At 41.2% G+C, this 144,115-nt stretch overlaps 6 protein-coding genes across 9 annotated transcripts; 3 read left to right on the top strand and 3 right to left on the bottom strand.

The window, feature by feature from the left end:
• The first annotated feature begins 7,846 nt into the window (after nt 1-7,846).
• LOC124143697 (dehydrogenase/reductase SDR family member on chromosome X-like) lies at nt 7,847-17,008 on the top strand. Its single transcript, XM_046512753.2, has 7 exons — nt 7,847-8,068; nt 8,592-8,693; nt 9,049-9,117; nt 10,676-10,777; nt 13,381-13,582; nt 14,444-14,663; nt 15,665-17,008. The coding sequence occupies exons 1-7, from the start codon at nt 7,930-7,932 to the stop codon at nt 15,857-15,859; spliced, it is 1,029 nt and encodes a 342-aa protein (XP_046368709.1). The 5' UTR covers nt 7,847-7,929; the 3' UTR covers nt 15,860-17,008.
• Nucleotides 17,009-24,458: 7,450 nt separating this feature from the next.
• On the top strand, nt 24,459-25,918 carry LOC125376221 (cell surface glycoprotein 1-like). Its single transcript, XM_048388182.1, has 2 exons — nt 24,459-24,530; nt 24,962-25,918. Exons 1-2 carry the CDS (start codon nt 24,459-24,461, stop codon nt 25,916-25,918), a joined length of 1,029 nt encoding a protein of 342 aa, XP_048244139.1.
• A 2,217-nt stretch (nt 25,919-28,135) lies between these two features.
• On the bottom strand, nt 28,136-47,307 carry LOC124143696 (arylsulfatase B-like). Of its 2 annotated transcripts, none has more exons than XM_046512751.2 (14): nt 46,978-47,307; nt 45,784-45,880; nt 41,619-41,670; nt 41,402-41,505; nt 40,046-40,152; nt 38,625-38,689; nt 36,616-36,717; nt 36,357-36,420; nt 34,252-34,349; nt 33,811-33,950; nt 32,331-32,389; nt 31,915-32,026; nt 30,452-30,582; nt 28,136-28,432 (listed from the first exon to the last, which is right to left on the bottom strand). In XM_046512751.2, the coding sequence occupies exons 1-14, from the start codon at nt 47,084-47,086 to the stop codon at nt 28,260-28,262; spliced, it is 1,413 nt and encodes a 470-aa protein (XP_046368707.1). In that variant the 5' UTR covers nt 47,087-47,307; the 3' UTR covers nt 28,136-28,259. The 2 variants fall into 2 exon arrangements, with proteins under 2 accessions (XP_046368707.1, XP_046368706.1); XM_046512750.2 differs by having other exon boundaries at nt 45,769-45,880; nt 46,978-47,306.
• A 6,107-nt stretch (nt 47,308-53,414) lies between these two features.
• Nucleotides 53,415-96,573, bottom strand: LOC124143695 (beta-alanine-activating enzyme-like). The gene is made up of 17 exons (XM_046512749.2): nt 96,157-96,573; nt 93,235-93,364; nt 89,985-90,076; nt 88,146-88,263; nt 84,954-85,168; nt 83,622-83,814; nt 80,578-80,807; nt 75,447-75,559; nt 73,011-73,195; nt 71,911-72,121; nt 68,231-68,334; nt 66,526-67,694; nt 65,895-66,046; nt 64,980-65,143; nt 63,565-63,690; nt 59,203-59,334; nt 53,415-58,599 (listed from the first exon to the last, which is right to left on the bottom strand). Coding segments are annotated over exons 1-17 (4,848 nt in total). The 5' UTR covers nt 96,159-96,573; the 3' UTR covers nt 53,415-57,087.
• Nucleotides 96,574-108,291: 11,718 nt separating this feature from the next.
• Nucleotides 108,292-125,233, top strand: LOC124143692 (probable maltase). 2 transcript variants are annotated; one of them, XM_046512746.2, is made up of 11 exons: nt 108,292-108,401; nt 108,722-108,980; nt 113,794-113,973; nt 115,970-116,127; nt 116,766-116,891; nt 117,374-117,499; nt 117,925-118,043; nt 118,799-118,985; nt 121,097-121,282; nt 121,539-121,673; nt 123,561-125,233. In XM_046512746.2, the coding sequence occupies exons 2-11, from the start codon at nt 108,752-108,754 to the stop codon at nt 123,915-123,917; spliced, it is 1,803 nt and encodes a 600-aa protein (XP_046368702.2). In that variant the 5' UTR covers nt 108,292-108,401; nt 108,722-108,751; the 3' UTR covers nt 123,918-125,233. The 2 variants fall into 2 exon arrangements, with proteins under 2 accessions (XP_046368702.2, XP_046368701.2); XM_046512745.2 differs by having other exon boundaries at nt 108,341-108,980.
• Nucleotides 125,234-126,438: 1,205 nt separating this feature from the next.
• On the bottom strand, nt 126,439-133,626 carry LOC124143693 (adhesion G protein-coupled receptor L4-like). Of its 2 annotated transcripts, none has more exons than XM_046512747.2 (5): nt 133,472-133,626; nt 131,296-131,359; nt 128,456-128,596; nt 127,620-127,955; nt 126,439-126,542 (listed from the first exon to the last, which is right to left on the bottom strand). In XM_046512747.2, the coding sequence occupies exons 2-5, from the start codon at nt 131,351-131,353 to the stop codon at nt 126,532-126,534; spliced, it is 546 nt and encodes a 181-aa protein (XP_046368703.2). In that variant the 5' UTR covers nt 131,354-131,359; nt 133,472-133,626; the 3' UTR covers nt 126,439-126,531. The 2 variants fall into 2 exon arrangements, with proteins under 2 accessions (XP_046368703.2, XP_046368704.2); XM_046512748.2 differs by having other exon boundaries at nt 131,296-131,356; nt 133,472-133,618.
• Between the last annotated feature and the right edge of the window lie 10,489 nt (nt 133,627-144,115).

The following is a 144,115-nucleotide window of genomic DNA, read 5'->3' as shown; positions in this document are numbered from 1 at the left end:
TATTATTCCTAATTACCAAACACGATATCATTTTTCCAGAATAATTATCTTACACACATATAATACATGATATTTCATATGGTTTTTGAAATCTTTCACTTTAAGAAATATTCAACTTACCTCAATTTTTATTTGCTGTTTCTAAAAAAAATATTTAAATCTGATCCCCAAATCAGCCTGGTCCACACACAAAGTTATTTCCACAGAGCTGCTCGAGAAAACTACAGTTCACATATAAAAACTGTCGTTTGCTAAACACTCTAATATCTTCAGAGATAGCCAGTTCAAAAGCTTTTCATGAGACCAATCATGTGATCGCATATTTGGATTAACCAATGAGAACTCAACGATATAAAGGTCAACAAATGTCACTCCGAAGTCACGTGACAAACATATTGAACCCAGTCACCGATATGAGACCCATTTCAATACAGGACAATATCCGATCACTCCGATATGGTTGATTGCCATCGCTCACGTATGTGATCAGTGTACTTCAAACACAGATGAAAGAGGCGTGTTTACTGTTGCTACCAATTACAACTACCATATCAACTTCCAAACTTCGTTTACTCCGATATAAATGTAGGCCATGATGCAAGCTAAAATGTTCATGGCAAGATCCAAATCAACTTATTCACCGATACAGTGCGTTCCTGCTCATATAACAGTGCTCAATTTCCCCGCATAAGAAAGTATATATACGCCTGTTTGGTGGTAGCTAAAATAAAACAAACAAGAAATGGTTATTCCATGGCGATGTACATGTTTTTTGATACAGATATAAAAGTTGTGTCTTGGGCTTTGCTTTTGCATTGTTTCGGCGGCTGTTTTCAGCTGACTAACGTTTTGATGACGTTTATATTTTGTTTTATAAAATTCAATTTTAAGCTGTACACTTTCTCTTGCCGGTTTTCTTTACGGATAATTTGAATAGTGTACTCCAACCTGAATAAGTCAGATGCAATAATGTATTCAGTGTCCAACTTTCTGCGTCTTCGTGTCTAGCGTTCGCTCGTCACGCCGAAAACCCGGGTTCGATTCCCGACATGGGTACAATGTGTGAAGCCCATTTCTGGTGTCCCCCGCCGTGATATTGCTGGAATATTGCTAAAAGCGGCGTAAAACCATACTCACTCACTCACTCACTTTCAAACAATGACGTTGCTCTGCCCTTTTGTATTTGAATATTGTATATCATCACATGCAACTGCATCCAGGGGAAGGTGGTGATGGTGATCTACTATGACTTTATTTCATTGTTTGAGACAATTGAAATATTATAACATTATATGGTGATGATTGAGGAAGTGAGTATGGTTTTACGCCGCCTTTAGCAATATTCCAGAAATATCACGACGGGGACACCAGAAATGGGCTTCACACAATATACCCATGACGGGAATCGAACCCGGGTCTCTGGTGTGACGAGCGAACGCTTTAACCACCAGACTACCCGACCGCTCCTATATGGTGATGTAAGCGAGAATCCTTGATTACTTGTATTACGTGATTGGGTGTACCTAACATTAACATCTCTAGGGCCCCAGAAAGGGTTCTTATCTTTCTTTATTTAGTAATATCAGCAATTACTAAATAATGTGGCGAAGCGTATTTCATTATCTTCCAGTGTATTGTCAAGAAAGTCCAAATCATTTGTACGTGATTCGATCAATAAAAATAAGTGAGTGAGGTGGGTTTAACGCCACGTTAAACAGTATTCCAGTTATATCACGGCGTGTCTGCTTGTCGCAGGAGGAAAGCCCTAATTGATACAGGTCTTAGACTTTCACCACTATAGTGAAACCCACGAGCACAGGTATGGTGCTGACAAACCTAGAAACATAATCAGAGTGAGCCAGGATTCAAAACAACGACCATGGGTTATGGGCGACCCCAAAGGACGCAACTCTTCACAGGAAATTGCGGGACCTAAGACGAAAGGATACAGCACGTGCATGATGTCTCCAAGTGTAATCATTCGTGACCAACTCGTGTTTTTCCGGGACAAGCCGAATAGCGACTCGTAGGCCATTTTTGCGACTGGGTTCCGTCTAAGCGCAAACGCGCAAAGCTAAGGAATTGTCAACTCGTTGCGTAATGATTCACCTATATTTCCCCCGTATATCATATATATTTAGATGCTATTTAATACGCATCGGGACTTATGATATTATACAGTATGATTGAACACATGTAACTGTATCTTGGGTATATTTTTTATGCATATGGGAGCGTACTTGTGCAACAGTCTAAAAAAAACACATTATCATCTACGTAGATAAAACTTTGATCTACGTAGATTATACTTACATCTACGTAGATGATACGTACATCTACGTAGTAAGGATAAGATATATGGATGAACAACGTCTTTATTACAATTAGGAGCGACGTGTAGGTTCTAACACCGTTATCAAGCATGTGATGTACAGAGTATGGTTGACAAATTCATTTCGTTAAAAGGAGTTCTCGAATCGGTGAGCTTATCCTACCCCACCGTTGGCACATGTCACAAAAACATGCAAAGGCAAGTCAAGTGTTTACCTGAACATGAAACACGGGAACATATGGTACAAGTCCAAATAGGAAATTGCATCGGTCATCATTGTGGTCACAAATGCTTCAAATTTGAAACGTGTGTCGACCATGAAACGTTTTGAAAGATTTACTAAGGCCTTGAATGGTGTATAGCCCTGAACAAAAGCTTTTGAAAACAACTTTTTAAATGACTGTTGGCGTATTTATTTATGAGATCTGACTTCAATATTGCTGTGCGTTTGTGGAAAACTCGGTCTACACATTTTGCATAAATCCAAATATCGAACTTTATGATACTATCCTGTATCACGACGTGTATAACATACAATCTTAACCAGATAATATTTTGCAGTTGAATTGCCGGTCGACGGATCAGAATACAAACAAAAGTACGTTCTCTCCTCCCTGGGGAGTATCGAATCTAACTTCAAAACATTTCCTTTCATTTTCATAAAAATAAAGGTCAACGTCATGTACATTCACACAGATTACGCGCGAAAAGAATATTTAGAATGAGCAGTTGAGTGTTCAGGAAAGGTATTTTGAAAGACTTTTGTCACTTGTTTCTAAGAAACATGCAACTCAGCATTCAGCATTTTTGTGCTTCTGAATTGTTATTTGTGGTTCTCATTTATATGCTTAAAATTTGTCATCCCTTCGACGGCAAATCGACCTTAAACACTTCATAAATAGGAGAGGTAGCGAGAAGTGGCACAGTTATAATTATCAGTTCTTCTGTTGGCCTGCTTTGTATGTATTAGCAATTCTGTTGGACTGCATGCCCTAAGCCACTGCGGCTAACGTTCTGTACAATGGACGACACAAATGCTTCACCGTTGAGATTGAAATCTAGAGCGTCAACAACCTGTGTATTCTGTATGACCGTCTGACCTGGTCAAGTGCAGTAAATACAGCTCACAATGACAGCCCCAAGGGGGGTGAGGTGTGTGGGGGGGGGGGGGGGGGGGGGGGCATGTCTACAGTTGTCAGTGTGACGTATGTATATAAACAACAGACAACACTACAACGCGTCTCCTCAGAAACCATACATCGTGTTTTCTATGCCAGCACCAGCTGCTATGGAATCACTATCAAACAGTGATGATACAAGGAGTTCTCGAATCGGTGAGCTTATCCTACCCCACCGTTGGTACACGTCACAAACACATGCAAAGGCAAGTCAAGTGTTTACCTGAACATGAAACACGGGAACATATGGTACAAGTCCAAACAGGGAATTGCATCGGTCATCATTGTGGTCACAAATGCATCAAATTTGTGTCGACCATGAAACGTTTTGATTTGTTAAGAAAATATATACTCTCAAACCTGAACTCAATCTTACAGGAGCAACCTCCATTTGAAAACAAAAACATTCATGTCTAGGACGAGGCAGTCTGCCTTAGACAATGGTAGTCATATCTAGGACAAGGGTAGCCATATTTTCGACAAACACAGTCATATCTGGAGAAACCAACATAGCAATATATAGAATATGTAACGTCATTTAATTGGTATATGGACATTAATTCTTTTTTTAAATAATATTAATATATTCGATTCAAATAACATGTTATGTAAGAACTACATTTTAAATGTAACCCAAAGAACATTTGGTTTCCAGAGTACGATCGTGAAGATCAGTAAGAACATACATCATTAATAGAACCTTTGTCTTTCCTGTCACTTGGTATATGCATCATCGTCTCGTTACCTGTCAAAGTTGAAAAATGTTTTGTTAATTATGTATGTTATTGCTGATGTTAATGATTCTCCATATCTAGGACGAACTCGTATCCAGGCTAAGGCCGGTCATATCTGGGGCAAAGATCTTTGTCCTATCTAAGATAAAGAGGGTCATACTTAGGATGGAAAGGTATGATTAGTATGAAGATATACTTATTTACAATAACGATATTCATACCTAGGATAAATATATCCATATCTAGGATAAAGACAGTCGCATCTATGATACGAAAAGATATATCTAGAGTAAAGACAGTCATATGTAGCATAAACAGTCATATCTAGGGGAAAGACAGTCATATCTAGGGTAAAAAAGTCATATCTAGGATAAACAGTCATATCTAGGCTAAGCAATCTTATTAAGATACAGAGGGCGGTCGGGTAGTCTAGTGTTTAAAGCGTTCGCTCGTCACGCCGAAGACCCGGGTTCGAATCCCGACATGGGTACTATGTGTGAAGCCCATTTCTGGTGTCCCCCGCCATGATATCGCTGGAATATTGTTAAAGCGGCGTAAAACCAAACTCACTCACTATTAAGATACAGAAGATAGAGTCATATTTATAATGACATTCACATCATGGTAATATAAGAACAAAAGAAGATAAGGACAGTCCTACCTAAGACCTAACAGTCATATTTAAGGTAGAAAGTCATATCTAGGGGGAAAACAGTCATATCTAGGATAAACACAGTCATATCCAGGACACAAACAGTTATATCTAGGAAACAAAGAGTCATATCTAGGACAAAAAGAGTTATATGTAGGAAACAAAGAGTCATATATGGGACAAAAACAGTTATATCTAGGAAACAAAGGGTCATATCTAGGATAAAAACAGTTATATCTAGGAAACAAAGAGTCATATCTAGGACAAAAACTGTGAAATCTAAGATACAGTCATATCCAGTACAGAATAGGCATATCTGGGACAAGGAACGTCATATCTAGGATAGGAAAAAAGCAACCGTAAGTTAAGTTAGCGGCATATTATGTAAGATGCTAGATGTATATCTAATTGTCAATAACAACATTATTAATTGAAGGATTTATTCTTTGGCCGTGCTGTGAGTTTGTTTTGCGATAGCTTACAACATAAAAGGTTCTTCATTTATTAAATTTCCACTTTTGAGGATAATGGAAAATGGTCATGTACACTTATGGACAAAACAATGATTTATCTGAATTATATGATTTACGTTGTTGTGGGTTTTTTAAAAAATAAAATTGTTGTAACATCTTTAAAAAAAGTGACTAGTTGGCCTACATTAAGAGTACATTACCTAAACACTAAACCACACTAAGCATGGGCGGATACATAGGGGTGGTGCAGGGGTGCGCACCCCCCCCCCCCCCCCCCCCCCCCCCCCCCCCCCCCCCTTTTTTTTTTATTTCGAAAAAAACTCTTTATTTCTGTATAAATTACCACCAAAGACAATAAATAGATCTTAAATGTGCACTCCCCCTTTTCAAAAAAGATGTATCCGCCCATGCTCAGGATTACCACATGGTGTGCCTCAACAAACGAAAACATCTCTGAAGCTCATTGACCCTTCGCTTGACTTGGTAAGTATAAAGGTATCTCAACTGTCGAATATCGGTTATGTAGCTATTCATGAATCGTGTACGCTCTTCATTCCATAGTGTCAGGCGCCTGAAGCGGAGAGTCTTTGGCGATGATAATTTTGGATTATGAACTGGAATTCGGTAATTGAATGGAAAATACATGCTTTATCAAATTGTAAAAATTGTGTTTTATATCTTTTAGTTTAAACCTGAAATATATAGTTTATTGATGAAAAATATCAAATACAGTTTTTTAGGAAGCCTAGCTTACAGTATGCCTGCATTTCCATTAGTCATTTCGCTGTACAGTGAGAGGGAGCCATTCATTTTCTTACAGCTTTTAGGGTCGATTTCATTCATATAAATAAGGATAGGGTCTCGTCGCTTGTATTTGCAAGAAAGACAATCCTGAATATATTTTACGTATGCTTCAATGACTATTGGAAAGGATGTGAATACGTTAGCTTTCAGGCGGCTTTTACCACCATTCCAGCAACATCACGACAGGGGATTGGGGAGGGGACCCGAAATGGGTTTCACACTGTAACTATGATATGGGGAATGAATCGAGCGAACGCTTTAACCACAAGGTTACCCCACCACTCCTGACTACTGAAGATCTTATCTTCAACATATACATAATATAACTTCAGTTATTATTGTTGACATCTATTTTGTAAATAAGTTTGAATAAAATTACTGAACATTACGTACTCTCAAGTTGATCTAATGTTGTATCACAGGGGGCGTTGTGTTGATGCCAATCGTTAAGGTTTTTTTATAACTCCTCGATAAAGCGTCGTACTTATATTCTTTTCGGAAAGCTTTGACCCGGTGTGTATTTGAAGCAGCTGGGATTTTTGCACTGGTTTTTTTTTCAAAATGTATCTCCATGGTGTCTCTTCGTTGCATCAGTTGAACCGGCGTGTATTCTCAGATTAACGACAAATTACGAAAAAGAACAGCATTACACATAACTATGTATACACAACAGTAAAGAGCTTAAAGTGCATTTGGCTGTTCAGGGTTTTTTCAAGTTTGTGATTTCTGTGGATTTAGATCGAAATGAAGGTTGGATTCATTTCCGGCAAAAAAATCCATAATGTGCCTGATGTGTATTTTGAAACTTTGTATACACATTAGGCAACGACTGAACTTGGGCATTTTGCTATACGGCAATATTTTTTTGTGTGTGTTTGGTTTCGAAGGCAACAAGTCGGACACAGTTCATACTCGAAGAGTTGTGTTCATTTCCGGAGTTTAGCTCACAATTGCATACAAATCGGACAAGTAGTGATCTTGTGCCTTTTGCTATTCAGGAATTTAGGACTTTTCGAAAGTATATAGCTTTCAAAGCTTTCTATATATTTGTTTGGAGGATTTGCACAAATATCAAGCTTTCTGTGTATATGAAACTGATTTAAGCAATACACTTCTCACTCATATTAAATCGATTTGGAAACCCGTGAAGATCCGGGGTAGAATAGATCTTCAGCAACCCATGCTTGCCGTTAAAGGCGACTATGCTTGTCGTAAGAGGCGACTAACGGTGATCGGGTGGTCAGGCTCGTTGATTGCGTGGATCGATGCTCATATCAATCATTGGATTGTCTGGTCCAGGCTCGATTATTTACAGTCATATAGCTGGAATATTGCTGAGTGCGGAGTTAAACAACAAACCCACCAACCAACCAACATCGATTTGGAGGGCCTCTTATCTGTAGAGACCAAGTGTTACCAACCACTTGTCTGCCACGCAGACCCTGAAACTAGTGTATATCCAATACAGCCCATGCAAGTCTATAATATTTGGCAAGTCTAGATTACTGCAGTATCTTAAAATGAAGAAAGTGTCTGGCCTCCTTTTGTTATATTTTATAACTATAATTTATCAACTGTTCATTTCAGCAGAGATCATACAATAGATCCAGGTCTATTATATGGTCTCTGATTTCAGAGACAATAGATGGATGTTGGGGAAAACAGGAACTCCTAACAGTCCCAGCATAACATTCACAGTGTGTGGAGTCTGCAAACCGGAAGCTTGCAAGGGGAAGTAATCCTAAAGTGATGAGAAATGTCGAAAGCAGAAAGTCTACGAATTTCGCTTCAAATTTTAGTACTGCATATCTGGTCTTGCTTAAAACTCTACCTCATTGGAATATACGCATTACTTAAAGAACTCACAGAGAAAACAGTTGTGCCAGTGTTTGAGGGTATGAGTTAATATTATCAAGGGCCGTTTATTTCGTTTTCGCTTAGGATGCTATTCATGCAAGGGCAGGTTGGACGAAGAGACATAAAATATTGCCCATGTCCTACTGTTAATTTTTCCAGAATTTTGTTCGTGTTCTGTTTGTTGAGAATAGGGACAATGCTGCATTATTTATATGTATAATACCACTACACATAGCTCACCCCAATCTGGGTTCCAATGGCTGAAATCAAACATGGATAGAGAAAATTGTATCATTCTAAGACGTCTGATAGAAAAAAAGCCTGAGGCCAGTGTGGGTAATGAAACAAGGTGAAACACGTGATGGAGAGTAACGCTACTTTCAGCCATCTATATTAGTCGGGGTAGGGTATATTATTTTGATGATATATATTATCATCATCATCATCATAATTCTTGTTGTGATAAAGCTGTAATTTCGTTGAATCAACATGCTGCAAACATATCAGAAACAAGGCTAACATATTTATTTACCATTACTTCATATTTTGTGACCCTAACAGATGCACATGACGGGCAGGTTGCCATAGTAACAGGAGGAGCATCTGGCATTGGATATCAAGTTGCCCGAAAATTAGCGCTGAAAAATCTCCATGTTTTCATAGGTAATGAGGCTGTTTGGATCATTGTCAGCCCAGTTATTCTGTATGTATATAGATAGAAAATTTCTATATAGGCCTAGACCTGCAATTAATCAGCTTAATTTATCATGACAAATATTTTCAATGCTGATCATGTCCATTTAAGATTTAAATGTTTGAATTTGAATTTTCAGCCTGCTTATTGTCCATCATAATCATGGTAATCTTACAAATGTAAATATTACTGTGGGAGTGAATAAGGAATTTAGTATCGATATTCCTAACATTGCATTGATATATTATAAGCATTAAAGTTTAAACATTTACTGATACATTTATATAGAGAGATGTATGATGACACCCCTAATTATTTCCACAGCTGGAAGGAATAAGCAGGAAGGCGATGATGCTATTGCAAAGATCAAAGCAGAACTGTCAACAGTAAGAGGTCAGATATACAATAAATCTTTTCATTTAATTTAATCTTCAGCATACAGCATGTATCAGCGAAGCTTATATCCAGAAACAATGAACATAACAGAAAACTGTATTAACGACTGTTAACAGAGCTAACGGATGTCCTTCACTATCCATTTACTGACATGCTATTGCTTGTGTTGCATGCAACATGTGCAATGAAGCATGCGAGCAATTTTAGTTTACACTTTGGAATAAAAACAACTCATGGTTGTAGGGCATGTATGATATCTGCAGCCCCCTCTTTACAGGGTGTGTTTATGAAGTTCTTGTATTGTAATGAATACTGTAAATTTTGAAATTAACGCGAGCGTGAATTAAATATGAAAAATGCGAGTGATCTTTGCTTGCATTATTAAACATCGCATTTATATCAACAATTGGATATCAGAAATACCAACTGAGACATACAAAACAAAACAAACAACTATGTATTCCACATTATGTCACCACTGATCACATCTGAAAGGCCAGGCAGACGCCACCCACACAACACAATGTCTATATTCTTTGCGACTGCGTCAAAGGCCGACACGAGTCAGTGCTCATGGATAGGCTTCAGCACACTAATTTTTAGATCGACAGCCTTTGTTTTGTCACACGCCTTCAAGTTTGTTGACACTTTCTCCTCACTTTCTTCCTTTGAACTTCCTTAATGCCAGTCAACAGAATAAACACAAAAAGTAGCTGTTGTTTTCAGGAAAACACTATGTATTGTTTCAGCGGAAGTACTCTACTCTCTAATAAGCGGTGTTGTTTGGTGTGTGATGGATTAATGTAAGGTTGGATTAAGGTGAGGATTCTCCTGTAAACCTAACAAGGGACATTTTCTTTATATATAAATCCACTGATGCTTGAGAGGAGAGGGTGTCGCATTCATATTGAGTCGCACTTTTGGCTTAACACGGGAATGGATCCAGGGGTTAGAGTAGGTTTACCGAAGTGTGAGCCCTGGAGTTAACGAGGATGTCTCCGTCCCTTTTATCAGTAACTTTACATAGGTAGACACAAGTTTATGGATAACAACTTCTATAATACTGTAAAAAGCGACGTTTCGGTATAGATCCTTATACTGTTGTCAAGTCAGTCCTGCTTGACAAAGGTATAAGGATCTATACCGAAACGTCCATACACACATACCATGTATACAACAGTATAAGGATCTATACCGAAACATCGCTTTTTACAGTATTAATGAAGTTGTTATCCATAAAATTGTGTCTACCTTGTCACCCCTCAACTTCTAAGTAATGCCTATCAAACAATTTAACTTTACAAAGAATTGCTCTCACCCCCAAATTTGTTTTTAGCTTTTTGTCACTTGAATTAGGCTCAAAACAATTTATTATAGCAGAAACGTGGCTATTAAACCAGGACAATCAAAGATGAAGCAGCACTGGTCTTCAAAGGCTCCATTTTGGTTTAGCTGAATTTTCAAATTTGTGAAATGCCAATTTCTTTGTGTGCTTGGTCTAGATTGAAGCGACTACCCAGTGATGTACTAATGTTTAACATGGTGTCTTTTACAGTTCAGTTTCTACACTTGGATCTAGCATCGTTGACATCTGTCCGGTCATTCGCCGAGAACTTCCTGCACACAGGATTGCCCCTACACATCCTGATCAACAATGGTATGTGTCAGTCACATTGATCAGATTACTGAGTCAGTCAGTATGGTTTTACACAATTCTGGCAGTATTGAAACCATGTCATAGTTTGGGACCTAAGAATGGGCTTCATACAATGTACCCCTGTAGGGAAACAACCTCATTCGTTAAGGTTAAACACATCAACCACTGGGCTACCCCTGTAGGGAGTCAACCTCAGTCTTTAAGACTGAACACACCAACCACTGGGGGACACTGGTGTACACTGGGATACACTGGGGGACACCAGAAGTAGGCATCAAACTGTAACAAGCGGTTACTCCAACAACAAAGCTACCCCACTGTCTGAGCCTTGGGATGTATGAACACACTCCACACAGCCATGAAGACTGAAAGCTGCTGTTTAGAACTTACAGCTCTCAATGTATAAGCATCTGACTGTGTTATCATCTGCTGTTGCCACGCTCTTGCTTCACTGTGATACATGCACATGCCGAGTCTCTTTGTGTTCGATCTTGTTTCTTCTTTTCCATAATTATTTTTTCATAGGTATATCTTTGTATCTGTTTTTCAATCATGTCAAGACCATGGTCAAGAGATAGAAGGGGGGACGGGTGGCCCAGTCGTCTAAGGCGCCGCTATTCGCTGTGCAGAGTTGTGTCCCTTGGGCATGCCAGAAACCTTTGATTGTGGGTTCACATCCCGGTTCACCCTGATTATGTTTCTAGGTTTGTCAGCACCATACCCCTGCTCGTGGGTTTCACCGAAGTGGTAAACGTCTGAGACCTGCATCACTTTAGGCTTTCCTCCCACATTAACCTGACACACCGTGATATAACTGTAATACTGTTAAAAGCGGCGTTAAACCCAACTCAACTCATTTACTCACTCATCGACCCCCCTCCGCATCATACCAAAAGACAGTAATAAATGTTGTTACCCTGCCTGGCGTTATATAAGGGACTAAAACAAGGACTGGTCAGCTCGGGGTCAATATACTGTAACGTTAAACCCTCACCTCACTCATGTCAAATGGAAGGTACCATCCTTGAATAAACTCCTTGTTTGTTAAGGCAGTCATTTATATTTTCTCAGAAGGGATTTTTTTGTCAACAAAACCTTGTTTGTGATTTCTCATGCCCTGAACCTCAAATGGGTAAGGTATATCAGGGTTTCCCCTGACGCAGAATCTTGCGTATATGACTCTCAGTTAAGGAAAAATACGTCCAGAAATAAATGACTGCGTCATGACTGAGGCAATTTCAAAATATCTATGTTGTTGTTTACCAGCTTTGGAATGAAATATTACAACTAGTCACCTGAACTTGATTTATAAACGTTTTCCGAGGACAATATATGCAAACGTCTTAAAATTTTCTCACTCAAAGTTAATCATGACATATGTTTTTCTAGATGTGTAGACTCGTTAAAAAATGAAACAAAAGAAAATATTATCATTGTTGCGGTGTATAATGTGATTTGGCGCGGTCACAGTATGTGGTTAAGCGGAACCTATGGAACGGGGTAAACGGAAGTTGTAAGTATCGGAGGGACACATGTTTTTGCCGAAATTTAGGTAAACATTATTGAATGAAATTTTAAATAAAATTAATAAAATAGATGACAAACATAAGGTCAGATATACAGAGAACACATTTTTATAACCAGATAGTGTAACAACAGGATTAACTTGGGTAATTCAATTCGGATTTGTTATGCTATTTCCGATGACAGATCATGACAGCCTGAAATGAGACTGAAAAAAAGTATGTGCGTATTATACACAAGAGATATTTTTTTCAGGATTTAATTGCCCATTATTAGGGGTGCGTATTATACATGAGTGTGTATTATACACGAATAAATATGGTATTTACGAAATGTTAAGCTTTGGGCATGTTTGTTGTTGCAAATAAACTGTATTCAACCAGAAAATATTACGAGTGTTCACAATTCTTCAGTTCAACTTCACTGTTGATAGATAATACAAGATAACTAGATAAAAGATGTAAATGAGTTAGTGGTATTAAATTATAATCTGACATGAAATGTATTTTAATAACCATCCATGATTAAAAATTATGTCTCACAGTTGAGACTGATGTTATTTATTCATCCTGTATTAGTGTCACTGTAAATTGTTTCATGAGCTGTGAAGTAATTAAAGATTGTGAAAAAATAAAACCAACAAACTTTGTTTTTCATTCATTTATCCTTTATTTCTCTGTAGTACAATCAGCTGAGAACATTAATTAGCACTTGTTAACTTAAACTAAAGACATATAATATTTAAAAGATACTTAACTTTAAGTGTAACATTAACAGTGAACACTTTAAATTTCATTAATCAAACAATAAAACATTTGACTCTCAAAAAATATTTTTGACTCCCAAAAAGTCATAGGCTGAGTCAAGGTGACTCTCAGATATTGGAGTCTAGGGGGAACCCTGGTATATGGCATGGATGCTTTCAGACATTATTTGATAGGATTCATTAGCTAAACTTTGCAGACAAGAATTCGACCCTGTGTGTATTCAAGGCAGTCGATTATCAAGGCAGAGTGTGCATGGTGTAGTTGGACCCATCCTATATATCCTATACATACATATAATCATGTCTTCCCCAGCTGGTGTCATGCTGGTTCCGTACAGTGAAACTGAAGATGGACTTGAGACACACTTTCAGGTGAACTACCTGTCTCACCTGTACCTCACCTGGCTGCTGCTCAACAAGATGAAAGCTTCAGGTGTACCGGACAGGTGTGCTCACATCATCAACGTGTCCTCTGTTGTACACTGGGTTGCTGATGCCCCCGACATCCAGCCAAGGTGAGGAGGAATGAAGCCTGACTAGCACAGATCATTGCTGTCTCCAGCATCCAATGTATCTACCAATCTGGTGCAGAGTTGTGTCCCTTTGCAATGCTAGGATTTGCTGTTCATGTGTTCGAATCCGTATATACATCCTGATTATGATCCTTGGTTTGTTAGCACCATACCTAAGTGTGGTTATCATGGTTACAGTTGTTTGGAAAAGGAACATGCATTTTGGCAATTAGAATTAATCAGTAATTGTGTAATTTTCTTAAAAATGCATCACTGAATGAGTTTGTCATTATGGTATATTTGTTTTCTTTTACTACACCAGATTTCCTATAACATGCTTAAAAAGGGACTTGTGTGCCCTGTGTCTGTTAGTGCTTTCCTCCTGCATAGAACTGTCAAGCTGTTATACAACCAAAAATACTGTTCAATGCTGGTTTCTAGTTTATAATTAGTCTTCAGCAACCCATGCTTGTCATAAGAGGCAACTAACGGGATTGGGTGGTCAGGCTTGCTGACTTGGTTGATGCATGTTATCATATCCCCATTGGGTAGATCAATGCTCATGATGTCAATCACTGCATTGCCTGGTCCAACTCCCTACTTATTACAAGTTGTATTCTGTATGACTGTTCATATGTCTTCATATACCTTGGATTAGATCAACAAGTTGACATACGTAAACATCAGGCAATGTAAATTCCAGATTTGCCACCTGTTGATACGTTAACATGTTAACATCACGTCTTCATTTACTAGTTAGGACGCCTTGTATTCAAGAGCTGTAAAATGTAGAATTGTGCCATGTAACTATGTGGAGACAAGACATTCATTTTAATAGAGACTTATTTTTCTCCATATTTTCAGCCACACAAGCTTATCCAAATACTCCCCACATTCGGCATATGCAAGTTCCAAACTTGCTGTGATTATGTCGACCTACATCCTCAGCCAGTTGCTGAAGGGAGATAACTCTAATGTCACTGCCAACTGTCTCCATCCTGGCGTGGTCAATACGAATTTGTATGAAAATATACACTGGTCCGTTCGGTGGGTCATGGAAATAATGCGCCATCTGTTCTTCAAGGTAATTTCAGGATAGATTCTCATGCCACTTCCCGTCTTGACCTATAGGTGTGCGGTGGGGAAGCCTAGTGGTTAAAATGCTGAAAGCTGTATGGGTAAATTGTGCGAAGGCCATATCTGGTGTACCCCACCTTTATACATTTATTGCTGAAATGTTGCTAATAGAAGTTCAAGACAATAACCACTCACTCTACTGGTCTACAATAATTTCATTAAAATCAGATCTTAATGCTCTCTACCGCTACACCAAGGTCTGAGGACTTGCCATTACAGGTCATGACAGAACACCTTTCATCTGACCAATCAGAGTACCATGCTGATGTGACCTGTAATGTGATGTCCTCAGATCTATGGGAGCTGATTTTATTGAGATATTACTTAACTATGTACAGGCTGCAGTGATATTAGTTGGGATATTACTGACTGATTTATAAAACAACACTCATTCACTCTGAGGGGTCCATTATATACATTTGTCTTGTAAATATTATTCAAAATTTCTGCACTCACTTTCTTGATCTACTTTATGCACTTTCAATACTTTATCATTGATATGATAGTTAATCTTATGAGTTACCAATTCAAATTATTTCACTTCTTTTCTTTAAGTGAATCCTGTTATAGCTTCAAATTGTAAATTTTTAAACTTATCCAATCTCACACTATTTCTCCTTCAATCCCATGTAGAAACAGGACAATCAGGTAGCCTAGTGGTTAAAGCTTTCGCTTGTCATGGCGAAGACGCAGGTTCGATTCCCGACATGGGTACAATGTGTGAAGCCCATTTCTGGTATCCCCTGCTGTGATATTGCTGGAATATTGCTAAAAACAGCGTAAAACCATACTCACTCACTCCCCATGTTGAAAGATGCTTGAACAGAGTTTCCAGCTTCTAACAAATTATTCACCCAAACACATCCCAGCATCACCATGGTCACTACCCAAACAAATAGGTCACTCACTGTTAATATACAATTTAGAATAATATTTCGTATTTTTCAGGATGCCATTCAAGCTGCCAACAGTGTGGTGTACTTGGCACTGTCACCGCTGGTCGAAAGTCATACTGGAGGTTACTATGACAACTGCAAAGTCAGCCAATCAAAGCACTGCACCTACTCCAAGACTTGCCAATTTAATTTAGAAAAAATGTCTTGTGAACTTTTGGGTATTCAGAGTTTGCATCAAACATCCTGACAGAAAGACTGCACACCATTATTGTATACCTCAGATATTTAGCTCACCTGGTCCTAGTCCAGCAACACCTGATATGGTTCTCCTTTCTGTCATTTGACTACACCTTAGATTTGTTTGTATTTCCGGAGGATGACTTGAACAGAAACTGATGAATCCTTCATAAATTTTTCCCTCATGAAAGATAGATCAAATTCAATGATCAAAACTAGTAAATAATTAGTTTAAATACTTATCCAATAGGTCAATTTTGTCATACAGTCATTGTCTCACCATCAGTAATAAGCTGGTGATTTTAAGACATGAACCATTTTTATACATCGTTTGGTGAAAAGATCAAGTTTTCAGAAAACCTCCAAAAGCTATTCCATGTTTGTACATGAATATGTGGGATAATACCAGGCATACACTATTTGCTGATGACTCCTATTAATGTTGTGCTAAACATGAATACATGTGTTACGAAGTTGTGACATGATAGACTGAACAAAGAATGGTGTATTCCAAGGACTGTGTCACAGAGAGATCAAGGTTACAGCAGATCCAAGAGGCCATGTAATTAAGTGTTTTTGCTTTTACCAAGCAATGGTTTATTTAACCTCAGTGTCACAGAATAGTCATGCAACAAATGCAAGACAACAGTATTCATAGACAACACTATGAATACATTCGTGTACAGATTCATAAGGGGGCGGTCGTGTTGCCTTGTGGTTAAAGCGTTCGCTTGTCACACCGAAGTTTCGATTCTGACATGGCTACAATGTGTGGAGCCTATTTCTGGTGTCCCCCGCCCAGATATTGGTGGAATATTGCTAAAAGCAGCGTAAAACCATACTCACTCACTCAAAAGAATGAGGTAGGATAAGGCCCGTTTTGGCCCATTGGAAATGTCAACTTTTATCTGACAGAATACTTTGTAATAATAGTACAAAAAAACATCAGACATATTCAGATGGTTGACAACTGACATAATTTTACACTTCCAAGTTGGTTCCTTCTGTCATTTTCAAGTACACAAGAATGGCTAAAATATGTTTGTTGGTTTGTTTGTTGTTTAACGCTGCACTCAGCAATATTCCAGCTATATGACCGCAGTCTGTAAATAATCTTGTCTGGACCAGACAATCCAGTGATTGACATCATGAGCATCGATCCACGCAACTGGGATACGATGACATGCATCAACCACGTCGAGGAGCCTGACCACCCGATCCCGTTAGTCCCCTCTTAAGGCAAGCATGGGTTGCAGAAAACCTGTTTTACCCTGGATCTTCAATCGTCTAAAATAAGCGAAAAAGGCTGTTTTGTCCAAACTTGTCAAACTATTCAAACTGTGACCATGACTATGACTCAACCTGATTTTTTTACCGCATGTTTACCGTCGTTATCTACATCTCCAAAGAAAAAATCATGTGGACATATCTGATAACTTTCATAACAATTTCTAAAAGGTTGCTAATTTCCTTCATTTGGAATTTAGGTTGACCTTGTATGTGTGTGTCTACTGTATAATACCAGTGTTCTAATACGGTGGTATAGTTTAGTAATTGTGTTGACGCTGTATGTGTGTTTTCTACGGGTACACCCTGATTGTTGAGCGAAAACGGCACCTCAAATTTCTGATAAAGACGAGGACGAATTATGTAGGGGTATATGTGCTTTATTCATGGTTTATTCTTTGGCTCGAGTTCTCCATACTTCACCATCATTGTCACCATGTTTCACTATTCACAATATTTTGTTTGTTTGTTTGTTGTTTAACGCCGCACTCAGCAATATTCCAGCTATATGACGGCGGTCTGTAAAATAATCGAGTCTGGACCAGACAATCCAGTGATTGTCATCATGAACATCGATCCACTCAATTGGGATCGATGACATGTATCAAGCAAGTCAGCGAGCCTGACCACCCGATCCCGGCATAGGGGCCTTTTACGGCAAGTATGGGTTGCTGAAGACCTATTCTAACCCGGAATCTTCACGGGTCCAATATTTTGTTTGAGACCAGATATGTTTTTTTAATTAAAACTATGAGCCAAAGTATTCTTTGGTCAAAACGCATTGCATCAATGTAATTTTCGTGGCAGACAATTTCAATTTTGAAGCATAATTATTTTTTTCAAGAATTCCGGGGACAATTTATAGGGGTCGGCCCCAAATCATTGTTACCTTTGTCACATTCTCCAACATGCTTTATCTACTGGTTCGAGATCTTTGATTGTCACTTTCTCTTTACAACACTGGACCACGGACAGCAGAGCATTATGTTAGCATTTGGGCGAGGGAGTGGTCACCATTTTTGATTGTCAAAGATTTCGTCCTGCCTGACTTTCATACATATGCTTTTAGTCGACCTTCCTGGTCCGGAGTGAAAGAAGACTGGCCCTTCTGAAAAGCTCTGGGATTAGCCTGTAAATGCCGTGGGTCTGCTCCCCAGTCTTCTGATTAATTCGTCTGTTATGTGCCAACCTGTCATGAAAGAAAACAATAAACATTAATTGGTGTAATTTTTATATATTTATTTTTTATCATTATTATTATTATTCCTGAGAGCAGAAGGTCCGGGGTTCTATCCTCGACCGCGTTGTACCAAAAGACGTTTTACGATGGTACTTGTTACCCTGCATGGCGCTCGGCATTAAGGGGCTAAAACAAGGACTGGTCGGCTCGGAGTCTGAGTAGGGTATTCATGTTAAACTGCGGCATGGTATCTCAGTGAGCTAGCACAATAAAAACGTATCATAACTATTATATTTTGTATTGCTATTACCTTCAACAAATTTGTTGGTTCTCGCTGCAACACTGACCTGGCTGAGAAGGTAGTGTGTGCGACCCATTGGCTGTGAAAGTAGTTCGTGAGTTCACACCGTTTCCATGGGCGGGTACACGATCCGCTGACACATCCTGGTGGTGTCTGATGCCAGGAGAAAGAGCGGCATCATGATTGTGTGACCCGTGAAGATCTTCAGCAGCCCATGCTTGCCGTAAAAGGCGACTATGCTTGTCGTAAGAGGCGATCGGGTGGTCAGGTTTGCTGACTTCGTTGAAGCATGTCATCGTATCCAAATTGCGTGGATCGATGCTCATGATGTCAATCACTGGTCCAGACTCGATTATTTACAGACCGCCGTCATATAGCTGGAATATTGCTGAGTGCGGCGTTAAACAAACTTGTGTATGGAGTCGTTCCCCATGTTCTCTATTTAGAAGTAAACAGGAATTATTATTTATTATTACATTTAAAATGTATAAATTTGATTTACTATTTATTATATTTGTTTGATAATTACTACAATATATATTAAATCTGTATTATGCCTGCAGTCCAAATTCCTGACATTTCCTCCTAACTGCCAGAGTAAAATGGAAGAAGCAGCCACAAATCTGGGCGTCTGGAGGGCTTCTGTGTATAGTCCGTTTGCTGCAATATCGTACGGATGAAAAGCAAAATAAATATAGTATACTCGAAAGCAGCAACCTAAATGGCATGAAAGTTATTTATTCGTCCATACCAACTCGTCAGCATAATTCAGATATTGTCACGAAGGGTAGAAAAAAACAACCTCATGTAATTGTTGGTGTCTTTATGCCTGTTGTCACAAGGGGGTCTGTACTGTAAACGTAATAGCTCTACATTCGCAACGTGTTAGACCAACCTCCTGCTGTGTTTTCTGTAATAACATCCTGTCAAATGAAAAGTCTATATCAGAAGCGTATCTTTCTGTAGTAGTTATTGGTCCTAGATAAAAAAAAAAATATTAAACGGAATATATCATGAAAATCCGTCAAATATGTTCAATGTTAATGATATTCTTGGTATTGCTATTCAGCTAATTTCAGCTAATTTAACTGCAAAATAGGAAATAAACAAAACGAGCTCAATATATCATTACAATACGGTACATGATGAAATTCACAGATGATTTGAAAACCTTGAAATTTCACGTTTATGGTTAATGCTAGTCGGATGGGGTGCATCGACAAAGTTGAGATCGGAATTTAAGCTTCATATTGCAATAAAGATAGTTTAGATCATGCAACTGTCGGTCAAGTTATTATTTCAGATGACAGTAACAGTGACAGTGACAGTGACAATGAAAATATTTCAGAATAGAAGTTTAGAGACTCCCTGTGCTCCGCGATGCCCTTCAGCTGTTATGTTTATTGCGCATTCTCTACTTCATGACAATGTCTGAAATTATGGTGGCAAGTTGGTATGGAGAACTAAATAACTTTCATCAGAAACAGTTAAGACGAATTTTTGCTTTCGAACTTATATCTATCTTGCATTTCATCTGAATGATTTTGCAGTAAACGGACTGTAATGCCTTGTGTGACAACACCCATTGAGTGAATCGTTTTTGAGACGATACCCATACTGCTATGAAGTCTCGCGAGACTATTGTAAATGTCACGAGACTTGTACCTTCGAATAAATCAGTTGTGGAGTGCCCGTCCACTGTATCATTGCCTCCAATTCCTGGATAGATTCCCATCAACTTATATAATATAATATTTTAGCAACGGAACACTACCCCTTACATGCAGCCAGTTCGTAGTCCAAAACCTCAAAGTATGTGATGATTTCACAACAGGTTTAGTTGCGCCTCCCAATTCTTGTCGGTGAGTTATCTTGAGTCTAGTGGTAAACTCCATTTTGTTAGACAGCTTAAAACACTTCCAGATGGATGCACAGCTAAGTTGCCACCTGTCATCTTAGATAGATAATAGAACAACCCAGGTAGAGAATAACGTAACACCATATTAGTCTGCATTGTATATTTATTATTCTCATTTCTGTACTTTGAGAATAAATAGAAACACAGAGAATAAATAGCAATGACAATATTAACATACATTCAGTTATGTAATGTTTTGTAGGGACATTATAACAAATCATTGATCTCACCATATTTCGATTAGCTTCACATCTCGCGGATTGTTCTCCCCATAGGAAAAATTGACAAAGTTGTCTTCCCGGACAACTCTCCACTTCCGGCGGCTTCAGGCGTAACTAAACATGACAGCATTCGCCACCACTCGCCCCTTTCCGTAACCTGCAAGAAGAGTCGTCCACCTATCGATGAATGTTTTGTGCGAAAATAAGACAAGCCAGACAGACTGCGCGTATGACTTCCAAGTACCTGAGACAAAGACTCTCTCAGGAATATTTCTTTAAATTTACATATGTCTTGCGTCTAAAAGTATACCCAACATACAGCTAAATGTGTTCAAACATGCTGTATAATACCGTTAGTCTCGACGTGTTTAAATAGCATCTGGAAAATAAATATATGGGGAAATATACATGAATGATTTTGCAACGAGTCGGCAATTCTTTTAGCCATGCTCGTTTGCGCTTAGACGGAGCCCAGTTGCAAAAGATGGCCACGAGAGGGGCATGGGTCGCCATTCGGCTTGTCCTTGAATCTTTTTTCAGGTAGAATCATATGCTAACAGAAGAATAATCAGAGGATGTAATAATTTAGATATACAGAAGTACGTATTAATGCGATTTTTTATGAAGACGTTTTATGCAAAAGATTTAAGGCGCCTGAAGATGAATATCCTATTCTGTATAACTGTGTTCTATATTATGACAAAGGAAGCAACTACTTCAACGTAATTATGACATGCAATAAAATGTTGCTTCTCTGTTTGCTTTTATCTCAACTAATTGCAGAATTTGTGATGGCAATGTGTGGCAATTTACAGTAGCTATTTACGCTGTAATATAAGGGGACAAGAGTATGCCTCTCGCATCTCTCACACATTTCATTACATCAAGACCAGCTTTCGTGTGAAAATCACTCATCACCCCCGATTCGCTGCTTAGGCCTATCTCGGAAGATTAACCGTCACCGCTGGGTGAATATACTATTATCACTGACTTTTTCTATCACCAATGTTATGCATTTGCATCAGACAAGACTGTCGTTATGCACTTGCATCAGACAAACACTGTCGTTATGCACTTGCATCAGACAAAGACTGTCGTTATGCACTTGTATCAGACAAACACTGTCGTTATGCACTTGCATCAAACAAAGACTGTCGTTATGCACTTGTATCACACAAAGACTGTCGTTATGCACCTGTATCAGACAAAGACTGTCGTTATGCACTTGTATCAGACAAGACTGTCGTCATGCACTTGTATCAGACAAAGACTGTCGTTATGCACTTGCATCAGACAAGACTGTCGTCATGCACTTGTATCATAACAAAGACTGTCGTTATGCACTTGTATCACACAAAGACTGTCGTTATGTACTTGCATCAGACATGACTGTCGTTATGCACTTGCATCAGACAAGACTGTCGTTATGCACTTGCACCAGACAAGACTGTCGTCAAGCACTTGTATCAGACAAACACTGTCGTTATGCACTTGCATCAGACAAAGACTGTCGTTATGCACCTGTATCAGACAAAGACTGTCGTCATGCACTTGTATCAGACAAAGACTGTCGTTATGCACTTGCATCAGACAAGACTGTCGTCATGCACTTGTATCATAACAAAGACTGTCGTTATGCACTTGTATCAGATAAAGACTGTCGTTATGTACTTGCATCAGACATGACTGTCGTTATGCACTTGCATCAGACAAGACTGTCGTTATGCACTTGCACCAGACAAGACTGTCGTCATGCACTTGTATCAGACAAAGACTGTCGTGATGCACTCGTATCAGACAAAGACTGTCGTTATGCACTTGCATCAGACAGGACTGTCGTTATGCACTTGCATCAGACAAGACTGTCGTTATGCACTTGCATCAGACAAACACTGTCGTCATTCAATTGCATCAGACAAGACTGTCGTCATGCACTTGAATCAGACAAAGACTGTCGTCATTCACTTGCATCTGACAAACACTGTCGTTATGCACTTGCACCAGACAAGACTGTCGTCATGCACTTGTATCAGACAAACACTGTCGTTATGCACTTGCATCAGACAAAGACTGTCGTTATGCACTTGTATCACACAAAGACTGTCGTTATGCACCTGTATCAGACAAAGACTGTCGTTATGCACTTGCATCAGACAAGACTGTCGTCATGCACTTGCATCAGACAAGACTGTCGTCATGCACTTGTATCATAACAAAGACTGTCGTTATGCACTTGTATCAGATAAAGACTGTCGTTATGTACTTGCATCAGACATGACTGTCGTTATGCACTTGCATCAGACAAGACTGTCGTTATGCACTTGCACCAGACAAGACTGTCGTCATGCACTTGTATCAGACAAAGACTGTCGTGATGCACTTGTATCAGACAAAGACTGTCGTTATGCACTTGCATCAGACAGGACTGTCGTTATGCACTTGCATCAGACAAACACTGTCGTCATTCAATTGCATCAGACAAGACTGTCGTCATGCACTTGAATCAGACAAAGACTGTCGTCATTCACTTGCATCAGACAAACACTGTCGTTATGCACTTGCATCAGACAAGACTGTCGTTATGCACTTGCATCAGATAAACACTGTCGTCATTCACTTGCATCAGACAAGACTGTCGTCATGCACTTGTATCAGACAAAGACTGTCGTCATTCACTTGCATCAGACAAACACTGTCGTTATACACTTGCATCAGACAAGACTGTCGTTATGCACTAACTTCATTTTTTTTCTCAGCATTATTATATAATACGTGCCATATATTATTTGCCATAAAGATCATGCATTGATAACACCTGTCGCCTGTCGATGTATCATAACAACAGCAATCAATAAATCAGGAATTACAGGTAAACTTCAATCAGCAGCTGAGTAGAACTTTATTCATAAATCTGTCAACATTGCTTCAACATTGATATACAATTATCATCTAAATATTGCAATACAATACGCAGTGAACGCACGTATTGTACGTAACGCGTGTATGTTTGTATGTACGATGTGATAAATTACCTACTCATTGAGCGCACGTATTTTACGCAATGGGCGATCCGCTACTACCATCTCCATTGTTGGGTTTTAACGCCCCTTTCAACATTATTCCAGTTATATCGCGGCGTGTCAGCTTAATGTGGGTGGAAAGCCCGAAGTGATGCAGGTCTCAGACGTTTACCACTTCAGTAAAACCCAAGAGCACGGGTATGTTGCTGACAAATCTAGAAACATAATCGGGGCGAACCGGGATGCGAACCCACAATCATAGGTTTCTGGTGTGCCCAAGGGACACAACTCTGCACAGCGAATCGCGGCGCCTTAAACGACTGGGCCCCCCGTGCCCCCGGGTCTCATGAAACGCTGATAAGATTTACCTTTTCTGTCGCACTGGAATGTGTGTTAAATACGCAATAACCTTAAATATAATAAATCACCTTGAATAGATAATACCATACCTGAATTTTTCAAATACTCAGCTTATCTTATCTTACCATATTTGGAACAAGTACTCAATTTGATATTAGAAAATGGAACCTTCCCATATTCCTGGGCAATTGGCATAATTATTCAATACATAAAAAGGGGATTTAAACAATACTAATAATTATAGAGGTATCACTCTACAAACCATTATCAGTAAACTCTTTTCCGCCATTATTAAAAAAGGCTCGTCTTCTGGGGTGATACAATGAATTCAAGTAAGGAATCACATTCAGGTTCCACAGAGCTGCTGAGACCATCACCAAACAGAACAGACACGGTGAGGTGAGGTGAAATTGGGTTTAACGTCGCGTCCAAGATTATTGCACTTATATAGCGACGTGCATGCACGTGTATGTGTGTGTGTGGCTGCTTGTACTAGTCCGGACTGATGCCGATTTATAGTGCTAGCTCACTGAGATACCATGCCGCAGTTTAACATGAATACCCCACTCAGACACAGTATACTGACTCCGAGCCGACCAGTCCTTGTTTTAGCCCCTTAATGCCGAGCGCCAGACAGGGTAACAACAAGTACAATCTTTTAACGTCTTTTTGTATGACGCGGCCCGGGTTCGAACCCTGGACCTTCCGCTCTCCGGGCGGACGCTCTACCACAAGACCACGGAGGCGGTCTAGAACAGACACGGAGTTGGTGAGACCAGCACACAACAGGACAGACACGGACCTAGTGAAACCAGAACACAACAGGACAGACACGGAGCTGGTGAAACCATCACCAAACAGAACAGACACGGACCTAGTGAAACCAGAACACAACAGGACAGACACGGAGCTGGTGAAACCACCAAACAAGAGGATAGACACGGACTTAGTGAAACCAGAACACTTACAGGACAGACACAGAGCTGTGAGACCATCACCAAACAGAACAGACACGGAGTTGGTGAGACCAGCACTCTACAGGACAGACACAGAGCTGGTGAGACCATCACCAAACAGGACAGACAGAGCTGGAGAGACCATCACCAAACAGAACAGACAGAGCTGGAGAGACCAGCACCAAACAGAACAAAGACGGAGTTGGTAAGACCAGCACCAAACAGAACAGACACGGACCCTGTGAGACCATCACCAAACAGAACAGACAGAGCTGGAGAGACCATCACCAAACAGAACAGACAGATCTGGAGAGACCATCACCAAACAGAACAGACAGAGAGTGAGAGACCAGCACCAAACAGAACAAAGACGGAGTTGGTGAGACCAGCACCAAACAGGACAGACACGGAGTGGGTGAGACCAGCACACAACAGAACAGACACGGACCTGGTGAGACCAGCACACAACAGGACAGACACGGACCTAAAGAAACCAGAACACAACAGGACAGACACAGAGCTTGTAAGACCATCACTCTACAAGACGGACGCGGAGTTGGTGAGACCAGCACACAACAGGACAGACACGGAACTGGTGAGACCATCACCAAACAGAACAGACACGGAGTTGGTGAGACCAGCATCCTACAGGACAGACATGGACATTGTGAGACCAGTACCACACAGGACAGACACGGAACTGGTACGACCAGCACCCTTCAGGACAGATGGCGATCTGGTGCAATCAGCACCCTTCACGACAGACAAGGAGCTGTGGCAGAGGACATTTCAGTCAGGAGTGGGGGCAGGGGCAGGACACAAGTAGTCATTATTTTGCGACGCATCACAGAGGCACTAATGGGGATAATCGTTGATTCAATATTTGTCCTTGAAGTTGAACAACCATTAGGCTAACCCACAACCCTCAATCGTAGAAGCCAAAGAAAAGCACATTATATTGCCAGATTTCCGCCTGTTTCTATAATGTCTAGTGGGATAGCCTTGTGGATAAAGGATTATGTGGTCACACTGAAAACCTAGGATAATAATATATATTGACCCAGCGGCGACAGCGGTTAAGCTTCCGAGACGGGCCTTGGCAGGGAGGGATTCAGGGGTGATGAGTGATCCACACACGAAAACAGGTCTTGAGTGTGAGAGATGATGCGTAAAGACGCTCTTATCCCCTTACATAGTCTAACTAGCTCCTGGAAATTTCTACACAATGCCCTCACCAGTCTAGCGGACTAGAACATTCCACATGTTTATATAACACACTATCACCGTCCGCAGTATACCGGACCGGAAGTCTACACACCACACCAGCATCTAAATATAGTAACTTCTTGACGACTAATAACTGTCCAAACACAATGGAATGAGCGTCTTCCGAATCTCAACAGACACAATGTAACACAGTTACAATCATTTTTAAACAATAAAATACACTTACATATAACAACGTGGGTACAATGTATGATTGTCACCTGACTGCTGCTCGGCAAGATAAAAGCTCCAGGTGTGTTCAATCATCAACGTGTCCTCTGTAGTATACTGGGTAGCTGATGCCACCGACATCCAGCCAAGGGTAGGAGGAGGAGGAGGAGGTAGCCTGACTAGCACAAATCATTGCCGTCTCTAGAGTGGCTACCAAGCTGATGCAGAGTTGTGTCCCTTATTTATGCTAGGATTCGCTGTCCGCGGGCTCCAATACCGATATACGTCCGGATTGTGATCCTTAGTTTTTCAGCACCATTCGCAAGTGTGGTTACCATGGTTACACCTTTTTTTTAAAAGGCAGTTGCATTTTGTGACGGCAATTCAAAGTAATTATCACCGACTGAGTTTTTCGTGTTTTTATGTTTGTTCACTTTTAGTATACCTGATTTGCTATAACATTTCCAAGTGAGTAAATGTTAAGTATGTTTTAAAGTGTGTCTGTCTGTCTGTCAAGCTATTTTACAACCAAAAGTAATTAATATCAATACGAAATTTATGACAATATATAAGTCTGTTCTGTAGGTTATGGATATAAAGCGCCATCTGTTCTTCAGGGCAATTTCAGGAGTGATTCTCATGCCACTGTCCTCATTGTCCTAAATTTGAGGTGGGGTAGCCTAGGGGTTAAGGTGTTCACTGTTCATGCTGAAAGCCAACGGTGTATTCCAAGGACTGTGTCACTGAGAGATCAAGGTTACAGCAGATGCAAGTGGCCATATAATCATGTGTTTTTGCCTTCACGAAGCAATGGTGTATTTAACCTTAGTTTCATGGAATAGACATAGGTATGCAACAAATGCACGATAACACTATGACGACATTCGTATACAGATTCACAAGGACGAGGGACGGTTGGGTAGCCTAGTTGTTTAAGTCCATCTCTGGTGTCCCCCGCTCAGATATTGCCGGAATATTGCTAAAAGCGGTGTAAAACCACACTCACTCACTCACTCACTCATAAGGATGAGGTAGGATACGGCCGGTTTCGGCCCATTGGAAATGTCAACTTTTATGTGACAGAATACTTTGTAATAATGGTACAAAAACATCAGACATATTCAGATGGTTGACAACTGACATACTTTTTTACACTTCCAAGTTGTTTCCTTCTGTCATGTTCAAGTACACAAGAATGGCTAAAAAAGTGAGTTTGTTTGTTTGTTGTTTAGTGCCGCACTCAGCTATATTCCAGCTATTTGACGGGGGTCTGTAAATAATCGAGTCTGGAACAGACAATCCAGTGACTGACATCATGAGCATCGATCCACGCAATTGGGATACGATGACATGCATCAACCAAGTCAGCGAACCTGACCACCAGATGCCTTCACGAAGCAATGGTTTATATAACCTTAGTGTCATAGAATAGTCACATGCCACATGCAACAAATGTACGTTAACAATATGAATACATTCGTATACAGATTTAAAAAGGATGAGGTAGAATAACGGTCGATAACGGAAATGACAGCTAAAACTATCAACCATCAACTCCATCTTGCAAAAGCGCTACAATTTTGAGACATTAAGAATAAAACGAATGAACAGTTAAATCATATTTATTTTTATTATGAAATATTTGGTGTATGTGGTATCGTATTTCGAAAGATAATAATTCGTGGTTTCAATTTAACATTTTGCTGCTTACATCAGGTGTTCTAAGCTCTCTAACACCATCCAGGAGACCACACCCCGCCCCAGTTCTTGGGATCGCCCTTGGGTTCTCTTGGGGGATAGTGTGCCGGCACCATGGACTGTCTCCATCCCTCCAGCCTCTGCTTCATGGTGGCCAAGAGGTCGGGGAACTCGGTCGCCAGGTCGTGTCGCTCAGTCGGGTCAGCTTGAAGGGGACAATCAGTTTCATTCTTATTCTTCATAATGCTGCCAGCTTACAATATCTATAAACTGATAATTCTGCGAACCTGAAAAATCTAAATAATTTGCCTTGGTCGCATCTTTCTATGGACCTGTGGGTACATGACAGAAGTCAACTGGTGTGGGTATATAGAGAATACTACACTCTTACTCGCTAGACACCATTTTTACGAAACGAGTGGACTTTCTATGGTATCTGAGATCAGATAAAGTGTAAATACATAACAACTTTCATTCGTTGAAAAACCAAACTGAAACCGGTTGCAAAATCTGGTTGCGCATGAATATTGATATATGCCCAAATATGGACATTTTATGCATACGCATTAACAACATGCGCCTGCAGTTGTGTTTGCAAACATTACAGCACCGACGCTCAAGATCTTTTTGGAAGAATTCCTTCAACTTATTGTAATTCAAGCGCCGCATTGTTAGTACGCAGGACACCTAGAAGAAAATAGGTCACATTAGCGCCGCGCTTTGAATATCGGACTAACAGTCGGTCACTCGCACTACCGGTGTTCCGGCTGTGCAATCATAATGGTTCGGTTTCCTTGATCTATCAGCTGAATTAATATCATGTCCGTACCATTTTGGAAGAGGGAAATAAGAGTGTTCGCCAACTGAACCACCCTATACTTAAGACGTGAAAATCAACAAACTCAAGTCTGCTTGCTTGTCAGTCACAGCTTCGAACGAAGGGCAAGGTCACCAGAAGGTCAAGAATCTGTCCAGATAGTTTAAACTGACTTCATTTCACCACGCTTATCCATTTACGTTACATCAAATTGAAAGTTGCGAAAGTGGTCGGGTGCGTCACGTTCATTTGGACCCTCGATCTATTGATCGGTAGTCGTACATTGTAAACGGATATAGCTCGATTATATAATGTCTGTAGAAGCTCTATGCATAACCTATTTGATGCGTGTGACTATCTTGTTTGGTTTACTAAAGTGTTTGTAAATATCTCTCGCTTTGATGAGATTGATTCAGTTCTGCCTTGTAGTTGCAAAATGAATGACGTCTCGCGATTATTATGAATGAAAAAAAGTAGTCCCGATGTGACAGAGTTCACGGTTATCAAAAACGGATAAAACGAGGTCAACATTGTACGACATCCGGTTATCAAAACGGACAAAACGAGGTCAACCTTATCCCCAGTACCGCAAACATGCACCGAAGTCAACTACTGTGGGTATTGGAGCGAACTAGAATATGTAAATATCTTGCCCCAGGGACACATTTGTATCACCTTGTGGGTATTGGCGCAGAATATATCCCAAGTGCCTCAGACATGCGTAGTAGCCAACTGAGGAGGATCATTTCGTTTAAATTTGTGACTTAGGTCACGTTTTGTCACCATACCCCCGCAGCCTAGGTTTGTGTTCATGTTGTCAACCTGTGGTAGACTTGGCAAGCTGTTATGTATCCGCCACCATATCATAGCTGCTACAGTGCTAAATAACACTCACTTATCATTACCTGTGTGTGATTATTGTGCAAAAAGGAGGTTGTCTGGGCGGTGGGGTAGTCTAGTGACTAAAGCGTTGGCTTGTCATGCCGAAGAACCTAACATGTGTACAATGTCCCCCGCTGATATTGCTGGAATAATGTTAAAAGCGGCGTAAAACCCTACTCACCCACTCACTGACTCAGGAGGTCATCTAGGTAGACACAAACCCTAGGAATGAAATGCTAATTTTCATGACTGTTTCTCTTGGACATGAAATTCAGTCCATTTACGCAATTTGGACTGGGAGTCCAACTGTGCTCTTGCCACGGAGATATGATCCTACTTAGCATCCTATGCTTCAAACAAGTGTTATCACAACTTGATCTGTCAAAAATGACATTGTGCATGAACAATGAAACTGCTCGGAAACACAACAAAGAAATGTCATTCAACCATGTTGGCCTACTCTGTCAGAGACCCAATTTCATAGATCATGTGACTTTGCAGAATGAACTCGGCTAACAGGTGTACCTGTAATGTTATATAGCTGGTATTGGGGCCATTTCTTTTTGTCTGCTCTGATATCTTCATCCAACGTTGGCAATGGGTACCAGTCGTTGTAGCGGCCAGGACTGCCGTGTATCAGCTTCAGATCCCCATACCTAGATGAGGCAACACAGATCATCACCCAGAGCACCACACCATTGCATACCGTAACCTCACTGTGACAGGAGGCTATTTTAAAGTGTGGATCGTATGGTCAACTTACAAATATTGGTATTCACTAAGTGCCGGCAGCCTCAATGTTGTCACTGTTGAGGCAGCCTTCGAAATGGCCTGTTTCTTCTCTCACATCTTGTCATCTCTACCTCTCCTCTTTCTGATCTTATACCCTCTCACATACATCTCTGTATCCTATTTCTTCTCTCACGCTTTCTAATCTTTTCCCCTCTTGTTTCCTCTATCACACCTAGTCCTTTCCCTCTCCTGTTTCTTCTCTCACAACTAATCTTTTCACCTCCTGTTCATCATCTCACACTTTCTAATATTTAACATTCCTGTTTCATCTCTCACACCTTCTAATCTTTTCACCTCCTGTTTCTTCTCTCACCCCGAATCTTTCCCACTCCTGTTTCCCATCTCACACTTTCTAATATTTAACATTCCTGTTTCATCTCGCACACCTTCTAATCTTTTCACCTCCTGTGTCTTCTCTCACAACTAATCTTTCCCACTCCTGTTTCCCATCTCACACTTTCTAATATTTAACATTCCTGTTTCATCTCTCACACCTTCTAATCTTTTCACCTCCTGTTTCCTCTCTCACAACTAATCTTTTCACCTCCTGTTTCTCATCTCACACTTTCTAATATTTAACATTCCTGTTTCATCTCTCACACCTTCTAATCTTTTCACCTCCTGTTTCCTCTCTCACACCAAATCTTTTCACCTCCTGTTTTTTCTCTCACACCTACTGATTTTTTCACCAAACTGATCTCTTCTCATCTCGTTTCTTCTCTCACACCTTCTATAGACGACGCTACACATATTACGGCGGAATAATTCATGTGCAGATCTGCCTCCCTGGGGTAACTCACAATCATGAACGAGGGTTCCAATACGAGAGTCGTCCTGATTACGATTCATGGTGTTCGTGGGATTCACTAAAGTGGGAATGGTGGAAGACTTTCATCCAGGCATGTAACTGAAATGCTGTTCCCCTCCTTCATTATCCTGGGAACTTTCTATTCTATTAAAATAAATACCCTGGACCCGTTCGCCACCATCGTTTCATTTCGGAAGTGATGTCACCGTCTCCATCTGCCTTATCACTAACACAGAATTTCTTCCGTCGTGTGAATATTTTGATTGGGACGGCTACTTTTCGTTATGGTACTGAATGGGTTTAGGGTAGTATCATTAAAAAAACATTCAATAGAGAAATAATACATTGAAGTATTGGGTATGTGTTAAACTCTGGATTGGCTACATACCTGATGGCTGAATTGCTCATGAGGTCGTCGATGTTGTACACAAACTCCTTCCTGTTGCTGGGGGAGTTTTGACTCAACATGTTCCACTGGTTAACGCCATCCATGCCCGGGTCTGTGATGAGTAAGAAATGTCACTCACACAAGGAGAGTGCACGGAGGAAGCCTATGACGCATGCCAATCTATCATCCTATTGCTTATCATGGATGACAAGCACGAACACCAAAACGATTATAAGAGGACTAGTGTTTAATGCAGCTGAATTTGCCATATATGTTTTCACTAAACTGTTTGATATATTTTGTTTTAATTATACATGATTACTATGATATATTAATATCTCAAGTCCTCGTTGTACTGGAATAATGCTTAAAGTGTCCTTAAAGTCACTCACTCACTCACTCACTCACTCACTCACCTGGTCTACCACCTGCCAGGTGGAGGAGTGTGGGGAACCAGTCAACTGCGTGCATCATTCTGCAACAGACAACGTGCTATGTAACACACACATAAGACAATGTGGCTCATTTATTATGTTTAAGATTTATACGCAAGATGATAAAAGGGACATTCAGTAAGGGCTTAATGAAGACGTGTGAAGGACTTCAATGATATGTCTAACATCATTCATCAGGTGTTGAACACATAATACAAGATATCATTCATCAACGAGGACGTAACATTAATACACGCGACTTCTGTGGCGCCATTCTATTCTTTAAATGGTTGATTATTCTTTCAGGAATGAACAACTGGTTTTCACTTATTTCTCATCTTGCGCTAACATTTCAATAAATGTACACATGGAATTTACAGAATTTATTTTTCGTTTTAAACACAAGTGAATAACTTCTAATTTTGTGTCGCCAGTTGGGCTCGAACCCGCATAATAGTAAAGTGTAGTAATCCACCGCTGCTATGGTGACACATCATATAATGTTGTAAAGTTAACTATTTAACGACAGAGAAAATATTCTTCATTGAGGAAAAACTAAATACACAGGAGTTGTATGTTTCAAATAATCCCTGTCAACTTGTTAGGATCCTACGCAATAGTTAACATCCTCCTACCATGAATTGTAAAGAGCAACTCGCGACAGCAGGTGCAGAGAACAAGTTCTACGTGCATGACGCAAGGGAGACTTACGCAGCATTATTACAGGCGACAAAGAGTTCTGGTTTCTTTTACCAATATTTTCGACAACATAGTGTTTTGTCCAAACTAGCCAGTCAATCATTGTGTACTGACTCGCCCTGTGGTGGTGCAGTCTGTCTCCCGAAGGATGACACACCCTGCGCTGGTGTAACCTGCCCCCTCCTCCTATGACTCACTCACCCTGTGCTGGTGTAACCTGCCCCACCATGGCTAACTCACCAAGTGTTAGGTGTAACCGGCCCCTATGACTGACTCATCCTGTTGCTGTAACCTGCCGCTCTGACTGACCCACCCTGTTGCTGTAACCTGCCCCTATGACTGACTCACCCTGTATTGCTGTAACCTGCCCCTATGACTGACTCACCCTGTATTGCTGTAACCTGCCCCTATGCCTGACTCACCCTGTGTATGGTGTAACCTGCCCCTATGTCTGACTCACACTGTGTTTGGTGTAACCTGCCCCTATGCCTGACTCACACTGAGTTTGGTGTAACCTACCCCTGTGCCTGACTCACCCTGTGTTTGGTGTAACCTGCCCCTATGACTGACTCACCCTGTGTTGCTGTAACCGGCCCCTATGCCTGACTCACCCTGTGTTGCTATAACCTGCACCTATGTCTGACTCACCCAGTGTTTGGTGTAACCTGCCCCTATGACTGACTCACCCTGTGTTGCCGTAACCTGCCCCTATGACTGACTCACCCTGTGTTTGGTGTAACCGACCCACATATGGCAGACTTACCCAGTGTTGGTGTAGTTCAACTTCTGCAGCAGCGTCTTACTGTACACGAACGCCGTCCCCTTGGTCCCTCCTTCCCACAGAGTCGTCTTGGCTCCCCGGAGTGGCAGATTGTTTGCACCGGCGTAAGTAGGACCACCGTTCTATATCAATACCATGTAACATTATCAGTTTGGTTACCGTTCTATTATTACATAAAATAATCTAGCTCGTACAAGCCCATTGAGATTTTAAAGCCCTGTACACCTCGCTTGTGACATATGTAACTCATAATGCTTTAGACCAACATTGTGGTTCATATGTTCTTACTAACATAGGGGAAAATACATAATTATTGAACTCCAAACCATGTCTTCCCATGTTACAACTTTAACACGGCGCGATGGTGTAGGGCACGATGGAAAACCAGTTATGTTCCCCCTTCTAGTTGGTATACTGACGCACGTCGGTGGTGAAGACGAGAAGGAGGTTGTCCACGAGGCCGCGGTCTCGTAGGGCCTGGGTGATGTTGCCGATCGCCTCATCAAGCGCCGATACCATGCCTGGCGTAGACATAGGGAGCAAGTTATTGATATAACATGGCGTTCTGCAGATTATTGGCATGTCATGTTGGTAAACCAGTTAGTGGGGAATTAAAATGATAACAGAGGTTCACTGATGCACTGAATAATCGTTATTCAGTGACCGCGAAATGAGTTAGTTCTGCTCGAATGTGCACCCACCTTTGCCTTTGTTGACTGAAAAGTCGGGTCAAGATGAACATAATGCTGTCGTGTATTTCAATGGCATGGTCTCTGTTAAACAATATTATTGAGTTTGTCAGACCTGAAGTGAATGATAGAAAATCAACATGGAATACTATAAGAACCCTTCCTTCATATCAACATTAAACACCCAGCGGACGATACATGAAAACCTGATCTAGATGCATAAGAACGGTGAGTATATTCTTGCTGTCTGTTACTTCACTGTAGCAGTGATGAGACCCTTCTGTTAGTCATAGTCATTGTACATATGTGGACGTTTCTATCAGTCATTGTTCTTTGTATATGTGAAGACGTTTCTATCAGTCGTTGTTTTTTGTATATGTGTAGACGTCTATCAGTCGTTGTTTTTTGTATATGTGTAGGCGTTTCTATCAGTCATTGTCCTTTGTCTATATGTACACGCTTCTATCAGTCATTGTTCTTTGTAATACTATATTTGTAGACGTTTCAATCAGTCATTGTTCTTTTTGGGGCGGCCGGGTAACCTAGTGATTAAAGCGTTCGCTCATCACACTGAAGACCCGGGTTCGATTTCCGACATGGGTACAACGTGTGAAGCCCATTTCCGGTGTCCCCCTCCGTGATATAACTGGAATATTGCTAAAAGCGGCGTAAAATCATACTCACTCATTGTTCTTTGTATATATGTACACGTTTCTATCAGTCATTGTTCTTTGTATATGTGTAGGCGTTGTTATCAGTCATTGTCCTTTGTATATGTGGAGACGTTTCTATCATTCATTGTCCTTTGTATATGTGGAGACGTTTCTATCAGTGATTGTTCTTTGTATATGTGGAGACGTTTCTATCAGTCATTGTCCTTTGTATATGTGGAGACGTTTCTATCAGTGATTGTTCTTTGTATATGTGGAGACGTTTCTATCAGTCATTGTCCTTTGTATATGTGGAGACGTTTCTATCAGTCATTGTCCTTTGTATATGTGGAGACGTTTCTATCAGTGATTGTTCTTTGTATATGTGGAGACGTTTCTATCAGTCATTGTCCTTTGTATATGTGGAGACGTTTCTATCAGTCATTGTTCTTTGTATATGTGGAGACGTTTCTATCAGTCATTGTCCTTTGTATATGTGGAGACGTTTCTATCAGTCATTGTCCTTTGTATATGTGGAGACGTTTCTATCAGTCATTGTCCTTTGTATATGTGGAGACGTTTCTATCAGTCATTGTCCTTTATATATGTGGAGACGTTTCTATCAGTCATTGTTCTTTGTATATGTGGAGATGTTTCTATCAGTCATTGTCCTTTGTATATGTGGAGACGTTTCTATCAGTCATTGTTCTTTGTATATGTGGAGACGTTTCTATCAGTCATTGTCCTTTGTATATGTGGAGACGTTTCTATCAGTGATTGTTCTTTGTATATGTGGAGACGTTTCTATCAGTCATTGTCCTTTGTATATGTGGAGACGTTTCTATCAGTCATTGTCCTTTGTATATGTGGAGACGTTTCTATCAGTCATTGTTCTTTGTATATGTGGAGACGTTTCTATCAGTCATTGTCCTTTGTATATGTGGAGACGTTTCTATCAGTCATTGTTCTTTGTATATGTGGAGACGTTTCTATCAGTCATTGTCCTTTGTATATGTGGAGACGTTTCTATCAGTGATTGTTCTTTGTATATGTGGAGACGTTTCTATCAGTCATTGTCCTTTGTATATGTGGAGACGTTTCTATCAGTGATTGTTCTTTGTATACGTGTAGAAGTTTCTACCCAGGCTTCAATATACCCACAGGGGATAATGATAGTCACATAAATTACCACAATACGTCCTCCGTTGTTTCGTCTTGATGTTCTTGTACAAATCTTCAAATCGTTGAGGAACCTGAAACATAAGGTATGATAATCACTGCCAAAAGATCCAAGATACATGCCTTTTTATTGAATCGAACTGGTTTATTAATATAAGCTATTTGTTGTTCAGATTGACAACGTCTTCAGATCTGTATCGCTGTCGTGTATGTCATCTAGTGTCTTATAGCGGTACTGTACGACGTGTGATGGGGTGTATCTGAGCTACCTGTAGTGGTTCATGGACAGACTGGAAGGGCAGGTACAGGTACAGGGGTTTGGTCTTGTCGTGGGTCCTGATGATTTCTACAGCTCGCGTGGCAAACGTCATCTGAAAACATTAACTGGAATTTAATTATAAATTCAAACTTCCCACGAGTGGCACTCCAAAGTCATGTGGTTGTGTTGCTTGCATTATTTACCAGGTATTAGTATTTGGCCTACAAAATCCAAGTGACCCGAAATGAATTAACCGTATACTTGGCACAAGCACAGAGTGGTCCTCTATGGATTTATATGATGCTACAAATGAATGACTATCTAAGGATTGATCTGAACCTACACAGGGTGATTATCTAAGGATCGCACTGAGTCGACATTTGCTCATCATCTATTCATTACGCGGAATCTGCACAGGTCAAGGGTGATTGTCTATGGATTGGTTTGAATCTACACGGTGTGATTATTTATGGATTGCGCTGAATCTACACAGTGTGATTATCTAAGTATCGCACTGTGTCGACATTTGCTCATCATCTATTCATTACGCGGAATCTGCACAGGTCTAGGGTGATTATTTATGGATTGTGCTGAATCTACACAGTGTGGTTATCTATGGACTGCGATTAATCTGCACAGAGTGACTGTCGATGGATTGCACTGAATCTACACAGTGTGATTATCCATGGATTGCGCTGAATCTACACAGTGTGGTTATCTATGGACTGGGCTGAATCTACACAGTGTGATTATCTATGGACTGCGCTGAATCTACACTGTGTGGTTATCTATGGACTGCGATTAATCTGCACAGAGTGACTGTCGATGGATTGCACTGAATCTACACAGTGTGATTATCCATGGATTGCGCTGAATCTACACGGTGTGATTATTTATGGACTGCGCTGAATCTACACAGTGTGATTATCCATGGACTGCGCTGATTCTACACAGTGTGGTTATCTATGGACTGCGCTGAATCTACACAGTGTGATTATCTATGGACTGCGCTGAATGTACACAGTGTGATTATCCATGGATTGCGCTGAATCTACACAGTGTGATTATCCATGGATTGCGCTGAATCTACACAGTGTGGTTATCTATGGACTGCGCTGAATCTACACAGTGTGGTTATCTATGGACTGCGCTTATTCTACACAGTGTGGTTATCTATGGACTGCGCTGAATCTACACAGAGTGACTGTCGATGGATTGCACTGAATCTACACAGTGTGGTTATCTATGGACTGCGCTGAATCTACACAGTGTGGTTATCTATGGACTGCGCTTATTCTACACAGTGTGGTTATCTATGGACTGCGCTGAATCTACACAGAGTGACTGTCGATGGATTGCACTGAATCTACACAGTGTGATTATCCATGGATTGCGCTGAATCTACACAGTGTGGTTATCTATGGATTGCGCTGATTCTACACAGTGTGGTTATCTATGGACTGCGATTAATCTGCACAGAGTGACTGTCGATGGAATGCACTGAATCTACACGGTGTGATTATCTATGGACTGCGCTGAATCTACACAGTGTGATTATCCATGGACTGCGCTGATTCTACACAGTGTGGTTATCTATGGACTGCGCTGAATCTACACAGTGTGATCATCTATGGACTGCGCTGAATCTACACAGTGTGGTAATCTATGGACTGCGCTGATTCTACACAGTGTGGTTATCTATGGACTGCGCTGAATGTACACAGTGTGGTTATCTATGGACTGCGCTGAATGTACACCGTGTGGTTATCTATGGACTGTGATTAATCTCAATTTGAGACTGTCGATGGATTGCACTAAATGTTAACAGGATAAGTGTCTGTGGATTGCATTGAATCTACACCGGGTGCTCATATTTGGCTTGCACTAGCTACGAAGGGTGATCATCACCTTAATATCAACCGCATATCCGAATTATTAGATTTTTCTAAAAAGGAAAAAATGTTTGAATTTACTTTGGCGTGTGCAGTGTTACTTTCAGATGATTTTTCGAAGACGTACCGCGGAGTAGGGTCCACTGTAATTTCTTGCCACTGTTTTATTGAACCGGAAGTCAAACCCATCGCCTGCAAAACACAAATAAAGCAGTGAGATCTAACTGAAGCTTACACTGAGGATAAAAGATGCAATCGGCTTCACATTGGCCAACAATAGGTCTCATAATGTTCAAGCTTACGGTGCATTTTCCAGTGTCCACATACCAAATTTGATGTCATTGTCTGTGTCTGCGTTTTTTGGTCAATGGTGGAAATAAATGCGACTAAACCATAAACAAATCTCGTCCATTGTACGATTCCGACTATATCATGAGCATGTGTTTATGAATTACTATCAAATTGTGATGATATCAGGTGTTCGCGAAAAGGTGAGCGTATCCCACCCCACCGATGACACCTGTCATAGACACGTGCAAAGGCAAGTCATTTGTTTACATTACAAAAACACTTGAACAGATGTTACAAGTCAAAATAGTCATTGCAATGGACATCATATTTATCACCGGTGCGTCATAATTTGGAAACGTCCTCCATATAAAACATTTGGAAAGCTTTTACTGAGGCCTTGAATGTTGAACAAACAACTTCTGACCAAGACTTGTATAACGCTCTTTGACCTCTTGGAAAAAAGAGCATGATCGATTGTAACGCAAAAGCTGCGACATGTAAAAGGCTTAAACTGCAGGAATATTGCTCGACATAAACGGAAAGTTGACTATTAAAAAGTTGAGGTCATTTCTTTTGTCAGGTCTTTGAAAGGCATTTAGAAGTGATACACATAAGGAAGAGAATATATGGATGTAAACTTCTTCATTGTGAGGAACACAACGTTTCGGAGTATGTGCTTACTCCTTCATCAGGTGAATGAATGCCTTGAAGCAGAGAGCATGTATATGTATAGGTAAGGACAACACAATAATAAGATAACAAAAGGTGAAAAATAACAAAATGTAGAAATTAACAAGGGAAGCCAACAGATGATTTCCTGGTCACGGTTCATGCCTGGCTGAAGTCTCCTAATGTCAATGGCTTCTTGTAGTTTTCTTTGTCGCTTTATCTCCTGCATGTAAGAACTGGTTATATCGGCACCGGGTGGTTATTTGGTTTAAGCTGGCTGCATGTCCTCGTACAATCATAGTGTCAATACCTGTTGGCCAATACCCCGACAGGGTGTAGTGTTGCTCATAATATAGATCACTGGATTGTCTGGCACAGATTCTAGTATTGACAGGCCGCTGTGATATAGCTGGAATATTGTTGAATGTAGAGTAAAAGTCTTGAAAACAAAAGTGGGGGCATCGAGGCGAAGTTTCAGCTTCATTGTTGCTTTTGTGTCCGATATATTTTCATCGACTCTCTGTTGTCTTATGCTGTCTACAGCATACATGCATCTCTAAAAGTAATGTAATGTAATGCCTTTCCTACCTCTGACGTGAGTGTAGTAACCCTCTGCTCCATTATAATACCCCAGGAACGAGTCGAAGCCACGCATTGTAGGGGTGTATTTCCAGTTACAGAACCCAAGATGCCATCTGTTAAAAACGAATATTGCTTAAGTAGTAAAGAAGGTAGCATGCCCAAGTCCATATTTTTGTTTGTTGTTTACGCGTAGTAATATTCCTGCTTTATTGCAGTGGCCTGTATATGATGGAACCTGGACTAGGCAAACAAGTGATTGAAAGTCACGACAGGCGCCAAAGTTCCAATGCAATAAGGTCGCCTCTAACGACAAGCAAAGACACGAGTCCCCGTGACGTCTCTATGCACAGTGTTCGGGTCACAAGTCAGGAGAATTGGCCCTGCTTGAGACTATTTGTTTCCAGGGCCTGACAAAAAACTGAACCACGACTTTCAAGAGATTCCACTCTAAATGTGCCTGTGTTCTCCATTACTTATACACAGGATGGTGATGTGAAAGAAACCTTCCAGCATCTACTGTACACATCTCAAAGAAAATAACATATTTTACAACAACCCTACAATCTCTGTGTTTGTATTTGTACACTAAAGGGAGTGCAAGAATCCGAAGGAGTGTTTAAATCCCAGATTTGTGATCATTATGATGCTTGAACCGGCACGTCATCACCATATCCATGCTCGTGGGTTTCTCTCCATGGTACGAGGGGCGTTCAATAAGTTTTGCAACTTGGGCATTTGTGTTTTACACAAACAATGTCAACTTGTGGTAGGTGTGACACTAGTCATAACATCAGGTTGACACGTGTCATAACAAGTTCCAGACACAACAATAAGTTAGATGTGATGGCTTCATTTCACCTAAGGGTGGTCACAATCATGGATTCTCTCAAACATGAACAACTCACTGTAAGAAAGTTCATTACCACGGAAGGATGCAAAGCAAAAGAAATCCATATATGACGTATGTGAATGTGGATTCGAACAGTTAAATCACCCACCCTACAGCCCAGACTTAGTTCCCAGTGACTATTTCCTGTTCCGGCAAATGAAATCTGCCCTACGTGGAAGACGCTTCTAGGATGACGAGAACATAAAGGCTGCCACAGAGGGGTGGTTAGAGGGCCAATCTGCGGATTTCTATAAAAGTGGTATCAAAAGCTTGAAGGACAAATGGAACAAGTATATTGAGGTGAATGGAGATTGTATTGAAAAAAGTGCAAAAGATATTCTGCGATTTGGTCTTATATTGAAGTTGTAAAACTTATTGATCGCCCCTCGTAAACTTCTGACACTTGCATCACTTTGGCCTTTTTCCGACATGAATCTCATACCGCGTGCTGTAACTTAACTCTCATAACTCACTTGCCGACTGCGTGGGTTGCATAGCCGAGCTCTTTCAGTTTCTGTGGCAGCAGAGTAAAGTTGGCGGGTACATACCCTGGTACCTGCGGGTGGATTACGTCATGCTGGAACACACACATCCCTCATGAACACATTCCATGGTGTGCACAACAATAATTGAAAAGGAGTGAGTGAGTGAGTGAAGTTGGGAGAGTCAGTCAGTCAGTCAGTGACCCACCTGTAGCCCCGTGTGGTAGGGGTAATATCCAGTCATGAAGCAATTTCGGGATCTGTAATTAGAAGCACCATCATGATCAGTACAACTGAATATGCGCAGTGCAACTTCATTCGTATATATTGTGTGTCAAATAAGCGGTTTGAATATCAATCCGGTATATCGATGATGCTCCAGCTCGCATTAGGGCTGTCAGGTAGCCTCGTGGTTAAAGCGTTCGCACGTCACGCCGAAGACCCGGCTTCGATACCCGACATGGGTACAATGTGTGAAGCCCATTTCTGGTGTCCCCCGCTGTGATATTGCTGAAATATTGCTCAAAGCGGCGTAATACCAACTCACTCACTCACTCCAGTTCGCATTTTTCTTGGATACTGCCTCCAAAGCTACAGGCTGTAAAACTGTGTTCAGTTCCACCTTAGATCCACGCTGGTTTAGTTGTACATGTTCATGTTAATAGTGTACATGTACCAAGTGTACGTCCTGGTTGTATGCAATTGCATGTGAATCTAATTTGCACCTCTAATTTCAATATATATTTGTTTCATATTTGACTTAATGCTCAATGATATGCGCTTTGTTTTTGTTTTCAGGTGAACATTTGACTTGCCTTTGCATGTGCTTGTGACGGGTGCCACCGGAGGGGGAGGACACGCTCACCTTTTCGGGAACACCTCGTATCATTACTATTTGATAGTGATTCATATACACATGCTCATGATATGGTCAAAAGTTTTATGCAGAGATTTTTATTGGATATGGAAAAGGTTTTGTCGCTTTGTTATTATTATTATTATTATTATTGTTGTTGTTGTTGTTGTTGTTGTTGGTGGTGGTGGTGGTGGTGGTGGTGATATTAGTTTATATTTAATTTTTGTTACTAAAATACTAAACATGTTTAGATAACGGGGGTGTTGTGTTTAGATGGCGTTTAGGCTAAGAGAATATAGCTCTTTTCTCATGTTTCTACCCTAAACGTGTTCATATGGAACTCACCAAATGTGTATTCTGTTCAGGATTTAAACACACCCTTTAATATGTATAGATCTAAACATGCTTTGTGTACATGTGTTTACATTCTAACCATATTTCTACAGAGAACTCTATCGATGCTCTGTTATGTAAAGTTATACACATCATTTATTCGGTTTCAAGAAACGTGCAGTGCGTCATATGGTAGGTTTCGATTGAGTTTTCGATTATCAAGAATACTACCTATACTCGTTTTTTTTAAATCTCAGCTTGTGTGTCCACCAGATCGAAACACGACGTCAACTGAATCACTCTTTGTAACGTATTATACACAGGGGAGTTATGCAAAGCAGACCACACCTCCGAAATGAGGACCGATATTTTGCAAATATTTGTATGAATTATTGGTGGCAGACATTAAGTTGGTGACGATCTGAAAACATGGAGCAACAGATTGGTTGTTTTGCTCTCTCGCCGGCAACACGAGTGAGACGATATGCGCCGCTTTTAGCAATATTTCAGCAATGTCACGGCGAGGGACACCAAAAATGGGCTTCACACATTGTACCCATGTTGGGAATAGAACCCGGGCCTTAGGCGTGACGAGGGAACGCTTTTACGACTAGGCTACCCGACCGCAATTGAGCATGGATGTAGCATGCATATCGGGTATATGAACTGTATCGGTCTCATCACTGGACATCTTGTCGCTTCCCGCCCACAGATATTCTGAATGAATAGTAGTGAGTACTCAAGCAGGTTCAATGTTCTAGCGCAAAACAATTAACTTTTCTGATAATCTGCTGGTTATCGGGGATACGAGTTGTGTACAGTCAGCAGTTAGGACGGGTTCGGAGTTTCGAATAGACAGTAACATGAAGGGGTATCAGTCATGAGGCACTGAAGTCAATCCAGGGCCCTAAACTAGAGCATACGATACAGAAGATTATTCAGATATCAGGAAAGCTTTAGACAGTTTGACAACCAACATCGCAAGTGTGGTTGACAAGTAGAAAACTATGAGTGGTACCCTCAGACAGTAGAAGTAAATAATTCCAGAATGAATTAACAGATTTTGAAGACAAAGAAAAGTCAATTAGGACTATCATTGCAACCTAGTGTAATCGAAGCTAGATAAAGCTGAAGGGTCTTCAAGAGGGAGCATTCTAATCTCTTTTGGAATCGACATGAAAGAAAAAGAAGAGCAAGTGAAGACAAAGGGGAAAAATGATTTTACCAATACCGAGACCAATCAGTTTGGTTTGGTTAACAGGCTACGATCCACGGAAAGATTTACACATTTATCATATGAATGTACAACAATGTTAAGTGCACTGTTTAAGTTAATTGTGTTTGTTTGTTTGTTGTTTAACGCCGAACTCAGAAATATTACAGCTATATGACGACGGTCTGTAAATAATCGAGTCTCGTCCAAACAATCCAGTGATTGACATTATGAGCATCGATCCACGCAATTGGGATACGATGACATGCATCAACCAAGTCAGCGAGCCTGACCACCCAATCCCGTTAGTCGCCTCTTACGACAAGCATAGTCACCTGTTGCGGCAAGAATGGTTTGCTGAAGACCTACATGTATTCTACCCCTGATCTTCACGGGTCTTATGTTAATTATGGAAATCATTGAACTGTATATTGTTCTAGCTCCTGTGGTGTCAGGCAAGGATGTGCCCTCAGTCCTGTCCTCTTTTCTCTGTTTATCAAATAACTATCTCATTTCTTCATTTAATGATGACAATTTTATGTCGGAGGAAATGTTAAATATCATGGTATTACTGCTTGCAGATGACCTGGTATTGATTGCAGCTGTGGTAAAGTTACAGCGACGATTAGATTAGATAAGTAATGTCAATATTCTAGTTTGTGGGGAATGGATATAAATGTGGAAACGAGTTAGATTATTGTACGGACGGGCATGAAGTGATATTACGGAGAATATAATTATTATAATGTGTATTGAATTAATACTATGTCCACTGTCAATGGTGACAGTATAGGTGAGTGAGTTGTGCTCAAAGCGAGAGACACAGCAAGAGACACTTTAAAGTCATGTGGGGAATCGCACCTGGGTCTTTGGCGTTACGGGCCAACGCTAAAGTCAACCCCATAACCCTGGTGACGGAATGATTCAGTCAAAGCTGTTTGAAGCTGTTCAGATGCATGATCAAGACAATGACTGTCATTATGCACTTCCATCAGACAAAGATTCATTATGCAATTGCATCGGACAAATACTGTTATTATGCAGCATTTTCTCAACATTATTATATAATACGTGCCATAGATTATTGGCAGTAATCATGCATTGATAACACCTGTCGCCTGTCGATGTCTCATAACAATAGCAATCAATAAATCAGGAATAACAGGTAAACTTGAATAAGCAACTGAGTATAACTTTTTCCGAAAGGCTGTCAACATTGCTTCTTAAGATAATTATACAATTAACATCTACAGAATGTAATAAGTAAGAGGAGACGCATGTATGGTTGTATATACGATGTGTTAAATAACGTACACAGTGATCGCACGTATTGTACGCATGACGAGACGTATGTAGGTGTTGTACACATGATATATTAAATACATTACGCAGTGAACGCACGTATTGTACGCAAGAGGAGACGTGTGTATGGGTTGTTTACACGATATACTGAAAAACGTACGTAATGAACCCACGTATTATACGCAAGAGGAGACGTATGTATGGGTCGTATACACGATATATTTAATACCTTGCGCAGTGAACGCACGTATTGTACGCAAGAGGAGACGTGTGTATGGGTTGTATACACGATATACTGAAAAACGTACGCAATGAACCCACGTATTATACGCAATAGGAGGCGTGTGTATGGGTTGCATACACGATATATTAAATACCTTACGCAGTGAACCCACGTATTATACGCAAGAGGAGACGTGTGTATGGGTTGCATACACGATATATTAAATACCTTACGCAGTGAACGCACGTAGTGTACACAAGAGAAGACTTGTGTAGGTGTTGTATACACGATATATTAAATAACTTACGCAGTAAACGCACGTATTGCACTGTATTTAGGGTTAAATATATGATTATGCATATACTTACGATAAGCATATGTACTATGAGCAAGAGGAAATGGCTGAAGTAACGTGTCGTAACAAGACTTACGGTGAACACACGTACTGTACGTAGGAGGAGTTTAGTATCACTCCCTGGCGGGCTAGGCTGTCGATGTTTGGAGTAATCATCTGAGGGTTGTGAAACCCCACATCGTTCCATCCTGGTGGTAAAAATACAAATAATCCACTGTAAAATAATGTGTTTATCTGATCTAAACATGTTTAGGAAGGTGTTTAAATCCTAAACGGAACACACAAACGGTGTGTTCACGCGTTTAGGGTCAAAGCACATAAAATGAGCCTAAACACAGTCTAAACACTTCCTAAATACAACATCCCCACAATCTTACCATATTTAGAATTTAAACATGCATATGGTTACGACAACACGTATGTCTTTGTGTATTATTCTAATAATCTAAACAAGTTTAGAATTTAAACATATCTATATATAATGCATATCATTCAACATGAAGTCAGATATTGATAAGGTGTATAATATATATTGAAATGTGCAATCAGATTCACAGGCACTTGCATAACACAAATACCACCAGGACTTACAACGAACTTGCTACAATATTAACATACTCATGTACAAATAAACTAAGCTGAGATAATGTTAGCTTAATTGTAACAAAATGTGTTTAGGTCCTAAACACAAATCTAATCACGTTCTTTGTCCCATAATTTTGACCTGTTTAGGATTTTGTTTAACAGCTGAACGTCTTTAAGGTCTAAATGTGGGAAAGACCCGTATATGATATGCACTTTATTTAAATATGTTTACTTTCTAATCACGTCTAAATTGTAAACGTGTTTAAATGTGTTTAATTTCGAAACATGTTTAGATTATGATGATGTTGTTTAGGCTGTGAGACGATAGCTCATTTCATGTGTTTAGACCCTAAACGTGTGTATTCCGTTGAGTATTGAAACACGTTCCTAAACTTGTTCAGATCTAAACATGCCTTGTATGTGTTTACATTCTAACCACAGTTTTTACAGTGTTGATGAAGTACACAGGATATGTGCACGTGTATCCAGCTGGTTTCCTCGCTCTCTTCAATTTTGCTCCATTCTTATAGATTGATTGCATGTTTGCTTAGTGGTCGTTAATTGATCAATTGACATATGCGTTAGCATGAGGCATAAATTATAGGACATAAGCCTACAGTGTTATGGTATAGGAAGAGGTCGCTTGCACCGGAAAGCAGTCACGCGGTGTTGAGTAGATGTATAAAACAACACGACTTACCCAAATCATCCGCCACAATGAACACTAAGTGGGGTGGCTTCACGACAGCGCCCACGGTGACAACCCACAGGCTGCAGACGACAGCCAGAGACGCTACTACCATCTCCATTGTTGAGTCTCATGAAACGCTAAGATTTGCCTTATCTGGTGAACTGGAATGCGTGTTAAATACTCGGGGCCTTCCACAACTGTGTCATATACCTGTTGCAATAACTATCACGTGATAGGGCATAGTGCTTCTGGAAAAGAATAGTATTTCTAGAAAAGTATTTCTATCCGCGCTTGTCGGTTGGGTAGTCAAGTGTCAAGTGACTGAAGAGGGAGGTGCCTTAAAAAGCCGGAAAACAAAGTCGGCCGGGTCATTGGGTGATTCTAAAAGTGGAGGATTAAAACGAAACACATTATCGCTCGAGAAAGGTGGTAGGCGAGTGCAGTTTAAAAATGCAAGACTAAACCGCACATGTGAAATCCTATATTTCGACATATTGTGAAAAAGTGTTGTGTTCATTATGACAAGGACACACACAACTACATTCATTGCAATTCTTATGTATTTTATCGGAATATGGATTTGCGCACTTAGCAAAACGGATTTAGAATTAAAACACAAATAGTGCGGGTGATTCTGCTCTTCTTAACTGTTTGTGGATTAAATATATACTTGTATGCGACAAGTCGAATTTTCGTTATTTTTTTTAATATATTCTTTCTATATTTATAGTTCCTATAACTAAAGTTTTGCCTCCGGTGTGAACAAAATATTCATTGTGAACTTGTCTTCTCCATTCAAGAACGTATATCTTGAATCAATACCAGAATAACATGTGGAATGAGTGAGGGAGTAAGATGGGTTTAACGCCACTTTTAACATTATTTCTGTTATCGGGGTGGCTTACGGCCAAAACTTGCTACTATCACAACCTTGTTCCGTACAATCATTTTATATCGCTGTGATGACTGAAACATGGTTTGATGATATAGATCTACTACATGTGTTCCCAGATCATGAATCTATCACCAAACAAGCAGTACATATTTCAAACTGTTGGAGACTGCCCGTGGTTGTAATACCTTTATTTAAAGCACACTTTAATGATCAAATGGTCTAAAATTGCAACATTGTTTGGTCTAGATTATGATCTATTGTATGGCTGTCACCCAGAAAGATATACCTGGTATAACAAACCTTATTTATGCTGCAAAAATAAATATATTTCAAGACAGTCTTTTAGAAATACTCGTACGTTTACCAGATATCTGATATGGCGACGACATCAGTGCACGAACAGGAACTAATGCTGAATTTGTTGAAGATGATATAATAGAGCACATTAAAAACACTGCCAGATTTTATCCTGGATAATTCTAATCTAAAGCTCTTATCTGCCGATAATATCGTAAACAACTTGTGTAAACGTTTTCTGGATTTATGCTTTGATTGTTTGTTTATTGTTTAACGCCGCATTCACCAATATTCCAGCTATGTGACGGCGGTCTGTAAATATTTGAATCTGGACCAGACAATCCAGTGATTGATAGCATGACCATCGATCTACGCAATTGGGTTGGTTGGTTGGTTGGTTTGTTGTTTAACGCCCCACTCAGCAATATTCCAGCTATATGACGGCGGTCTGTAAAATAATCGAGTCTGGACCAGACAATCCAGTGATTGATATCATGAGCATCGATCCACGCAATTGGGATCGATGGCATCCATCAACCAAGTCAGCGAGCCTGACCATCCGATCCCGTTAGTCGCCTTTTACGACAAGCATAATCACCTTTTACGGCAAGCATGGGTTGCTGAAGACCTATTCTACCCCGGAATCTTCACGGGTCGAGAGAAATTATGTAAATAATTAGATTGACGATGAATGTAACGGGTTAAAATCGGACCATTACAGAAAACATAAAGTATAAAAAAAACATAAGAATAAAGATTCGGGTGAACCTGGTGAGCTTACTGCAAACACAAGTCAGATGCCTTTACATGAATCCTCAGTTCCAGCAGTAGCAAACCCCAAATATCACATGAACGTTCGCATCATTCTCCGTAAATTCCCCCATGCAGTTGTCACTGATGAGTTTCCTCCGATTCCGACCCCTGTCTGTGATCTTTCTGATAATCCGTTGTATATGTTGTTTATATCTTCTATAAACAAATTTATGATTTACCTTTTGAGAAACGGAGGCCAATTAAGCAATTTGACAAATCATTTCCACAGAATCATCTAGATAAATAAAATGTGATTATTTCAGCCACTCTTAATGCAGACTGTTCTTTGCATGACATTAACTGTTGCGTGGATACTGCTGCTCGAACTCTGGAAAAAACGTCATATAATTTCCAAAGACATCGAACCACAAAAGAGTAAAAAACAAAATCATTAAAAGAAAAACAAGGAATAATATACCCTGGATAGAACGTTCAAACGCAAAAAAGATAATTTGAAAAATGAAATAGAAAACGAATACAAGACAACAAAAGAGAAAAATTCTAAAACAAATTTTTGATTCTCTGAAAGTTAAAGGTTTGGACAAAAAGAAAGAGAAAGTGGGACAAGAAAAATAATTTCATAAAACAAAACAATTGGTTCAAATCTAATGAAAAACAATTTTACAGGCAACTAATGGCAGAGATGAGAAAAGACCCACCATGGATTCCAGTGAAAGGTTTTGGAAACAGTTGTGGTCTATACCCGGCATCTGTAACCTCGAGGAACCATGGGTAGAGGAATATAATGATTGTGTACACGAAAACATAAGTCACCATTGTTGTGTTTCATTACACCTGATTGCCTGAAAAAGGTAATTAAGCTAATAATCTAATAACGCGCCAGGGCCTGATAGTTTTCGAAACCGGTTTTGGAAACACCATTACTTCACTGTTTGAAATCTCTTGTGGATATAGTGTATGTTCCGCATTGGTTGTCGAACAATTCTTCACCCAATGAAAGGTGATTTAACTGAACCAAATAACTTCCGACCTTTTACGAGTTACAGGGTCTCTTACAGATCGTGTGTCATCATACTGCGCCTCCAATGATATTATTTACATGGAGCAGAAAGGAGCCAGGAAGGGATATTGGGGTTGTAAGGATCAACTGCTAGTTCAGATAATGATGCTTGAAGAGGCTGAAACTTACCACCGCAACCTCTCAATGTGTTGGATTGACTACAGAAAAGCGTATGATTCTTTACCTCACGAATGGATTTTGAGGTCACTAGCATGTATTGACCTCCCTGACTACTTCTTTTACTCAAGTCTTTAATGAATTGCTGGTCAATTCAACCTGAGTTCGCAGGAGCAGGTGGCGACTTTCGGAAACCATTTTTATTAGAAAAGGAATATTTCAGGGCAATTCTTTTAGCCCCTTGCTTTTCTGTTTGTCACTAAATCCTTTAAGCTTTTTGCTTAGCAAAGAGGAAGCTTAAGGTTATCATCTGGGACCTCCTCAGAACAGATCCCATAACACCCCTTACTTACCTCCTTTACATGGATGATCTTGCACTTATTGCCAATGGAGGATCCACACTCCAAAAACAGATTCTCCTTGACGAATCCTTTTTAGTGACATCGGCATGTACTTTGGACTCGAACATGCAACATTTTGTATCTGAAACGTGGCAAGGTAGAAGAGGGAGGATCGGTCAGTTTACTTAAGGGAGGAGTTATTGACGATCTCGTGGAATGTCAGGCCTATATGTACGTAGGGATACAGGTTAGTGACTAACTCCAGGATGCCAATATCAAGGACAAACGTCGGGGAGAGTGCAAATGTAGACTTAAGAAAATCTGGAGTTCAGACCTGAACGTTCGCAATAATGTTAAAGCCACAAATACTTCTGCTGTACCCGCCCGCTATTGGAAAGTAGAAGTCATCCCTCCTGTCAGACAGTCTTGTGGAGAGTGTCTTGACACTCCGAAATGTTATTGCATAGATCTAAATATGAATCAGATGAAGCAGTCTCACTGGTTTCTTTTATTTCTAGTTCAGGCGGGTAAATCGGTGGAAGGGAATTGGCTATTTGATGGTTATTGAACGATATCAGATCTAAGATATACCTGAAGTTTAAGTAGATTTTCTTGGCCAAATTACCTTGTTTTGACTTTGACAATCCGAGAAGAAATTCTGATTCATATGCATAAAGAAACAGATCGGTGTCCAGTTGGTGCCCTTAGGGATCTCTACTTCTTGCCTAAATGTCTTTCCCAAATATTTTACATAGATGTTGTCAATGAGGAAGAACAGCTTTCATATATTGGTTTTTTTCAAAAACCTTCAGACGGCATATGCGTTCATTTTTGACAAATTGACCTGAACCTTTGAGTTTGTCTCAAATACTGTCTGTGAATTATATAGAATGCCCTTCCTTGATAGTGTTGAGGATTATGGTTAATCTTTGAAACAGGGACGTGGTGGTACATTTGCTGGACCCAGCAATATATCTCTATTTACTGGTTTTTATGTATCTTTGGAATCTAGTACAAAAATGGAATGGACATGTCTTCAGGTTTTAGAGTCAAGTCAAAAGTTTATAGTACTGATGCATGGTTTGGGCAGATTTCTTCCTCAATTAACATACTAGCCTAATATGTAGAATTATTTGATATGTCTCTTATAGAGTTCTTTTCATTTAGTGATGCTTACATATAATGGTTCTGTTATTTAAGGCCTTGTCAGTGGGAACAATTACAAACTTTCCATTGCTCGGTTTGTGCATTCCACCAATGACATCACCCGCTCACTCTGAAAGACATTCAACAGGTTATTCTCCTCTTTTGGTCCATTTATTGGCATATGCATAAACGCAGGGTTAGTCTTTAATTTGGCATCTTTGAAAAGTAATATAGTTTTGCCCTGAACTATTATAGTTAAAGTACGAGGATGCTTGCGTGAGAGTGCTTTGAGGTTATAATATAGTTCAGGACAAAACAATGCTTTATCACACTGCGCAAGAGGGTGGAGCAAACTCTAATTTTAGTCCCAAACATTTAAAACTATATAAAGCAATGTTAATTGCTCTTTGCCATGCATCTTGTTCTATTTCCAGATATATTATTCCATGAGGAAATTAATCATCATGTTGAATATTGAGGATGCAGAGAATCTATCCCTTGTGTTGTGTCGGCAAGAGTGAGTGAGTGAGTATGGTTTTGCGCCGCTTTTAGCAATATCACGGCGGGGGACACCAGAAACGGGCTTTACACATTGAACCCATGTCGGGAATCGAACCCGGGTTCTGGCGAACGCTTTAACCACTAGGCTACCCGACCGCCCCGTGTCGGCAAGAACGAGCACACCATCAGGTGTAACAGTTGTGGGCAGTGATAACACAGGATTTGGATCGTTCGGCTTAAGCCTCCATGATGGAATGGATTTTTTGCTTTTTATTTTGAATGGTGACGTCAGCCGGAAATTGATAACTTTCAACTAACTGATGTAATGTATAGTGTATGCTAATTGCATTAATATAAACAAATGGAATTTCAGTGAAGCTGCTTGTGTTGTTTGTTTTTGGATTGAAGGATTAGATACTGGTCGACTGTTTTTCTTGTTGTAAATAATCATGTCATGTGGTATGTCATGGTATGTCATAGTATCATGTTATGGTATGGTACCCATAACGATGAAGGACTTCAGCTGCAGAGAACAGGGGCGGCTCACTCAGCATTAAGACTGTAGAGTAGATACCTCTTATTTTAATTTGGAACCGAGCGCTTCTATCAGTAAGTCCCCTTTGTACACGTGTAGACTTTTCTATCACTATCATTGTCATTTGTACACGTGTAGACGTTTCTATCACTATCATTGTCATTTGTACACGTGTAGACGTTTCTATCACTATCATTGTCATTTGTATACGCGTAGACGTTTCTATCACTATCATTGTCATTTGTATACGTGTAGACGTTTCTATCAGAATCGTTGTCATTTGTATACGTGTAGACGTTTCTATCAGAATCGTTGTCATTTGTACACGTGTAGACGTTTCTATCACTAGCATTATCATTTGTATACGTGTAGACGTTTCTATCAGAATCGTTGTCATTTGTATACGTGTAGGCGTTTCTATCACTATCATTTGTACACGTGTAGACGTTTCTATCACTATCATTGTCATTTGTACACTTGTAGACGTTTCTATCACTATCATTGTCATTTGTATACGTGTAGACGTTTCTATCACTATCATTGTCATTTGTATACGTGTAGACGTTTCTATCACTATCATTGTCATTTGTATACGTGTAGACGTTTCTATCACTATCATTGTCATTTGTATACGTGTAGAAGCAATCAGATCCCGAATTGTGGCCTGTGGAGTGGAATGTTCACCCACTCTGCCTGCAGTGCTTGTGCCAACTGTCGGGGGTTCTGTGGTTGTTGCTGACATTGATCAAAAGTAATACCGGTAACGAGACAAACAAAAGGTAAATCTCCAATCTTTATTCTTAATAGTGTGCTAGTAATCGACACAGAATACAACACACAAGTCACAACAATTAGAAGCAAATGTATATATCTCGCGTATACATCAACACTGACAATATTCAACACCGGCAAGGCACTCCAGTTACATCACGGACGTCAGGTTTAAAGGGACTCTTTGACTCTCTTTCCAGAATGGGTTCTCCTAATACGGTATGTAGAAGAGTTGTCGTATGGGAGTAAAATATTTGAATGTAATGCGACCGGACAATCCGCATCCTAAAGATCAGGGTTACGTACCATAGACATGACATCGGCCATCCGTACAGTGTTTTTCCTCTTGTACGTGACGTGTCTCTAATATGGGTGAGTGAGTGAGCGAGTGAATTTATGCTTTACGTCACATCGGCAGTATTTCAGCCATACCGTGACGATCTCTAATATGGTTTCCAGTAAGCGGCGGGCATGTTGCCTTTAAATTACCCCTCCCTGGAAGAAATAAAAAACTTAGAAACGAAGGGTCCCGTTTTAGAACTTCCGGTCTTCAGCAACAGAAGAGTCCAAGGCTACGACCATACTGTGCTAGAAGCTTCCATGTGTATTATGCAACGGCGTAGTTGTTTAGCGCTGGGTCTCTTACCACCAGGACTCATACCTGCCGGGTTTGGAAGCTTGTTCAAATAAGCGCCTTGGTGCTTATTAGAGGAAATGCGATATGTGTATTTCCACACCCCGCAATGTACTGCTGTACTGTTTTCAAACAGTCCTTGATCTCCTGTTATCACAGATATAATAATAGAGAGTAAGTAAAGCATCGCTGCATGGTAGCACTATACAGCATGTACAGCATGTCTACACAAATAGGACTGATATGGCTGTTAAAAGGGGAACAAACCTATGTTAAAACGCAAACACCAAAAAATCAAATGAGCCACATGAAATAGTATAACATAAAGAATTCTAATAAATAGTGTTAGTTCTATTTGTGTTGTTACTATATTTCAATAAATCAAAGGACTTAACAATAAAGATTGATCATTAGTAACACGTTTTGGTGTCGTTTCTTCTAGGCTTTTGTAATACATGCTTCGGTACTGTGTTGATTGACCTTTGATCTATAGTGAAACCTGCGTGTGTAAATTGTCTTCGGTAAGCTTTTGGTTTGTGGCCATTTTGACTTTTTACAGTGGCCCTTTTGACTTTTTACAGTGGCCCTTCTGACCAATGTGTTTGAGGTCCTTTTGACCATAACCTGTGAAAAGGGCTATGCCGTTCACAATACACTATGAATCGTTGTGTCGTTGTACAAAACAACCCTAGCGCTACGACTGTCGTAAGTCTATGTTAAGGTTAGGAGTTACGATCACCTTAGCGGTAAGATCGCTTTGTACAACGGCACCCAGGTCAGTAAGATAATAGTGATGCTAAACACCAAAGAGATGACAAGAGCTTAAACCGGAACATGCTCAGTAAACATACGCTGATCCTGGTGTTGTTTTGAACAGTAGCCCAAGTCAGTTAAATGAAAACACTTATCTGAAAAACATAATTGTACTAGTATCCTTCTACATTATATTCCTTGCTAACTAAGACATGTATGATATTGCCTGCATACTTGACCTCCAGGTAGTCTTGTAAAACCGACTCCTACTGTGCCATATTGTGATGTAGGTCTGTACTATGGTGAAATGTTCTTAATTATGAAATGAAAGAGAGCGTGCCTTCCATTATGATTGCTTGAAAAACGTGTTTAAATGAAAATTAAAGCACGGAAATCTGGACTGTTCATGAATACTTGACAATTTTTTATTTTTTTTTCATAATCCCATTCAGCTTGGGAAAATGGTACCACATTAATTAAAAATGAAACTGGATCAATATTTATCAGAACAACTTTGATTTAGGGCTTTTTTTAGTTGTTTTTGTTGTTGCACATTCTGTTGACCAAGTGGGTATTGTTATCAGGGTCGGCATCTACGGCATGTATCCTGGCATCTTCCACTTCCAGGGTAACATCACAGCATTCCCGAAAGACATCATCTCTGTTCACTAAATGTGAGTAAGTGTGTAGGGTTTTATGCTGCTTTCAGCAATATTCCACCAATACTCCACCAATAACACCAGAAATGGGCTTCACACATTGTACCCATGTCGGGAATCAACCCAGGTCTTTGGCATGACGAGCGAACACTTTAACCACTCAACTACCCCACGCCCCTTCACAACTCAGAGCTTCACAAAAAAAGACATAGTTTGAGACTGAGTGAGTTGAGAGTGAGTGAGTTGAGTTTAAAGCCTCTTTAAAGTGTCAGTTTGATGTGGGAGAAAAGCCAAAGTGATGCAGGTCTCGGACATTTATCACTTTAGTGAAACCAGGAGCATGGATATGGTGCTGACAAACCTAGAAACATACTCGGGACGAACTGTTTGGTTTGAGAACACAAGGAGACACAATATTGTGAGTGAGTGAACGATTGAGTATGGTTTTACGCAGTTTTTAGCAATATTCCAGCAATATCACGGCAGGGGACACCATAAATGTTTTTCACACATTGTACCCATGTCGGGAATTGAACCCAGGTCTTCGACGTGATGTGCGAACACTTTAACCACTGGGCTACCCGACCGCCCCACAATATTGTGACTTTCACTTAGATGGAAGATCAATACATTCATTTCATCAGGACAACATAAAAGAATAAAATACATAAATAAATATGTCTGTAAAGAACTGCCCTATTTCATCATACAAGTATGAGTAATTGAGTATAGAAATAAAAGAATATCATAAAAGTGTTGATATGTTGTTTCATAACATGTATAATGGTAAATGCACCAATTGTCAATAATATTGCACTTTCTCTGCAAGTGATTGCTGCCATATGAATTTGTCTTCTCAGCATGTTGTAAATCAGATTTAGCTCATGCTACTTACACAACCTCAAATAACCACATTCAGGTTACCATGGTTACAGTGATCACATTTTGTATAATAGATATTTGTTATTGTCAAATGCCAGTTATTTGCTATCATAAGTATCACAAATATATATTTCATGTTCTACCCAAACGTATCTGTCAAATGCAAGACTCTAAAGATAATTGTTATTTCACGACCCTCAAGATAATTGTGATATTTCATGACCCTGTACCTGTCATGTGCTTGGTGACCTCCCTTGATTCTCCAGCCTGTTCACTGAATAATATATAAGGCTTAAAACATAAAAGAATTGGTTCTCAGGCAATGATTTTTGAAAAGATAGTGCAGGTGTGCGGGCGGTGTGTTTTCTTTCTTTTCCGCTTGTTCAAACGAGTATGTAACCAAATAAACAGTTGTGTACCATCAATCTGGGAAAGGGCCTCCATACATAAACAAGCATACAAACTCCTATTGCTGCCATGACCATAATACGATATGCGCAGCAAAGCAGTGCGCTTGTAAAGGGAAGAAATTGCGTGATATATTGGATCACATTGTTTTTAAGTATTAGGATTTTATAAAAAGAATTGAAAATGTAAATAAAATCAAAATGCAGACTTACTGATGATGTGGGCGGTGCCTGAGAACCAAGACTATTATTTTTTTATCAATCAATTTTGGTGAAAGATTTTGCACATATTGTCAATATCCTGATTCACTGCACTTGGACATCACCTGATACAGGCTGGACCGTTTCTAAATGTCAACAACAGTGAAACAATAAATGTTATTGTCTCTGCACCCAACCACCAACCGTCCATCGACCACGATGGGAGAGGAGAACACTTCTCCAGGCAAACATGTACTGGCCAGCTGCTGCCCAGTGGCCACACACAGAGCGGTCAGGTTGCCACTGGTAGAGGCCACATACACAACGGGGTGGACATCCTGCTGGGGTGCTGCTGAACCTTCTTGGGACCTACACGTCCTGCTGCAACATCCAGGACTGATGCTCACAGGAACAGGAACAGCATATCCACAGCATTCCCTTGTGATGGTCCTCCTGGCAGATTCATCGGACAAGGATGTGTCAAAGACAGGATCAAACATCTCTGGTAAGGATGAATCAAGGACAGGACCAGAGCTTGACAACTCTGGTAAGGATTCTGAAGAGCCTTGAGAACCTTGACAATGACATGGATGTTTTGGGACTCGGACATGGGTACACAGAGAGTTGGGTTCACATGGAATGTTTTCTGTCTGGGCTTGTCGTGTTGTATCATCATGAACTGTGGTATTTGAGTCTGAAGGCAGCTGTCCTTTTGGAAGACATTTCAAATGCTGATCAATAGTACCTGATATTTGTTGAGAGGTAGGTGGGGTAGTTTGGTTATTGTGGATATGACTTCCATCAAGACAAAGATTCAGTCCAGAACCTTTCCCTTCAGAATAAGCTGCTGTATCTGATATGTCCACAGACATTGAGGAAGGTTGAGGGGACAATGCTGTATCTGGTACAATGACAACAGGTGGGTGGAGCTTTGAGGAAATATCCAGACTTAGGTTTTGACACGAAGCTGATGATGAGTTTGTACATGGTTCAGGAACCTGTTGATTACCAGCATGAAACAAATCACGTTTATACACCGGGACTTTAAAATGAGAAGCGTTGTCAATGTGAAATCTCTGTTTCTTGACACAAGGTTCTTCCATCATGCTGAGGAAAGTCTTGTGCTTTCCAGAACTACATGTAACACAGTTCATAGAGCTGATCCTGGAGACATTGTACAAACCCTTTTTATGTAGCATTAGCTTACAGTCATTACGTTTGTCTCCATGAAGTGAACATTTACACATTTGTCTCAGCTTGTGATCTACCAAAAGTTGTTTGACAGAATCTGCCAGTTTTAAATCCGAGCTGAAAGTCATATGATGTGTAGCTGAGGGTAAAGCTATACCATTAGACAGCTCTGTCTGATAATGAAGTTCTTCTTCCAAGGACGTCCCCCAGGAGGCAAGCCCTCCATTCCTGTGCCGCCACTCCTGTGTGGCTCCCTGGTGCCAGACAAACGGTGTGGTGTATACGGCTGAGTCTGCCGCCCAGCGCCATAGCTTCTGCCCGGTCATTGTGAGGCAGTACAGGTGCTTGTCATGGGAGCCCACTAGCACCACATCCTCAGGTTCAGTTGAGGTACACGTAGAGACTTGGGGTGGAGTTATGATCAGCGGTGAGGAAAATACTGGGCCATCAGTGGAGAAAGTCCAAATCTGTGGCAACAACAAAGTCACTATCTTCACTATCAGTACACTTAAAGGTGTACACACATATTTGTCATTAATGCATATGGTGTAATTTGGTGTAATTGTTAACTGTGTCATTGTAAGTTAGCATGACATTTGCATTATCGACCCAGCCTTATTAAGTTTAAGGATCCATAGTCCTTATATTGCATTTAATCAATGCACATAATAGTCAACTGCACATGCCTTGTAGCTAATTATATATTCAACAGTTCATAATATATATTTTAAATTAGTTGGTTGGTTGGTTTGTTGTTTAACGCCACACTCAGCAATATTCCAGCTATATGACGGCGGTCTGTAAATAATCGAGTCTGGACCAGACAATCCAGTGATTAATATTATGACCATCGATCCACACAATTGGGATCGATGACATGCATCAACCAAGTCAGCGGGCCTGACCACCCGATCCCATTAGTCGCCTTTTACGACAAGCATAGTCACCTTTTATGGCAAGCATGGGTTGCTGAAGACCTATTCTACCCCGGAATCTTCACGGGTTATTTTAAATTAATATTTCAATAAGAAATCACTATTACATTCAGGATAATATTTCACAATTGTTACCTTGTCACCCTGATGGTTGAAACACAATATGCTACCATCCACACAACCAACTATAACACTATTGTGGTTCTCAGCTGGAGAGGAGAAGACAGGTTTTGTTGTATCTCGGGACCACAGCACATCACCGGTATCCTGTTCAGAAAAAATTAATATGTCAGAAAGCATACATCAAAACAATTCCAAGCTTGCTTTGAAGATATTAAATTATTCTGTCTTTACATAGAGATAGAATAACAGAATCATGAGAATAACACAGGTGGAGGATAAGACAGGGTTAGGTGGAAGATAAGACAGGGTTAGGTGGAGGATAAGACAGGGTTAGGTGGAGGATAAGACAGGGTTAGGTGGAGGATAAGACAGGATAAGGTGGAGGATAAGACAGGGTTAGGTGGAGGATAAGACAGGGTTAGGTGGAGGATAAGACTGGGTTAGGTGGAGGATAAGACTGGGTTAGGTGGAGGATAAGACAGGGTTAGGTGGAGGATAAGACAGGGTTAGGTGGAGGATAAGACATGGTTAGGTGGAGGATAAGACTGGGTTAGGTGGAGGATAAGACTGGGTTAGGTGGAAGATAACACTGGGTTAGGTGGAGGATAAGACAGGGTTAGGTGGAGGATAAGACATGGTTAGGTGGAGGATAAGACTGGGTTAGGTGGAGGATAAGACAGGGTTAGGTGGAGGATAAGACAGGGTTAGGTGGAGGATAAGACATGGTTAGGTGGAGGATAAGACTGGGTTAGGTGGAGGATAAGACTGGGTTAGGTGGAAGATAACACTGGGTTAGGTGGAGGATAAGACAGGGTTAGGTGGAGGATAAGACATGGTTAGGTGGAGGATAAGACTGGGTTAGGTGGAGGATAAGACTGGGTTAGGTGGAGGATAAGACAGGATAAGGTGGAGGATAAGACAGGGTTAGGTGGAGGATAAGACAGGGTTAGGTGGAGGATAAGACAGGATAAGGTGGAGGATAAGACAGGGTTAGGTGGAGGATAAGACTGGGTTAGGTGGAGGATAAGACTGGGTTAGGTGGAGGATAAGACAGGGTTAGGTGGAGGATAAGGTGGAGGATAAGACAGGATAAGGTGGAGGATAAGACTGGGTTAGGTGGAGGATAAGACTGGGTTAGGTGGAAGATAACACTGGGTTAGGTGGAGGATAAGACTGGGTTAGGTGGAAGATAACACTGAGTTAGGTGGAGGATAAGACTGGGTTAGGTGGAGGATAAGACTGGGTTAGGTGGAAGATAACACTGAGTTGGGTGGAGGATAAGACTGGGTTAGGTGGAGGATAAGACTGGGTTAGGTGGAGGATAAGACAGGGTTAGGTGGAGGATAAGACTGGGTTAGGTGGAAGATAACACTGGGTTAGGTGGAGGATAAGACTGGGTTAGGTGGAAGATAACACTGAGTTAGGTGGAGGATAAGACAGGGTTAGGTGGAGGATAAGACTGGGTTAGGTGGAAGATAACACTGAGTTAGGTGGAGGATAAGACTGGGTTAGGTGGAGGATAAGACTGGGTTAGGTGGAAGATAACACTGAGTTAGGTGGAGGATAAGACTGGGTTAGGTGGAGGATAAGACTGGGTTAGGTGGAGGATAAGACAGGGTTAGGTGGAGGAAAAGACTGGGTTAGGTGGAGGATAAGACATGGTTAGGTGGAGGAAAAGACTGGGTTAGGTGGAAGATAACACTGAGTTAGGTGGAGGATAAGACAGGGTTAGGTGGAGGATAAGACTGGGTTAGGTGGAGGATAAGACAGGGTTAGGTGGAGGATAAGACATGGTTAGGTGGAGGAAAAGACTGGGTTAGGTGGAGGATAAGACAGGGTTAGGTGGAGGATAAGACAGGATTAGGTGGAGGATAAGACAGGGTTAGGTGGAGGATAAGAAGGGGTTAGGTGGAGGATAAGTCAGGGTTACGGAAAGGATAAGACAGGGTTAGGTGGAGGATAAGACAGGGCTAGGTGTAGAATAAGACAGGGTTAGGTGGAGGATAAGACAGGGTTAGGTGGAGGATAAGACTGGGTTAGGTGGAAGATAACACTGAGTTAGGTGGAGGATAAGACTGGGTTAGGTGGAGGATAAGACTGGGTTAGGTGGAAGATAACACTGAGTTAGGTGGAGGATAAGACTGGGTTAGGTGGAGGATAAGACTGGGTTAGGTGGAGGATAAGACAGGGTTAGGTGGAGGAAAAGACTGGGTTAGGTGGAGGATAAGACATGGTTAGGTGGAGGAAAAGACTGGGTTAGGTGGAAGATAACACTGAGTTAGGTGGAGGATAAGACAGGGTTAGGTGGAGGATAAGACTGGGTTAGGTGGAGGATAAGACAGGGTTAGGTGGAGGATAAGACATGGTTAGGTGGAGGAAAAGACTGGGTTAGGTGGAGGATAAGACAGGGTTAGGTGGAGGATAAGACAGGATTAGGTGGAGGATAAGACAGGGTTAGGTGGAGGATAAGAAGGGGTTAGGTGGAGGATAAGTCAGGGTTACGGAAAGGATAAGACAGGGTTAGGTGGAGGATAAGACAGGGCTTGGTGTAGAATAAGACAGGGTTAAGTGGAGGATAAGACAGGGTTACTGGGAGGATAAGACTGGGTTAGGTGGAGGATAAGACAGGGTTACAGAAAGGATAAGACAGGGTTAGGTGGAGGATAAGACAGGGTTACGGAAAGGATAAGACAGGGTTAGGTGGAGGATAAGACAGGGTTAGGTGTAGAATAAGACAGGGTAAAGTGGAGGATAAGACAGGGTTACTGGGAGGATAAGACAGGGTTAGGTTGAGGATAAGACAGGGTTACGGAAAGGATAAGACAGGGTTAGGTGGAGGATAAGACTGGGTTAGGTGGAAGATAACACTGAGTTAGGTGGAGGATAAGACTGGGTTAGGTGGAGGATAAGACTGGGTTAGGTGGAGGATAAGACAGGGTTAGGTGGAGGATAAGACATGGTTAGGTGGAGGAAAAGACTGGGTTAGGTGGAGGATAAGACAGGATAAGGTGGAGGATAAGACAGGGTTAGGTGGAGGATAAGACTGGGTTAGGTGGAGGATAAGACTGGGTTAGGTGGAGGATAAGACAGGGTTAGGTGGAGGATAAGACAGGATAAGGGTGGAGGATAAGACAGGATAAGGTGGAGGATAAGACTGGGTTAGGTGGAGGATAAGACAGGGTTAGGTGGAAGATAACACTGGGTTAGGTGGAGGATAAGACTGGGTTAGGTGGAAGATAACACTGGGTTAGGTGGAGGATAAGACAGGGTTAGGTGGAGGATAAGACTGGGTTAGGTGAAAGATAACACTGGGTTAGGTGGAGGATAAGACTGGGTTAGGTGGAAGATAACACTGAGTTAGGTGGAGGATAAGACAGGGTTAGGTGGAGGATAAGACTGGGTTAGGTGGAGGATAAGACAGGGTTAGGTGGAGGATAAGACATGGTTAGGTGGAGGAAAAGACTGGGTTAGGTGGAGGATAAGACAGGGTTAGGTGGAGGATAAGACAGGATTAGGTGGAGGATAAGACAGGGTTAGGTGGAGGATAAGAAGGGGTTAGGTGGAGGATAAGTCAGGGTTACGGAAAGGATAAGACAGGGTTAGGTGGAGGATAAGACAGGGTTAGGTGTAGAATAAGACAGGGTTAAGTGGAGGATAAGACAGGGTTACTGGGAGGATAAGACTGGGTTAGGTGGAGGATAAGACAGGGTTACAGAAAGGATAAGACAGGGTTAGGTTGAGGATAAGACAGGGTTACGGAAAGGATAAGACAGGGTTAGGTGGAGGATAAGACAGGGTTAGGTGTAGAATAAGACAGGGTTAAGTGGAGGATAAGACAGGGTTACTGGGAGGATAAGACAGGGTTAGGTTGAGGATAAGACAGGGTTACGGAAAGGATAAGACAGGGTTAGGTTGAGGTTAAGACAGGGTTAGGTGTAGGATAAGACTGGGTTACTGGGAGGATAAGACAGGGTTACTGGGAGGAAAAGACAGGGTTACTGGGAGGATAAGACTGGGTTAGGTGTAGGATAAGGCTGGGTTAGGTTGAGGATAAGACAGGGTTAGGTTGAGGATAAGACAGGGTAACGGGGAGGGGGGGGGGGATGACATGACAGTAGCTGGTGTTAGAACTGAGGATCAGGTGTGGGATAACAAAATCAGCTGAGGGATAACACAGGATCAGATGTAGGATAACACATTAGCAGGTGTGGGATAACAGAGGATCAGAATTGGGATATCAAAGTCAGGTGGAGGATAACAGGGTTAAGCGTAGGATAATAATGGGACAGGCTTGGGATAACACAAGGTTAGTTGAGGTATTACACAGTTAAATGTTGGATAACAAAAGTTCATGTTTAAGATAACTATGCTCACAGGGTTGACAGCATGTAGGTTTGAGCCGAGGGTGCCCACATAGACATGGCGACGATGGCGACTGACACACGGAGAGGAAAATACACTTCCGGCACCGAGAGCCTGCCTCCAGACACACCTCTGCCTCTACAACATCATACAAAATATACAATGATCAGAAGAGACAGCTTATTTTTTCAGTGAATATAATGAATTTGTTTGATTGTAGTACATGGATTCCAGAGACTATATACCGAGGGACGGGCCTCGGGGCTGATTGGAGACGATCACTGCTGTGCATGACCAAGTGTCACTTTCATGCGACATCGCATCACATCCCATTGTTCTATCATACAAAAATAAAATAGTGGCCTACGAGAAATTCACAATTTATCCATTTTCCAGTACAAATTATTCCATTAAATATGAAACAAAGTCCTCAGATACTGGAGTCAGTCGGAAGATTTATTATATTTTTTGTAGTGGCATAATTTTTTTTTCGTTATTTATTTGGGTGTTTTGTAAAGACCGTCCATCAGAGGGTATCACTTAAATTATTACCTCACTTCAAACTTCATTATCCTACATCTTACATGCACATGTTTCTTGGACAAACATCGTTTAAATTAAATTCAAGTACATTTTAACATTTGACCATTATTTTGTGCATGCAGCCATGCTAAAAAATATTTATAAAGTTTCTTTCTGATTTTTTGCGAATTTTAGACTTAAAAAAATAAAAGAATGAATTGGTTCTCAGGCAATGTCTTTTGTAAATATAGTGCGAGAGGGCGGCCTCTTTTTTTTCTTTTTTTTAGTTCAAACTAGTATGTAACCAAATAAACAGTGTAACCAGATAAACAGTTGTGTACAATCAACCTGGGAAAGGGCCTCCCTAGAAAATGTATTCCTTGATGAGTAAAATACTGGAATACAGTATTTGAATACCATTGGATTTGGAATATTTAAGGATTTTTTTAAAAAAAATTTAAAATGGAAATAAAAACAAAATGTGCGGCAAACTTTATGATGATGTGGGCGGTGTCTGAGAACCAAGACTACTTTTTTTTAGCCTTAGAAAATAGCATCAAATATTTCACTGGATTGTCTTGTCCAGACTCAATTATTTACAGACCGCCGTCATATACACGTAGCTGGAAACCAAACTCAGCAATCAAGCAGTTCGTAGGATTGTTTACTAGACGAAGGGAGTCCTCAGGTAAGAGCATCTGCACATGTGTGGTGCATCTTGACCGCTGACGGAGAAAAGAAGCAGGGTGTCTCAATGTACCCGTTACACTCACAGTCGTGGCAGTGATTGTAATGATACTCTACTGCCGAGGCCTGTCCCTCGGTTTATGGTCTCTGATTAATGCCAACATGTGCAGGTGAGGTATACGTCTGGGTGTAAAATGTTTCATCTTCTGAAATCTTACATAGATATCCACTGAATGCAGACAGCCATCATGTGAGCCAATGATGATATGCGAGGTGATGGGGTCAAGGGTTGGAGAGCTCTTGACACAGCCATGTGTTTTATATATCCACTTGATGTCTCCTGACACTGCACAGAGGACGTACACACAGTTGTCATAGCAACCTACAACATACAAAGTTGCCATGGTTAAAACAGTTCTCTTTAAAGGTCAGTTTCATGGGGCTATACTAGTGACAGTTAAGTGAGTTGGGTTTAACACTGTTTTGAACAGTATTCCAGTTATATCACAGCATGTCAGCTTAATGTGGGAGGAAAGCCCTAAGTGATGCAGGTCTCAGACGTTTACCACTTCGGTGAAACCCACGACCAAGGGTGCTGCGACACATTCAGTGTATCGCTAACTTGTGGTTGGTGATTCTGAGATATGGGGATCATTTGAAGCAGAAACATCTTTGGCACGATCATAAATATGACCACTATATTTGCAAAAATGTGTAAACTCAATTCTAAATGGACCATTTGTGACTTTCAGGCTCAGTAAATTGAGACGCATAAGGAAACAAAGATCATGACGTTTACATTCAATAATAGAAGCAGCTGTCCAAGACAAGTGAACTGTTTTTGAGACAGTCAGTGACTCCCATAATTATGTTTCATAAACTCATCCACATCAAAACGCCTGATGTCCCACTGAGTGTAAATATGATGCGGCAATCAATAAATTATTGTGTGATTCCCGCACGGCCGTGGCTCGGCAGAACACTGGATGCTTGTGGATCATAGCTGAAACTACCAGTGTTTAACATGCCTACTTATTGGGTACCGGTACCTGGAATTAGCCTTGTCATTGCAATGAAACTGACCAAGATATTACTCATATTACTCATTCAATTGAATCTGTGTCTCCACCTACCTACGACAACCCATCGCCCACACTGACTGAGGCAGGCTGAAGACTCCACACGGTCACCGAGTCTCTTCCTCCACAACTCACAACCAGTTTTCAGGTCAATAGCACACATGAGATGGGAGTGGGAACCGATGTACACAACATGGCTGCCAGTGCTGGAACAGATGGTATCACTAAGTCCTGAGAAACTCAAAGAAGTATGTACATAAAATATCATATATCTGTTCCTTTCTGCAGAGAACATATTTCTCTGCAAACTACCCAACATCAGAGCACAGGATTAATGTAGCCAGAAGACTAAACAGAAGACCTGTTTCAAGCTAAACCAATAACTGTTTTCTTGTTTGACAGTTTTCTTGGTCAAAATGCCATTTAAAAACATTCAAAAGTCGTCATGCTGCATCGCCTGTATTAACACAAGTGGTGTCACCCGATATTGACATTGTTAATTGAGTTGTTACACCACCCCTCTTTCAGAGTGTGTCGCTGTCTCCTGTTACAAGATATGGGTTTTGTCACTGAATTTGTCATGATAAAACATTGATCAGATGAAAGACAAAATATGTTGGGAGTGAGTCTACCCCACCATCCTTATGAAATCAAAATGACAATAAATGTCATAATTAGGCCTCACCTGCTGACTGCCACCAGAGGCGAGGCATCCACACACTTCTCAGTGTCATACTTCCAGCACAGGGACATTGACACACAATCCTGATCAACTCCTGGATGACTTGAGTCGACTCTGTTCATCAACACCCGATCCCATTCCACTCCTGTAGGCCTTGACACATAACACTGCTCAAAATCTTCTGGACTCGATACACGGTCCTGCTGGACATCTGCTTGACTCGATACACGATCCTGCTGGACATCTGCTTTACTCGATACACGATCCTGCTGGACATCTGCTTTACTCGATACACGATCCTGCTGGACATCTGCTCGACTCAATACACGATCCTGCTGGACATCTGCTCGACTCAATAGACGATCCTGCTCGAAATCTGCTTGACTCGATACACGATCCTGCTGGATATCTGTAGCACCTGGGTCTACACTGGCCATTGATAGCCTAACTGTTCCCTGATATTTACTGCCTCGGGAAACAGACCCAGCAAATTTACAACACATATGCTCTGTCCAACATCCTTCAAGTTTCATCTGTGTTTTTGAGCCATCATGGACATCTTCAGTAATATCAGCTGATACAGGCTCGCTCACAACAGGATGAGCAGATGTTGCTGGAACAGGTTCAGGGTCCTGACTCTTCCCGTCCCCAGATACAGCAGCTGCATCTTGGCTCTGGATGGTTGCTGGAACAGGTTCAGGGTCCTCCCTCTTCCCCTCCCAAGATACAGCAGCTGCATCTTGGCTCTGGATGGTTGCTGGCACAGGTTCAGGGTCCTGACTCTTCCCATCCCCAGATACAGCAGCTGCATCTTGGCTCTGGATGGTTGCTGGCACAGGTTCAGGGTCCTGACTCTTCCCGTCCCCAGATACAGCAGCTGCATCTTGGCTCTGGATGGTGGCTGGCACAGGTTCAGGGTCCTCACTCTTCCCATCCCCAGATACAGCAGCTGCATCTTGGCTCTGGACGCTTGCCATCACCCCCTGGACATGCTGGACAAAGTCAAGGAAAGTCTTATTGAGGACAGTGTCCAGAAGCAAGGAGCCATGATGCCCGAGTTGATCCTCCACCATGTTGACCAGACTGACAGCCTGGAGGGAGTTTCCACCCAGAGCTAGAAACTCATCCATGTCCAGGATATCTCTACTGTTTCCTGATGGATGAAGATGGTCCTGGAGCCAGAAAAAGACTTTTAAATCACATTCCTTTCACTGGACATTTTCTGTTTTTCTTAAGAATGAAAACAAAATTTCCTAAAATATTACTTGAAGGTAATATAATATTTCATGAAAAGTAAACCATTTCACAGTTAAATACTTGGCCTATTGCAAGTTCTGACAGCCTGATCAAGAATTAAATCACTTTTTGCAAAATTGAATGTGGTCATTTTGACACCCGCAACATGTACACGAAATTGACACGGCTTTTTGGATGCTGTACAATAGAAGTGATCTCCTGACTTCAATAAAGATAGATGTATTTTTAATGCTGATTATTTATGAACACATACACATATTATCCCATCATATTCAGCACTTGTAACTCGTCTTATAGTAACTTCTGTCCACAAAGGTTGTTTTTTTCAAATTTGAGTCTTTCAATACTTGCTAAAATTTTGCTCTAAAATACTTTAATGATGTGTTTGGGAAGAGCTGGACTTTGTTTTGATTGTGACACAGGCCCACGACAAGCCCCAGTGTTTCCCCACCTGCCAGAGACTGGTACACCAGCGTCGGACATCCAGCGGCAGTGTGGGCGACCTCCTGACCACCTCCTCCCACAGCGTCGCCAGCAGCTTCGTGTCAGTCTTCCCTAACAAATAACAACAGAATGTCACAATGTGTGATGCCTATTACTCCGTGACTATAGTGTGTATTCACCTGGCCATGGTTTTAAGTTCCTAAGCCAACAATGAAGAAAAGTTTGCTTCAAGTTTCCTGCAGGTGCACTGAAAACAAGTTGGGTGTTGGATTCAACACCAACTTTAACAGTGTGTCAGTTTTATCACAGTGTGTCAGCTTGGCGCAAGAGGACAGCCTGAAGTGATCCAGGTCATAGAGGTTTACCACTTTGGTGAAACACATGAACATCGGTATGACACACGGGTATGGTGTACAGGTATGGTGTACAGGTATGGTGTACAGGTATGGTGGACCGATGTGGTGGATAAGTATGGTGGATAGGTATGGTGGACCGATGTGGTGGACAGGTATGGTGGACCGATGTGGTGGACAGGTATGGTGGACCGATGTGGTGGATAAGTATGGTGGATAGGTATGGTGGACCAATGTGGTGGACAGGTATAGTGGACCAATGTGGTGGACAGGTATGGTGGACCGATGTGGTGGATAAGTATGGTGGATAGGTATGGTGGACCAATGTGGTGGACAGGTATAGTGGACCAATGTGGTGGACCGATGTGGTGGACCGATGTGGTGGACAGGTATGGTGGACCGATGTGGTGGACAGGTATGGTGGACCAATGTGGTGGACAGGTATGGTGGACCAATGTGGTGGACAGGTATGGTGGACCAATGTGGTGGACAGGTATGGTGGACCGATGTGGTGGACAGGTATAGTGGATAAGTATGGTGGACCAATGTGGTGGACAGGTATGGTGGACCGATGTGGTGGACCGATGTGGTGGACAGGTATGGTGGACCAATGTGGTGGACCGATGTGGTGGACAGGTATAGTGGACCGATGTGGTGGATAGGTATGGTGGACCGATGTGGTGGACAGGTATAGTGGATAAGTATGGTGGACCAATGTGGTGGACAGGTATGGTGGACCGATGTGGTGGACCGATGTGGTGGACAGGTATGGTGAACCAATGTGGTGGACAGGTATGGTGGACCGATGTGGTAGACAGGTATGGTGGACCGATGTGGTGGACAGGTATGGTGGACCGATGTGGTGGACAGGTATGGTGGACCGATGTGGTGGACAGGTATGGTGGACCGATGTGGTGGACAGGTATGGTGGACCGATGTGGTGGATAGGTATGGTGGACCGATGTGGTGGACAGGTATGGTGGACCGATGTGGTGGACAGGTATGGTGGACCGATGTGGTGGACAGGTATGGTGGACAGATGTGGTAGTTTAAGTATGGTGGATAGGTATGGTGGACCAATGTGGTGGATAGGTATGGTGTACAGCTATGGTGTACAGGTATGGTGGACAGGTATGGTGTACAGCTATGGTGTACAGGTATGGTGGACAGGTATGGTGGACCAATGTGGTGGATAGGTATGGTGGACCGATGTGGTGGACAGGTATGGTGGACCAATGTAGTGGACAGGTATGATGTACAGTTATGGTGGACCGATGTGGTGGACAGGTATGGTGGACCAATGTAGTGGACAGGTATGGTGGACCGATGTGGTGGATAAGTATGGTGGATAGGTATGGTGGACCGATGTGGTGGACAGGTATGGTGGACCAATGTGGTAGATGTGGTGTACAGTTGTTGCACAACGGTGTGTTGCACAGGTATGCTAAAGTGTTATCAAATGTCTAAATGACTGCATACTAGCTTGTGTTTGTTCAGTAATTGCAAGTTGGCGAATCATAGCACCAAATGCAGAGGTATAACACAATGTGTGAAACGTGATGATCAGGTCAGGGTGCCAAATGAAACTTTTACCAAAGTCAGCAGCTTCTAAACCGCTACACCCACAGATAATCACACATTCACATCATGGTGCTGTGCAGTAAAATACGGCAACTATCAAACTGGCCAGGGGGTCCAACAGCTGTTCATTTATACCACCCAACAGCCGTTCATTTATACCACCCAACAGCCGTTCATTTATACCACCCAACAGCCGTTCATTTATACCACCCAACAGCCATTCATTTATACCACCCAACAGCCGTTCATTTATACCACCCAATAGCCATTCATATATACCACCAAACAGCCGTTCATTTATACCACCCAACAGCCATTCATATATACCACCCAACAGCCGTTCATTTATACCACCCAACAGCCATTCATATATACCACCCAACAGCCGTTCATTTATACCACCCAACAGCCATTCATATATACCACCCAACAGCCGTTCATTTATACCACCCAACAGCCATTCATATATAACACCCAACAGCCATTCATTTATACCACCCAACAGCCGTTCATTTATACCACCCAACAGCCGTTCATTTATACCACCCAACAGCAAGGATCGCTGACCCTCAAAATACAAAATGACAATTCTTAAGTACGAAAGAGTAATTTGAAAACACGAAAAATAAGACACTAAAATTATTTTGTTTACAGTCTTAAATCAAGTACAATAGGCCTATAAAAATATTTTCTGCTATGAAGATCTGCTCTGTTCCCAAGGCACATGTTAGACATAACTAGTTACAGTGATAATGGGACACACACACAAATATTTTAGTGACATAAGTTTATACGTTTTAGTGTTACCTGGGTAGTTCAAACTTTGAACATCAAAATATTTCATTTGACAGGCGGGATAGGGGGTTTGACAGATTACTGACCCCACTCCCTAGAAAATGACTGACGATGGGATAGCGAGTAGGCAGCTATTTCAAATGCTGTTGCTGTATGTCAAACAAAGAAATGTTGCAAAGTGCTCAATGTCATGTGAAACAATTTTAATGACAATGATAACTATTAACAAGAGTCATCAGAAAATGACAAATCCCCCCGGCTTCCACAAATCGGAAAGCACAAACCATCTGACTGTTACTTTAAGTCCAACTTGATGAGAGAATTCTATCTGATCTGTCTGTCTGAGCAATAGAAACAATAGCATGGAATTGGGAATCAGAGTCAAAGACAAACTAGTTGCCATGGAAATAGACGAAATATAAATTATAAACACCCTAAGTAGCAAAGGGCACCATTTGGCAAATTGATCTTTGTGTGTGCATTGTTTCAAGAAAGAATAACTATTAATTTTAGACATATAGTACAGACAAACACACCACAGGAAAAATTAAGATTTCTTAGACTTAGTGCAAATTGTTTCCATGGAAATAAAGAAAATACAAATGACAAAGCAAAAGGCACCATTTCAGGACCTGTTGGATATATCTGCCAATTTTCGACTATATACCCCGCATTATATACTGGGGGCATAAAAATATTCAACTTTGTAGGGAGGGAGGGAGTATGGTTTTACGCCGCTTTTAGCAATATTCCAGCAATATCATGGCGGGGGGACACCAGAAATGGGCTTCGCACATTGTTCCCATGTCGGGAATCGAACCTGGGTCTTTGGCGTGACATAAATGCTTTAACCACTAGGCTACCCGACCGCCTCTATTCAACTTGGGAATTCTAGTGACATGACATGCTCAATCAGACTCAAGTCCACCACTAACTCCATGACTGTCCTGCTACTCACCGTGTTTGGTGAGAGGAATCTGCTCCACGAGCATCACCTGGTCCGGCTGATAGTGAGATGGTAATGTCTTCTGTAAATGTGATGTGACCGCCATCTTGAGTGATGCATGCTGGACCTCTTCACAGGGGGAATCCGTCACCACAAACAGCAGCAGACGATCGGCAAGGGAGAGAACTCTACTGTCTATGATTGCCGGCAGCTGCTGGACAGCCTGTGAAGAAGTATCACATTCAGAATGAAGTAACAAATACACAGTAAAACCTTGGAAAGCTGGACACTACCAGTCCATGTGAAATCGTCTGGCTTAAGGAGATGGGGTGAAATGGGGTTTAATGTCGCGTTCAAGATTCTTGCACTATTAGGCTAAAAAGAAATAAAAGTCTTGGTTCTCAGGCACTGCCTGCATCCTCATAAAGTCTGACCCACATTTCGTTTTTATTTCCATTTTCCAAAAAATAAAAAATAAAAAATTAGTATCCTAATACTTAAAAACAATGTGGTCCAATAAAGCACAGAGTTACTTCCCTTCACATGTGCACTGCTTCACTGGGCATCTTGTTTTATGGTCATGGCGGCAATAGGAGTTTATATGCTTGTTCATGTAGGGAGGTCCTTTCCCAGGTTGATGGTACACAACTGTTTATTTAGTTACATACTAGTTTGAACAAGCACACACAAAAAACATTGCCCACCCGCACTATATTTTCAAAAGTCATTGCCTGAGAACAAATTCTTTTATAATTTTTAAGTCTTATAGCGCAAGAATCTTCTACTTTCAAAATTCTCAATTTCTTGTTCTCTTTCTACAGTTTACTCCAGATGTGATGAACTTTGATATAACCAAAAACAAAAACACAAATCTTGTATTACATTAGCAAAATCAAGACAAGTGAATCTGACAATTCTCAGTCAAATGAGTGAGTATAGCTTTACACCGCTTTTAGCAATATTCCAATACTATCACAGTGGGGGGGACGCCAGAAATGGGATTCAAACATTATACCCATGTGGGGAATCGAACCTGGTCCTTCAGCATGACGAGTGAACACTTTAACCACTAGACTACCCCACCATCCACTCAGTCACATGAAGTAGCTTACATGTTGTATAGCTGATGTGTTCAACCTCTTCCCATGTCGCTTGATCTGATCGTCATAGCGACCAATGTATGTGATGGTGCCATCGTCCCGGACGTATACAATATCCCCCGTGTCTCTCCACACAGGGAGACTCTCCAAGACAGCCTCGGTCTCAGCATTCAACAGACACACACGCTCACTGCTGCCTGCAATGGGAAACATTTGCCCTTAAACAAATATAATTCGTCAGAAGTAAAGAAAATATAACTCAGTTCCATATGATATCTGGATGTTTGCCTTGTATGAGGGCTGGCTGAAAAGTTCTAAGCCTAAATGGGATATCTCAATCGGATTGAAACAAACTTTTGCCACCAACAAGTAAAATCATTTAATGAATCATAGACATAAGAACTGCAACTGTAGTGTTATTATTGTCTTTGTACCAGACCATCTTGTGAACCTACCCATTGAAATCACCAGAAATTGACAAAACTGGCTATAGGGCAGTCATCAAGTACCTGCAACTGAAAGGGCTAACTCCAACACAGATACATGCTGACATGGTCTCCACTTTAGGGGATGATGCCCCTTCCTTTTCCACTGTAAAGAAGTGGGCTGCGGAATTCAAGCATGGCAGAGAGAGCCTTGACGATGACCCGCGTCCAGGAAGGCCTTCAACAGCAACCATTCCAAAAAAACATTACACGGGTGCATGACATGTTGATGGCTGATCGACAATTGACCACTCGACATATTGCCAGTGTTGTGGGCATCTCTCATGAGAGGGTTGAGCACATTATCACCAACGAGTTGGGAATGACAAAAGTTTCTGCAAGATGGGTGCCAAAGCTCTTGACAGCAGATCAGAAACGTGTCAGAATCCTGACGTTCCGTGACCATTTATGCCGTTTTGAAGCAGATCGTGATGATTTTTTGGCCCGATTTGTAACCATGGATGAGACCTGGATTCATCACTTTCAACCAGAAACCAAAATTCAGTCTTAACAATGGAATCACCAGCCCACCAAAAAGCCAAGTCGGTTCCTTCTGCTGGAAAGGTGATGGCTTCAGTCTTTTGGGATTCCAAGGGTATTCTGCTGATTGACTATCTTGAAAAAGGCCAGACTGTCAATGGAAGATATTATGCTGACCTACTGAGACAGTTACGTGAAGCTATCAAAGCTAAGCGACGGGGAATGCTCACTAAAGAAGTCCTGTTCCACCAAGACAATGCTCCTGTTCACAAATCAGTGGTTACCATGTCAGCGATCCATGATTGTGGCTTCGAACTCATTGACCATCCCACTTATTCACCCGATTTGGCCCCGGCAGACTTCCACCTGTTTCCCAAAATGAAAAAGGAACTAGCCGGTCGCCATTTTCCGAGTAATGATGACGTCATTTCCGCTGTGAATGACTTTTTTAGGGTGGCTGAAGAAAATTTCTTCTTGACCGGCATCCAGGCCTTGCAGCATCGCTGGCATAGTGTGTAAACCTGGAAGGGGACTATGTGGAGAAATAAATGAAAACCATCGACTTGGTACGGGTCTTTCACAGTTAGGCTTAGAACTTTTCAGCCAGCCCACGTACATTTATGACACTATTTATTGAGGCAAAAGTAAGTAACTTTTAAGAGTTTCCACATCAACAGAAATTCTGCAAAAACCATTTTGAAATTGTAATGAGTTATCCATGTAGCGACATGACGCAGTGACATCAGGCTGTATTACACGGATAACACACTGGACATCATGCGTTTGGGCTCACTCAATGTGATGCTTTTATCAATCCGACAGTAAATGATTTCAGTTATCAAATGCAACACTTATTTGAAGCATTGTGATGCCATGTTTGTTTGTTTGTTGTTTAACACCACACTCACCAATATTCAAACTATATGACTGTAGTCTGTAAATAATCGAGACAATCCAGTAATTGACATCATGTGCATCGATCTACGCAACTGGGATACAATGACATGCATCAACCAAGTCAGCGAGTCTGACCACCCGATCCCGTTATTCGCCTCTTATGACAAGCTTGGGTTGCTGAAGACCAATTCTAACCCGGATTCTTCATGGAACTGTGGAAGAGTAGGATACAGGGATTCCAGGAAAGCAGGACCATGGCGTTTCTGTTGTTTTTGGGTTTTTTGTTTAACGCCGCAATATACCAGCAATATGAAGTCAGTCTGTACATAATCGAGTCTGAACCACACAATCCAGTGATTGACATCATGAGCATCGATCTACGCAATTGGAATACGATGACATGTATCAACCAAGTCAGCGAGCCTGACCACCTGATCCCGTAATTCGCCTCTTACGACAAGCATGGGTTGCTAAAGACCAATTTTAACCCTGATCTTCACGGGCGATGCTGCCATTAGGGTTAATGATGTGTCACAGGAGACCCAGATCCTCCTCCAGTTAGGGGTGTGGACAACGATGGACCTACCTATCTGTAGTCTCCCCTCTCCACATGTGACCTGATGACCGTCGCTGTCAGTGACCTTCACCTCTGTTCCATCAAGAACAGCACCTAATGGAATTGGTCCTTCTTCGCCTTGCCTTTGAAAAATAAGTGGCCTTCATCATTATGTATTCTGTGTAGTAACATGAAAATGGTTCCACTTTCCTAAGTCACTGGAACTACTGCAATATTGGTCATTGAAGTATTACATAGTTATGAATAACAATAACATTGTCTGATCAAAGACCAAAAAGACCTTGCTGCCTATTATAAAGGGACAAGAATTGTAAGTAGGTAAATGTTTCAAAACCTTCACATCTACAGCAGTCAGTATGACACAACCAGGCCTAGAGTAAACATAATAAACTAACTGACTGTCAGTACCTACCTAAGATAAGTGGAATTAAACAGACGATAATAATAGTAATAAAAATAATAGCCAATGTGTATGACATTGTTTTTCCATGCTGAATATCATGCTCAAAGCACATTATTACTTTGGTCAAGGGCGTGTACTTGATTTAAATTATCAGCTCTCTGGGGAACATACAACCCAAGCTACCAGTGAGGCACTAAAAGGATAACAGCCACATTGCTATCACATCCTACTGGGTACCCATCAGTGGCATATTTGGGACAAAGTCACTTGCCCAAGGAGACACATGTGTGTGCTACATGTGCTTCAGTGTGGGGCTGGACCAAAGCCCTAGAAACTCTCAGGTACCAAGCTGATGGACATCTTCACCCATCCAAGGACTCTCTGCGACCTAACTTCATCTTATGTGTGCTACCATTACTGACTGACCACAGACAACTGACAATACTTACTGTCAACTGACAATAGACAACTGACAACTGATAATACTTACTGACAACTGACAATACTTACTGGCAACAGACAACTGACAATACTTACTGACAACAGACATCTGACAATACTTACTGACAACAGACAACTGACAATACTTACTGACAACAGACAACTGACAATACTTACTGACAACTGACAACTGACAATAGACAACTGACAACTGACAACTGATAATACTTACTGACAACTGACAATACTTACTGGCAACAGACAACTGACAATACTTACTGACAACAGACATCTGACAATACTTACTGACAACTGACAGCTGACAATATACAACTGACAACTGACAACTGATAATACTTACTGACAACTGACAATACTTACCGGCAACAGACAACTGACAATACCTACTGACAACAGACAACTGACAATACTTACTGACAACAGACAACTGACAATACTTACTGACAACAGACAACTGACAATACTTACTGACAACTGACAACTGACAATATACAACTGACAACTGACAACTGATAATACTTACTGACAACTGACAATACTTACTGGCAACAGACAACTGACAATACTTACTGACAACAGACAACTGACAATACTTACTGACAACAGACAACTGACAATACTTACTGACAACAGACAACTGACAATACTTACTGACAACTGACAACTGACAATACTGACTGACAACAGACAACTGACAATACTTACTGACAACAGACAACTGGCAATACTTACTGACAACTGACAACTGACAACACTTACTGACAACTGACAACTGACAATACTTACTGACAACAAACAACTGACAATACTTACTGACAACAGACAACTGGCAACACTTACTGCCAACAGACAACTGACAATACTTACTGACAATACTTACTGACAACAGACAACTGACAATACTGACTGACAACAGACAACTGACAATACTTACTGACAACAGACAACTGACAATCCTTACTGACAACAGACAACTGACAATACTTACTGACAACTGACAACTGACAATACTGACTGACAACAGACAACTGACAATACTTACTGACAACAGACAACTGGCAACACTTACTGCCAACAGACAACTGACAATACTTACTGACAACTGACAACTGACAATACTTACTGACAACAGACAACTGACAATACTTACTGACAACAGACAACTGGCAACACTTACTGCCAACAGACAACTGACAATACTTACTGACAATACTTACTGACAACAGACAACTGACAATACTGACTGACAACAGACAACTGACAATACTTACTGACAACAGACAACTGACAATCCTTACTGACAACAGACAACTGACAATACTTACTGACAACTGACAACTGACAATACTGACTGACAACAGACAACTGACAATACTTACTGACAACTGACAACTGACAACTGCAGATACTTACTGACAACAGACAACTGACAATACTTACTGACAACTGACAACTGACAACACTTACTGACAACAGACAACAGACAACTGACAATACTTACTGACAACTGACAACTGACAATACTTACTGACAACAGACATCTGACAATTCTTACTGACAACAGACAACTGACAATACTTACTGACAACAGACAACTGACAAGACTTACTGACAACTGACAACTGACAATAGACAACTGACAACTGACAACTGACAACTGACAACTGATAATACTTACTGACAACTGACAATACTTACTGGCAACAGACAACTGACAATACCTACTGACAACAGACAACTGACAATACTTACTGACAACAGATAACTGACAATACTTACTGACAACAGACAACTGACAATACTTACTGACAACTGACAACTGACAATACTTACTGACAACAGACAACTGACAATACTTACTGACAACAGACAACTGGCAATACTTACTGACAACAGACAACTGACTATACTTACTGACAACAGACAACTGACAACACTTACTGCCAACAGACAACTGACAATACTTACTGACAATACTTACTGACAACAGACAACTGACAATACTGACTGACAACAGACAACTGACAACTGACAATACTTACTGACAACAGACAACTGACAATCCTTACTGACAACAGACAACTGACAATACTTACTGACAACAGACAACTGACAATACTTACTGACAACTGACAACACTTACTGACAACAGACAACAGACAACTGACAATACTTACTGACAACAGACAACTGACAACTGACAATACTTACTGACAATACTTACTGACAACAGACAACTGACAATACTTACCGACAATACTTACTGACAACAGACAACTTAAAACAGACAACTGACAATACTTACTGACAATACTTACTGACAATAGGTGAAATACAACAGACAACTGACAATACTTACTGACAATACTTACTGACAACACTTACTGACAACAGAAAACTGACAACTGACAATACTAACTGACAACAGACAACTGACAACAGTCAACTGAAAATACTTACTGACAACTGACAACTGACAATACTTACTGACAACAGACAACTGACAATACTTACTGACAACAGACAACTGGCAACACTTACTGCCAACAGACAACTGACAATACTTACTGACAATACTTACTGACAACAGACAACTGACAATACTGACTGACAACAGACAACTGACAATACTTACTGACAACAGACAACTGACAATCCTTACTGACAACAGACAACTGACAATACTTACTGACAACTGACAACTGACAATACTGACTGACAACAGACAACTGACAATACTTACTGACAACAGACAACTGGCAACACTTACTGCCAACAGACAACTGACAATACTTACTGACAACTGACAACTGACAATACTTACTGACAACAGACAACTGACAATACTTACTGACAACAGACAACTGGCAACACTTACTGCCAACAGACAACTGACAATACTTACTGACAATACTTACTGACAACAGACAACTGACAATACTGACTGACAACAGACAACTGACAATACTTACTGACAACAGACAACTGACAATCCTTACTGACAACAGACAACTGACAATACTTACTGACAACTGACAACTGACAATACTGACTGACAACAGACAACTGACAATACTTACTGACAACTGACAACTGACAACTGCAGATACTTACTGACAACAGACAACTGACAATACTTACTGACAACTGACAACTGACAACACTTACTGACAACAGACAACAGACAACTGACAATACTTACTGACAACTGACAACTGACAATACTTACTGACAACAGACATCTGACAATTCTTACTGACAACAGACAACTGACAATACTTACTGACAACAGACAACTGACAATACTTACTGACAACTGACAACTGACAATAGACAACTGACAACTGACAACTGACAACTGACAACTGATAATACTTACTGACAACTGACAATACTTACTGGCAACAGACAACTGACAATACCTACTGACAACAGACAACTGACAATACTTACTGACAACAGATAACTGACAATACTTACTGACAACAGACAACTGACAATACTTACTGACAACTGACAACTGACAATACTTACTGACAACAGACAACTGACAATACTTACTGACAACAGACAACTGGCAATACTTACTGACAACAGACAACTGACTATACTTACTGACAACAGACAACTGACAACACTTACTGCCAACAGACAACTGACAATACTTACTGACAATACTTACTGACAACAGACAACTGACAATACTGACTGACAACAGACAACTGACAACTGACAATACTTACTGACAACAGACAACTGACAATCCTTACTGACAACAGACAACTGACAATACTTACTGACAACAGACAACTGACAATACTTACTGACAACTGACAACACTTACTGACAACAGACAACAGACAACTGACAATACTTACTGACAACAGACAACTGACAACTGACAATACTTACTGACAATACTTACTGACAACAGACAACTGACAATACTTACCGACAATACTTACTGACAACAGACAACTTAAAACAGACAACTGACAATACTTACTGACAATACTTACTGACAATAGGTGAAATACAACAGACAACTGACAATACTTACTGACAATACTTACTGACAACACTTACTGACAACAGAAAACTGACAACTGACAATACTAACTGACAACAGACAACTGACAACAGTCAACTGAAAATACTTACTGACAACTGACAACAGACAACTGACAATACTTACTGACAATACTTACTGACAACAGACAACTGACAATACTAACTGACAATACTTACTGACAACTGACAACTGACGATACTTACTCAAGATATGTTGCATCAAACCGGAAGCATGTGGCCCAGCAGGACACTTCGGTCACCCCATACAGATTGTAGAAGGTGGCACGGCAGTCAGGGGCCACGGCTGACCGAAGGATGGCCAGGGTGGGCAGATTCTCCCCTCCCAGCGCCAGGGTCCGAACACTTGACCGCTGACTCAGGAGTGTTGATTTCAGAACCGATGGGCCAAACCTCAGCAACAATGATGGCGTCATCTGGACAGGATTATAACATGAAGGAATAATGAGGGCGTCATGTAGACAGGAGTGTAAGATGAAGGAATAATGAGGGTGTCATGTAGACAGGAGTGTAAGATGAAGGAATAATGATGGCACCATGTGGACAGGAGGGTAAGATGAAGGAATAATGATGGTGTCATGTAGACAGGAGTGTAAGATGAAGGAATAATGATGGCGTCATGTAGACAGGATTGTAAGATGAAGGAATAATGATGGTGTCATGTAGACAGGAGGGTAAGATGAAGGAATAATGATGGCACCGTGTGGACAGGAGGGTAAGATGAAGGAATAATGATGGCACCATGTGGACAGGAGGGTAAGATGAAGGAATAATGATGGCACCGTGTGGACAGGAGGGTAAGATGAAGGAATAATGATGGCACCGTGTGGACAGGAGGGTACGATGAAAGAATAATGATGTTGTCATGTAGACAGGAGTGTAAGATGAAGGAATAATGATGGCACAATGTGGACAGGAGGGTAAGATGAAGGAATAATGATGTTGTCATGTAGACAGGAGTGTAAGATGAAGGAATAATGATGGCGTCATGTAGACAGGAGTGTAAGATGAAGGAATAATGATGGCGTCATGTAGACAGGAGTGTAAGATGAAGGAATAATGATGGTGTCATGTAGACAGGAGTGTAAGATGAAGGAATAATGATGGCGTCATGTAGACAGGAGTGTAAGATGAAGGAATAATGATGGTGTCATGTAGACAGGAGTGTAAGATGAGGGAATAATGAGGGCGTCATGTAGACAGGAGTGTAAGATGAAAGATTAATGATGGCGTCACGTAGACAGGAGTGTAAGATGAAGGAATAATGATGGCATCATGTAGACAGGAGTGTAAGATGAAGGAATAATGATGGCGTCATGTAGACAGGAGTGTAAGATGAGGGAATAATGATGGCGTCATGTAGACAGGAGTGTAAGATGAAGGAATAATGATGGTGTCATGTAGACAGGAGTGTAAGATGAAGGAATAATGATGGCGTCATGTCGACAGGAGTGTAAGATGAAGGAATAATGATGGCATCATGTAGCCAGGAGGGTAAGATGAAGGAATAATGATGGGATCATGTAGACAGAGGGTAAGATGAAGAAATAATCATGATATGGTACTGACCAGTTAACATTCTGGGGGGAGCCGTAGTCGGTGTTTGCGACAGAAGAATCTTTCTGTCAGTGGTTCAAGTAATTCAGTACTTACAAACATGTTTCATGTTTAGGAGGAACAACATGATTCTGTTCACCACAACACATTACTTTCAAGAACATCCCGCACATCCACGAAGTGATTTTATATTGTTTTGTTAAACCTGGGGACAGATTTACTTTTTCCAGTATTTTCAGGAACAGAATATCATTTTCAAAACAATCCAATGCTCCCAACCCCGGAATATCAAGTGCTTGCCCCAAAACATAGTCTTTCAGAGAGAAGACCAAAACATAGTCTTACAGAGAGAAGACCAAAACATAGTCTTTCAGAGAGAAGACCAAAACATAGTCTTACAGAGAGAAGACCAAAACATAGTCTTTCAGAGAGAAGACCAAAACATAGTCTTACAGAGAGAAGACCAAAACATAGTCTTACAGAGAGAAGACCAAAACATAGTCTTACAGAGAGAAGACCAAAACATAGTCTTACAGAGAGAAGACCAAAACATAGTCTTACAGAGAGAAGACCAAAACATAGTCTTACAGAGAGAAGACCAAAACTTAGTCTTACAGAGAGAAGACCAAAACATAGTCTTACAGAGAGAAGACCAAAACATAGTCTTACAGAGAGAAGACCAAAACATAGTCTTACAGAGAGAAGACCAAAACATAGTCTTACAGAGAGAAGACCAAAACATAGTCTTTCAGAGAGAAGACCAAAACATAGTCTTACAGAGAGAACACCAAAACATAGTCTTACAGAGAGAACACCAAAACATAGTTTTACAGAGAGAAGGTAGGGTCATACAAAGCATCTTCATCAAACAACATCGCAGCTCCCAACATCTATCTCTACCCATGCAGAAGACTGTCAGCTAGTTGCACCATACCTTGATTTGAATTGCTACTATTTGATATTCGCTCCACAAACACTTTACAGATGAAAGATAAGATTTTCATTTGCTTTCAGTCTTTTGGAATATTCTTCTGGAGAAAACAGTTATCTGTACGATTATTTCTTCATAAATGTTTGTCTCCAGTAAAGAAAGGGTCTGGTACCTGTACACAGGTAGGTAATACATGTGTGTTGGATTGTCCAGGGTCAACCATAACACCAACACCTGGGAGGGATCTATTCTTGCAATATTCTATATGACCGCGGATAAGCCGACCGCGGATAAGCCGACCCCGTAGATAAGCCGAGGTGTTAACTTGACCATTGAAATACGAAAGAAAATGATATATGGTTTTGAGCAACTTTGAACATTCAATTGAAAACTTATTATCGGAAGTAGTAACATGCATAACATTTTTTTAATAATGACAAAATTGGTGTATAATAATAACTTTATTGATAATTTATAACAATAATGGCTCTAGTCGTGGAACTTCCAAACTTTCGGGAAGTTGTAATCTATCGGACCGTCATTCAGGCAATGTTTCTGACAGATCACGATCTGAAAAATACTACATGTATCATGAAAGTGTATCCCGTGGATAAGCCGACCCCTTTCTACAGAATCTTTTTTCTGGTCCTCAAAATTTGGCTTATCCGCGGTCATATACGGTACTTGAGACAAGTTCTGAAGTTATACAGTCTTGTCATATAGCCCTGACATGCATGTTTACCTGTAGCACTGACACACGGTTCCTATGGTACAGTATCTCCAGTAACTTCTTAGGTGAGGCTTTTACTTCATTATTAGTCATAAGCAAGGTTGCACCAGAGGTCAAGGTCACAAAAATCTCCACAATGCTTGGGTCAAAGGTCAAAGGTGATGCAAGGAAACAAAGGTCCTCTGAGTTCAGCTCGTATATCTTCCTGCAGTAAAACATAATACACCTTGTTAACATATTGATTTCTTTTTACCTGAGATGAACAAAATAATATCTACCTCAGATGATATATACAGTATATCCTACCTCAGATGATATATACAGTATATCCTACCTCAGATGATATATACAGTATATCCTACCTCAGATGATATTTACAGTTTCTCCTTCTTGAGGTGATATATACAGTGTAGCCTACCTGAGATTACATATACAGTATATCCTACTTGAGATAATATTTATATAGTATATCCTACTTGAGATGATACAAGAAGTATTTCCTACTTGAGATGATACAAGAAGTATATCCTACTTGAGATGCTGTATACAGTATATCCTATTTCTGATGCTGTATACAGTATATCCTACTTAAGATGCTGCATACAGTATATCCTATTTCAGATGCTGCATACAGTATATCCTACTTCAGATGCTGTATAAAGTATATCCTACCTCAGATGCTGTATACAGTATATCCTACCTCAGATGCTGTATACAGTATATCCTACTTCAGATGCTGTATACAGTATATCCTACTTCAGGTGCTGTATACAGTATATCCTACTTCAGATGTTGTATACAGTGTATCCTACTCCAGATGCTGTATACTGTATATCCTACCTCAAATGCTGTATACAGTATATCCTACCTCAGATGTTGTATACAGTATATCCTACTTCAGATGCTGTATACAGTATATCCTACTTCAGACGCTGTATACAGTATATCCTACTTCAGATGCTGTATACAGTATATCCTACTTCAGATGTTGTATACAGTATATCCTACTTCAGATGTTGTATACAGTGTATCCTACTCCAGATGCTGTATACTGTATATCCTACTCCAGATGCTGTATACAGTATATCCTACTTCAGATGTTGTATACAGTGTATCCTACTCCAGATGCTGTATACAGTATATCCTACTTCAGATGCTGTATACAGTATATCCTACTTCAGATGCTGTATACAGTATATCCTACTTCAGATGTTGTATACAGTATATCCTACTTCAGATGCTGTATACAGTATATCCTACTTCAGATGTTGTATACAGTGTATCCTACTCCAGATGATATATACAGTATATCCTACTTCAGATGATATATACAGTATATCCTACCTCAGATGTTGAATGTTGGGCACGATGCAGCTGTGTGGGACGCGGACCACCTTTGGCACGCTGGTTGTCCCCGACGTGGTGATGCAGTATGCTAATGAGCTGGCTTGTGGGCGTGGCAAGATATCCCGCAGTGACACAAGAACCAGGCCAAGCTCAAACAACTCCATACAGGGTACCACAGCTCCATGCAGGGTGTTGGTCACATCTTCCAGTCTCTGCATAATAATAATAATAATAATAAATGCATATATAGCAGTGTTCAAAATAATTTCAAAACCCAAAAAGACAGTCGGGCAGGTGATTCATAAGTGTTGCTTGTCCATCTTTAAAGTTATCTGCCCGCATTCAGACATAAAAAATATTGAAAAATTGCAAAAACTAAGAGACAAATCATGTCTTGATTTAGTTAATGCAAACAATTACTTGAGAATCTACAAGGAGTTATAATAAGTAGTCTTAAAATTATCTGCCGGATAATCGGGCAGATGGAGGAAAATTTCATGCAGCCCGACAGAAAAGTTACCAGCCACGGGCTGGCAATTTTTTTGGAGACTGATATATAGTGTGCTGTATCCATACCCTGAAGCTTGTTCGTGGCACTTCACAAGTATTAGCCAAGTCAATGGATTAGTGTGCACTCAAATTACATTCTCATCATGGTTTAAAGCACGTTTCGCCACAAGAAGTAGTGCAAGTTATCGATATAGATCATAGAGATCGATAATTACATTATTGACAATGATAAGTCTGTTTCGGTTAATCTAAACTTTATTTCATCACAATAGTTTATGTCAGTTATTATCAATGACAACAGTTTCATATCAATGATTAATAATATTTCTTCCCATCGATGATAATTCCAATTATCGATTATCATAGCCAGCCCTAACAAGAAGGTTTTGCATTCATATTATCTTCTCAACCAGGAAGCGATTGTCGGATATTTTGAACGACATCATATATTTTAATAATCTATGGAAAGCTATGGAAGCTCTAAAACTTTCATGCGTCAAGTTTGCTGAGCGTTGTCATCCATCCACCTACTCTATGCCACCAGCTTAGCTTCACCTTATTGCGATCTCAACTAGTCTGTGTTTAACCCACATGGTAATCCAGGATAAGTTAAACCAACTCACAAAATGTGATTTTGAGACAAGTAGGCAGTGCAGAGAATTTGGCCAAACATATTAGGTTTGTTACAGGTAGAGAGGGTGTATGCATGTTGTGCACGTGCAGGTCATGACGATGAAATTGACTCCCATGGATTCATGCGTTTTTCATAAGACTATTCAGAGGTTGGTGTGACAAGTCGATACCAGAATTCTCTACAAGTCGTTTGAAAGAAGTTAATTACAAACAAATAAACATGTCAAAGCTAGGTAAGCATGGCCAAATCATACATACTCAGGCTCGAAAATTGGCCAATAATGTCACAAATTACATGGAGAAAGGTTGTACAATATATCTGAAGCATTGTCAAAAGCTAGCATTGCCAAGGGTCTGTCTGTATCTACGTGTAGCGGCCATAAAATTTCTGAGTCCCGTGATGGGATGCGAACCATGGACCTTCTGATCCGAGGTCGGACGCCTTGTCCACATGACCAAAGAGGTTAACCCCGTCAGCAAGCTGACAAGGTAAGGATGTCATCTGTGGGATGACTCCACGCCCTGCTACATACTCCCCCGTCAACAGAAGGCACGTCCCGGGCTGCATAGTAGGGTACTGAGGCTTATTTTGCTCAAATTTAATATGAACGTGCTCAGCCCTACGTTTGGCGCCAATGTAGCGGCCATAAAATTTCCGAGTCTCGTGATGGGATTCGAACCACGAACCTTCTGATCCGAGGTCGGACGCCTTGTCCACATGACCAAAGCAAAGCAAGCTGACAAGGTAGGATGTCATCTGTGGGATGACTCCACGCCCTGCTACATATGCTAAAGCGCATCAGAATGTGAAGACTAGTGAGATGATTATCCAGTTATCTCAACATATATCCAGCTAGCAATATTACATTTACAGTATGCTGAAACCCCATCAACAATTACGTGCGATTAATTGAGGAGTATGTCATTGAGTCAGCTATCACTACGTCAGGGTCTCAACCTTTACAATCATTGACACTACTCGTTATTGCTCTCTAGGGTAAAAAAGTAAATTTTCACAGTCATCGGGTACCTCACATCAGCATGTACTCTAATGTGCTATTGAACTAACAAGACTCGCACTACTTGTAGCAGACCACCTGCTACCCCTTTCTTCACAATGGTATGTGCCAGTGGGCATACAGGAATTTTGAATAAAATTAATGAAATAAGTTACAAACATATCCAGATACACAATGAACACTTTTTATAACCAGACAGTGTAATTACATGATTAATTTGCGTACTTCAGTATGGATTTTTTACATGGTATTTCCTGTGTTACGTGCTCACGGTAATGTCTTTGTGTTGGGGGGAAAAAACATCAAAACTCATTATGGTGTGTATAATGCGCACCCCCTTCTACCCAGCTGTGTTTTTTGGGAAAAAAAGTGTGCACTAAACTCAAGAAAATATGGTAGTCATATGGGATCAATTGTCAGGTCACAACTCAAGTTATCCTCCCTAACAGTAGGTAATATGGACTAGTTCTAATGGCAGAATGCAATGAGACTGAGCCTTTTCTTTTGTGATTGGCAGTAAGATGAAGCTAGCTTGAATGTAGCAGTACCTCCACCTACATCCATTATCAGAAGCCTTGCTAAGAAATACAGTAAAGGGTTAGCTGATGACTGATCAACACATTGAAGACGATCTGCTCGATAATCAAGATCTTTATTGTAATAAATCGGGTCTTACTTTAAGAAGTGCACCAAATGACGCGAGCACCTTGATTAATAACATGAAAAGATTTGGAATATATATGTTGACGCTAAATTGACGGTCCACATGCTTTGCAAATCCTGCAATCGACTGCATGGCAGTTTACCAACAGGATGTCGATTTCGATACACAATGGGTTTTTTTTACTGGACTATGCATAGACTCGTAGTCCAGCCAAAACATAACTCCATAATTCTAGCCTAGTTCGGCACAGGTAGAAACTGGACTTTTATAGTCAGTTAACGTCCTTGCCTCGGGAGGATAGGTTAGTTGTTCCCCAAATAAACCAAGGTGTGAGACAACTAAACGAGCAATGAAGATAGTCACCTGCAAGTGATCAACATCGACGAGGAGAAACCTGACCCCCACTTGGGGGAGAGCCTGGCGAAGGTACACACTTCCATCGGAGTCGAAGGGGAAGAAGGACGCTGGCGTCTGAAGAATCCTGCAACATGGCCAGAGATTGGGTAGAATCTAATTAACAAGATTCAAGGAGTTCAAGGCAGTAATGCAGTTTCTTCACGTGTGCCACGGGCATAATGTTTACGTGATTAACAGGTGTGCCCTTTCAATTTTAAACGTGCTAACCACGTGAATACAGTTTGATGACAAAAGTTGAAGTGAAAGGTGAGGTGAAATGGTGAAATGGTGAAATGGTGAAATAACGTCACGTCCAAGATTATTGCACTCACATGACGTGCATGCATGTTTGTGTATGGCTGTTTGTACTAGTCCGGAATAATGATGATTTTATAGTGCTAGCCCACTGAGATACCATGCCGCAGTTTAACATGAATACCCCACTCAGACACAGTATACTGACTCCCAGCCGACCAGTCCTTGTTTTAGCCCCTTAATGCCGAGCACCAGACAGGGTAACAACAAGTACCATCTTTTAAAGTCTTTTGGTATGACACGGTTGGGGATCGAACCCCGGACCTTCCTCTCTCTGGGCGGACGCTCTACCACTAGACCATGCAGTCGATGAAGAAAAGACATAGGTTAACTTAAACTATGTAGACTAAAAGCATTTACATGTTCAGGATGGCTCAGTTTAGTTGTGTTAAGTACTTTACCAACTAGTTCACAGAATAAACATTGTCACAAGATAATAATTTTAAGAGAATTTTATCTTCAGAGAACCCGTAAGGGGCTAGGAATTTATTTCATCTTTGAAAAAAGTATTTTAACCATGGCATTAGTTCTATAATACAAGGAATTTCAAAACCTCAAGTCAAAGTAAATACATATATTTTGATTCCATTTACAAGAAGTATTAGTACAGTGACAAGTATTGTCGATGTAAACAGGATTATCCTTCCTGAGACGACAATAAAGATGGTGTGATGTCTTCTTATAGCTGCTATCAACAGTTTTATATTGACATGGGTCTTATAGTTTGGGATGAGACAATTAACAGCAAACATTTCTAGTCCAACAAGACTTCTGTGATTCCAAGATTCTAAAGAAAAAAAAACATTGTCCTCTATGAACTGAAGTTATCCTAATCATCAACTATGCTTTGCTACAAAGTCTGGGCCAAAAGCTTTATGATGCATCCATTAACCAAAGGTCTAGACCTTTCGGCGCTCTTTATGTCATTAGCTCATATAGTCACAATATATTTGTAATAAGCAAATCAAATATAACGGTTTTTAACAAGTTACATGTTACAGTGAATGTGTACCATCAGTCAATATGTAAAAGGTGCTTCACTTAGAAATTTATAAAATGCCTAAATCTTTTCACAGACTGACTGAAAAATTATAAAGAAGTTCAAAAGGGCTTAAAAACATCATAATAGACTAATTATGCTGGGATTAAGAGCCAAAAAATACACCAAACATACATGTCTTTTGTTTTCTTGTAATCCTAACATTTTCAGTGAGTGGAAATTTGTTACCATATAATAAAAGGAACCATTTTCAATCAATTTGTAAAATACTGAACAATGTTGGCATCTAGTAAATTGCCAAAGTAAAAGTTTAAGTCATTTTACACACTGACTGTAACGTATACATAATAGTATTAACACAGTTGCTTCCTCTGTAAACATTCACATCAGTCGTAGCAGATACAATAACAATAATTCATCAAAAACATATTAGACCAAAACAAATCCTCTTATCATCGGCACAGAGGACCATTGTAAGAGGACTGACTCACCCAAGGAGGACAGATGGCAGGTGAATGTTGGGGGGCACACACAGACCGACAGTCTCATTGTCCACCCCACTTGACCGCAATACTTCACTGACCTGACAACATGACACAAAGCACAGCTGAACACAGGGGAGATTTTACATCAGCTTCACACAGTTTACAGTCTGCCCCAAGATTCTAACAAAGAAATATTCTTCTTAATTCCCTGAGTCACTGACTGGAATGAATCTGTTTGAAGAATGGACTCTGAGAATGGAGAATCTGTCCCCACTCTTATTCTTATACTTTCCTTGTACTTTCCTGGCTCAATCTTGAAAAATGTATAAATATACCTGTCAGTTTCATTTTGTTTAAATGTTTCCACATAAAATATCATATTTCACATGCAATCTAAATGGTACAAGTATTATTTTATATAATGTTAGATATTAAAAGCGGAATACAATATTCAAAACGTTTAAAGATTAGTTTTCCAAATATTTCACGATAATTCTTTTTAAAAAACCATTTGAGATTTACAATTTGTGGTAAAATATTTTCCCTAAAACAGCACATTTATTGTGCAACTTAAACCTCTTGCCTGAATACTGCATAAATTTTGAATAATTCAAAAACATCAGTTAACATGGTTAAAGTATTGAAGTCCTGAAATGTTACTTTAAACATTCACAGAAATCCTAGGATTCGACAAAAAAGGGATTCACTTACAAAATCCTCAAGATCCTTATTAGAACATCAAGAAAAAAACATGATGGAAATTTGTACATGTTTGGCTTTGGCTACAATATTATATACATTCAAATATGTACAATGTGCAGTGCAGCTAATATTTAACATTATGACAACAATAGAAGATATAATTTAGCTAAGGGTGTGACTATCTAAAAGGGTAAAAAAATATAAAGTATATACATCATCGGTTGTAAAGTTACATGAAACACTTATCAGAAACCGAAACATGGAGTTCAACTGTATAATGACAATATAAGATGTGATTATTAGAGTAGTTTAGCTGCTATGATGTTACATATTTACAACCAGATATAAAAATGATATGTCAGTATCATATAAACATGATAATGATTCCTTATTACAAAAAAATTATTATTTCTAAATTTGGAAGAATTCCTTCATCAGATATTTCTTTCAACATGGTTTGTCTGTATAATGAACAATATGTACATTTAAGGAAATAGTGATATGCATTGTCACATTGAAACTTACAAGAGCATGAGTGAGTGAGTGAGTGAGTGAGTAGGGTTTTACGCCGCTTTTAGCAATATTCCAGCAATATCATGGCGGGGGACACCAGAAATTGTATCCATGTCGGGAATCGAACCCGGGTCTTCGGTGTGACGAGCGAATGCTTTAACCACTGGGCTACCCGACTGCCCCTACAAGAGCATGATGATTAATCAGATAGGTTTACTCTGTAGCAATCAGCATTGGGCTTACTACAGTTATGTATGAGCCTTGTATGTAGTATGTTAACTGCTCTTTCACTACAGCTGAAGTAGTCAGGAACTTTTGTTGGTTTCATATTCATACGTTTTCAAAATGCGACAAAGATGTTTTTTCTTTCACTTCATAATAAAGAGAGTTCCAGGCACGTAAAGCACTTGGTATAGAGGCGTTTTCAAAAGTTGATGTGCAAGCAAAAGGTATAACTATGTTGATTTTATGAGGCCACTTATATTTAGTAACAGAAGAAATATTGGAAGGTAATAAGTTAGATATATATGACGGACATTGGTAGTTGAAAACTTTATGTATCAATAGTTGCTTTTTTAAGTCTATGCTTTTCCTTAAGCGGTGCCCAGCGAGTTTGTAATATAGGCTTGATGGAAGACACTTCACTATCCTTGCTGCCTCTAGTTGTTATAATTCAAGTTGAATTTCATTAATGGTGGTCCTGTTAATCCCTGACTTCCAAAGAATATTCTAATCATGCTAATATTGGTCTATTAAAAAAGTATAGATTCTCAAGTGTTGACTGCTTTTCTTCATACATGAGTAACCGGAATGAGGATACTAATTTAGAGGAGGATGGTAAAATATTATTAAATGGTTGAGTTCATTTAATATCATGTGATAGGTAAAAACAAAGATGTTTAAGCTGTTCTTCCCTTTCTAAAATAGGGGGCGGTCGGGTAGTCTAGTGGTTAAAGCGTTCGCTCATCACGCCAAAGACCCGGGTTCGATTCCCGACATGGTTACAATCGGTGAAGCCCATTTCTGGTGTCCCCCGCTGTGATATTGCTGGAATATTGCTAAAAGTGGCGTAAAACCATACTCGCTCTCTTTCTAAAATAGCAGTGTAAAACCTTGAGAACAGGATAATCTGTTAGATGCTTGTGACTTAAGAAAATGAATTTTGAACTGAAATATTTTGACAAACACTACCACATGTCAAATCGTACATAAATATCACGCTTGCCAATCCAGTCAAACTTTGCAAAGTCAATTTTGATGCACAGAATAAAATTTCAAAAAAGGTTCAATACCATCTTTAATATAGTAAACACTAAATAAACACTTTTCAACGATAATCAAATGTCATAACTGAATGTTGTTTTTATTCTGCCACAGGTACAAACTCTTATAGGGTATTAGGCAGAGCTCCAGATAAGCTGCGTATCTGCGTGAAATATGCATCAGAAATGCAGAAATATGCAGTAAAATAAAATCCAAGCGTATCAAATATGCAACGAACATTACAGATACGCTACAAAAATAAAACTTGTGCATATCATCAAAATATTGTGAAGTAACCCTGCATATTCGATTAGCAAATCAGCAACTTATTTTGAAATTATTAACGGGCATTCCGTCAACCTTGCCAAACTCCACGATGACAGTTACATCATGATCATTTGCCATCACACTTTCTTGTGGAAGTATCGTGGTATCATCCTATAAAGCTCTCGAACCCACACGACACCAGTTTGCAGGGACTAGATGAAGAGTGTTTTTAAATATTTAACTAAAATACCCACATGTGTAAAAACTAGTGGGTAACAGAAATTTGAATACCCAGATAGAATTACTGATACCAAATGATTATAAAATGCATGGGTAAAATACCCACAACACCAAAAGCTTATCTGGAGCTCTGATTAGGCAAATCCCTGTGAACATGATGAATGATCCAATACACTCAATGATTATCTTAATAGTTCATGAATAACATTTTATGTTCATGTAATAATATTACACACACATCATAAAACACAATTCTGTAATATTTACTTACAATATTGGCTGTGTTGCACAGGTCTTGGTAGGTGATGAATGACTTGTTTACTCCATCATCAAATTGTACAGCCACTTTATAAGATTGTTCAGAAATTTGTTTTTCCACCAAACCATGCAAAGTTTCCATCCTGCGCAAAATTGAAAATTGTTTATTATGTTTTATGTTTACCATGTTTACTCTAACAACATTATCATTCAGATCAATTGAATGAACTGAAACGTAATAAAAACAAGTTAACAAAAAAAAATAGTGAACATTATTATACATTTTATGTATCACAAACATGATAAACATAATAATTAATATATATAGATGATAAATTATATAGCATCAATTATCATGATGGATATAAGCTATACATTAACCATTTTACAATAAATACAGAGGCATTAGACCACATGTAGACAAACATGAAAATTCATTTCAAACACATTATCAAATTAAATAATTAACTTTTAGCTTAGAATAGGGGAGACCGGGGTGCTTTGGGACACGGGGTGCATTGGGACACCCCCAAAAACTGCTATTTATAGGTGTACAATCACATGATCATTTACACTTAAGGAAGTGACATCATACACCGTGGCACTTTTTGTAGCAGGGGTGGAAGTAGCACCCATTGACAGAAGTTTGGTAAGTTAAATGTAATTTTTGCACTTCATTGTAAAATTCAGACCCCTATTGTTGAAGCTTTATATGCCAAAGTGTTCCATCTTTCAGTTGATGTATGAGTTTTATTCAAAACAGTGATATCTTAAAAGTATTCTGCCAAGAGATGAATTTCATTTTGTCACATGGTTATGTCATGCAGCCAATAAAAAAATGCAAGGGTAGCGTCAGGGCGCATTGGGACACCGTGCCCGGGGTGCATTGGGACATGTCCCAATGCACCCAAAACATGTGATTCTAAATGACCAGCATGTTATCATTTTATGAATTCAAAATGTAATTAATTTGACATTTGCTTTGGATTTGTTTCTTGAACTTTGATGAAATATCAATGAAAGATACTTTTCTGGTAGGTTCAATGACTGGTCTCCTTGGCCTTCCAGTGGAGCTTATTGAGCTGATCTACAGATATCTTCCGGTCAAAGAATTAGTTACATTCTGACATTTACCGTATATGACCGCGTATGAATGACTTTTTCAATATAATTACAACGTTTTTCATCTTATATTTTTGAATATCTGCGAGTACCGGCACATGTCTTGCAGTCCGACTTCGCAGTGTTTTTTGTCTTTCAATTCCTGATTCGGCTTATCCGCGGGTCATATCATTTTCTTTCGTATTTCAATGGTCAAATTAACACCTCGGCTTATCTACGGGGTCGGCTTATCCGCGGTCATATACGGTAATTAGTTGTTTCTTTATGAAGTTAGCGTCCTGAAAAAGAACTAGTTATTTACAGACAAGATCTATCCAAATTTCAAAGTTCTATGGCCATGTCTTTGTTAATGTCCCAATGCACCCCAGTATGTGTCCCAGTATATTTTTTTTAAATCACTGTGTTTTAGTAAATTTCATGTTTGTGAAATACATTTTTTGTTCAGTGATTCATTATTAAAGTGTTGATTAGAAGAAGTGTCAGTTTCTTTATGAATCCATTTCATGTGGGATGTAGACTGGATAATAAAGATTTTGTCCCAATGCACCCCGGTCTCCCCTACATAAATTATGTCCATTTTTCAGAATAAATAAATAAAGCAAATATATAGATTCTAATTGAAAAATAATAGTAGTGCGCGTTATTACAGGTATACCATGATATGGATTACTAATGAATAAAAATCACCATACGTTTGGAAAAAAGGACTATTGCGATTTTCAAAATCATGCATATTTTGATCTTGTTAGAAAACTTTACATAAGTGCCAAGTCGAATCGAAATAATAATATACAGAAATTAGAAAGAAGAGGAACTTTTCGCAACCCTTTTTCCTGTATACAGTGTCTATTACACATGCATGTGATCATTTGACTAAAGCAACTTCTAACAAAGATTGCAGACGATTATGAAGTTGTCAAAAATGTGATGGAAACTACTGGAAAGGGTTTTTTTTTTGTTCAAGTACATAACAAATTACAGATGAAAGAATGCATTGAATATATTGGTACATATTGCAATACATGAATCACTATTACAATAAATTGCAATACGAAAGTCAGGCCAATACTCATCACTAGAAAATATCATAAAAAAATTTAATAAGCTAAAGTAAAACGAAAATATTTTTTTATCATTCCTTTCCATTAGTACTAAAACAGTTAGATCTATGCTATTTTTCAATGACATCTTCCTTCAGCTGCACATTCTCATCTTCATCCATATGCCACAAGTTCCCATACAAATAAATTAGTTTTGCACTTAGCCATCAATGATTGTTACAATGTTTAAGAACATTTTTCACAACTACGAAATATATCAGGATTTCCTTTGTCACAATTAAGAAGGATTAAATCAAAAGATCCCACAAAGCAGAACACTTAAAATAGCAAAAAGCTCAATTGAACAGCATTCTAAAATATAAATCTGGCTTTGGTTTTATTTTTCTTTAGTGTCATAACCTGACATAAACACGTAGTTCTACAAAACTGTATTTCAGAAGTATCTAGTCTCAGCATTATTCTTTATCATTTGTCAAAAACAGGGAAGAAATTCTGTGTCGTTATAACACACTTACATGATTAATAAATCATTTTTGACACATTGAAAAAAGTAAATCACACATCTAAAAAAACTTAAGAGAACAGGCTTGAGAAAACAGGAATTAATTGAGTTTAGCATCTGCCGATTTTGTCAAAAATGGCAGAAAGCAGATGTGAATTTGCATTTTCATTGTCATAACTCAACAATGCACAAAAGCTACTCAAAAATAATTACTCAATATTAAATAAAACATATATATATAAATGCTCACATTTCCTCAGGTTCGATAAGATCAGCAAGTCCCTGCACCCATCCTTACAATGCTGCAACGTGCTGATTCTCGCCAGTATACTAGGAAATGATAAAATCGCGACTCGGATAGATCGATATTCTCTTGGGCTTTGCTTTAATTGGGCTCGGCTTATTCATTCATCATAATTGCCACCATTGTCAACGTAATTCAATGATTGTGTTGCGGTGAATGCGGTAAACCGCCCCCACGCCTTTGTGTTAAGGCCCGCTGTCAAATAATTCATCGTCAGAAAAAGTGGCAAGCATATGCTGTTTGTGAGACTCTAACACATCTAAATATGATCCCGTGCTTAAGAAATTCAAAACATTTTAAATACATCTCATAACTGTGTATTTACCACAAAATATCGTAAAGATTTTGACACCCGGAAGTGTACACTTTATATGGTTTTACAAAACAAAAGAACATTAGAGTTGTCTGCCCCTGGGGGATTTTACGTCAAACTGGCGTCGGATAGTTCCAACAGCCAGATGGTCCGGTGACACTTTGAGTTATCATAATAATATATAACATTTCAGTCAATATATAACATTTCAGTGTCTGTTTAGTGTTAAACAGTCATATGGCTTGAAATTGATTCTCTTTCTCGACCATAGCTGAAATTAACAAAAATCTAAATAATTGTGAAACACTATTGATGTGAACAAATTACCTCAAGTATGGCTCAAAGATCGTTAATCAAAGTTTTTATCTGTTATTCCTTGTATATTTTCTCAAATTGTGAGAATAAAATGTTACAGGCCATATTGCTGTATGCATTAAACCTACAAAATATTTTTTATCACTATAAAAACACTGCACACAGCACAAATACACCGAACAGGACAGAAAAAAATCTTGTTTTGGGGTAGTCTTTCTTTAGCAATATTAACGAGTTTCAGAGGCAAACGTTCTCAAAGGGAATTAAGTTGTTCAAATTGCCCGAAGGTGTGGTTTGATCGACGAAAACAAGCCAGCCTTTGTTCTCATTTCATGAAAAGAAATATTGATTTTCTTTTTCACGACGTCGTTCGGATTATGAAGAAAATTAACGTGATGTCTTGAAATTAGAGTCGAGATTTTCGTTTGGGGCCATTTTCGATTTGTGACTATGTTTGTACCTGACATAATGTCACCTTGCCTTGAACAACACACGGAACAAAGTTCAATCCTAGGTATCCGCAATTTCATTTAAATAGTGAAAAATAGGGGTTCCAATAAATCTAACTCAACATAAAGCGTTGGACAAACTTAATTATATGGAGAGCCAAGGCGGGGAATTTATACCTGAACACAGCTGATCTCGGAATGATCGGAATTGAATTTTGAGCTGGGTTGGGCTGGGCTTGGCTTGGCTGGGCTGGGCTGGTTGTCGTGTTGTGTGATACTTGACTTATTACATCACGTGTCACTTCAAGATTCGCAGCAACCAGTCAGAATTATAAAACATATAATTGCCGAATATTACAAATATAGTGAAGTGTTATCTTTAATGTCGTAGAGGAAATAGTTAAATACTCTTAAACATCATCCAAGAGGTTTTTATCAATTTCGAAAAGTTTATAAAACATAGAATCGCCTTTATTCTGCTGAGGATATGTATATTTTATAGCTACTTGAACATATTTCTGAAAAAACGTTTATTTCTGTTAAAAAAAAATAAAGTTTTGAGCTGGCTTATAAAAAACGTCATTTTAATGTTACTCTGTTCCATCAGACCAAGAGAAAATACGGTGCTATTGTAATTACTGTGATGATCAACATATCAATGAGAAATGCACGACTGCTTTGTGCAAAACTCCTGGCATCATCCAATAATTCTTGATGCGTTAATAGCAGCATGACCGTGGGTAGTTAGAAGAGTGGAGTGAGTCACACGGAGTTTAATGAAGCCTAACCCCCACACGAGACAGCCCAGTACCCAGGGGCCACGTGTAGGGCCTGATCATGTTGCCGCGCTTCACGGCTCAATACAAGCCTTTCAAGTTTTCATGTAATAATGTGTTGTAAATATTATATTCGATTAGTTGACTTTAAATGAAGTACTAATAAAACCTCATCCCAAGATCCTCGGCTATGGACGGTCCGCCATTTAAAACAAACGAGTCTCTTCAGTATCACGCACAAGGCAATATGCTTTTAGTTTTGGGGATTTCGGGTGCTTTTTGTGCTTTGTTTGTTTGTTTTTTATCGAAAAGCCTATACAGCGATGAGTAATATTCACTAACTCGCTTTGCTCAGCCTTACAAAAGAAAATATTTCTGCACGATGACTTATTTTTAATCGACAGATTCGTGTCTTGTCTATTCAAGTTAGACCTTGATTTGTCTTTTATGGCCTTGCCCATGGCTGCGTTTTTGTGTTAAGCTTCGTCGCTATGGGAAAATTAAAGCTGCAATGTCAGATTTTGTGTGTGTGTGTGTGTGTGTGTGTGTGTGTGTGTGTGTGTGTGTGTGTGTGTGTGTGTGTGTGTCTGTCTGTCTGTCTGTCTGTCTGTCTGTCTGTGTGTGTCTGTGTGTGAGTGACTGTCTGTGTTTATGTGTGTATCTATTTCTATGTGTGTGTGTGTGTCGGGAGCGCATGTGTGCATATATCCCACATTACCAGTATACCATATCCTGATAAAGAAATTTATCGTCTACACAATCAGTTCTTGTTTTGTTTTTTGTTAGGAATACAAGCTGCAAATTATGTTTTACTTAACGACATCGCAGACACTTTATTGACTAAACCTGATTCCCGTTCACGGTGAGTCCCGCATTTTATTATTATAACTATTATTACATGTTTTAGTCGATATTTCGTTGTGGAATATTTTTTCTTTGGAAATCTAGTTCGTAGTGTCTTTGACATACAGCCATGCTTAGATGGTAAATCGATCTTTGCAAAGTACAAGGTAATTAATTCATTTAAAGATGTATTACCCCGTATCAAGTAAAACACAATGCAGAACAGTTATAGAGAAAAAAAGCCTTACAGTTCGGATCTTGCACCTTTAAGAAATGTTTTCAAGTGAAAGTCATCCCTCGTGTTTGTGGTATTTTTAATTAATTTGTCTCTTATTTTCCCGTACAATGAACATTCGAAAAAATATTGAAAGCACTTTCGCTTGGATCCCCACCACGACGTTCAAGTGTACTCGACAGGGCAGCTCGAACAAATCAGCATTTAATTCACTACACTGATGCCCGCAATGAGTATGCAGGACATTTAATGATCTTTACCACAGCCACAGTACGAGACACCAGATGGACAGAGGAGAGCTTGCACAACATCACGGCAGTATTGGGTTTCTTCTTTCGATACGACTCTGTTTCATTATTAGTCAGGGAGTTGGGGGCATGGCCTAGTGGCTTACAGCGTTCACTCGTTACACTGAGGGGAGGTTGGTGGTCGAGTGGTGACAGCGTTCACTCGTTCCGGTGAGGGAGGTGGGTGTTCTAGTGATTACAGCATTCACTCGTTCCCGTGAGGGAGGTAGGTGTTCTAGTGGTTACAGTGTTCACTCGTTCCGGTGAGGGAGGTGGGTGTTCTAGTGATTACAGCGTTCACTCGTCACCGTGAGGGAGGTGGGTGTTCTAGTGATTACAGCGTTCAATCGTTCCGGTGAGGGAGGTGGGGTTCTAGTGATTACAGCGTTCACTCGTCACCGTGAGGGAGGTGGGTGTTCTAGTGGTTACAGCGCTCACTCGTTCCGGTGAAGGAGGTGGGTGTTCTAGTGATTACAGCGTTCACTCGTTCCGGTGAGGGAGGTGGGTGTTCTAGTGGTTACAGCGTTCACTCGTTCCGGTGAGGGAGGTGGGTGTTCTAGTGGTTACAGCGTTCACTCGTTCCGGTGAGGGAGGTGGGTGTTCTAGTGATTACAGCGCTCACTCGTTCCGGTGAGGGAGGTGGGTGTTCTAGTGGTTACAGCGTTCACTCGTGCCGGTGAAGGAGGTGGGTGTTCTAGTGGTTACAGCGCTCACTCGTTCCGGTGAGGGAGGTGGGTGTTCTAGTGATTACAGCGTTCACTCCTTCGGGTGAGGGAGGTGGGTGTTCTAGTGATTACAGCGTTCACTCGTGCCGGTGAAGGAGGTGGGTGTTCTAGTGGTTACAGCGCTCACTCGTTCCGGTGAGGGAGGTGGGTGTTCTAGTGATTACAACGTTCACTCGTGCCGGTGAAGGAGGTGGGTGTTCTAGTGGTTACAGCGTTCACTCGTTCCGGTGAGGGAGGTGGGTGTTCTAGTGATTACAGCGTTCACTCGTGCCGGTGGAGGAGGTGGGTGTTCTAGTGGTTACAGCGTTTACTCGTTCCGGTGAGGGAGGTGGGTGTTCTAGTTATTACAGCGTTTACTCGTTCCGGTGAGGGAGGTGGGTGTTCTAGTGATTACAGCGCTCACTCGTTCCGGTGAGGGAGGTGGGTGTTCTAGTGATTACAGCGTTCACTCCTTCGGGTGAGGGAGGTGGGTGTTCTAGTGATTACAGCGTTCACTCGTGCCGGTGAAGGAGGTGGGTGTTCTAGTGATTACAGCGCTCACTCGTTCCGGTGAGGGAGGTGGGTGTTCTAGTGATTACAGCGTTCACTCCTTCGGGTGAGGGAGGTGGGTGTTCTAGTGATTACAGCGTTCACTCGTGCCGGTGAAGGAGGTGGGTGTTCTAGTGGTTACAGCGCTCACTCGTTCCGGTGAGGGAGGTGGGTGTTCTAGTGATTACAGCTCTCACTCGTTCCGGTGAGGGAGGTGGGTGTTCTAGTGATTACAGCGCTCACTCGTTCCGGTGAAGGGAGGTGGGTGTTCTAGTGATTACAGCATTCACTCGTTCCGGTGAGGGAGGTGGGTGTTCTAGTGATTACAGCGTTCACTCGTCACCGTGAGGGGAGGTGGGTGTTCTAGTGATTACAGCGTTCACTCGTTCCGGTGAGGGAGGTTGGTGGTCGAGTGGTTACAGCGTTCACTCGTGCCGGTGAAGGAGGTGGGTGTTCTAGTGATTACAGCCTTCACTCGTCACCGTGAGGGGAGGTGGGTGTTCTGGTGATTACAACGTTCACTCGTGCCGGTGAGGGAGGTGGGTGTTCTAGTGATTACAGCCTTCACTCGTCACCGTGAGGGGAGGTGGGTGTTCTAGTGATTACAGCGCTCACTCATTCCGGTGAGGGAGGTGGGTGTTCTAGTGATTACAGCGCTCACTCGTTCCGGTGAGGGGAGGTGGGTGTTCTAGTGATTACAGCGTTCACTCGTGCCGGTGAGGGAGGTGGGTGTTCTAGTGATTACAGCGTTCACTCGTCACCGTGAGGGAGGTGGGTGTTCTAGTGATTACAGCGCTCACTCGTTCCGGTGAGGCAGGTGGGTGTTCTAGTGGTTACAGCGTTCACACGTTCCGGTGAGGGAGGTGGGTGTTCTCGTGATAACAGCGTTCACTCGTCACCGTGAGGGAGGTGGGTGTTCTAGTGGTTACAGCGTTCAATCGTTCCGGTGAGGGAGGTGGGTGTTCTAGTGATTACAGCGTTCACTCGTTCCGGCGAGGGAGGTTGTTGGTCGAGTGGTTACAGCGTTCACTCGTTCCGGTGAGGGAGGTGGGTGTTTTAGTGATTACAGCGTTCACTCGTCACCGTGAGGGGAGGTGGGTGTTCTAGTGATTACAGCCCTCACTCGTTCCGGTGAGGGAGGTGGGTGTTCTAGTGATTACAGCGCTCACTCGTTCCGGTGAGGCAGGTGGGTGTTCTAGTGGTTACAGCGTTCACTAATTACGATGAGGGGAGGTGGGTGTTCTAATGGTTACAGCATTCACTTGTTACAGTGAGGGAGGCGGGTGGTCCAGCGGTTACAGGGTTCACTCGTTACGGTGATGGGAGGTGGGTGGTAGAGTGGTTACAGTTTTTCACTCTTTATGGTGAGTGTGGGTGGTCTAGTTGTTGACAGCGTTCACTCGTTAGGGTGAGTGTGGGTGGGTGGTCTAGTTGTTGACAGCGTTCACTCGTTATGGTGAGTGTGGGTGGGTGGTCTAGTTGTTGACAGCGTTCACTCGTTATTGTGGGTGGGTGGTCTAGTTGTTGACAGCGTTCACTCGTTATGGTGGGTTGGTGATCTAGTTGTTGACAGAGTTCACTCGTTACGGTGAGTGTGGGTGGTCTAGTTGCTGACAGCGTTCACTCGTTATGGTGGGTGGGTGGTCTTGTTGTTGACAGCGTTCACTCGTTATGGTGAGTGTGGGTTGGTGGTCCAGTTGTTGACAGGTTTCACTCGTTACGCTGAGGGGAGGGGAGTTGTTTACAGCGTTACGGTGAGTGTGGGTGGCTGGTCTAGTTGTTTACAGCGTTCACTCGTTAGGGTGAGTGTGTGGGGGTGGTCTAATTGTTTACAGCGCTCAATCGTTACAGTGAGTGTGGGTGGCTGGTCTAGTTGTTACAGCGTTCACACGTTACAGTGAGGGGAGGGAGGTTGATTACAGCATTCACTTGTTACAGTGCGGGGAGGTGGGTGGTCCAGTGGTTACAGCGTTCACTCGTTACAGTGAGGGGAGGTGGGTGGTCCAGCCTTCTACTCTGACATAATAGCTTTGACTACTCTACAAGCCATCGCCCATGTTCTCAGGCATATGTCTCTTCCCACCCAGACGAGTACTACCTCTCTGCTGTCACGTTTTGAGCGTTCCACATGCTTCGAAAATGAGTTGAGTCTGACTGAAAGACCTATAAATCCGACATATACGGGAAGCACTAAGGGGAATCCTGAGTGGATGTGAGATCAGGTATGTGCCCCACAGATAAGGTAACTACTAGTACGTTGATAGCTTCGCTGTGAAGCATTTTACTGAACAGCTCTAGGTGTCATGGAGGCCCAAGGTGCAGCAATTACCTTGCGTCCCTTGACTGCACCATGGGTTCGAATCCAATTTTAGCCCCGAGTTTTGTCTGTCCTCACCGCCCTATTTTATTACGCCACAGTAGCAAATATGATCTGCCTCGCCTTCCTCAATCGGGAGCAGGCGCACGGGTGGCCCAGTCGTCTAAGGCGTCGCAATTCGCTGTGCAGAGTTGCGTCTCTTGGACACGCCAGAAACCTAGGGCTGTGGGTTCGAATTCTGGTTCATCCCGATTATGTTTCAAGGTTTGTCAGCACCATACCCGTGTTCATGGGTTTCACCAAATTGGTAACCGCTCGAGACCTGCACCACTTCGGGCTTTCCTCTCACTTTAAGTTTCCTACCACATATAACTGGATGTTGTTGAAAGCGGCGTTAAACCCAACTCACTCACTCACTCACTCACTCCACAAGGAGCAGACACGCCGTGGCATTATTGAAACACAGGTAAAACCCACCTCGCGCGATTTTCTAGAATTCATCTTGTTCCTTTACTCCAATGGTCAACGTACCAAAAATCCTTTCCGTTTTAATTTTTTTTGACAGGATTAAATGTAGTAGCAACAGTCACCAAGTCGAGGGGAGAAACACAGAGACACGCCCAGAGCAGACGAGGAAACCGCACACGTAATGCCATATTGGTGCACGGCTACCGCAAAACCAATAACCGAATGGAGCACAACGCGAATGATTTAAGGATAGGGGCTGTGAGCTGCTTGCCAGAGACAATATCAGTGTCCTTGCAGCTAATGAAGGACTCGCGGCTGTTGTGACATAGGATTACAGCGAGGACTACGCGGGTTCATCAAGCAAATAGCTCTTAGCAATGTGGATTACTGTAGTAAGTTCCTGGTGCCTCGGTCTGATATCCCATTTCAGCAGATCCGGTAACCTAGAAACAAGCTATTATATCAACATCTGTTTTTTTCATCTGAGTTACTTTAATTTCCTCTTCCACTTGAAAAAAATGACAGATTTCTTTTTTACGGCATTTAGCTAAACGATTACCCCTAGCTGTCTAGAAGTAATCTTATTGATATCTTCTCTTCGTGTTTGAAACATCTTTGTTTCCATGTTAATTATTTCTCAGCCGAATTTGTCCGATTATGAGGTGTTTTTTTCTGTTGTCTAATAAAAAAATGTCTTAACCACGTGAAAGGAAAGAATATATATGTTAATGTTTAAGACTGCTACCCACATATGATTTTTCTGTCTTCTCCAACTTCTGAAATGTAAATTAAGTGAGCGAGTGAATGCATGTCTGGTTTTATGATGGGTCCTTGAAATATAGGAAAAACTGTGACTGAGAGCTGGAGCACGTCCCACGTCATCAGGGTCTATGATGTCGCGCAATCAGGACCACCCCGTCTCTATTTTAATAAGTTTGGACTTCTAGCTGGGACCAAGCATGAGATACTAGCTGGGACCAAGCATGAGATAATAGCTGGGAGCAAGCTTAAGATACTAGCTGGGACCAAGAATGAGATACTGGCTGGGACCAAGCTTGAGATACTAGCTGGGACCAAGCTTGAGATAATAGCTGGGAGCAAGCTTAAGATACTAGCTGGGACCAAGAATGAGATACTGGCTGGGGCCAAGAATGAGATAATAGCTGGGAGCAAGCTTGAGATACTAGCTGGGACCAAGCTTGAGATACTAGCTAGGACCAAGAATGAGATACTGGCTGGGACCAAGCTTGAGATACTGGCTGGGACCAAGCTTGAGATACTGGCTGGGACCAAGCTTGAGATACTGGCTGGGACCAAGCTTGAGTTACTGGCTGGGACAAAGCTTGAGATACTGGCTGGGACCAAGCTTGAGATACTGGCTGGGACCAAGCTTAAGATACTAGCTGGGACCAAGCTTGAGATACTGGCTGGGATCAAGATTGAGATACTAGCTGGGACCAAGCTTGAGATACTGGCTGGGACCAAGCTTGAGATACTGGCTGGGACCAAGCTTGAGATACTGGCTGGGACCAAGCTTGAGATAATATATGGAACCAAGATTGAGATAATAGCTGGGGCCATGTTTTGGAAAATAGTTAGGACCAAGCATGAGATACTAGCTGGGACCAAGCATGAGATAATAGCTGGGAGCAAGCTTAAGATACTAGCTGGGACCAAGAATGAGATACTGGCTGGGACCAAGCTTGAGATACTAGCTGGGACCAAGCTTGAGATAATAGCTGGGAGCAAGCTTAAGATACTAGCTGGGACCAAGAATGAGATACTGGCTGGGACCAAGCTTGAGATACTAGCTAGGACCAAGAATGAGATACTGGCTGGGACCATGTTTTGGAAAATAGTTAGGACCAAGCATGAGATACTAGCTGGGACCATGCAAGAGATAATAGCTGGGGCCAAGCATGAGATACTAGCTGGGGTCAAGCATGAGATACTAGCTGGGACCATGCAAGAGATACTAGCTGGGACCAAGCATGAGATATCAGCTGGGGCCGTGCCTGGGAAAATAGTTAGGACCAAGCATGAGATACTAGCTGGGGTCAAGCATGAGATATCAGCTGGGATCAAGCATGCGATACTCAGCTGGGGCCAAGCATGACATATTACCCGGGGGCCAAGCTTGAGCTACTAGCTGGAACCAAGCTTGAGATGTTAACTGATGAGCATGAAATAATAGCTGGGACCATGCATGAGATAATAGCTGGGACCAAGCATGGGGTAATAGATGGGACCAAACATGAAATAATAGCTGGGACCAAGCATGGGGTAATATCTGGGACCAAACATGAGATAATAGCTGGGGCCACGCATGAGATACTAGGTGGGACCAAGCATGAGATAATATCGGGGACCAAGGACGGGATACTAGGAATCTAGCTGGAACCTAGTTTGAGCTAGTATCTAGGATCAAGCTTGAGATACTAGCTGGGATCAGGCTTGAGATACTAGCTGGGAGAAAGCTTGAAATACTACCTGGGACAGAGCTTGAGATTGTAGCTGGGACGAACCATGAGATACTAGCTGGAGTCAAGCATGAGATACTAGCTTAGATCAAGCATGAGATATTAGCTGCGACCAAGCAGTAGATAGTAGCTGGGACCAAGCATGAGATAATAGCTGGGACCAAGAACGACATACTAGCTGGGACCAAGCTTGATATACTAGCTTGGATCAAACATGAGCTATTAGCTGCGACCAAGCATGAGATAGTAGCTGGGACCAAGCATGAGATACTAGCTTGGATCAAGCATGAGCTATTAGCTGCGACCAAGCATGAGATAATAGCTGGGACCAAGCATGAGATAATAGCTGGGACCAAGAATGAGATACTAGCTGGGATCAAGTTTGAGATATTAGCTGGGACCAAGCTTGAGATACTAGCTGGGACCAAGAAAGAGATACTAGCTGGGGCCAAGTTTGAGATAATAGCTGAGAACAACCATGAAATACTACTTGGGACCCAGCATGAGATACTATCTGGGACCAAGCATAAAATAACAGCTGGGACCAAACATGAGATACTAGCTGGGACCAAGCTTGTGATACTAGCTGGGACCAAGCTTGTAATACTAGCTGGGACCAAGCTTGAGATACTAGCTGGAACCAAGTTTGAGATACTAGCTGGAACCAAGTTTGAGTTAGCAGCTGGGTCAAAGCTTGAGATAATAGCTGGGATCAAGCATGAGATAAAAACTGGAACCAAGCATGAGATAATAGCTGGGACCTAGTTTGAGCTAGTAGGTGGAACCAACTTTGATATAATAGCTTGGGCCAAGCAAGAGATAGTAGCTGGGACCCAGAATGAGATACTAGCTGGTACCAAGTTTGAGATACTAGCTTGGGTCAAGCATGATATACTAGCTGGGACCAAGCATGAGATAATTGCTTGGACCAAGCTTGAGATACTACCTGGGACCAAGTTTGAATTAGTAGCTGGGTCCAAGCTTTGGATAAAAACTGGAACCAAGCATGAGATAATAGCTGGGACCTAGTTTGAGCTAGCTGCTGGGATCAAGCTTGAGCTAGTAGCAGGGACCAAGGTTGAGATACTAGCTGGGACCAAGCTTGAGATACTAGCTGGGACCAAGCTTGAGAAGATAGCTGAGAGCAACCATGAACTACTACTTGGGACCAAGCCTGAGGTAATAGCTTGGACCTTGTTTGATCTAGATGCTGGGACCTTGTTTGAGCTAGTTGCTGGGACCAAGCCTAAGATAATAGCTGAGAGCAATCATGAAATACTACTTGGGACCAAGCCTGAGATAATAGCTGGGACCTTGTTTGAGCTAGTTGCTGGGACCAAGCCTAAGATAATAGCTGAGAGCAATCATGAAATACTACTTGGGACCAAGCATGAGATACTAGCTGGGACCAAGCATGAGATACTAGCTTGGACCAACCATGGGGTAATAGCTGGGACCTAGATTGAGATACCAGCTAGGACAAGCTTTAGATACTAGCTGGAGTCAAGTATGAGATATTACCTTGGACCACGCATGCTATACCAGCTTGGACCAAGCATGCTCCACAAGCTAGGACCCTTATATGTTCTTTACGGAAACAAGAATGTCCAATTTTTTGTCCATGATTATGCCTGAATGTACGTCCATATTCCTGCTTGTTGGCAAGTCCCATTTCTTATTTCACTGTCCATAGTTATGCCTGCATGCACGTCCATATTTCGGTGGAGTAGCCAAGTTGTTAAAGCGTTTGCTATTCGCGCCGAATTCCCGGGTTTGATTCCCCATATGGGTGTAATGTGTGATGGTCATTTCTAGTTTTCCCCGCCGTGATATTGCTGGAATATTTTTAAAAAAACGGCGTAAACCGTACTCACTCACTTAAGGGAGCACGGATGGCTCAGTTGTCATAGGTATGCGGTTCGAATATCTGTTTGTCATGCTTACGTTCCTAGGTTTATCAGCACTAAAGTGGTAAACGTCAAAGACCTGTATCATTTCTGTCTGTCCTCCCACATCAATCTTATACGCCTGGATATAATTAATTTCATTTAGATTGAATTGAAACTCACTCACTCACTCACTCACTCACTCACTCACTCACCCACCCACCCACTCACTCACTCACTCACTCACTCACTCACTCACTCACCCACCCACCCACTCACTCACTCACTCACTCACTCACTCACTCACTCACTCACTCACTCACTCACTCACCATATGAACCTTCCCGCTTATACGGGTACTTACGGTACGCCCTGCCCTCTCCTCAACACAATCCTACCCGACTAGGAGTGCTTGGCATTCCATCCGGGCATTTGTATGTCATGTCTACATCACAACTTGGTAGGTAAGTGTCGAGAGGTCATCTGTTATCGCGCGTACAGCCGTAGAACATTATCATTCTGTTTTAGCCCCGACGCAGTTTGAACCGGGCTTGGAAGTTGTTTGCAAGGTATACACTGACGGTGATTTATATGAATGTGAGATTGAACGTTAGCACCAGGGTGTCATTGTTGGGTTAATGTATATGGAACGTCTAAGGACATGCAGATATCAAGTTGTCCTTGTCGGAGTAATGATAGATAAATTATCGTGAAACTACGTTTCTAGATGTGCACTTGAGGATTTCGGGCAGGGCTTCAATACGGACTCAGGAGCCTTAACCACGTGACATAAGTATAAATCGACGTCATCACCTTGCACACCCGATAACATTGTCAATATCGCTGAACACAACGTTGCCGGGTAGTACATGCATCCTTTCATCTTCAGCCCCAGCTTGCATCCGCTGCCATAACCGCCATGACGAAGGACAAGTCCCAGCACTTCTGTAGCACCGTCAAATGTCAGTGCTTAGTGTTCCTGCTGACGGCGGGATGTATCGCCGCTGCCGTGTGCGTAGCCCTTCTGTCGACGGCGGTGAGGGGACGCATGCCGCCGGACATGGAGTGGTGGCAGACGACGATAATCTATCAGATCTACCCTCGTTCCTTCATGGACTCTAACAACGACGGGATCGGTGACATCAGAGGTAAGACGCACATCCATAATTATCATATACACAGTTTCAGTAGAAATCAAATACGACATCCATGGCCTATTTCAACGGGAGATTAAATTAACAAGAGTCATCCGAAGATGACATATCCCCCCGACGTGGCATGTCGGTAAACTGTGTGTACCTTCAAATGTATTTAGATTGGCAAGGACATCCTTTTCTTTGAAGCCAAAACCAGAAATATAATGAAGGTTATTAAATATTGGTTCATGTAGCTCACTTTCTGATGATCTCATGAAATAGGAATAACAATTACTTCGCAGATTCGCTTATGAATAGCTCTGTAGTAGCCTCATGACACAAAGGCATAAAGAGAATGTACTAGGCTATGTAGCTCACATCATATATAGTATGTGATATCGGTAAGTAGTACACCTTAGAATTATATGTCAGGGGCTACAAATTAAAAAGATTAAAATCTATAAATAACAAACTGCACTGCTAGTGAACATGACTGATATGTGCATAAAGTTTGGTGAAACTCTGTCGCATGGTTTAGAAGATATGCTCCAGACGAGGACATTACCCTAAGTTCATCAATTTTCAATTTAAATTGAAAAAAAAGAAAAAAAGAAAAAAATCTGTTAATAGCAAAGGCACCACTACAAAGCCTGCTTGATAGGTGTAAAAACTTTTGAGAAGCTAAGTTGTATGGTTCGGGAGATATGGTCCGGACAAGAGCACTACCCTCAAAATTCCTAAGTTCATAATATTTCCATGGAAACGACAAAAATATAAAATTTTAAAAATCTCTAAATAGCAAAAGGTACTTCTACTGAGCCTGATTGGAAAGTGTACCAAGTTTTGTGCAGCTAGGGTGTATGGTTTAGGAAATATACTCCGGACAAACAATGATTACAGACGGACAGACGGACATACTGATGGCTATATCCCCCCGTCATTATAGGTATAAACAATGTACAGGTAAATATGTTTACATGTTTAGATCTATGCTTCGCGGAAAGGTTATCTTATGTCATGAAAAACTTTGGATATCCACACTACGTGTGCACAGGTGACCTTGACCTTAGATTACATAGCTCTGATAACACCAGCAAGATATAGCCTCTTTGATGTAGTAATGGTAGTAGTCTTTTACAGTACTGGCTTGATATATGTCACTGTTGGTTATTACATAGGCTTCAAAGAATTTTTGTTTCAAAGCATATACCTGGCATCTTTCGTAAAACGCCATATTTTGGAAATATGTTAATATACTTACAGGAGCTCAGGTGCTAATGCGTTGAAGTGTATCCCATAGAGATGTTACCATACAGACGTTACTATACTTACGTTACCATACAGGTGTTACCACACACACGTTACCACAAAGACGTTACGATACAGGCGTTATCATACAGATGTTACCACAAATATGTTACCACACAGACGTCACCACACAGACATAACCATACAGACGTTACCACACAGACGTTACCATACAGACGTTACTATACAGACATTACCACACAGACGTTACCACACAGACGTTACCACACAGACGTTACCATGAAGACGTTACTATACAGACATTACCACACAGACGTTACCACACAGACGTCACCACACAGACGTTACCATAAAGACGTTACCATACAGACGTTACCACACAGACGTTACCTTGCAGACGTTACCACATAGACGTTACCACACAGACGTTACCGCGCAGACGTTAGCACACAGACGTTACCATAGGCGTTACCAAACAGACGTTAGCACACAGACGTTACCACAAAGACGTTACCATACAGACGTTACCACACAGCTGTTACTATACAGACGTTACTATACAGATGTTACCATACAGACGTTACCACACAGCTGTTACTATACAGACGTTACTATACAGATGTTACTATACAGACGCTACCATACAGACGTTACCACACACACGTTACCACACAGACGTTACTATAGAGACGTTACTATACAGCTGTTACTATACAGACGTTACTATACAGATGTTACTATACAGATGATACCACACAGACGTTACCACACAGACGTTACCACACAGACGTTACTATACAGACGTTACCACACAGACGTTACCACACAGACGTTACCACACAGACGTTACCACACAGACGTTACTATACAGACGTTACCACACAGACGTTACCACACAGACGTTACCACACAGACGTTACTATACAGACGTTACCACACAGACGTTACCACACATACGTTACCACACAGACGTTACCACACAGACGTTACCACACATACGTTACCACACAGACGTTAACACACGCCGTTACCATACAGACGTTACCACACAGACGTTACCACACATACGTTACCATACAGACGTTACCACACAGACGTTACCACACATACGTTATCACACAGACCTTACCACACAGACCTTACCACACAGACGTTACCACACAGACGTTATCATACAGACGTTACCACACAGACGTTACCACACAGACGTTACCACACAGACGTTACCACACAGACGTTACCACACAGACGTTACAGACATAGTACCGGGCGTGGGACATAACCAAAGTACACGTTTATTGACGAAACATTGACCAAAATACACATCAAGGAACTTTCGTTTTAGGCGTTGTTGTTAAACACATAAATAAGTCCGATATTACATAATCGTGCCCATCGTGAACATCCGGGTTAGACTCGCTCTTCAGCAACTCATGCTTGTCGTAGGGGCGACTAACAGGCTCGGGTGGTCAGAATCGATCAGTTGATTGATGTATGTTATCGTATCCAATTTGCGAGGATCGATGCTTTTGATATCAGTCACTAGATTGTGCGGTCAAGACTCGATTATTACATACGCCGTCATAAAGCTAGAATATTGCTGAGTACGGCGTTAAACAACAAACAAACAAACAAACTTTTTAATGATTTTAGTAATATTCCATGAAGAGTGTATATATGTAACGGACGTCGTGTCCCAGTACTGAACTCTTCATTTGTTTGCACACAGTCGCTGATAAACACGGCACACAAACACAACACCGGTACGCTCCAAGCCCACAGTCTATCTGTCATGTCGATTGTCACACGTGCTCCCCCTTCTACAGAGCAGTCTCGGGACGAAAGAGGTTTTGATTTGAATTGTCCAGACCCCAAGCATTAGTATCTAGGCTAGGGCAGTGCGCACCGTACATAACCTATTAACAGTCGCACGAATAACAGCTGGCCTTTTTGGCTATAACGGAATTATCCCCATATTTTACGAACAAAATTATCAAAATTGTGACATGAAGGTATGGTGGTGGAGACTGGGTGTCGATCTTCTAGAATGGGGTTTCTCACAGAAAACGTGTTCATTGTTACCACCCATACTGCCATCATTCACAACTGACTGTCACATCAGTGAGTGAGTGAGTATGGTTTTACGCCGCTTTTAGCAATATTCCAGCAATATCACGGCAGGGGACACCAGAAATGGGCTTCACACATTGTACCCATGTCGGGAATCGAACCCGGGTCTTCAGCGTGACGAGCGAACGCTTTAACCACTAGGCTACCCGACCACCCCGACTGTCACATCAGGAGGCTTGGGGTAGGGACGTTTCCAGGGTTATATGCATGCAAAGGAAACCCATTGTCCATAGCACGCTTCCAAATACTAGTATATCATAAGCGTATGTTTATGAATCACTATCAAATAGTGATGACACCTGGTGTTCGCGAAAAGGTGCGCACCGATCACAAATACATGCAAAGGTAAGGCAAGTGCTCACCTGTTAAATATCGAGTTTTGTTTAAACCACTAACATCACTGCAGCTCAATCCGAAAAGTTACTTTCGAGAAACTGTCACTTTAATAGCATTCCGTTTTTGACAAAAAATGTGATTGAGAGAGCACCATTCAACACATTCGTAATGGGCCAGGACCGGGGCTGAACAGAGTTGGGTCACGTCGATACCTGTTGTTTTCTCAGACAATAAACTGTCACCACATACTCTAGTAATTATCATTCTTGTAATGATGAAAGCTTCAATAATCAGACAAATAATCAGATAATAGACAAAGCCTATTATATTCAATAATCAGATTAGCAATCAACATAGCATGTCATTTCTGTTAATGGCCGATGCCAATTGCCATCAATAGAGATGTTCCCGTTAAAAAAATAAATACGTTCGGTATTACATTACATAACCATGCGATCGCGAAGATCTGGGTTAGAATTGGTCTTCATCAACCCATGCTTGTCGTAATTGGCGACTAACGGGATCGGGTAGTCAGGCTTGCTGACTTGGTTGATGCATGTCATCGTATCCCAAATGCGTAGAACGATACTCATGATGTCAATCACTGGATTGTCAGGTTCAAACTCGAATATTTACATATAGTCTGAATATTGCTTAGTGCGGACTTAAATAAGCAACGAACAATATGACCGAAGAATGTATCGGTATCCTGAACAGAAAAACAAACCGTGAAAATTCCGAAATGGACCAAAACCTATAATTCAATCGTAAGCTGAAGTTACATTGCCCAAAGACGTCTTCGTCGCCCAATGACGCCCCGAGACAGGGTGCAATTGAGTGAGTGAGTGAGTGAGTGAGTGAGTGAGTGAGTGAGTTTGGTTTTACGCTACTTTTAGCAATATTCCAGCAATATCACGGCGGGGGACACCAGAAATGGGCTTCACACAGTGTACCCATGTCGGGAATCGAACCCGGGTCTTCGGCGTGACGAGCGAACGCTTTAACCACTAGGCTACCCGACCGCCCCTTGGATCCTGTGTCATTGCTGGGTGACATTGCTGTTAGTTATGTTCTTTGCTCTACGTTGTAGGCATCATCAGCAAGCTGGACCATTTCACTTATCTCAATGTCAAGGCCATCTGGATCAGCCCTGTCTATGAATCTCCCATGAAAGATTTCGGCTACGACATCAGCAACTTCACCAACGTCGCCCCCATCTTCGGCAATCTCACCGACATGGCAAATCTCATAGAAGAGGCACACAAGAGAGGTAGACTTCATGTGCCAGCATGTCATGGCATGAGAGATTAACTATTGTAATATGGAAGAATGAGGTGATCCTTAACTTCTTTTGAGTAGTATACTTTCGCCTATAGTAACTCACTGTGCCATGCCGCGTCACCAGCAGACCAAAGTTTGAGCATTAGACTGGAAGCAGCCTTCATTAAATTACGGTGGCATATAAATAAGATACCAGATGACCTTAAACAAGCAAACAAAAAATGCAACAATAAAAGTAAAAAAATTCAAACATTTTTCACAAAAAGTTCCAGAGTTTTAAATGCATGCGGAATGAGTGAGTATGGTTTTACGCCGCTTTTAGCAAATTCCAGCAATATCACGGCGGGGGACACTAGAAATAGGCTCCACACATTGTACCCATGTGGGAAATCGAACTCGGGCCTTCGGCCACTAGACTACACCGTAGAAGGGCCAAACTTTTTCCACCGATTTCTTTTTTTATGAACAAATTATCACAGGTAGAATGTTGATCAACATTGGTTGACGGAAGGATGCCTTTTTGCTTTCAAACACTTGGAAACTTTTGCACTTCTGGTGTGATCACATATATAACAATAACTAAAGTAAGAGAGAAAAAGGCCAATTTTTCAAACTTCAAGACGACTAGCAGCAAATCCATAGAAAAATCGGGCCATGGACCTGCTCATGTTTATATGTTTAACTCATGCTTCCTGCAAACCTCTCACAGCAGCCTTTGAATACATTTCAACCTTACATATATAGTCAAACTCCGTTGTGTCGAAGTTGAAATAATTTGAGTTATCCGAGGTTCGATACAACCGAAAGTGATGAATAAAGAAGGAATATGCAGGAGCCAAGCTTTTACTTCGCGATAACCGTAAGTTCGACACATCAAAGTTCGAGACAACGGTGTTTGACTGTATTTAGTGTTGTTATTAGGCGAAGACATACATATTGTTGAAATGAACAAAGTCTAGTTCTCATTCATCTGAATACATCTGGCAACGTTCATTACAATTTCGTTCATTTCTTAATTTACGCATGTCCTGTGGGCGAAATGAGCCCTTGTTATATCTTGTATTTTCTTTCGTTAATCGAAACTATTTCAGTCCGGATTAACGAGGGTTCACTGCATTTAAATGAGGCACAGGCTGTAAATTATTAAGAATATATGAACAATGACGAGTTGAGAATGAAAGAAGTGAGTGGGTTGAGTTTAACTATGTACAATAACAATGCAATCGTTATATTAAATAGTTTATCCTTAACCAGTTACATCGTCAGCAATCATTTAAGAAGGCCAGTTTGCGGATTTTAAAGACTACGTTGTATTAACTACAGTACCATCAGTAATACATTATGGGTTATTTTCTGTTCGAGACTAGCGGGTCGATAGGAGTTATTTTCGGTTCGACACAAGCGGGTCGATAGGAGTTATTTTCGGTTCGAGACAAGCGGGTCGATAGGAGTTATCTTCGGTTCGAGACAAACGGGTCGATAGGAGTTATTTTCGGTTCGGGACAAGCGGGTCGATAGGAGTTATCTTCTGTTCGAGACAAGCGGTCGATAGGAGTTATTTTCGGTTCTAGACAAGCGGGTCGACAGGAGTTATTTTTTTGGTTCGAGACAAGCGGGTCGACAGGAGTTATCTTCGGTTCCGAGACAAGCAGGTCGAAAGCAGTTATCCTTTGTCTTTGTACAACTTGAGGCCAGTATTGTTCCTTGCTCATTTCTGTTTTATATTCTAACTTTGTTTACTAATCAACTTTAAACGCGCATAGATTTCTTTAAAATGAAAGATGGTAACTCTGCGGGAAGCCTTTGTACAAATTGTGACCAGTATTGAATCTTTGCTCCATTATTTTTTATTCTGACTTTGTTTACTTATGAACTTTAAAAGCGGATAGATTTCATTTAAACTGAAGTGTGATTTGTTGTATGACACGTGAACACACAGGAGCGTTTTGTACTCTTGATCCAGTTTGTTAATTTGTTTACTTCAGGTTTGAAGGTGATCTTAGACTTCGTCCCCAACCACTCCAGCAACCTCCATATGTGGTTCAACGAGAGCGTGAAGGGGACCCCACGTTATAAAGACTACTATGTCTGGAGGGACGGGATTGCGGGTCCCAATGGAACACACTCGCCGCCAAATAACTGGGTGAGTTGGAAACTGGTTGGTGGTGTTTATGTGAAAGTGAGCCTCCAGTTCTCCCAGCATCTAGTAATTCCCCACTTTCAGTTATCTCATGACCCCTTATTTCCCCACTTACAGTTATCTCATGACCCCTTATTTTCCCACTTTCACTTATCTCATGACCCCTTATTTCCCACTTTCCAGTTATCTCCGTTATCTCCTCTCCCCTTTTTCCCCCACTTTCCAGTTATCTCCTGCCCCCTTATTTCCCATTTTCCAGTTATCTCCGTTATCTCCTGACCCCTTTTCCCCCCACTTTCCAGTTATCTCATGACCCCTTATTTACCCACTCTCAGTTATCTGGTTACTATGTATTTCCAATTTTTATTTTTCACATGGCGTCTTATATCCCCTCTTTCAGTTATTTCCTGACCCCTTACTTCACCATTTTCAGTAATCTCCTGACCATTTATTTCCCCTTTTTCAGTTATATATGAACCCGTATTTCCTTTCCCTAAGTTATCTCATCACCCTATATTTCCCCCTTCCAGTTGTCTCATGACCCCGCATTTCCCCACGTTCAGTTATTTCATGACCATACTTACTCATACATACTTACAAAATTTAAGTCTGCTCGTGACCTCGTACTTCCCCACTTTCAGCTCTCTGTCTTCAAGAACTCCGCCTGGGAGTGGAATGAAGAGAGGAAACAATATTACTACCACGCCTTCCTGAAGGAGCAGCCCGACCTCAATTACAGAAACCCGGCCCTTGTTGAAGAAATGCAGGTAGGTGGCAGACCCGTTCATGTTAAATATAATCGGCTCAGGCGACTTCCGTGTTGTAGGTGGGTAAGTTGGGTTTAACGCCGCTTTTAACAGTATTCCACTTATATCGCGGCGTGTCAGCTTAATGTGGAAAGCAGGTGATGCAGGTCTCAGACGTTTACCACTTCGGTGAAACCCACGAGCACGGGTATGGTGCTGACAAACCTAGAAACATAATCGGGGCGAACCGGGATTCGAACCCACAATCATAGGTTTCTGGCGTGCCCAAGGGACGCAACTCTGCAGAGCGAATCGCGGCGCCTTAGACGACTGGACCACGGGTGCCCCCTCCGTGTTGTATTGGGGGTGAGGGGGGGGGCACGCCCAGGCCAAGGCCCCACCCACCTCAGCTAGAATATCAAATGATCGGTCCCTTAGACCGATGCTTCAACCAGTACCTCTCGTACCCTGGTAGTACTGTCTTGCATTATTTGTGTTTGTAGAATGCCTTGCGCTTCTGGCTGGAACGGGGTGTGGATGGGTTTAGGATAGACGCCCTGCCTTTCTTGTTTGAGGTGACCAATACCTCCTGGAACGAACCCTTGAGCAACAGGACAGATTTAGACCCTGTAAGTGTAGTCTTTACATACACTTAGACCATGTAAGTGCTTCTCCACATACACACTTAGACCCTGTAAGTTTAGTCTCTACATACACTGAGACCATGTAAGTGCTTCTCCACATACACACTTAGACCCTGTAAGTTTAGTCTCTACAGACACACTTAAACCACATGAATGTAGCATCTACAGACATACCTAGATCTTGGAAGAGCGCTGTAAGTAAAGCTGAGATCGCCAGAGTTGTCTACACTGGAGACACGCTTCGACCCTATCAGGATGACTGTCGTTGTTGTCCTCTAATATCGAGACGTTTATTTCTTTTTAATAATATTGTGTCTGTTTTAAAAGTACTTGTCATTCGGCCGAAAGGAAAAGACGACACTACTGATTAATTAATGAAGGTCTAACCTTAGTATGATGTTGTTTCCAAGACACAATACGACTACCTCACGCACCCCTACACGCAGAACTTGATGGATGATATGTACAAAGTGTTGGCTGGCTGGAGAGACGTGTTGGACGAGTACGAGAACTTGGACGATAAGCGTAGGTGAGTTCCATGGCTGTCATGGTGATCCATGTTAGACGACTACCGGAACCGGAACGAGAATCATAGGTGAGTTAAATAGTCACCATAGTGACACGTGTGGGACGAGTACCAGAACTTGAACGATAAGCCTAGGGGAGTTAAATAGTCACCATAGTGACACGTGTGGGACGACTACCAGAACTTGAACGAGAAGCTAAGGTGAGTTAAATAGTCGCCATAGTGACACGTGTTAGACGAAACCGGAACTTGAACGAATAGCTGAGGTGAGTTAAATAGTCGCCATAGCGACACGTTTTAGTCGGCTACCGGAATTTGAACAAGAAGTTAATGTGAGTTAAATAGTCGCCATAGTGATACGTGTGGGACGACTACCAGAACTTGAACGAGAAGCTAAGGTGAGTTAAATAGTCACCATAATGACACGTGTTAGGCGGCTACCAGAACTTAACGAGAAGCCTCAGTGAGTTAAAAAGGCGCCATAGTGACAAGTGTGGGAAGAGTACCAGAACTCGAACTAGAAGCTAATGTGAGTTAAATAGTCGCCATAGAGACACGTGTTAGACGGCTACCGGAACTTGAACGAGAAGCCTAGGTGATTGTAAGCAGCCATACACGGGTACCGTCGTGTACCATGGGACTTACTATCTGCGAGGTATAGTGGAGACTCCAGCATCTAAAACCAATAATGCACTGCAGTCATTCTGGCCAGTGGAACTTATTCAAGAATTATTCCATGGTGCCATTTCATTCCTCAGGTTCATGGTTGTAGAGGCCTACACAAAGACGACGGCTGAGAGAATTGCGTGGTACAAGTCTGCGGCTGACATGCCCTTCTATTTCGGCCTCCTCAACATCAACAAGGCCTGTGGTGGCTCCTGCATCCGCGACATCGTCGACGAGGCATATAAGGACCTGCCCGCAAACGCTTGGGCCAACTTTGTTGTAAGATTTAATGAGTTATTGTGAGAGTTATTCCAAAACATTTATTGTTTGAAGATTGGTTTGTTTGTTGACATGGTTTGTTGACGATTAATGAAATAACACAAGGTAAAGTCGCATAAGTCATATTTAAGAAATAAACGACGAGTGGGAGTTGTTGATCGTACAATATAACACTGCAGGGATTATAAACCATGAGGGGCGCAGTATTTCATTATGTACAGCCTCTTTAAGGATGTTGATAAAATGTACAAGCTTTAAAAATAGTAACCTTAATTTAAATAATGATGACTCCCTGAATAGAATCCGACATGGATACACCACTCAGACACTGTGACAGTATACTGACTAACACATACGCACGCACGCACGCACGCACGCACGCACGCACGCACGCACGCACACACACTACACACACGTGTTCGATGCTATGTAAGTGCAATAATCTTGAACGCGACGTTAAATCACATGTGAATTATATAATAAATATAGCAAACGGTGGTTGTCAAGTACTATGTTTTTTTGATAGCATGGTGAGATTTATCGGATATTTTACAAAGTGTCCGTTTCATATCCAGTTTTGATTGAAATATCTCACAACTGTGATTTTTAATCATTATGAAGAAAATTACGCCTTGTTTATATATCTTAATAATAAGGGCCAATATGGTTGGACAATTCTAAATTAAATTTTGGTATTGAACGATATTGATTATTGAAGAAATTTTTGACATATTCATGAAATTACACTTAGCGCTGAATACGTGCACACGTTCCGAGTATATCACCTCTGTTATGTGGGGATAGCGCTGTTTTGCATTTAGTAAACAGGATAATCGTATTGTTTTTATTTAAGAGATATGTTTTATATATGAATATGTGTATGCTATCAAATGTTCAAACGCAGCATATGCTTGTAAAATTAAACCATAAATAATCGCCTTGACACTTGCAAGCGTATCTTGTCGAAGAGAAGTTATTGTGTAGACACAGCAAATGTAAACAGAATATACAAATACAGTCTATAGTAAATAATACATTCTAAGACGAGCTAGTCACAAAATAACAAATGTGGGACAAGATCTCTTATTAAATTCGCGGATTGGAAGAACAAAGATAAAAGTACCGGATCAACGCATACCTCCATTCCAAAGACAGGCCGGAAACGTCAATACTATTTACGGAATGTGCCGGGCAAAGGAAAGTATACATGAGTTTTAAAATATGGTGGCAAAAATGAAACAAATAAAAATGGTTATTCGATGGTGATTAATTTAATACGGGTATCACAGTTGTGTTTTTGACCTAAATTCGCTGTGTTTCAGCGACTGTTTTCAGCCTAGTAACGTTTGGATAACGTTTGTATTTGTTTGGTCAAATCCAATTTTCAAATGTATACTTTCTTTTGCACGGCGGTGTATGTCACATTATAGAATGCTAAGTGTAATCTAGGGGTTTAAGAGGACTCCAGGCATCCCCAAATGAAGGAAAGAGTGTATAATGAGAAAATATACTTTTTTCTTTATTTTATTTTACCCTTGAAGTAATATAAATGCGTGCGGTATGCAAGACACCCCGATGCTTTGTTATCATTGGATGCGCAGGTGCAGATCGGTGCACAACAAACGGACTTTGACGTTAAAAGCATTAAACGGGGCATCGCTACAGAACAAAGGATGATAATGAGTTCATGTCATCGCGAAGACCAGGGTTCGATTCCTCAATGTGTACAATGTGTTCAGCATATTCCTGGTGTCCCCGTCGTGATACTGCTTGAATATAGCTAAACGCCGCGTAAAACCACACTCACTCACTCATGTCATCGGATACCGAAATTGAAACCTGAATTTGTCCAGCTGTTGTACACATTGATCTACGCAGCCGGGAAAAACGTTTTGAAATATCCGCGTAACAACAACAGTATCTAACGGGACTCGTTTTAAATAGAATTCCTCATTTCGTATAAAACTGAAAATCAAAATTGAATTATTGTCATAACGTTTGAGAAAATGTTGAGAAAAATAAACTAGAAAAACAACAAGGATTAAGATATTACAAATGAAATTTTGCAGATTTCATGATTATACAGACTGTTTTAACTGTCTTGATTTTAGTTTGGTAACCATGACAACCGGCGTGTCTCGACGAAGAAGGGCCCTGAGTTTGTCAATGCCCTCAACATGTTGCTGCTGACGTTGAAGGGGACTCCGACCACGTATTACGGCGAGGAAATCGGTATGCTGGACGTGAACATAACCTACAATCAGTCAGTCGACCCTCAGGGCAAGGTTTACAACGAGGTAAGCAATATGCATATACGTGATGGAACCTTGTTTATCTGGACCTTGGTAAGCCCCGTCCCAGACCTGCTAGTGTTACAGGTCTCACGCGTATACCACTTGGATGAAACCCACGAGCACGGGAATGATGCTGTCAAACCTAGAAACATAATCGGGGCGAACCGGTCAGGACCAGGCAATAATTACTTCAATTCAAACATCCGATATAGGAAGCTCGTTTAATAGTATATTGTATGATACGTTCTGCTGTTTCCAGTCAGTGTTTTTGAAGTATTCCCGAGACCCTGAGCGCTCTCCGATGCAATGGAGTAACGACACGATGGCCGGCTTCACCAACTCTACCACATCATGGCTCCCTGTTGGCAGCAACTACCGCACCATCAACGTGGAGGTAATAAACGTGTTACATATGTGTTGGCTGACAGATGCATTTGGGGCCGCGGGGTAGTCTAGTGGTTAAAGTGTCCGCTCGTCAAGCGGAAGACCCAGGTTCGATTCCCCACATGGGTACACTGTGTGAAGCCCATTTCTGGTGTTGTATATTGAACGACGTCACTATAGCAATGTAATCATAGCTGACGTAAAACAGACACCGTTGTATATTGAACGACGTCACTATAGTAATGTAATAATAGTTGACGTAAAACAGACACCGTTGTATATTGAACGACGTCACAATAGCAATGTAATCCTAGCTGACGTAAAACAGACACCGTTGTGTATTGAACGACGTCACAATAGCAATGTAATCCTAGCTGACGTAGAACAGACACCGTTGTTGTACATTTAACGACCTCACAATAGTAATGCAATCAAAGCTGACGTAAAGCAGGCACCGTTGTATATTGAACGACGTCACAATAGCAATGTAGTCATTGCCGACGTAAAACAGACACCGTTGTATATTGAACGACGTCACAATAGTAATGTAATAATAGTTGACGTTAAACAGGCACCGTTGTATATTGAACGACGTTACAATAGTTATGTAATCATTGTTGACGTAAAGCAGATACCGTTGTATATATAACGACGTCACAATAGCAATGTAATCATTGCTGACGTAAAACAGGCACCGTTGTATATTGAACGACGTCACAATAGTAATGTAATAATAGTTGACGTAAAACAGACACCGTTGTATATTGAACGACGTCACAATAGCAATGTAATAATAGTTGACGTTAAACAGGCACCGTTGTATATTGAACGACGTCACAATAGTAATGTAATCATTGCTGGCGTAAAACAGACACCATTGTTGTCTATTTAACGACGTCAAATGAGTAATGTAATCATTATCGACGTCAGTGTTACTTTCTCTGGCCGGTTTTCAAAATGCAAATTAGGACTAGAACTCTACAGCTTATTATAAAAAGAGGATACTAAATAGATTATTCCAGTCGCGTATGTAACCTTCTGATCTTACAAGTTTTGTGAACTTGTGTCACAATGTTTGTAATATTTAGAGAATAACGTATCAGCTGCGAGGATGAACGGGTTATTTGTCCATCGTGAATTAACTGTGTAAGTTTCCAGTTTCGAACATAATTCCCAAAGGATAGATAGTTCGTAATTCCATGTTGCATGTATAGAATCCAGGGACACTATGATGTTTCGTGGTGTGCTTCAGTGCAGTTTACGGGACAAACTCAGGTTTGCCGATTTATGTTTACAAACATCAGTTTGTCTGTATGAACATTGTAAAAACAGCTTGCAAGCTAGTTTGTTAGGATTGACAAATTGTTGGAGAGAAACAGAATCCGTCTCTATTCTCACCGATATTTTGATCAACAATTTATTGTTTTCAAACTCGATTTTGACCAGTGAGTGGTTGTCAAACACATGTCAGTCGTTTGTTGCAAAATGGCGTCAGCATTTGGAAGTGGAGAGCTAAATAACAACACAATTTTTGTTGACAAATTTTAGCAAGCATCCTCGTGCTTTAACTGTAATAGTTCAGGGCAAAACTTTATTTTATTACACTACACATGAGGGTAGAGCAAACTTTATTTCTTAAATTTGTGTTACCCATATGTGACGTCATGAACAATGGATGACGTCACCTCCATTAAGTTGAGACAATGCGTAATGTGACGTCACGTCACTACTTCTTCGTAAACAATGACAAAATGGAACAATTTATACGAACCATGAAGCAAACATTGTAATTCTCTGTGAGAATTTCTAAAAAATTATTATTTTAAATTATTATTTCACCTGTATCTGTGGCCCTATGGATGCTATCCTCTATATAGTTCACGGGTGTGTATTTCAGACTGAGAAGGACGCGGAGGGCTTCAGCACTATCAAATTGTACCGCACCCTGGCTAAACTACGGGAAGAACCACCCTTCAAATACGGGCTATTCAAGACCGCCGTGGTCAACAACAACACCTACTCCTACCTACGTCACGCCATGGACTTCCCCCAGTACCTCATTGCCATCAACTTCGGTTCCAGCACGGACACCAGCGACTACACTAAAGCCCCGGTGAACGCTGAGAAGGGCGTGGTTGTCGCCAATACCGGAAACGTCAACGCTACGTACAACGTCAACAGCAACGTCGATCTATCTCGAATCACACTCAACTCTGCTGAAGGACTTGTTATAAAAATCATAAACGCCCCATAACAAAAGCTAATCCTGATTCATTTAACCATGTCATTAGTTAGAGTTTATAGTCAGAAGTCAACACGTGCCACACTCCAACTTAGCATAACACCACTGCCACAGGTTAATTTGCATATCACGTGACCGGATATTTTTTTTTAAAACAAACACGCTTAATCTAAGATTAGAACAGATGAGCCTAATGCAAGTATTTTGGGGGGCTATACATCTTGTTTTGTACAATTATAAAGATATGCTACTACAACTGCGCCAGTGAGGTGCATGGCATTATATATTCATACATCAAAGTGACAGGGGTGCCATTGTACAAAGCGATCTTAGCGCTAAGGTGGTCGTAACTCCCATACCTTAACATAGACTTTCGACAGTCTTAGCGCTAAGGTTGAGATGACAGGACGTATAGGACCGTACAACCAATGTAAACAAAGGATAACTATGCAAATGGAAATAGTTTTTCACGTTTTAGGATATTTTCTCAATGAAACTTAACCATTTCATGACATTTGTTTATCTAGATGTGTAGACTTGTCAAAAATGAAACGGATGAAAAACATATGTAATTTGTAAGATGTGACGAATGGTCACATGGCGTTGGCCTGCGGCAGAGGTACTATGCTGAGCATATGGAACTCTGGGTAGGAGAGTGCACACTTGTATAGCATGTTAATTGTGTTAATTCGTTTATTCATTTCTTATTCAAGTTAACTTTCACAAGGAATAATGTTTTCTATAAAAAATCAAGAGGTCAACTGCCTTGGCTTTGGCTTTGGCTTTGGCAACTTTTGAGATATAAATAGCAGGATCAATTTCCATATCTGCGCTTGTAGAACCTTTTCCCCAAAACAGTTGGATTTGGCCGAAATATGTCCGAATTGTTATCTTGTTTCCTACATCTGACTGTACATCGTAACGTTATATGACAGGACAAGCAGACTCTAAACAAACGTGACGTCTCTTAGACTAGGGTTAGAGTAGCCTCCCTTTGATATAGGGCAGTTACTCTAGCGGACAGACCGATGGATTGCGCGAAAGGCAAGTAGAAACAATTTGTGTAGGCAATTGTAGTAACAATTTGTGTAGGCAATTGTAGTAACAATTTGTGTAGGCTATTGTTGTCTTGCCTTTTTGTAGTTACGTCACTGTTGAGAAACAGGTTTCTGTTGGAACTTTATTGACTGTTGTCACTGTCCGACTGACACATCACTTACCTTCTGACGTAATATATATTAATGCGAATATTCCAGGAAAACTAACAATGTTTAGGTATATAGTTTGTGAGAGATATCCTGTTTTAGGAATAAACACTATGTATTTAGCTCGTTTGTATAATCAGACTGGTTATGATTGCAGACTAACAGAAAATCGCTCAACTTCCCCGTTACATTCAAACTATACCAAATACATGAAAGTTGGAATGAAATAGAAATTCAAATTGAAAAACAAGGAAAACACTTAAGCGGGTAAGAGTATTCGTCTCACGGCAGTCTTCACTTGTTTGAAAACATTACGGTCATTCGGTTGCGAGTTCAACTCCAAGCATAGTTGTGGCCACCTATCACAGTGGGGAGCTTTGACATGTGGCAGTGGTAGTATCTTTCGAGAGCTCCGCGAACGGACTATCGCTGGGAGGAGCTTGATCTTGCCGTTTGTGACGTAACAACAGAAGTGAGCGAGTGAGTATGGTTTTACGCCGCTTTGAGCAACATTTCAGCAATATCATGGCGGGGGACACCAGAAATGGGCTTCACACATTGTACCCATGTCGGGAATCGAACCTGGGTCTTCGGAGTGACGAACGAACGCTTTAACCACTAGGCTACCCGACAGCCCCCGTAACAACAGTAGAATGACATCATACATATTTTTGTGTTTCTTAGTTTTAAGTTTTAAGACAGTTTAAAGTTTAAAAACTCTGTACCAGTCTTGAACTACTTTAGATCGAGTCGCTTTGCTTCGGAAATGTTTTTTGATTAAACATAGCTGATAAAGGATCAAGCTGACCTGGGTAATTTATGAGTGTGCAATGGTATTATTATTATTGTTTTCACATCAGGGCATACCTCTCCACAGCGGCGGGGAAATTGAGACACGAAAACCTTTTATTAGTTCACATCGGAATGACAATCTAGGGCGGGTGGGAGATGGGAAACTCCGAAAAAAATACGGCCAGCCTTAATTACTGTATGTCCCATATTCTTCTCAAGTATGACCCTTTATCTTGTAGTACTTACCCATTCTTTCCCATGCTCGTGGGTACCTCCAAGTAAACGTCTTCGACCAGCATATCCTTCGGCTTTCCCTATTCATACTACTAAATTACTAAGGAAGCTGCGGAAGACCAGTTTCACACACATTCTACCGTCAGACGTATTAGCCATGATATACAGAAAGCACAAACAACGCTCCTACCGCTGTACCTTCCCCAGGGAATGACCAGACATGTGGCCATTGAAACACACGGGACGTAATAACTCTTAAAATAATAACTGGCTTATGAATGGTCAAAACAAGGAACACCATATTAACATGTCTAGTTCATTTATTCATTTGTCAAGATCACAATTGACACGATAGATTACTTTAAGGTCATACCGTGGAGAGGATCTTTGTACATCTACGGTGTTCCTGAAAAACAATGGAAGCTATTTGTGGAATCAACGTAAGCGTTTGTATTGATTAAACAAATATGCACGCAGTTAATAAAAACACATTGGATAATCTCCTACATGGACCTCTGTAAATGATATAAAACTGCTATCAGACTACACCCTGTATGTACCTAGATCTGAATAGCAGCTTCGCTACAATATACCGTCTCCTATCCGGGACAGATTCCATGTAGCATGATCGTGTCATCCCTTGTAAATATTGCAATAGTCTTTGTCCTGATAATAAAGTATTTTTAGCTGTGACATTTCACAACCACTTAAAGCAATGGAATATTCTATTACATGTTGAAGTTTGAACAATTGGAGTATTTGATCATGCAAACTGGTTTGACATTCTACTATTTGAAAATTATCACCAGTTGGACGTTTATTATACGTTTGCCAAGATGGAAGATATATGTTTGTTTGTTTGTTGACGGCGGTCTGCAAATAATCGAGTCTGGACCAGACAATCCAGTGAATGACATCATGAGCATCGATCCACGCATTTGGGAACCGATGACAAACATCAACCAAGTCAGCGAGCCCGACCACCCGACCCCGTTAGTCGCCTCTTACGACAAGCATAACGCCTATTGCGGCAATCATGGGTTGCTGGAGACCTATTCTACCCCGGATCTTCACAGGTGTAGACGAGAGAAGAAGGATATACTAGCATGTGCGTCCTTGTTATTCTATGAACAGCCTTAAAACGGTATGGATACACTGACCTAAAAAAAGAAACGCTATTCCATAAACCAATGTCAAAATGCGTGAGAAATGACTGTCATTACGAAAGAAAGAAATCACCTTAGCATGAAACAAGGCGCTTTTACACACGCTTGAATACACAGCTTGGATTTTGGTTTTCAGGATATTTATACAAAAAGAATTCAATTATAATGACCCTGATTTAAATTTCACACGATGAGCACCTCCATTACGTGGTTAAAAACACGATTTAATTATAGGATTCAGGCCGCCAACCTACCCCCCTCTCCTCCCGACTCTACCCCCCTCTCCTCCCCACCCTTCAAGATAGTCGGACCCTTACCAATCACAATATCTGACATCACACATTCGTCCACAAAGGGCTTGGCCGACTGGATGTCTTCGCCAGCCTTCTTGAGGCCCAGCTTGCACGTGCATTTTCCCGCGACACAATGCTGCGTTAGGGCGAACTGGCACAGCCTGGAGGCACTACACTCCTCCCCGTGCAGCGCAAAGCCCACGGTGATGGGGGCATCCTTGCAGCGGTTGTTGCTGGCGCGTTCGTAGCCTAAAGCCACTGAACAGTTGCATGCACCGGAGATGCACTCGGCTTTTCCCCAGGGGCCGTGACGACATGTTGTTCCGGTTGCGTCTGCGCAGTCCCCACCCAGTTCCACAACTGAAGACGTGAATACACAACGGTTTGACAAGGAATGATGCATGGACAGAACAAACATTGAATCATTATACATATGTGCTTACGATTTGCCACTGTAGGTTGTTGGGTTTTCCTTTACATGCTTCATAAATGATATATATAAAAGGAATAACTGGATTTAATCGACAAATACATAAATAATGAGTAAGTGAAGGAAACAACGAATTAAGTTAAAAAAATAATTGTATTATCAAATTTCACCTGATCACCCAACCCTTTATCATGTTGATGTTTGTTCATGATAATTATTATATTTAGCTACAACACAATACTTATCCATCCTTAATTCGGAAAAAAAGTATTTAAAATAAACAATTAATGTTATACAAGGGGTACAAGAATAGACATTTGGAAATTAAGAAAAATTGGTTTCCTTTTAAATAGATTTTTTTTTTTTAATTTCCTGTCACCGAGATGTATAAAGGAATCAGCGACAATTTCAAAAACAAATGCCGCCTTACTCTTCAAACACTGTGATCCACTACTGCTGGGCTGGAACCCAGGATTACACAGACACTCCTGTTTGTTGTTGAAGACCTTACACGCAGAGTTGGGAGGACAGACATTGGGCCCAGGCTGACAACTCTCTTGGAGTGATGCTCCTGAAAACAACCCATTGTGATTGTAAACTAACATACAGTAAACTACGGTTATAACGAACTCAAAGGGAACTCTTATTCCAGTTCGTTATAACCGCAGTTCGTAATAAGCATATATACAGTATATATACAGCAAAATGACGGGACCAAAAAAGACGGTTCGATATATCCGTCAGCTCATTATAAGCGTGTTCGTTATAAACGTAGCTTACTGTATATCGTTCATTGCTCAATTGTATATTCTCACTAAATCAATATTCGTTTTAAATACAATTATATTTTTAAAATCAAGGCCATATAGAAGTATTCTTTGGGTGCTGATTAAGCGCCATTAAAGTTATTTTTGGATATAATATCTTTAGCTTAGATATTTTCAATTGAAAATTAATTATGCTGATATCAGCTGGGAGGTATAGTTTCTTTTGCCTCTCAGTTTAGAACTCAACACATGTGCATGCAGTCCGTTTAGGATTTAGACTAATCATGTCTTGTATGTGTTTAAATTCTAAAGCCGTGTTACAGTGCAGGATTTACTGTGTCTGGTGGTTGTCTTTGTATCGGTGGATGAAAAACATTCCTCAAACGTTCAGTCTGCCAGAGCGTAGTAAATTATGTATCAACTATGTAGGGACAAGATTGGCATATGGAGGAGTTAGTTTGCTGTCTCCTAGCATGTACGCCCCCGATCCCAGCAAATCCAGAGACGGTAGAGAACTTTGCAAAAGCTGCAATCAAAGGTCTCTTCCAATTGAAGAAATATATAGACCTTGTGAAGAAACATTATATGTTCTGACATGTGAGCAGGGATAGACTTAACATAAGAATGCCTGTTTTCGTACACTTGTAAATACTGTCTTTATATGTTTATAACTCTCCTATGGAGGAATAAAGAATATATATATATATGCTTGCGGTAAAACATACATTAAGTAGTTCGGTGACCTAATATGTCTTACATGGACAAACCATCTCGTTATGTTTGATAAAGCATACAATAGATTGCCAAACAGACATCTGAAAAAAAAACACCTGATTGCATCTCGTAACTCGTTTTAATGGGTGATCTTATATCACAAATCGCCTCGATTAATTAGCTGCTTAACTAGTTTACTATTTTTATGCTTGTAACAAAACTTCACATCTTATAATTCTTATCTGACTGGATGTATTGTTATATTTTAAAAGGAAACATCAGTGATTCAGCGGGCATGACTGGTATATATGTTAGTTTGTTTGTTTGTTTGTTGTTTAACGCAACAATCGGCAATATTCCAGCTATATGACGGCGTTCTGTAAATAATGGAGTCTGTAGCTGACAATCCAGTGATTGACATCATGAGCATCGATCTACGCTATTGGAATACGATGACATGCATCAGCCAAGTCAGCGAGCCTGACCACACGATCCCGTTAGTCGCCTATTACGGCAAGCATGGGTTGCTGAAGAACTATTCTAACCCGGATCTTCACGGGTGTAGAAGACAGAAGAAGGGTATATGTGCGTCCTTAGTATTCTATGAACAGCCTGAAAGAGTGTGGATATACTGACCTGAAAAAGAAACGCTATTCCATAAACCACTGTCACAATACGTGAGAGAAGACTGTCATTGTTTAAACAAAAGAAATCACCTTATGATGAAACAAGGCGCTTTTATACACGCTTAAATACACAGCTGGGATGTTGAATTTCAGGATATTTATACAAAAAGAATTCAATTATAATGTATGGGTTTCTGAAGACCTATTCTATCCCGGATCTTCACGGGTCGGTATATATGTCTGTGATTGGTTTTATACTGTAGTCGTGAAGATCCGTGGTAGAATGAGTACGGCGTTAAACAATATACAAATAAACAAACTGTAATCATGTGGGGAATCCACCCCACGGAGCGACACGCATTAGCGACTACCACCCTGGGTGCCAGTGTACAAAACAACCTCAGCGTTAAGACTGTTGTTAGAGTGTGTTAAGGTAGGGTAGTTACGATCAATGCAGGACTAAGATCGTTTTGTACAACGGCACCCTGCTCATTTAATGCCGTAGTGAAAGTAGAGAAGCTATTCAAGAACAAACCAGGTTTGGGGGGTCAGGGGAGGTAAAATTACCATCAGTCTGCTTAATGTCTTTTGGAATGGACGGCCGAGGATCGTGCCCCCGACCTCCCGTTCTCCGGCGGACGCTCTACCACTACATCACGGAGGCGGTCGATACAGACGAAAGCAGATGACAATTAACATGACCTCAGGATATATAGCACATTTAAGAGGGGCGTCGGAAAGCCTAGTGGGAAAAGCAACAAGAGTAACTGTGGGAAGCCATGGTAATGGTAATGCAAAACGCGGCGTAGCATCTGTTTGTTTGTTTTTTGTTTAACGCCGCATTCACCAATATTCCAGCTATATGACGGCGGTCTGTAAATATCGAGTCTGGGCCACACAATCCAGTGCTTGACATCATGAGCATCGATCCACGCAATTGGGATACGAAGACAAGAATCAACCAAGTCACCGAGCATGACCACCCGATCCCGTTAGTCGCCTCTTACGACAAGCATAGTCGCCTTTTACAGCAAGCATGGGTTGCTGAAGACCTATTCTACCCCGGATCTTCACGGGTCCGGCGTAACATCTCCTCAATCACTTCATCGTCACTAGCATCCATCATGTCGCATCATCAACATGTTCTACACGGGGATCCTTACCTGGACGTAGGATGGCGCATGCTGACACGAGCAACGCTAGCAGAGAAGTCGTCATCATGAGCTTCTGAAACATTCGTTCAATAGAGTTTACTGCTTTACATAAGGAAAATAATCGTATTCATTATCAGTTGATAGTTTATTTTATACACATACAGTAAACTACGGTTATAACGAACTCAAAGGGACCACTAACTTTAGTTTGTCATAACCGTAGTTCGTTATAAGCATATATACAGTATAACAATAGCAAATAGTCGGGACAAACAAATCAGTTCGTTATATCCGTCAGTTCGTTATAAGCGTGTTCGTTATAAACGTACTTTACTGTATATCATTATTATGCCTCAAAGTGAGACTGACCAATCAGAGAGCAGAACTACTGACCCCATATGAGCCCTTATACGACTCGTGGTCGTTGTTTATCTTACATAATGTACTGCGCCCTCTTGGTTTATTCTCCTTGCAGTGTTTTATTGTACGATTGTACGATAACAACGACCGACCACGAGTCGTTTATATCTTATGAGATATCAGCATTACGTACACCCTCTTTAAGGATGTTAGTGAAAAGTACACGCTTTAAAAATATTTACCCTCATGGTGACTTCCCTCTCAAAAATATATAACATAGGTAAACAATTTAGAACAAAACAAATAACAAACAAATATACACCACCAGGACTTACAACGAACTTGGTACAACATCAACATAACATGTACAGAGTGTGCCTAGTTAAGGATGGCTGTGACCTAAGCTTGGTTGGTTGGTTGGTTGTTTAACGCCGCACTCAGCAAAATTCAAGCTATATGACGGCGGTCTGTAAATAATCGAGCCTGGACCAGACAATCCAGTGACTGATATCATAAGCATCGATCCACGCAATTGGGATCGATGCCATGCATCAACCAAGTCAGCCAGCCTGACCACCCGATCCCGTTAGTCGACTTTTACGACAAGCATAGTCGCCTCTTACGGCAAGTATGGGTTGCTGAAGATCTATTCCACCCCGGATCTTCACGGGTCACCAAAGCTTGGAGTAAGATGAAACTGAAATCGAGGCTACTATGGCCGATGATTATGAGCAATAGCTTTTCAAGGTAGCCCGTACTGTATATCATATATTATGTGCGACACGTTTTGGGGAACTAACATGAGGTTAGGCGGATCCCGAGTAAGTCTATGATTTCAAGTTCAGGGTGCAATAAACATATTAACGGTGCAATATCGATATTCGCAGTGCAATATAGATATTAACAGTGCAATATACATATTCACAGTGCAATATACTTATTCACAGTGCAATATCGATATCAACAGTGCAATATACATATTCACAGTCAATATACTTATTCACAGTGCATTATATCTATTCACAGTGCAATATACTTATTCACAATGCAATATACCTATTCATACTGCAATATACCTATTCTTAGTGCAATATACTTATTCACAGTCCAATATACATATTCACAGTGCAAAATACATATTCACAGTGCAATATACATATTCACAGTGCAATATACATATTCACAGTGTAACATTTATATTCACAGTCCAATATACTTATTCACAGTGCAATATACTTATTCACAGTGCAATATACATATTCACAGTCCAATATACTTATTTACAGTGCAATATATACATATTCACAGTCCAACATACTTATTTACAGTGCAATATATACATATTCACAGTCCAACATACTTATTTACAGTGCAATATATACATATTCACAGTCCAACATGCTTTTTCACAGCGCAATACACATATTGGATACATATTCACAGTGCAATACACTTAAAACTATTTCAACGTAAACAGGAATCCAATTATTATTTTGTGTATAAATACCAATAACGAAATGTATTCTTTGAGTGAGTGAGTGAGTGAGTGAGTATTGGTTTACGCCGCTTTTAGCAATATTCCAGCAATATCATGGCGGGGAATAGAACCCGGATCTTCGACGTGACGAGCGAACGCTTAAACCACTAGGATACCCGACCGCCCCCTGCAAAAATAGAGTGAAGCCTATCTAATATGAGAAATACTTACGGGTGAATTATACATACAACATATTGTCCGCCTAGGCATCTGGCTTCTTACTTACAATTTTAGGTAAGAAAACGAAGGAATTAATTTTGAGATGAAGACTTTTCTTCACAAACATACCTGACTGGTGAAATCGTAGCACGATGTTGACGATGATCCCGTGAGAGCATACAGTACAGGAAAGAGCGACGCTACGAGAGTTGTATATTTTCATGTGGCCGCGCCCATCTTTCGTTATGTTAGCTGAGCATGCACGCGAAAAACGAGAGACGTGTCGAGGCGGGGATAACCTATATATGTCACGCCCAATGTTTCCACATCTATTGTCACGTTAAACCACCCGCCTGGCAAAGAATGAGTTCATGTGTCGCGACACCCTGCAGGAGTACCGGGGGTAGATGTAGCTTCTCGGGAGACTATTTATAGAGGGGTATAAATGATCGTGGGCATTGTCACCTGAAATCAGATTTAAAATCCCACTTGCAAATGTATCAGTATGCTACAAAGAAAAAATACAATTCAAATAGAGGACATTTTAATAAAAAATCTAGTTTGTCTGGTAAAACAATCCCACTTGCAAATGTATCATTCAAATAAAGGACATTATGATAAAAAGTCTAGTTTGTCTGGTAAAACAATCCCAGTTGCAAATGTATCAGAATGCTACAAAGAAAAAAATACAATTCAAATAATGGACATCATAATAAAAAATCTAAACTGTGCGGCAAAAGAAAGTATAGGTCGAGTTCCAGGATCGATAAAAAAATAACAAGAAGAGGTTTTGTTGTGAATTATTATATAATCTAGGGAGGGGTAACAAATGATTGATCAACCACAGTTTGAATGAAATTGTGCAATCACAGGTAATGTGAGCTCAAGGTAAACAATGGTGGGGTAAGAAATTTCATTTTCAAAAGTTGTCTGAAATGTCATCAAAAAATTGTCAGACACACTACAAGTTCATTGTCGACACAGTTGCCTTCAATAGCGTGTATGACCTCCAGCTGCCTCAATGCATGCTGTGATACGCCGACTTATCGATGCGTCAGTCTTCTGATGACGTCGACTGGAATCCGTTGCCACTCGTCTCTCAGGGCCTGCTGCAATTCTTGTCTGTTGACGGGAGGCTGATGGCGTGCTCTAATCTGTCTGTCAAGATGGTCCCACAGATGTTCAATAGGATTCATATCGGGTGAGTGGGCAGGCCAGGGCAAAACGTCAACGTTCTGCTGGTTTAGAAAGTTCCTAGTCAGTCTTGCAGTATGGGGCCTGGCATTGTCGTGTTGAAACAATGTCCCCTGCTGTTGGTTTTGTAAGAACGGAAGCACAACTGGCTGCAACACTTGGTCTCTGTACTGCATAGCGTTCAGGTTTCCCTGTATAATCACCAAATCAGTCTTCTGATCTCCACAAATACCGTCCCACACCATGACACCTCCCCCGCCGAATGGATGGACCTCTCGAATACACGCCGTAGCCAAACGTTCCCCTCTGCGTCGATAAACTCGTTCTCTGCCGTAATTTCGAAACAAGTTAAACCGACTTTCATCTGTAAACAGCACTCGATGCCAATTTCTCACTTGCCAGCGTCGAACCTGCCTCGCCCATCGCAGTCTCAGGCGTCGATGTTGAGCAGTCAGTACCATTCCTCGGAAAGGACGATACGCTCGGATTCCAGCAGCACTAAGTCGTCGTAGTACTGTATGTTGGCTAATGGGATGTCCCAACGCTGTTGCTGCCGTCGCCGTTACGAATCTGTTTCGCAGGTGAATGAGCCGTATCTGACCGTCTCCCAGTGGTGTTGTCACTCGAGGTCGTCCAGTTCTAGGCCTGTCCTGTGTCCTCCCTGTCTGCCTGTACCGTTGAATCAGCCTGGCTACTGTCAATGGTGTACAACCAAACCTTCTGGCAAATTGGACCTGTGCTGCCCCCATTTCGGCCATACCGATGGCTCTCTCTCTCTGCTCCTGTGACAGTCGTGGCATTTTTGTGTGTGCTTTCATCACGTGTGGTTTTATCCTGCAGACGAACGCATTTATACAGCTAACATGCGCGTGCACGTGTTTCACCATTTTGTTGTCACCGCACGAGCGCCGTCAAAGGTGGCGCGTTCGGGTGAGGTGTTTTTTGGTACCTGTTCCTGGGCAGTTATATTCCCAATACCAACTTTCCACTAGTTATCGCTGTTTTTAGGAAAATTACAAATGGCCAACCTATACTTTCTTTAGCCGCTTAGTTTAGTTTGTCTGGTAAAACATGAAGCATTCAGGACAATAAAATAAAGCCATGCACACACAGAAATCAGTAGTTAACCAGAAAGCATTTTCCTTATGAAAATTACATGGAACTTGCATGGAACAAACAATCTGAAATCAGTTCAAATATTTGTTATTTGAAATTTGATACAGTTTGTATTCAGACTGTAATCACATTTTTCAAAGACCCGAGACGGGTTGATTTCAACTCGGGCTGCCAGATTTTCAAACCCCCTGCCCGACGGTCGGGTTATATTTCATATGTGACAATATTCAAAATATTTCCCGATGATAATCATTAATTCACATGTTAAGATGAATGATAAAATGTAACCAAAAAGAAACCCCGTTGGCTTATCCTGAGAAACATATGATTATAGTGGGCAGGCAGGTTTTGGTCAGGGCTGGCAAGTATTTCAGCTAGCCAGTCCTGTGGTCTGGCTGAATTTTTTGGGAGTTTCATACCCTGATAAAGCCATGCACACACAGAAATCAGTAGTTAACCAGAAAGCATTTTCCTTATGAAAATTACATGGAACTTGCATGGAACAAACAATCTGAAATCAGTTCAAATATTTGTTATTTTATATTTGATACAGTTTGTATTCAGACTGTATTCACATTTTTCAAAGACAATTATTATTTTTTTAATTATTGATGCAGCCCTTCCCGACGTAAAGCTTTACAATACACCTACGGTTGTACCCCTTTCTAGTCGACGTTCAGCTGCATCCTCAGCCTACATATAATATATCCCTGGAAACTGACATTAACATAAATCAATTATACGATCCATTAGGACGTAGATCACAGAGCCCAGTCAACTCTAGAAAACATAAACTGGGAGACGAATTCGCCTCATGTCTGTGGAAGGTTTGCTTCTTGTCTCCCTGACACTCCTGTTCATGAAGGATGTCTCAGTGTCCGGCAGCGACCTTGACCACACTCCCTATGGAGCAATGATGTGCCACCGTCTCTGTCGAAGAACGGGAATGTGCCTCGCCTACCGTATGGACACTTCAAAGATATCGTGCACCCTCTCCTTTAAACCAGCACGTCTCAGAAAACTCAAGGGATACACTGAAATGACCGTAAATACTCTTGCTTTTCATAGTTTTCCTAATACATTTGACTTATTCTCTGTGTAGAGTTGCGCCTATCGTCCTGTCTATGATCTGATCTGTTGGCCATGCGCTATCGTTGTAATTATGATCCTTGGTATGTGGACTTTGCGAGTGGTCAACGTTTGCGATCTGAGTAAACCTGGCTTTCCCCACGAGTGACGTTGACGTGACGGGACAGTAGTGACATACAGTTGGGGCGTGATAAAACATTTCCAAACGCCCAACGTTTCTTTAAGGTCCTATTGTCTGGCTACAAGCACGGGCATGGTGCTCACAGGCAAGGTAAAATATTTTTGCACTTATATAGCGACGTGCATGCACGTGTGTGTGTGAGTGTGTGGCTGCTTGAACTAGTCCGGACTGATGCCGATTTATAGTGCAAGCACACTGAGATACCATGCCGCAGTTTAACATGAATACCCCACTCAGACACAGTATACTAACTCTGAGCTGACCAGTCCTTGTTTTAGACCCTTCATGTCGAGCGCCATACAGGGTAACAACAAGTACCATCTTTTAACGTCTTTTAGTATCATGTGGCCAGGGATCGAACCCCAGACCTTCCACTCTCCTGGCGGACGCTCTACCACTAGACCACGGAGGCGGTCTTGACAGGCAGGGAATTGTGAATCAGGGTGAACCTGGCATTTGATTCTACGATCAAGAATTCTGACAATACTCATCCATGCCCTCTACAACGATCTTGCTGTTTGCTGTGCCAATACTAGGTAAAGTGGGGTCATCTTCCCCAGGCAAGTGAGTTAACTGACTACAAAAGTCCAGTTTCCACTCTTGCCGAACTAGGCTGGTATTATGGAGTTACAATTTGGCTGGGGCGGTCGGGTAGCCTAGTGGTTAAAGCGTTGGCTCGTCACGCCGAAGACCCGGGTTCGATTCCCGACATGGGTACAATGTGTGAAGCCCATTTCTGGTGTCCCCCGCCGTGATATTGCTGGAATATTGCTAAAAGCGGCGTAAAACCATACTCACTCACTCACTACAATTTGGCTGGACTAACGAGTCTATGCATAGTTCAATTAAAATCGCGCAACGAAATCGAAATCCGGTTCGTAAACTGCCATGCAGATTTCGGTCGATTGCAGGATTTGCAAAGTATGTGTACCTCTAACTCGTTGTGAACAGATATTTTCTAAATCTTTTCATGTTTTTAATGAAGGTGCTCACGTGATTTAATGCACTTCGCGATGTAAGACTCGTTTTATCACAATACAGATCTTGGTTATCGATCAGATCGTCTTAGCTCGGCGCCGCCATTTTCTCAGCGATTCTAACTCCCGAGGACTCCCGACTGGGGTTGTATTTTGGGGGTTGATCAAAGACTAACAGAGGTACGATTCTGAAAAAAAACGTTAATGCTATATTTCACACACACACACACACACACACACACACACACACACACACACACACACACACACACCCAAACACACACACCCAAACACACACACACACACACACACACACACACACACACACTCACGGTAATGTTTCTAGGTTTGTCAGCACCATACCAACGTGCTCATGGGTTTCCCCAGAGTGGGACCTGCATCATTTTGGGCTTTCCACCCACATCAATCTGACACGCCGTGATATAACTCGAATACAACCCCGATCGGGTTTTACTCAGCTCACTCACTCACTCACTCACCCACTCACTCTTCTTTTATCAGGATAGTTTTAGCCTCATCAACAAGTGCAATAGTTTATGGATAGATTTTACTTCTTTGACAGAGCAAGATAGATATATACACAGTAAAAAAAGTGTTGCACCCCCACATTAATACGTTTGATACATCACAACATTTAAAACGCCCGACTCTGGTTTTAATGGTAGGTATTCCTTGGGGATCTGATGTTAAATGTGTAATGTTTTCGGAGGGAAGATGATCACCAAAACGTAGCAATCAGCACGTGAATTGCATGGTGCATGACATTTGCAGATTGCAGTATCTTCTTAAGCTCAACATCGCCTATAAAAGATGTTCTCTGACAGCCCAGTTTATTGTAACCCACAATGCCGGGTAGACGATTGTCAGAAGCAGTCAAGTGGCAGATTATTGGCCTTCATGGAGCAGGTCTTTCGTTCAAGGAGATTGGCAGAAGAACCGGACATCACTACTCAACAATAAGCCGTTTGGTCAGAAAACACGCACAAACTAATGATGTAAGGAATCGCAGACCCTCTGGCAGACCACGTAAGACCACAGTTAGAGATGACAGAGCGTTGTTGAGGGTGGTAAGGCGTCATCCATTTGCTACAAGCACAACCTTGAAACGTCTTTGGCTTCCTCGTCAACAGTTCAGTACCCAGACCGTGAGAAATCGTCTTAAAGCTGCAGGGTTGAAGTCCAGAAGGGTTATCAAGCGACCTAAACTCACAGACAACCACAAACGACTACGTCTAGCCTGGTGTAGACTGAGACAGAACTGGAACTTGAGGTCCTGGAGAAGAGTCCACTGGTCGGACGAAAGCAGGTTCCTTCTGCATGATGTGGATGGCAGAGTGAGAGTATGGAGGCGTCCTGGAACAGCTTATACTGCAAGAAACATCATGCCAACTGTACCATATGGAGGTGGATCTGTTATGGTCTGGGGATGCTTCTCATTTGATTGTAAGCTTGATTTAGTGACCATACGAGACAACTTGACAGGGGAGCGCTACATCCAAGAGGTGCTGAATCCAGTTGTGGTGCCCCATTTTGACAATCATCCACTGGCCACCAGACCGATATTCATGGATGACAATGCCAGACCACATCGTTCACGAGCTGTGACCCAGGTTATCCACAACAATGCTCTGACGCAGATTCCATGGCCAGCAATGAGTCCAGATCTGAATCCTCTGGAACATGTATGGGACATTTTGGGACGCCTGATTTATCGTCGGGACCCTCCTCCACAGAACTTGCGTGAATTGGAAGCAGCATTACACGAGGAGTGGCAGCAGCTGCCCATGGAGCGATTCCAACGTCTGGTGAGGAGTATGAGACGAAGACTTCAAGCTGTGATCCAAGTGCTTGGTGGAAGTTCTCGATATTGACTTACTGTGTTCGTCAAATCTCCATATGACATTCTTACCCTATTGGATGAATTTGGTCACTAAAAATTATTGAGATGTCACCATACTTAATGCGTCTTCGTTGTTCGTTCATTTTTCGTAAAAGTTCAGCATGAGATTATTACATGCCATAAGGTCATGGAATACCCCATTTAAGTTCATTGTATAGACAATACACTGGTTTGTTGGTATACACGAAATCCTGGTTATAATATTAATTCGGTTATCTTTACACCCTTTCAAAACACCCCTCCATGAAAAAGTATAGGGGGTGCAACACTTTTTTTACTGTGTATATTAGGATTCTATCAACTGATGACCTCACCTTTTACTGTGCCAGAACCTGCCATGACATTTTATATACCCGGAGGAATATTTTATATCATTGAGTCTTAAACATTGTATTGTATATTAATGTATGTATATTTTAATATTTAGTTTTTGCTCTTTGCTTTTTTTTTTTTTTTTTTTTTTTTTTTTTTTTTTTTTTTTTTTTACTATGTGCCTGTTTACAATGTACCGTCTCTCATAAATCGCTGTGCGATTGGTTGTATACAACTTTAATGTAACTATATTTTTAATTTGTTTTAACAAAAATGTGGTATACAAGTGAGACGTTAATAGAATTTTCTTCTTCTTCTTCTTTGGCCGCCTCCGTGGTCTTGTGGTAGAGCGTCCGCCCGGAGAGCGGAAGGTCCGGGGTTCGATCCCCGGCCGCGTCATACCAAAAGACGTTAAAAGATGGTACTTGTTGTTACCCTGTCTGGCGCTCGACATTAAGGGGCTAAAACAAGGACTGGTCGGCTCGGAGTCAGTATACTGTGTCTGAGTGGGGTATTCATGTTAACCTGCGGCATGGTATCTCAGTGAGCTAGCACTATAAATCGGCATCAGTCCGGACTAGTACAAGCAGCCACACACACACATACACGTGCATGCACGTCGCTATATAAGTGCAATAATCTTGGACGCGACGTAAAACCCAATTTCACCTCACCTCTTCTTCTTCTTCTTCTTCATCAGGAGCGGAACAAATGCATACGTGGAGAGATACAGATCCGCAGCCGGAGTGGACGCACGCTTATCTGTGTCAACAACGAGGCGATCCCTGAGGAGGAAGACATAGAACAATACTTGTAAGGATGAAATGTTTCTCAGGCGTCGGCGCGTCATATGAAATCCTGCGCATATGGTGTTTTTATTACGATTTTAAAAAAATATCTTTTGTTCAAATTACCCCTTTATTATCGAGTAACTCTGCCATCCATTCGCCAGCGCTACATTCCTAATATGGTTAAGCGAGTTTTCGTCGTGCTCTACGCATTGCGTGTTTTGTCTTGGTGCGTATATTAAAAGCAATGTCAAAGTCAGTGCGTGGAGCTATACACGTGAAAGCAGTTCCAAGCAATGTGCATTTAGGTACCTGATGGTTAGCAACACCAGTCAAAATTCAGTTGGTCCTAAAAATATTCAGAAATTACTTCATAATGACAATTTCTGCAAACCTGCAATTTTGGTTGGCACAAATCAGTTATAGAAACTGTTGGTCTTCACTTTGAAAGGCTATGACTGACATACTGTCAAAATTTATCCACACAGACAACATGTTAATGATAGGGCGTGTCGCCTACCAGACATCTTGATGCAGGTCAATATCTACAACACCCCAAGAAACCACAAGCATTTGGTTGAGACTCTCAAGAATTGAGATTTTCACTCATATACAGGTCGGGTTAGAATTGGTCTTCAGCAACCCATGCTTGTCGTAAGAGGCGACTAACGAGTTGGTTGAAGGGTGTCATTGTATCCCAATGGCGTAGATCGATGCTTATGATCACTGGATTGTGTGGTCCAGACTCGATTATTTACAGACAGCTGGATACATTTTCATATAGCTGGAATATTGCTGACTGCAGCGTTAAACAACTAACAAACAAAATTATAAACTGACGTCCAAAAGAATCTTTACCAGAGTTTGAAATCACTCTTGCTCAAAAACTACAAACATACATGCATGAAGTAAAGTGTATTGAGAAGATCAATATATCAACATAATCAACACTGAAAATGACAATCATACCGCGACCGAGAATGACGTCAGAGCCCCCCAAAGTTGGGTGTGGTACAAACTCGAGCTTTCAGAATCATGGACAATAGGCAGAGTACATAAACAATCGCTCACGTTCAATATCATGTCATTAGTAGCGTGTGTGACCACAAAATGACTCAATACACGCAAAAACTCTTCGACGCACAGAAAAAGTCAGTCGTCTGATGAGGTCACGTGGGATTTGACGCCATTCTCCTTGGAGGGCCAAGATCAGTTCTTGCCGGTTGGCTGGAGAGTGTGGCCGTTGTCGAACACGACGATCCATCAACGTTGACGTTGTTGGCTGCGAGGAAGTTAGTGACAATTTTGGCTGTATGGGCTCTCGCGTTGTCATGCTGATAAATGACACCACGTGGCTGCTGTTGGAGAAATGGTAGGACAACTGGACGAAGAATGTTATCCATGTAACGCTGAGCTGTCAAGTTTCCGTCAACGATGACCAGCGGTGTCCTCTCCTGCCCACAGATCCCTCCCCACACCATGACACTCCCTCCACCATATGGTACGACCTCTTGCACGCAACACGCCGCCGTTCGTTCACCCCTCCGGCGGTAAACACGTTTTCTTCCATCAGCCCTAAACATACAGAATCGACTTTCGTCAGTGAAGACAACCCTCTGCCAGTCACGTCGTTGCCAACGTCGTACAGTCCGGGCCCATCTCAATCGCAGACGACGATGTTGCGCTGTCAATAGCTGCCCTCTGTATGGTCTAAAAGCCCTGATTCCATGAGCCATGAGTCTCTTGGCCACTGTCTGTCGACTAACCCTGTGACCTAAGACATTTGTCGCCGATGACGTCACTGTCAGGAAGCGATTTCGGAGGTTCAAGGTACGCAAGTACCGGTCATCATGGGGCGTGGTCACCCTGGGTCTGCCTGTTCTTGGCCTGTCAGCGGTCCGCCCTGTCTGTCTGTAACGTTGCACCAAGTTGGTAACGGCAACACGGGAGCAACCGAAGGTTCGTGCAATATGGGCGTGGGTGGCTCCCATCTGTACCATACCCAAGGCTCGTTTACGTTGTTCGACTGAGAGTCGTGGCATTTCTTTTGTGTTTTTTTATATCACTGTGGATGTCTGACTTGCCGTTGCAATCGTTTTATACCCTTACCCGCACGTGCATTTGCTGTTGTCCGTGGTGCACGTGTTTTTCACTTTATCGCGTGTTATCTCGCAAACATGTAACAGACGATTAACATTTTCTGCATACACTATTGTTGTATTTAGGTTATATGTTTTATATAGACTTCATCGAAAAGAAATTTATACTTTCAGTTGGTAAAGTTTCTTTTGGACGTGAGCTGAGTATTGAGGTATCCTGCCTTGCATCAATATTAGCTGAAATATCCTGTCAAGCAGTTTTTGAAATAAATATAATGAATTTTATGTTACATGTTGAATATACATAACAGGCACTATGACGACACAAATGCTGTTGTGAGGCGCCAACGACTATGCTTTCATTACACCAGAAGAGCCGTTGATCGGCGAAAGATATTTTGTGCTGATATGCTTTAATAGCTATACCAGTGACATTATGAAAACAGTGACAATGTGAAAACATGTTTATATATAATTTTGTGAAATATAAAGTGATCCTCCCTCGTTACTATTTTTCTTGATAAAAAAACAAAAATATAGTCCTACCTCCCTCCTCACTTTTTAAAAAAATATGCCTGTCGGCTAGCCTCTGGAACAATATGGGGGGATGGGGTAGCCTAGTGGTTAAAGCGTTCGCTCGTCGCGCTGAAGATACGGGTTCGATTCCCCACATGGGTACTTTGTGTGAAGCTCATTTCTGGTGTCCCCCGACGTGATATTGCTGGAACATTGCCTAAAGCGGATTAAAAACCATACTCACTCACTCACAGAACTACTACTGTGCACGGAAATGCTACTCGCGTGTATTAACACAGCGAGTTCTGAATAGCAACGTGAGTTCTGATTGGCCTACAAAATATGTCTTTTTTGTTGTTGTTGTTTAACGCCGCAATATTCCAGCTATATGACGGCGGTCTGTAAATAATCCAGTCTAGGAAACACAATCAAGTGGTTGACATCATGAGCATAGATCCACGCAATTAGGATACGATGACATGCATCAACCAAGTCAGCGAGCTTGACCACCCGATCCCGTTAGTCGCATTTTACGACAAGCATAGTCGCCTTTTACGACAAGCATGGGTTGCTTAAGACT

The sequence above is a fragment of the Haliotis rufescens genome, unplaced genomic scaffold, assembly GCF_023055435.1.
Source record: "Haliotis rufescens isolate VD_foot unplaced genomic scaffold, xgHalRufe1.0.p SCAF_7, whole genome shotgun sequence".
NCBI classification, from domain to species: Eukaryota; Metazoa; Mollusca; class Gastropoda; order Lepetellida; family Haliotidae; genus Haliotis; species Haliotis rufescens.
Note: the sequence above shows the minus strand (reverse complement) of the source record. Positions and strands in the feature narration are given on the sequence as shown.

What these genes read in the sequence shown, in the direction of transcription:
- LOC125376221 (XM_048388182.1), top strand. Translation starts at nt 24,459, where the DNA reads ATGAATTCAAGTAAGGAATCACATTCAGGTTCCACAGAGCTGCTGAGA. An exon ending in CACCAAACAGAACAGACACG is followed by an intron (nt 24,531 to 24,961) that starts GTGAGGTGAGGT and finishes AGAACACAACAG; the next exon opens with GACAGACACGGAGCTGGTGA.
- LOC124143696 (XM_046512750.2), bottom strand. Translation starts at nt 47,086, where the DNA reads ATGGAGATGGTAGTAGCGTCTCTGGCTGTCGTCTGCAGCCTGTGGGTT. An exon ending in GCAACCCACGCAGTCGGCAA is followed by an intron (nt 40,153 to 41,401) that starts GTGAGTTATGAG and finishes CGTTTTTAACAG; the next exon opens with ATGGCATCTTGGGTTCTGTA. An exon ending in ACAGTGGACCCTACTCCGCG is followed by an intron (nt 36,718 to 38,624) that starts GTACGTCTTCGA and finishes TAATGTTTTCAG; the next exon opens with ATGACGTTTGCCACGCGAGC.
- LOC124143692 (XM_046512746.2), top strand. Translation starts at nt 108,752, where the DNA reads ATGACGAAGGACAAGTCCCAGCACTTCTGTAGCACCGTCAAATGTCAG. An exon ending in CCCTTGTTGAAGAAATGCAG is followed by an intron (nt 116,892 to 117,373) that starts GTAGGTGGCAGA and finishes TTGTGTTTGTAG; the next exon opens with AATGCCTTGCGCTTCTGGCT. An exon ending in ACCGCACCATCAACGTGGAG is followed by an intron (nt 121,674 to 123,560) that starts GTAATAAACGTG and finishes TGTGTATTTCAG; the next exon opens with ACTGAGAAGGACGCGGAGGG.
- LOC124143693 (XM_046512747.2), bottom strand. Translation starts at nt 131,353, where the DNA reads ATGATGACGACTTCTCTGCTAGCGTTGCTCGTGTCAGCATGCGCCATC. An exon ending in ATGCGCCATCCTACGTCCAG is followed by an intron (nt 128,597 to 131,295) that starts GTAAGGATCCCC and finishes GGTTGTTTTCAG; the next exon opens with GAGCATCACTCCAAGAGAGT. An exon ending in TGGATCACAGTGTTTGAAGA is followed by an intron (nt 127,956 to 128,455) that starts GTAAGGCGGCAT and finishes TCACGTCTTCAG; the next exon opens with TTGTGGAACTGGGTGGGGAC.
- LOC124143697 (XM_046512753.2), top strand. Translation starts at nt 7,930, where the DNA reads ATGTCGAAAGCAGAAAGTCTACGAATTTCGCTTCAAATTTTAGTACTG. An exon ending in AGTTGTGCCAGTGTTTGAGG is followed by an intron (nt 8,069 to 8,591) that starts GTATGAGTTAAT and finishes TGACCCTAACAG; the next exon opens with ATGCACATGACGGGCAGGTT. An exon ending in TGCGCCATCTGTTCTTCAAG is followed by an intron (nt 14,664 to 15,664) that starts GTAATTTCAGGA and finishes CGTATTTTTCAG; the next exon opens with GATGCCATTCAAGCTGCCAA.
- LOC124143695 (XM_046512749.2), bottom strand. An exon ending in TTTGATGCAACATATCTTGA is followed by an intron (nt 75,560 to 80,577) that starts GTAAGTATCGTC and finishes TATTTTTCAAAG; the next exon opens with GCAAGGCGAAGAAGGACCAA. An exon ending in TGCATTCAGTGGATATCTAT is followed by an intron (nt 63,691 to 64,979) that starts GTAAGATTTCAG and finishes ATGATGTTGTAG; the next exon opens with AGGCAGAGGTGTGTCTGGAG.